At 42.9% G+C, this 134,838-nt stretch overlaps 3 protein-coding genes across 11 annotated transcripts; 2 read left to right on the top strand and 1 right to left on the bottom strand.

Moving 5' to 3' along the window:
- Positions 1 to 24,419: 24,419 nt before the first annotated feature.
- On the bottom strand, positions 24,420 to 39,181 carry LOC129812981 (BAG family molecular chaperone regulator 5-like). 2 transcript variants are annotated; one of them, XM_055865042.1, is made up of 3 exons: positions 38,564 to 39,181; positions 25,264 to 26,106; positions 24,420 to 25,131 (listed from the first exon to the last, which is right to left on the bottom strand). In XM_055865042.1, the coding sequence occupies exons 1-3, from the start codon at positions 38,584 to 38,586 to the stop codon at positions 24,594 to 24,596; spliced, it is 1,404 nt and encodes a 467-aa protein (XP_055721017.1). In that variant the 5' UTR covers positions 38,587 to 39,181; the 3' UTR covers positions 24,420 to 24,593. The 2 variants fall into 2 exon arrangements, with proteins under 2 accessions (XP_055721017.1, XP_055721016.1); XM_055865041.1 differs by lacking the exon at positions 38,564 to 39,181 and adding an exon at positions 33,144 to 33,373.
- Positions 39,182 to 67,001: 27,820 nt separating this feature from the next.
- Positions 67,002 to 118,056, top strand: LOC129812979 (kinesin light chain 1). 7 transcript variants are annotated; one of them, XM_055865036.1, is made up of 16 exons: positions 67,002 to 67,479; positions 92,778 to 93,045; positions 93,292 to 93,522; positions 93,664 to 93,742; positions 95,351 to 95,579; positions 95,721 to 95,808; positions 96,304 to 96,405; positions 102,821 to 102,994; positions 103,130 to 103,229; positions 103,946 to 103,998; positions 104,954 to 105,021; positions 105,108 to 105,216; positions 105,540 to 105,677; positions 109,420 to 109,550; positions 111,035 to 111,101; positions 115,218 to 118,056. In XM_055865036.1, exons 2-16 carry the CDS (start codon positions 92,779 to 92,781, stop codon positions 115,281 to 115,283), a joined length of 1,902 nt encoding a protein of 633 aa, XP_055721011.1. In that variant the 5' UTR covers positions 67,002 to 67,479; position 92,778; the 3' UTR covers positions 115,284 to 118,056. The 7 variants fall into 7 exon arrangements, 6 of the variants coding, with proteins under 6 accessions (XP_055721011.1, XP_055721010.1, XP_055721015.1 ...); XM_055865035.1 differs by having other exon boundaries at positions 105,540 to 105,704; XR_008753091.1 differs by having other exon boundaries at positions 67,003 to 67,479; positions 105,540 to 105,704; positions 110,934 to 111,101; positions 115,218 to 115,239.
- A 3,590-nt stretch (positions 118,057 to 121,646) lies between these two features.
- On the top strand, positions 121,647 to 134,267 carry LOC129812978 (zinc finger FYVE domain-containing protein 21-like). Of its 2 annotated transcripts, XM_055865033.1 has the most exons (8): positions 121,647 to 121,874; positions 126,883 to 126,933; positions 128,191 to 128,359; positions 129,115 to 129,190; positions 129,379 to 129,470; positions 129,858 to 129,911; positions 131,085 to 131,215; positions 131,386 to 134,267. In XM_055865033.1, exons 1-8 carry the CDS (start codon positions 121,749 to 121,751, stop codon positions 131,419 to 131,421), a joined length of 735 nt encoding a protein of 244 aa, XP_055721008.1. In that variant the 5' UTR covers positions 121,647 to 121,748; the 3' UTR covers positions 131,422 to 134,267. The 2 variants fall into 2 exon arrangements, with proteins under 2 accessions (XP_055721008.1, XP_055721009.1); XM_055865034.1 differs by lacking the exon at positions 129,858 to 129,911 and having other exon boundaries at positions 121,656 to 121,874.
- Positions 134,268 to 134,838: the final 571 nt, after the last annotated feature.

Below are 134,838 nucleotides of genomic sequence, written 5' to 3'. Positions count from 1 at the left end.
AAATGGTCCCCAACAACCTGAAATGCTCTAGAGGCAATATTTTTATTGTAGATCATTCCAGGAAATTGAAGTCTGATTTGCCTAACTCATCGACACCAAAGGTGTCTCTAGAGTTAACCAGCCCTTTGAAAGGGTTTGGTAACTTGACATTTTAAATCTTAACAGTGATCAGTAAATCAGAGGTTTGTGGAGTAGGACTTTGTAAACAAAAAGAGAGTGATGATGTGATCTACATGACTTCAAAGAGGTCCACCGAACCTTTATGTAAAGAATACAGTGATGAGTAATAAAACTCCTGTGATAAAACAAAGGGTGCTATGAAAAACGGCTGCCAAGTGTTTAAGCGTAGAAGCCGCTCCACTTTGGCAAATAGTTTCACCATAATCAAGAACATATAGAAAGGTTGGCTGCACAATCTGCTAACTAGAGAGACTAAATCTGTTTCTGTAAATCTTAATTTCTTATTAAGCTCAGTCGTATGTTTTTTAAACGATAAATCATTGTCAATTCAAATGAGATAGTTGTCTCACCTGCAGTCTGGTCAGCCTGTCCCCAGCTAAAGGTCTAATCTGGAGGACAGAAACTGGGAATAGCAGCTCTGAGCCCCTGGAAATCCCACCCTTAATCAGCTTGTCATTTGCCCTGCTGAGCTGAGTTGTGGTACTAACTAATCAGTTACGTTACCAGCTAAAATATTGTATTCGGATTACAGATACTTTTGAAAATCTAGTTTACTTCTGGGATTATTTTTACATTTCTGAATGACATTCAACTCAGCATTGAAAAAAGGTGCAGATTAAGTTTGTTCCACCTGAGCGAGTCTGACCACAAGTCAGAGACCACTATGATGACACCAAATGCGTTTGATGAATCCTTTTTATCATCTGCTAATAGCTGAAAGTAATCAGATTACGTTACTGAGTTTGGGTAATACAAAAGTTAAATTGCTGATGACAATTTTGGACAGGTAACTAGTAACTAACGGATTACATTTCAAAAGTAACCAACCCAACCATGCACATATCCATAGTTGTGGGAAGGAGGAGTGCTGAGGGTGCTGCAGCACCCCCTGAAATATGTATATACAGTGGCAAGAAAAAGTATGTGACCCTTTGGAATTATCTGGATTTCTACATAAATTGGTCATAAAATTCACAAACACAGTCTGCTTAAACTAATAACACACAAACTATTGTATGTTTCTTGTCTATATTGAATACATAATTTAAACATTCACGTGTAGGTTGGAAAAAGTATGTGAACCCCTAGGCTAATGACTTCTCCAAAAGCTAATTGGAGTCAGCTAACGTGGAGTCCAAACAATGAGATGAGATTAGAGATGTTGGTTAGAGCTGCCCTGCCCTTTAACTTTAAAAAACACTCACAAAATATGAGTTTGCTATTCACAAGAAGCATTGCCTGATGTGAACCATGCCTCGAACAAAAGAGATCTCAGAAGACCCAAGATTAAGAATTGTTGACTTGATTAAAGCTGGAAAGGGTTACAAAAGTATCTCTAAAAGCCTTGATGTTCATCAGTCCACGGTAAGACAAATTGTTTATAAATGGAGAAAGTTCAGCACTGTTGCTACTCTCCCTAGGAGTGGCTGTCCTGCAAAGACGACTGCGAGAGCACAGAGCAGAATGCTCAATGAGGTTAAGAAGAATCCAAGTGTCAGCTAAAGATTTACAGAAATCTCTGGAACATGCTAACATCTCTGTTGACGAGTCTATGATACCTAAAACACTAAACAAAAATGGTGTTCATGGGAGGACACCACGGAAGAAGCCACTGCTGTCCAAAAAACATTACTGTACGTCTGAAGTTCGCAAAAGAGTACCTGGATGTTCCACATCGCTACTGGCAAAAGTGTCTGTGGACAGATGAAACTACAGCTGAGTTGTTTGGAAGGAACATACAACACTGTGTAGAGAAAAAAAGGCACAGCACACCAACATCAAAACCTCATCCCAGCTGTAAAGTATGGTGGAGAAAGCATCATGGTTTGGGGCTGCTTTGCTACCTCAGGGCCTGAACAGCTTGCTATCATCGACGAAAAAATGAATTCCCAAGTTTATCAAGACATTTAGCATTACATTTTCCTGCAATCTGTCCGCCAATTGAAGCTCAACAGAAGTTGGGTGTTGCAACAGGACAAAAACCCAAAGCACAGAAGTAAATCAACAACATTAGAATGGCTTCAACAGAAGAAAATACGACTTCTGGAGTTCTGACCTCAACCCGATTTGAGAAGCTGTGGCATGACCTCAAGAGAGCGGTTCACACCAGACATCCCAATAATATTGCTGAACTGAAACAGTTTTGTAAAGAGGAATGGTCCAAAATTCCTCCTGACCGTTGTGCAGGTTGATCCGCAACTACAGAAAACGTTTGGTTGAGGTTATTGCTGCCAAAGGAGGGTCAACCAGTTATTAAATCCAAGGGTTCACATACTTTTCCCACCCTGCACTGTGAATGTTTACACGGTGTGTTCAATAAAGACATGAAAGCGTAGAATTGTTTGTTATTCGTTTTAAGCCGACTGTGTTTGTCTATTGTTGTGACTTAGATGAAGATCAGATAACATTTTATGACCAATCTATGAAGAAGTACAGGTAATTCCAAAGGGGGGGGGGGGGGGGGCGGTCAAAAATTTTAGAACACCTACTCATTCAAGGGTTTTTATTTTCTACATTGTTGAAAAATAGTGACGACATCAACTATGAAATAACACATGGAATCATGTAGTAACCCAAAAAATGTTAAACAAATCAAAACATATTTTAGTAGCCGCCCTTTACCTTGATGATAGATCTGCACACTCTTGGCATTTTCTCAACCAGCTTCATGAGGAATGCTATATGGTGAGCACTTGTTGGCTGCTTTACCTTCACACTGCAGTTCAACTCATCCCACACCATCTCAATTGGGTTGAGGTCGTGTGATTGTGGAGGCCAGGTCATCTGATGCAGCACTCCATCACTCTCCTTCTTGGTCAAATAGCCCTTACACAGCCTGGAGGTGTGTTTTGGGTCATTGTCCTGTTGAAAAACAAATGATAGTCCTACTAAGTGCAACCAGATGGGATGGCGTATGGCTGCAGAATGCTGTGGTAGTCATGCTGGTTAAGTGTGCCTTGAATTCAAAATACATCACAGACAGTGTCACCAGCAAAGCACCATCACACCTCCTCTTCAATGCTTTACGGTGGGAACCACACATGCGGAGATCATTCTACTCTGCGTCTCACGAAGACACAGCGGTTGGAACCAAAAATCTCAAAATTGGACTCATCAGACCAAAGGACAGATTTCCACCGGTCTAGTGTCCATTGCTCGTGTTTCTTGAAAGTTTCTTCAAGTACAATCGCAAAAACCATCAACGCTATGATGAAATTGCCTCTCATGAGGACCGCCACAGGAAAGCAAGACCCAGAGTTACCTTTTTTATTTCTATATTTTTTTATTGAACCTTTATTTAACCAGGTAGGCCAGTTGAGAACAAGTTCTCATTTACAACTGCGACCTGGCCAAGATAAAGCAAAGCAGTGCGACACAAACAACACAGAGTTACACATGGAATCAACATGTGTAACTAAAGAGTGTAAACGTGTAAATAAAGAGTTCAAGTCAATAACACAATAGAAAAGTCTATATACAGTGTGTGCAAATGAAGTAAGATAAGGAGGTAAGGCAATAAATAGGCCTTAGTGGCGAAATAATGGCAATTTAGCAATTAAACACTGGAGTGATAGATGTGCAGAAGATGAATGTGCAAGTAGCGATACTGGGGTGCAAAGGAGCAGAAAATATATAATAAATAACAATATGGGGATGAGGTAGTTGGGTGGGCTATTTACAGATGGGCAATGTACAGGTGCAATGATCTGTAAGCTGCTCTGACAGCTGATGCTTAAAGTTAGTGAGGGAGATATGAGTCTCCAGCTTCAATGATTTTTGCAATTCGTTCCAGTCATTGGCAGCAGAGAACTGGAAGGAATGGTGGGCAAAGGATGAGTTGGCTTTGGGGGTGACCAGTGAAATATACCCGCTGGAGCGCGTGCTATGGGTGGGTGCTGCTATGGTTACCAGTGAGCTGAGATAAGGCGAGGCTTTACCTAGCAAAGACTTATAGATGACCTGGAGCCAGTTGGTTTGGCAAGAATATGAAGCGAGGACCAGCCAACGAGAGCATACACGTCGCAGTGGTGCGTAGTATATGGGGCTTTGGTAACAAAACGGATGGCACTGTGATAGATTGCATCCAATTTGCTGAGTAGAATGTTGGAGGCTAATTTGTAAATGACATCGCCAAAGTCAAGGATCGGTAGGATAGTCAGTTTTACGAGGGTATGTTTGGCAGCATGAGTGAAGGATGCTTTGTTGCAAAATAGGAAGCCGATTCTAGATTTAATTTTGGATTGGAGATGCTTAATGTGAGTCTGAAGTGGGTGGACCACATTTGCACATGGCGGGGTTCAGACCCAGAGCCCCGAGCTTAATGATGAGCTTGGAGGGTACTATGGTGTTGAAGGCTGAGCTGTAGTCAATGAACAGCATTCATACATAGGTATTGTTCTTGTCCAGATGGGATAGGGCAGTGTGCTGGTGGTTGAATCGTCTGTTGATCTATTGGAGCGGTGTGCAAATTGAAGTGGGTCTAAGGTGTCAGGTAAGGTGGAGGTGATATGATCCTTAACTAGCCTCTCAAAGCACTTTATGATGACTGAAGTGATCAGCCACACCTTTATTCAGTTTCTTGATATGCCACACCTTTCAGGTGGATAGATTGCAGTGCCTTCGGAAAGTATTCAGACCCCTTGACTTTTTCCACATTTTGTTACGTTACAGCCTTATTCTAAAATGGATTAAATAAATAAAAATCCTTAGCAATCTACACAGAATACCCCATAATGACAAAGCAAACAGTTTTGCCATTTTTGCAAATGTATAAAAAAAAAAAAAAAAAACAGAAATACCTTATTTACATAATTGTTTTTGCTATGAAACTCAACATTGAGCTCAGGTGCATCCTGTTTCCATTGATCATCCTTGAGATGTTTCTACAACTTGATTGGAGTCCACCGATGGTAAATTCAATTCATTGGACATGATTTGGAAAGGCACACAACTGTCTATATAAGGTCCCACATTTGACAGTGCATGTCAGAGCAAAAAAACAAGCCATGAGGTCGAAGGAATTGTCCGTAGAGCTCCGAGACAGGATTGTGTCGAGGCACAGATCTGTGGAAGGGTACCCAAAAATGTCTGCAGAATTAAATGTCCCGAAGAACACAGTGGCCTCCATCATTCTTAAATGGAAGAAGTTTGGAACCACCAAGACTCTTCCTAGAGCTGGCCGCCTGGCCAAACTGAGCAATTGGGGCAGAAGGGTCTTGGTCAGGGAGGTGACCAAGAACCCGATGGTCACTCTGACAGAGCTCTAGAGTTCCTCTGTGGAGATAAGAGAACCTTCCAGAAGGACAACCATCTCTGCAGCACTCCACCAATCAGGCCTTTATGGTAGAGTGACCAGACGGAAGCCACTCTTCACTAAAAGGCACATGACAGCCCACTTGGAGTTTGCCAATTGCCAAAAGCCCCCGAAAGACTCTCAGACCATGAGAAACAAGATTTGGATGAAACCAAGATGGAACTCTTTGGCCTGAATGCCAAACGTCACGTCTGGAGGAAACCTGGCACCATGCCTATGGTGAAGCATGGTGGTGGCAGCATCATGCTGTGAGGTTGTTTTTCAGCACCAGGGACTGGGAGACTAGTCAGGATTGAGTCAAAGATGAACGGAGAAAAGTACAGAGATTCCTTGCGAAAACCTGCTCCAGAGCGCTCAGGACCTCAGACTGGTGCAAAGGTTCACCTTCCAACAGAACAACGACCCTAAGCACACAGCCAAGACAACGCAGGAATGGCTTCGGGACAAGTCTCAATGTCCTTGAGTGGCCCAGCCAGAGCCCGGACTTGAACCTGATCAAACATCTCTGGAGAGACCTGAAAATAGCTATGCAGGGGATTGGAGGGGTGCCATGTGCGACTGACGTGTTTTCCGTTTGCTCCCGTGGTATTTTTAAAGTTTATGTGAATTTTGCAGCAGAACCGTATTTATTTTCAAATATTATTTTGGTGATCCCTTTCCGTAAAAATCAAGACTACTTTGCTTCCGAATGTCAACATGTCGACGAAACATAAGGCCAAAAGCATGACTTTGAGAAAACCCGGCCTACAAGACCCACTCTCATCACCGCCCTCTCCTGAGTCTGACGGCCCGGGGACTCACACTTTACCCGGGGGTGCGGCTTGGCCTGGCAGCGCTGAAATGAACATTCTCCAGGCCATCAAACTACTATGCTCTGAGATAGTTGAAATGAAAACAGAGGTGGTTGCTACGATTGAGGCCCGAATACAGGAGGTTTCTGATACTTTAAAAGCAGATCTAACCATCCTGCGGAACGAAACGGTGCCAGCAATCACATCACTCAAAACAACAACGGCGTTGTTGAATTTCCCCATAGGCCTGCGAATACAGCTATGGAGAGCATCTTGGAGCTGAACAAGCTTCCTAGGGGCGCAATTTCAGATGTATATGCAATCATTCATGACTTACAGAACCCTTCTTTGGTGCCTTTAAAGACTCGATGGGGAAAGGATTTGGGGGAGGAACTTGGGGAAGACACCTGGGAATCTGTGCTGCGCAGGGTGCATTCGTCCTCTTTTAGCACTGGACACAGCGTCATTCAATTCGAGGTGGTTCACCGTATCCACTGGTCTGGGGCCAAACTTGGAAGAATTCTCTGATTTTGATCCTACCTGTGTCAGATGTAAAATGGAACCAGCCACACTGTTGCATATGTTTTGGGGCTGTCATAAATGTCAGGTTTCTGGGAATTAATATTTAAATGTTTCTCTGATATATATGACACTGTTATAGATCCGTCTCCCCTTACAGCCCTTTTTGGAGTACTGCCCATAGGTACCCCCCTGTCAAGAATCCAGTCGGACACTGTTGCTTATACAACTCTTTTAGCTAGACGGCTAATAATACAGAACTGGAAGATGGCAGCTCCCCCATCTTATAAATATTGGGTGAGAGATGTGTTGTGCTCTCTGAAACTAGAAACAATTCAATTCAATTCACGTGGGAACCCCAAACTGTTTAATGAGAATTGGGCTCCATTCCGGTCTTACTTTAAACAGTCCATCCACTGATGCCAATCCTATTAAAACCAAAATAAGTCTGTATTTGACCCGCCTGTGACTTAGGGGTTGGATGAGCATTTCTTTGTGTTTTTTCTGGGGTGGGGGTGGGGGGCATTAAGGTTGATGTGCTTATTGATTGTGACCTGCGGATGCCTTGTTCATCTTGCCCGGGCAGAGACTAAAATGTGAGCTTGTTTTTCCCAGTTATTTTTATTTTTACATTTTGTTCACGCCTACAGAAAATTATTATTATTCATTTTTTATTTTAAAGCATTGTAAACTTTTTATTTTTGGTCCAGTGAATGGTCGGTCTGTGGCCATGACAGTCTGTGAGTGGTTGCATTTCTCCACCCCTATCCCTTGACTGTTTACAGGAACAATGGTGAGGTGTTTGCTCTGTCCCTGTACTATAGATTGCCCTTTAACCTTTGTAGCCTTCTGCCTGGTGTGTTTAACTTGTCTAAAGTATGGTATCTTTAAAGGTATTTTTTTTAATGTACACTGCTCAAAACAATAAAGGGAACACTTAAACAACACAATGTAACTCCAAGTCAATCATACTTCTGTGTAATCAAAAACTGTCCACTTAGGAAGCAACACTGATTGACAATAAATTTCACATGCTGTTGTGCAAATGGAATAGACAACAGGTGGAAATTATAGGCAATTAGCAAGACACCCCCAATAAAGGAGTGGTTCTGCAGGTGGTGACCACAGACCACTTCTCAGTTCCTATGCTTCCTGGCTGATGTTTTGGTCACTTTTGAATGCTGGCGGTGCTTTCACTCTAGTGGTAGCATGAGACGGCGTCTACAACCCACACAAGTGGCTCAGGTAGTGCAGCTCATCCAGGATGGCACATCAATGCGAGCTGTGGCAAGAAGGTTTGCTGTGTCTGTCAGCGTAGTGTCCAGAGCATGGAGGCGCTACCAGGAGACAGGCCAGTACATCAGGAGACGTGGTGGAGGCTGTAGGAGGGCAACAACCCAGCAGCAGGACCGCTACCTCCGCCTTTGTGCAAGGAGGAGCAGGAGGAGCACTGCCAGAGCCCTGCAAAATGACTTCCAGCAGGCCACAAATGTGCATGTGTCTGCTCAAACGGTCAGAAACAGACACCATGAGGGTGGTATGAGGGCCCGACGTCCACAGGTGGGGGTTGTGCTTAGAGCCCAACACCGTGCAGGACGTTTGGCATTTGCCAGAGAACACCAAGATTGGCAAATTCGCCACTGGCGCCATGTGCTCGTCACAGATGAAAGCAGGTTCACACTGAGCACATGTGACAGACGTGACAGAGTCTGGAGACGCCGTGGAGAACGTTCTGCTGCCTGCAACATCCTCCAGCATGACCGGTTTGGCGGTGGGTCAGTCATGGTGTGGGGTGGCATTTCTTTGGGGGGCCGCACAGCCCTCCATGTGCTCGCCAAAGGTAGCCTGACTGCCCTTAGGTACCGAGATGAGATCCTCAGACCCCTTGTGAGACCATATGCTGGTGCGGTTGGCCCTGGGTTCCTCCTAATGCAAGACAATGCTAGACCTCATGTGGCTGGAGTGTGTCAGCAGTTCCTGCAAGAGGAAGGCATTGATGCTATGGACTGGCCCGCCCGTTCCCCAGACCTGAATCCAATTGAGCACATCTGGGACATCATGTCTCGCTCCATCCACCAACGCCACGTTGCACCACAGACTGTCCAGCAGTTGGCGGATGCTTTAGCCCAGGTCTGGGAGGAGATCCCTCAGGAGACCATCCGCCACCTCATCAGGAGCATGCCCAGGCGTTGTAGGGAGGTCATACAGGCACATGGAGGCCATACACACTACTGAGCCTCATTTTGACTTGTTTTAAGGACATTACATCAAAGTTGGATCAGCCTGTAGTGTGGTTTTCCACTTTAATTTTGAGTGTGACTCCATGAGTTGATAAATTTGATTTCCATTGATCATTTTTGTGTGATTTTATTGTCAGCACATTTAACTATGTAAAGAAAAAAGTATTTAATAAGAATATTTCATTCATTCAGATCTAGGATGTGTTATTTTAGTGTTCCCTTTATTTTTTGGAGCAGTGTATTATTTGTATTTTTTTCTAGTTGAGTATATTATTTATATTGCTTTGTGTTGTCTTGTCTCTGTGTGTATGTGTGTAAAACTTAATAAACAGAGTTTTCAAGAAAATAGCTGTGCAGCGACGCTCCCCATCCAGCCTGACAGAGCCTGAGAGGATCTGTAGAGAAGAATGGAAGAAACTCCCCAAATACAGGTGTGCCAAGCTTGTAGTGTCATACCCAAGCAGACTCGAGGCTGTAATCGCTGCCAAAGGTGCTTCAACAAAGTACTGAGTAAAGGGTCTGAATACATATGTAAATGTGATTTTTCAGTTTGGCAAAAAATCTAAAAAACAGTTTTTGCTTCGTCATTAGGGGGTATTGTTTGTCTATTGATGAGGGGAAAAAACAATGTAATACGTTTTAGAATAAGGCTGTAACCTAACAAAATGTGGAAAAAGTCAAGGGGTCTGAATACTTTCTGAAGGCACTATCTTGGCAATGGCGAAATGCTCACTAACAGGGATGTAAGCACATTTGTGTACAACATTTACGAGAAATAAAGTTTTAATGCATTTAGAAAATTTCGGGGATATTTTATTTCAGCTCATGAAACATGGGACCAACAATTTACATGTTGTATTTATATTTTTGTTCAGTATAGTTGGTCATAATGGTCTTAATACTAATACTAAGCCTGATAAACATACTGTATCTGAAAAGTGTTCCATAGGTTTTCAAAAAAATACGGTGGACACCTCCATGAAAAATCTGTATGATTTATATTACAACTTTGCATACAATAACAATAAGTCCTGAGCCCTCTGGTGCTGGAGGGATAGGGGGTTGCTTAAGGGCAGGGGTCTCCAACCCTGTTCCTGGAGAGCTTTCGTCCTGTAGGTTTTCGCTCCAACCCCAGTTGTAACTAACCTGATTCAGCTCATCAACCAGCTAATTATAAGAATCAGGTGCGTTAGATTTGGATTGGAGCGAAAACCTACAGGACGGTAGCTCTCCAGGAACAGGGTTGGAGAGCCCTGCTTCAGGGTCTATTTTTGTGGGTAATGCAAGAGGGGAACTGGACCATGGTTGTAGAGCAGCTTTTTCCCATAGATAATGATATAAATACGGTCCAAATAGCAGATACAGACATCGGATCATTGGTCATAGGGACAATCCAAACAAAATATAAAAGAGGGAACTGCTTGGTCACTCATCTCATAAGACAATTAGTAAGTGTCACACGACCATCTTACTACTACTACTTACTTACAGTGAATGCCTGTCAAATCCACAGATCATAATCCACATTATTTCTAAATGTGAAGTATGATTGATTTATGAATTCTTACATTTCTCACTCAATTGCATATTTTAAACTGAATCAGAGGTGATTTGTGAGTGGTCTCTCAGTTTGAGGATGTCAAACACTCCTGGTCAGTTGATTAGATAAGCCTGACTCCAACAGTGCTGCAGTGTTCTTCCTGCTGATCGGCTCTCCCAACAGGCAAGCACGTGGCCTACGTACATCCATATTTTGTATGCGAGGTGATAGGAATTTTAGTTCGGAAAGAGATTGATTTCCAAGCCCTCTGTAAATTATAATTGATTGGTTTTGTGATGAAAAGCAAATAACTGTTTGCCCCTGCCCAAAGGCTAGGGCACACACTTCACACAGGCTGTTATGAGATTATTCTTGACCATTCACCAAGGATGATAGCCAAACAGGTACAGTAGAAACTATTCCTATATCTCTGTTGTAAAAACATCCCCTGTCAGCCAACCTCATTGCCATTTCTCTTTCAATCCCCATTATCTTTGTTTTTCTCTTACCAGTTAGTGTCCACTAAGTGTACTCCTAACCCTTTCCCAGATTTAAGTTCCATCCATGATGAGTTATGGCTGCCTGTATAAGAGCTGTAATAGAAAATAGATTTTTGCAGCTACTGCGAGTGTCCCGTACCGATTCCCAAACACATTATCAGTTCACTAACATCATTACACAGCCATTATAAAACAACTCAGCTCCTCCACTTCACACACTGCTGCACACACAGCAGGGCATCAGGGTTGGGTGCTGCTGGTGACCCGCTGATATAAAGAATGCGAGAGAGACGCTATGGTCTGATCTCATGCAGCTGAACGCTGATAGTCTTTTCTCAGATCTTATGGACCCTCTTCCAGCTGAGGGCTCCAAGGCCTCCAGGACACATCCAAGCAGGGCAGGGACAATACACTGGGTTAATACGCAGGGCTGCATTATATTAGCTCAGTGATCAGGGAGGGGCACCGGCTTGGCGGAAATGTGATAAGATCATGGCTCTGCAGCAGGGGGGGCATGGTGGTGGTGTGATCTGTGACTCCTGGCTTGGTTGATCCCTATGATCTAGTGACAGCGAAGGCTACCTGGTGACAAAGGTGAAGGGGAGGAGTAGCAAGGTGGTGCTCCTGATTCTGCAGAGAACTGCAGTCATATTTCACCACATTCTTATCGCTCTATCATGATGGGGAGCTCACACATATATTTGAGAGGTGAAATGGCGATTGGGTTGTCTGTGTGTATTATCAGTAGTCAGTTCTCAAGGGTTGTCAGTTTTTCTCGAGGTCAGAGTCGATGCTTTGTTCTCTGCGGAACAGACGTCATGGCTAGCCTGTCAGCTGAGCAGGATGGCGTTGACTCTGTTTTCTACTCAGAAAATGTCACATTTATTCTCCACAACTGGAACATTGCCAAACTATGCCCAGTGTAATATACAGTATTCGTTTACTGCGGATCAAGAATAGCACCAAACTTTTCCTTTTTATTAAAATGATCTCTATGTTACTGTAACAACTGAAAACAATGAAACTGACCATCATGGTCCACCATTTTACTTTAGTTTCCAGGAGCACACCACAAAACTTCCACATGCTGCCTGTTCCTCACCACAAGAATAGAAAGCCAAATGACTTATTAGCCATGGGTTGTATGGAACATTTGTCTGCAACAACTATGGAAATAATGTGACAGATTTGAAGTATAAACAGGTCACACAGAGGAGCTCTTCTATAGAGGACTACTGGACCGTCATAATCTCAATGATTCCTAATGAAAATAACAAGACAGTTCATTGAGTAGGGCTATAAAAGATTATGGTGCCCTGTGTTGGACAAACATATCTGTTATTATATGTACTCTGGCTGCCTGGGCGTACAGGCTACCCAGTCATACAGTTTGGAAAGATAATATATTACCAATGTATTTTTCCTTTGGTGCCTAGGTCAGTGTTTTACATGACATATTTGACTATCACACATAAAACAGGAAATATGTTGTTATAAAGGCCTCATGCCAGGCAAATAGCTGCCAATGATGTCATAGGAATTATGGTTGGACGTTGTACTCTTCAGGAGGAAAAGTCATAAAGCTCATATCAAACATGAGCCTTGTGTCACACACGCCCACTCACTATCAGCTTAATCACCAGGTTTTAAAAGATTTGTTTGAATGGGACCAACCTTCAGCCCACTACTGTGGTTGCCACTGGTCTTTATAAAAGGGCATTTGCCCTCCTAACTTCTGACTGGTAAGGTCTATGATTATTTGTATGCAAGGACGTTGGTACTGTTCTATACCCCCTGACATCCATATAGCTAGCCTGTGGCTGTGGCAGCCCATTCCTCTCTGACGGATGTTGTGCACACAGTTTACTGTGTGCCTGTTTTAGTGCTGGACAGTCTCATACTCTCTCAAACATCTGTGTCCAACCCCTGAGGAAAATACAAATAATTACATTGGGGAATAATACGCCTCACAAGTCCTCAACTGGCAGCTTCATTAAATATTACCCGGAAAACACCAGTCTCAACGTCAACAGTGAAGAGGCGACTCCGGGATGCTGGCCTTCTAGGCAGAGTTGCAACGAAAAAGCCTTATCTCAGACTGGCCAATAAAAAGATTAAGATGGGCAAAAGAATACAGACACTGGACAGAGGAACTCTGGCTAGAAGGCCAGCATCACCGGAGTCACCAATTCACTGTTGACTTTGAGACTGGTGTTTTGCGAAACACCAGTTTTATGGATTCTTTAATCAGAACTACAGTTTTCAGCTGCACTAACATAATTGCAAAAGGGTTTTCTAATGATCGATTAGCCTTTTAAAATTATAAACTTGGATTAGCTAACACAACGTGCCATTGGAACACAGGAGTAATGGTTTCTGATACTGGGGCTCTGTACGCCTATGTAGATATTCCATAAAAGAAATCAGCCGTTTCCAGCTACAATAGTCATTTACAACATTAACAATGTCTACACTGTCTTTCTGATCAATATGATGTTATTTAATGGACAAAAAATGTGTTTTTCTTTAAAAAACAAGGACATTTCTAAGTGACCCCAAACTTTTGAACGGTAGTGTATAATTGGTCGTTGGCCCCCTAGCGGCCAGGGGCCCAAAGCAACTACTTATGTCGCTTATGCCTGAAGCCGGCCCTGGTCGTCCTTCATATAGTGACCCTTGTCCCCACCTACCTACAACTCCTGGCTGCACAAGATCTGTTGATATGATAAGACAGTGGTTGGTGGACTTTAGACTGCTGTTTTAATATAGCATTCGCTCCAGGCAGCTCCTCCCATGCTACTGCATTTACGAGAAAGTCTACCACAGGTGAAGTCTGAAGGGCATCCACAAACTGCACGTAACGCGGTTTTAAATACTGCTTCATACAATAACTCAGGTAACCAGTGTGGTCCATCCAGCCTTACACATCTCATCTGAGACAGCTATGTAGACATGAATGTGTAAGTCACTGAGTCATGGGAACTTAGAGCATCAGCCACTTCTCTGTTCTCAGAAAAGAGACACAGAGACAAACTCTGACAGATTCCCTACTAAGACAGCTAACCCCCTGCTAAGAACATAACCACCATTTACCTAGCATGAGGGTTGGGCTAAAGGATTTTATTTTATTTCTCCATTTGAACAGAAAGCAAGGTGTGTCACATTCCTCTAAGTATTCCCAGACAGACAGTAGGCTATGACAGTGTCCAGCAGAATGTGCTGGAGGGCAGGCAAACACAGTAGAGAGGGAAGAGGATCTGAAACCTTTCCATATCTTTTGAGACAAATGAGAACATTTCAGGTTGGGGGAACAATGGCCCATGACATACAGTAGCTAACACATCAAGACACTGTTGCCTTCTCCATTCCAAAGCACTCTCTGTCCAAGGTGAAAGGGTTGCCCTGGCCTGACAGTCATAGGGATGCCACGATGATCGACTGCCACCTAGAGCATGAATGAAGATAAGACACTGCTCAAATGCCAGTTAGTGTAAATAGGTGTTGCATGTCTTCCATGTGCTCTCAGCCTTGAGCATGTTTTAAGGGAACTGAGAGTGTAGGGCTTGGTTTAAGTATTGCTGCTAAAACCAGGGGAAGTTCTATTTACAAATGTTTCAAACATAGATTGATGCTCACCAGAGTGTAAACACAGCAAAACATGCAGTAGACGCAAGACAGGCTTTGTAGAGCCACTGAACATAAGTGTTTATTCCACCCTCTTCCCCATTACCTCACAGGACAGTTATGCTGTGGTAGATAATGCCAAGCTCTTTTGTCAAATGGAATTATGCATAGTTCATGCTTGCTGTTTTGAAGGGGGATTTAATTATGTGTGTAATGATGTGTGTAATTTGATTCCTTGAAGTGGGGGTGATCGAGGGATGGGCAGAAGTACATTTGTGGGAGTGGAAGAACAGAACCACATCCACAGTGCAAACAAGGGCCAGCTTCCATGGAGGAGTGAGTCATTCCCATTGCTGTGGCAAGCAGCCAACTGCTGCACTCCCATCATTTCAGGGACTAGCAGTTCTGTCCGGAGATTACTCCGATCAGTGAACTGGGTTACAACAGACATCAGCAGTCCCCGTTGTTCTAGATAGTGTCTGGCTGCCCTGCTGCTGGATGGGTTATGTACATTTCATTTTAAATCAGAGCAGAATCTCCTCCCTCCAGCTTCCCCACTCTCCTCCAGTCTGTTCGCTGTGACCTCACTGTGGGTGGTGTAATCATCTCTGTAAACCCAAAGAATTTCTCACAGGGACCATGTGGGGAGTTACGTGTTTATTTGGCGAGGTTCGGAGCAAACTCAACTCACCATTACTTACTTACAGACAGATGCGGCGCGGACCCGGGCCAATGAAGGGAATTCACTGGATGATCATGGAACCTCGTTACCCAGGGACCTCCCCGGCTGTCTGCCTATACAGAATCATAATACATTGTATCTATATAGCTAGCCAAGCGCCTTTCTCAATTTGTTTATAAACACAGAGAGCAAACCAACAGAGCACCCACACACTACCCATCCAAGTTTAATACAAAAAGATGGAGAGAAGAAGAGCTGAGACAAACAGTGATGAAGGGGGAAGGACAATGTGTTTATGTGTGGATGGTTATGTCATCCAGCAGGGTCTCTATGTAAGCATGAGTAACGGTGCAGAAGGGAAGAATGGTATGTAACCTGGCCTTCCTACAAAGAGCCCACCACTAGGAGAGTACTGACCCTGGGGAGGGGTTGGAGGGAGGAGCAAAGGGAGGGAGACAGGGATTGATTAGACTAAGCAGCTAGCAATGCTTAAATCACATCAGGAGACGACTTTTGAGATCTTGGAAAAATCTAAGGAATTCAGACTTTTTAAAGTAGTGACCCTTTAACGCAGGTTTACAGGCACCTAGCACTATTGTTTGATTAGCAGTGTTTCTGTAGCACATGGGATGTTGTTTGCAAAATAAATGGCCACTGGATTGACGCAAATAATCATGATAGCACTCTGATAAGTAGGCATTGGCTACTTGGTAGCTAGTTAACATTTATTATACAACGGGTGGGTCTAATCCTGAATGTTGACTGGTTAAAATTGCATTCCAGCCGGTGTCTATTCCACAAGTTAACACTGGCTAAATCTATGACATTAAAATGCCTAGCGGGGGTTTGTATAAAACCTTACTGTCCATCTCTCCGACATTTGCAACATTGTTTCAAAATTCAAATTAGACTTCCTCTCGGGCCTAACACCACAATGCCAATATATCCTCCAAACACTGCCTTCTCGGGCATTATCACTTAAATATAGTTTTTTTTTTTTTGAAAGCCTTCCATTCTACAAAAAGATGGTTAGGCCTAACATTAGCATCACTAGATTTTTCCTGGTCCATAAATGTTTGAAACCTAGATGTTTTACTTCATATTATGAGGCACGTCTTACCTTGCTTCAAAGTAGCCTATAGCCAAAATCCCACCATAGAAACGTGGGGGCAAGTTTTTGCTATATAAAGACTCATTATGTTCTCTCTCTTCTAATGGTTTTCTTTCAACTTTCTTTCATTGTCTAGCAGCAACGGCATTATCCTAATCATATTAGCAACCCATGATAGTTGTTGCATTTTTAAACCCCCCCCCCCATTCACGCGTAGGTTTACTGCCATGTGTATATTGCTGCGGCTAAATTGTTAAAGAATTTAAGATTATTAACATTTTAAGCTAAACATTACGATCTGTTCAATCAGTCATATTAATTGATACGGCGTATACCTCCACTACACTACTTTGATACGTATCAGTGGGGATTAAGAAGTGAGTATATGCAATGTCCACTGACAAATGTGTGGATATACGGCGTATACCTGCATATACCCTCCACAACCATTGGACACAGGGATACTCATGAGTAGATATCAAAAGGTGCATGTAAACATCTTATATAAACATTGTCATTAATAGGTTACACAGTGTTCACCTGTAGCAGCAGTGATCCGTGTTAAGAGGCACCGCAGGGTGCAATCGATATGTGTGAGAGGGCCTCGCCCTGATTAACAACACACACACACACACAACCCCACGCACTCTCTCTCTCTCTCTCTGGACGTTGACAGGGTGTGTCTGCGGGGCCTGTTATCTAGCGCTCTCTAGTGGTCATATGTAGGAACAGTTGTGCCTTATGGCCACAGCTCACTGTAATTACAGTGGAAAGATATAAAACACTTGGCACACTACCTATGAAAGAACCCAGTGTTGAAGCTGGCAGGAACTCTAAACATGCTTGCCTTGCAGAACAAAGTCTACACTGTACTGATACTGTACTGCAGGTAATGGAGCGTGAGCTCATGCTGAGAGAGACCCTGTCATGTGAAGGGTCATGACTTGATCAGCTGTTCTGGCAGTCAGTGCTCTGGGACAGATGGACAGGGTCCAGGGGTTTACGTTTGGAAGTGTTCCGTGGCCAGTCTGTCTGTTCCTCTCAGAGTTCTGCTTTCTGAGTCAATGCTCTGAAAAGCCTCTATTTTATGGACTTTTAATATAGACCTCTGGGGGCTTTTCTGAAATCCAACAGCCTGTGTGTGTGTGTGTGTGTGTGTGTGTGTGTGTGTGTGTGTGTGTGTGTGTGTGTGTGTGTGTGTGTGTGTGTGTGTGTGTGTGTGTGTGTGTGTGTGTGTGTGTGTGTGTTGGGGTCAAGGACCCTGACGTCTTGATGAAGTGTTGGGCTGGGAGGTCTCTCGGACTGGGGTTCCACATCACCAACAAACTAACATGGTCCAAGCACACCAAGACAGTCGTGAAGAGGGCACGGCAAAACCAATCCCCCCTCAGGAGACTGAAAAGATTTGAAAAGGGTCCTCAGATCCTCAAAAGGTTTTACAGCTGCACCATCAAGAGCATCCTGACGGGTTGCATCAAATCAAATCTATTTATATAGCCCTTCTTACATCAGCTGATATCTCAAAGTGCTGTACAGAAACCCAGCCTAAAACCCCAAACAGCAAGCAATGCAGGTGTAGAAGCACGGTGGCTAGGAAAAACTCCCTAGAAAGGCGAAAACCTAGGAAGAAACCTAGAGAGGAACCAGGCTATGAGGGGTGGCCAGTCCTCTTCTGGCTGTGCCAGGTGGAGATTATAACAGAACATGGCCAAGATGTTCAAATGTTCATAAATGACCAGCATGGTCAAATAATAATAATCACAGTAGTTGTCGAGGTTGCAACAAGTCAGCACCTCAGGAGTAAATGTCAGTTGGCTTTTCATAGCGATCATTAAAAGTATCTCTACCGCTCCTGCTGTCTCTAGAGAGTTGAAAACAGCAGGTCTGGGACAGGTAGCACGTCCGGTGAACAGGTGAGGGTTCCATAGCCGCAAGCAGAACAGTTGAAACTGGAGCAGCAACACGGCCATGTGGACTGGGGACAGCAAGGAGTCATCATGCCAGGTAGTCCTGAGGCATGGTCCTAGGGCTCAGGTCCTCCGAGAGAGAGAAAGAGAATTAGAGAGAGCATACTTAAATTCACACAGGATAAGACAGGAGAAATATTCCAGATATAACAGACTGACCCTAGCCCCCCGAAACAAACTACTGCAGCATAACTACTGGAGGTTGAGACAGGAGGGGTCAGGAGACACTGTGGCCACTTCCGATGATACCCCCGGACAGGGCCAAACAGGAAGGATATAACCCCACCCACTTTGCCAAAGCACAGCCCCACACGACTAGAGGGATATCTTCAACCACCAACTTACCATCCTGAGACAAGGACGAGTATAGCCCACAAAGATCTCCGCCACGGCACAACCCAAGGGGGGGCGCCAACCCAGACAGGAAGATCACGTCAGTGACTCAACCCACTCAAGTGACACACCCCTCCTAGGGACGGCATGGAAGAGCACCAGTAAGCCAGTGACTCAGCCCCTGTAATAGGGTTAGAGGCAGAGAATCCCAGTGGAGAGAGGGGAACCGGCCAGGCAGAGACAGCAAGGGCGGTTCGTTGCTCCAGAGCCTTTCCGTTCACCTTCACACTCCTGGGCCAGACTACACTCAATCATATGACCTACTGAAGAGAAGTCTTCAGTAAAGACTTAAAGGTTGAGACCGAGTCTGCGTCTCTCACATGGGTAGGCAGACCGTTCCATTAAAAATGGAGATCTATAGGAGAAAGCCCTGCCTCCAGCTGTTTGCTTAGAAATTCTAGGGAGAATTAGGAGGCCTGCGTCTTGTGACCGTAGCATACGTGTAGGTATGTACGGCAGGACCAACTCGGAAAGATAGGTAGGAGCAAGCCCATGTAATGCTTTGTAGGTTAGCAGTGAAACCTTGAAATCAGCCCTTGCCTTAACAGGAAGCCAGGGTAGGGAGGCTAGCACTGGTGTAATATGATACATTTTTTGGGTTCTAGTCAGGATTCTAGCAGCTGTATTTAGCACTAACTGAAGTTTATTTAGTGCTTTTTACGGGTAGCCGGAAATTAGAGCATTGCAGTAATCTAACCTAGAAGTAACAAAAGCATGGATACATTTTTCTGCATAATTTTGAGACAGAAAGTTTGATTTTTGCAATGTTACGTAGATAGAAAAAAGCTGTCCTTGAAACAGTCTTGATATGTTCGTCAAAAGAGAGATCATGGTCCAGAGTAACGCCGAGGTCCTTCACAGGTCCATAACTGCCTGGTATGGCAGTTGCTCGGCCTCCAACCGCAAGGCACTACAGACGGTAGCGTGTACGGCCCAGTACTTCACCGGGGCCAAGCTTCCTGACATCCAGGACCTCTATTCCAGGCGGTGTCAGAGGAAGGCCCTAAAAATTGTCAAAAACTCCAACCACCTTAGTCATAGACTGTTCTCTCTGCTGCCACACGGCAAGCGGTACCGGCGCACCAAGTCTAGGTCCAAGAGGCTCCTAAACAGCTTCTACTACCAAGCCATAAGACTCCTGAACAGCTAATCAAATGGTTCAATAATCAAAACAGCTAACCCCCCCCCCGCCAGGCTCTGTCACAGCTGGCCGCGACCGGGCAGCCCTCAATTGGCCTAGCGTCGTCCGGGTTAGAGGAGGGTTTAGCCAGGGATGTTCTTGTCCCATCGCTCTCTAGCGACTCCTGTGATGGGCCGGTCGCAACGCACGCTGACACGGTCGCCAGGTGTACGGTGTTTCCTCTGACACATTGGTGCGGCTGGCTTCTGGGTTAAGCAGGCATTGTGTCAGAAGCAGTGCGATGGGACAAGAAGCAGTGCGACTTGGCTGGGTTTCGGAGGATGCACGGCTCTCGACTTCGCCTCTCTCTCTCTATAGCCCGCTATTGTTATTTTACTGCTGCTCTTTAATTATTTGTTATTCTTACCTCTTAATTTTTGGGGGGTATTTTCTTAAAACTGCATTGTTGGCTTAAGGGCTTGTAAGCATTTCACCTGTTGTATTCGGCGTATGTGACAAATACAATTTGATTTAGTTAGATTAATAAATAATGAATTAGTTATTTATTAATATAGTTATTGATTATATTTCTTCTTGAAGGTTAACAGATTCCAGTTACAGAGTTTTTTTTTTTATACCCGTCTACTCATATGATAGTGCTGTCATGGGAACGGCATGATCCAGAAATAAAATGAAGGAAAAAAAGGTCTTTACACAAATAGACTCAGGACATCCCCCTCCAAAATAAAGAGGGTAATAAAAAGTCTAACAAACCTATTATTGAAGCATTCACACATCATTTCAACCTCAGTGTGCTTTTGTATACGTGCATCTTGTATGAAAAACACAGCAAAGTCTGTCACAATCAACTTAGTCAAAGGAGACTGGAGAAACAGATCGTCAAATTAAAACATTTAATACTGTACCTTAGACACATTCCTGCCATTTGCAAAGTAGGAAAACCAAAATGTTCCACACAGAGTGAGTAACCCAAAATATGTGCTATATAAAAATAATACAATAAAAAATATTTTTTTTTAAACAGCTTTGGTACTTAATAAATAAAACAATGTTCTTTGACAAAATTGTACATTCTACCCCTAAAATGTTATGTAATTTGTTGTTTACTCAACCAACACTGAAGTCATGTTCACATGGATGTAACTGATGCATATATAGTTCAGATAGAACACCTCGCACAACTTTCAGATAAGAGCGCTGTTCTATTTTTGCAAGGTTGGGCCCGACGGCTGACACTGATAATGAAGTTGCAGGCAAGGCTACCTCATCACGTTACCATGAGCAACCATGACTGACTCATGTCCGCTACACAGAGAAAGAGGACTAGAATTAGAACAGATAGTGTTGGCCTATGATCTGGCCTTCTACTCTTAACAGGGGTTTGGCTGACAAATGACCCCTTCACACAGGGGTTCCCATCCAACACAACAGACCGCACTGATAGAGCAACAAACAATAATGTACTGAAGATACTATAGATATCTTAGTAATTTCACCATGATGTACAGTGCATTCGGAAAGTATTCAGACCCCTTCTCCACATTTTGTTGTTAGCCTTATTCTAAAATGTTATAATTATATTTTTCCTCAATCTACACACAACACCCTATAATGAAAAAGTGAATAGGTTAAGACATTTTTTCAAATATATAAAAAATAAAAAAACAAATACTTTATTTACATAAGTATTTAGACCCTTTGCTATGAGACTCGAAATTGAGCTCAGGTGCATCCCGTTTCCATTGATCATTCTTGAGATGTTTCTACAACTTGGAGACCACCTGTGGTAAATTCAATTGATTGGACATTATTTGGAAAGGCACAAACACACCTGTCTTTATAAAAGATCCCACAGTTGACAGTGCAAGTCAGAGCAAAAACCAAGCCATGAGATCGAAGGAATTGTCCGTAGAGTTCCGAGACAGGATTGTGTCGAGGCACAGATCTGGTGAGGTGTACCAAAACATTTCTGCAGCATTGAAGGTCCCCATAATTCTTAAATGGAAGACGTTTGGAACCACCAAGACTCTTCCTAGAGCTGGCCGCCCGGCCAAACTGAGCAATCGTGGAAGAAGGGCCTTGGTCAGGGAGGTGACCGAGAACCCGATGGTCACTCTGACAGAGCTCCATAGTTCTTCTGTGGAGATGGGAGAACCCTCCAGAAGGACAGCCATCTCTGCAGCACTCCAGAAATAATTAAGCCTTTATGGTGGAGTGGCCAGACGGAAGCCACTCAGTAAAAGGCACACGACAGCCCACTTGGAGTTTGCCAAAAGGCACCAAAAGGACTCAGACCATGAGAAACAAGAATCTCTGGTCTGATGAAACCAAGATTGAACTCTTTGGCCTGTCACGTCTGGAGGAAACCTGGCACCATCCCTACAGTGAAGCATGGTGGTGGCAGCATCATGCTGTAGGGATGTTTTTCAGCGGCAGGGACTGGAACTAGTCAGGATCGAGGGAAAGATGAACGGAGCAAAGTAGAGAGAGACCCTTGATGAAAACCTCCTCAGGACCTTCGACTGGGGCAAAGGTTCACCTTCCAACAGAACAATGACCCCAAGCACAGTCAAGACAATGCAGGAGTGGCTTAAGGACACGCCTCAATGTCCTTGAGTGACCCAGCCAGAGCCTGGAACCCAATCGAACATCTCTGGAGACCTGAAAATATCTGTGCAGCAACGCTCTCTATCCAAACTGACAGAGCTTGAGAGGATCTGCAGAGAATAGGAGAAACTCCCCAAATACAGGTGTGCCAAGCTTGTAGCATCATACCGAAGAATCGAGGCTGTAATGGCTGTTAAAAGTACTTCAACAAAAGTACCGAGTAAAGGGTCTGAATACTTTTATATACATTTGCAAAAACGTCTAAAAGCCTGTTTTTGCTTTGTCATTATGGGGTATTGTGTGTAGATTGACGATGAAAAAAACAATTTAATCCTTTTTAGAATAAGGCTGAAAAAGTCAAGGGGTCTGAATACTTTCCGAATGCACTGTATATGCCTAGGAAGGAATGAGATTGTATATGGTTATTGGCAAAGAATGTTACTTAAAATCAACAAAAAATGACAGAATGGAACCTTATTTTGTATTGGTTAGTTTGACAGAGCATTAGGTTTGCTGTGTGAACACCCCTCCATTGCATGTGGGCCGCACTGAACACAGTGTAATGGAATCATCTCACTTCAGACGAGCCATGAGTGTGAAGCTGGATTTCACTGTTTGTGTGCCATATGTTTTTCTATAGCAGCAGAGAAGGTTTGAATAACCTCTGTCATTTTGAGAGTGTGTGAGTTCTGTGGGAGCTATCTGTTCAAGCTTTGTTAGTGCATAGGGCTATCTGACAGACATGCCATGGTCAGTTTACAAAGAGCTGTCAGTTGCAGCGCTGAGAATCAGTAAAAAGTGCACATCTCAGAGCGTAAGTGCTCGGGATGGTGAAAAATATGATGAAAAGAAAGGCACAGAGATTTGGGCTTTTTAACTAATAGCTTCCTAACTCTGCTGCAACTCTGGAGAGGTTTTAGACTGCTCTGTCCACTGTGAACACTTGTCACCAGCTATAATAATACACGCCACACCAAATCAGTGACCCTCTACGGGGCTCTCAGACACATTCCTCTGACAATAGAAAGCCACAGACAAAAATGAAACCTAAACCACCTCCACACTGTTTTTCCCCTTCACTAGCCTCGCAAACACACAATCAACATTTAGCTACAAATTACAGACAAACAGGGCAATTATCGTGTCCACAAATGTTCATTCTATACAAGGAGGCCTTTAATAACATACCCTCCTATTGACAAATGTTCTCACAGGACCTTTAACTCCACATCCTCCTTCTCCTCATTATTGTAGGACAGTGGTTAAAGCCGTAAAGAAGCTCTCCTTTTCATTTGTCATCTGAATGGTTGCCAGCAACAGCTGTGTATGTCCAGGGTTAGGGTAGTTTGCCCCAGAAGTGTTGATTGAGGAAGAGAGACAGAGCAAATTGAAGTGGAGAAGCAACATGAACAGAGGAAGATCTTGTCTCACAGTACTGATGTAAACTCGGTTCATCTCAGTAAAGAAGTATTTTGAGACATCATGTACATCTGAGTAAATTTACAACTGACCTCCAAAGTAATCAAGCTAAACATGGACACCATCAAGATGTAATTACTCTAGTCCCACTCCTGCTTTTGAAAAACAGACGAAGTGACTATCTTAACTACTCTGACCACCACTATAACAGGCTTCAGTGCTTTTGGCCGCAGGCTTTGCAACCACAACCCAACAACACTGATCAAAACGCACACACATACAGTAGATTTCAAAAAGATGCTCTGTAAACTTTAAAAAGCACATTGTATGTCAGAACACTATTCTCCAAATTCTATTTCACAAAAATGTTATTGGGTTGTCCACCCCCCCCCCCCCCCCCCCCCTACAGACCAGCAACAATGACAAAGAGACAAAAGCGCTGCTGACGTGCATTCTGGGATTTAGACAATATTTACACACCCCAACTCTCTTAGATCGAAGATGCACCAGTTTATATACAATTCCATAGGGCATCCTACAGCTATGTCCAGTCTTTTCCAGTGGATCAGTACTCCCACTCATCTGTCTTCATGTCCAGAAAGCTGAGGATGTTCTGGGCAAACTTGACTGCTTGCTTGCGGGCCACCTTGGTCATCTCGTCGCCCTGTGGGTCGACCGCGTCCAGTGCCAGCAGCTGTTTGGTCAGAAGCTCCTCCAGCAGCATGTAGCTCTTGTCGGCATGCTTGCCATTGAAGCAGAGTACCTGGGCCTGGAGGTCTGACAGGCTGCCCAGGACTATCCACACAGCCCTGTGTTGTGAGGGCTCGTTGGGGCTGGGCTGGCGGCAGATCAGGGCCTCACGGAGGTCCAGGAAGGTGATAACAGCCTGGACCTCCAGCACGGCACGCCGCCGGGCTTCACGGATACAGGGGTTACGGGCTGTGTCTACCTGGTCCAGATGTGTGAGGAGACTCTGGAGCTCAGGCTTCGGCCTGAAGAGGTCGCCCACCCCACAGTGTCGCAGGACCTCCCCCTGCAGCTGGCCCACCCGACCACGCACCGCCTCAATCTGACGGATAGAGTCATTCTGCCCCAAGTCATACCTGAGGAAAGATATATAAAACACAATCACATTTGAGCCAAGTTGTATCTGAAAGCATGTACACACACGCATACTGTATTTCCCTTCTGTATTATTACTCCAGAGCGTTTGTAATTCTAGTAAAGCTGAGTACCTGCGCGTATCGTCTCCCTCTCCCTCCAGGTCCAGGTGTTTGAGCAGGCTGTTGATCTCCTCCACCACCTGTTTGCGGTAGTTTCTGACCGCTGCGTTCCCCGACACGTCCAGGGCATCCAGCTCCACTAGGAGCTCAGTGAGCACGCGGGAGAGGTGGGCACAGCTATCCCTCCCACTCAGCCCCATCAGCAGTGCCACCAGCTGGCTGCGCGCAACACTCACCTGCACCATCACCTGGTTGATCCTCTGCACGGCCACGTGCGTGTCTTCTGACAGGGGAAGGGTCTGCTGGCGCGTGCGACCCTCGATCACGTCCTGCACGGCACACAGTCGTGTCAGGGCCCGGTAGCGAGCCTTGCGGAGGGGCACTCTCCCTCCTGTCTTCACCTGGGTGAGCCTCAGTATCAGCTCCTGCACAGCATCCACCAGCTCATCACTGATCTCTGCTGTGCCCCCAGCCTGCTGAGGCTCCACCACCCCCTGCTCCACCAGCCTCTGGGCCTCCCGGCTCAGCTCCTCGATGGCCAGGCGAGACGGGTGGGTGGCGTTCTCCTCCAGGTAGCGCAACAGTCCCTCTACTTCCTGGGCTGCTCTCTTGCGTGCCCCCTGTAGGTCTGCCCTGCCCTCCGTGTCCACCTGGTCCACTTCCAGGAGCAACTGGGTCAGCTCGCGCTCCAGGCGCCGGTACTCCCGCTCGTTCTTTAGCCCGCTGAAGGTGCACACTTGAGGGCCCAGAGACTGAACCTCCCGCTGGACCTCATAGAGCCTATTCATGGCTGGGTGCTGCTGCTGGCTGCCATGGTCCATTCTCTTCCCACCATCAAAGGGCTTCCCAAACAGGCTGAAAATAAGGGTAAGCGCAAATACATTAACAAAAGTTCAAAGCTGAAACACATTGATCTACAGTCTGATTGGCTCAAACACATTAAGGAAAGAAATTACACAAATTACCTTTACACAAGGCACACCTGTTAACTTTTCTAGGATAGGGGGCAGCATTTTCACGTTTGGATGAAAAGCGTGCCCAGAGTAAACTGCCTCCTACTCAGTCCCAGATGCTAATATATGCATATTATTATTAGTATTGGATAGAAAACACTCTGAAGTTTCTAAAACTGTTTGAATCATGTCTGTGACTATTACATAACTTATTTGGCAGGCAAAACACCGAGAACAAACCATTCAGATTTTTTTTTTAGGTCACTCTTTTCAATGGGAATCCAGATTTCTAAGGGACCTTCCTGCAGTTCCTATCGCTTCCACTGGATGTCAACCGTCTTTAGAAATTGGTTGAGCTTTTTCCTTTGAGAAATGAAGAAGTAGCCATGTTCAGAATGTGGCTCCAGTGAAGTGTACGGTTTGTTAGAGGTGCGTGACCAGAAAGCATGCTACATATTGTTTTCCTCCGGTATTGAACACAGATCATCCCATCTTCAATTTTATCGATTATTTTACGTTAAAAAAATACCTAAAGTTGTATTTCAAAAGTAGTTTGAAATGTTTGGACAAAGCTTACAGGTAACTTTTGAGATATTTTGTAGTCACGTTGTGCAAGTTGGAACCGGTGTTTCTCTGAATCGAACGTGCCAAAATGGACATTTTGGATATATATCAACGGAATTAATCGAACAAAAGGACCCTTTGTGATGTTTATGGGACATATTGGAGTGCCAACAGAAGAAGCTTGTCAAAGGTAAGGCATGAATTATATCTTTATTTCTGCGTTTTGTGTCACGCCGGGAGGGTTGAAATATGATGGTCTGTGATTGTTAGCTCGGGTGCTATCCTCAGATAATAGCATTGTTTGCTTTCGCCGTAAAGCATTTTTGAAATCTGACACGTTGGCTGGATTCACAACAAGTGTAGCTTTAATTTGGTATATTGAATGTGTGATTTCATGAGTTTCATTTTTAATAGTAATTTATTTGAATTTGGCGCTCTGCATTTTCACTGGATGTTGGCCAGGTGGGACGCTACCGTCCCACATATCCCAGAGAGGTCAATTGAAATGCATTCCAGGTGACCACCTCATGAAACTGGTTGAGAGAATGCCAAGATTGTGCAAAGCTGTCGTCAAGGCAAAGGGTGGCTACTTTGAAGAATCTCAAATATATTTTACTTTTTTGGTTACTACATGATTCCATGTACTATTTCATAGGTTTTGATGTCTTTACTATTATACTACAAGGTGGAAAATAGCAACAAAAAACAAAAAAAACATTGAATGAGTAGGTGTCCAAACTTTTGACTGGTACTGTGTGTGTATAATATATATATATATATATTTTAATTGTTCATCCTTAAAATAGGCAAACATTAAGAAAAAAAACAAAGCTCCAGTATGAGGCTTGTCCAATTCCATATGTTAGGCCAGGTGTCCTTGTTCCCATTATGTAATGTTGACCTAAGGCAGTGGCGGTCGGTGCATTTTAAGATGAGTGAGGACAATAGCTAGGTTTAGGCTACTACATGATACTAGAATTGTCCCTACACCCATCATGAGGTTGCTACAACCTAGACTATGATTGAAAGTTTACAACATAGGTACATATGTTGAGAAATGTGACAGACATTGACACATTCAATACCGCTTTGCAAACTCTTGCCTGTATCTAGCTGATCTAGGGTGTAATCATTAGTCCAACAGTTGCAAACAAGAGTTTCTATTGGACAAATTCAGGTATGTTTATCCTCGTTTTGTTTGTTTCCATTTAAGAAACGTTTTTCAACCGAATCAGCAGAACAAAGACACCCCTGATCACACACAAACACAGTTCACTTTCATAGCAGCCACATACAAACAGCATGATCCCTTTGATCGTTGTATAATTCCTTATCGCATCTACATGCTAGCCTCCTCTCACCTTTTTCCTTCACTTGTGGAGTTCAGTGCACAACACATCAGCTGTCTGTGACCAGGCCAAACCTTCATATCATAACTGCTACACCGTTGTCACCATATTAGCTAACGTCAACACAGCTACCAGAACTAACGCATTAGTAAACACACTACAATCATGTAGTAGTGTACAGTCAGCAAGCAGTTTCAAATCAAACCGAATACAACAAGTGTAGACCTTACCGTGAAATGCTTACATACAAGCCCTTAACCAACAGTGCAGTTCAAGAAGAGTTAAGAAAACATTTACCAAATAAACGAAAATAAAACAATTATAAAAAGTAACAATGTAAATGTCAATTTAAATAGTCCGGTGGCCATTTGATTAATTGTTCAGCAGTCTTATGGCTTGGGGGCAGAAGCTGTTAAGGAGCTTGCAGTGCGGTAGCAGAGAAAACAGCATGACTTGGGTGACTGGAGTCTGAAAATTTTATGGGCTTTCCTCTGACACTGCCTATTATATAGGTCCTGGATGGCAGGAAGCTTGGCCCCAGTTACGATCAGCTCCTTTGTCTTGCTCACATTGAGGGAGATGTTGATGTCCTTGCACCACACTGCCAGTTCTCTGTAGCGTAGCAGCTGCGTCATCTGACCACTTCCATATTGAGCGAGTCACTGGTACTTCCTGCTTTAGTTTTTGCTTGTAAGCAGGAATCAGGAGTTTAGAATTATGGCCAGATTGCCAAATGGAGTGTGAGGGAGAGCTTTGTATGCATCTCTGTGTGTGGAGTAAAGGTGGTCTGGAGTTTTTTTCCCCCCTCTGGTTGCACATGTGACATGCTGGTAAAAATTGTGTAAAACTGATTTAAGTTTCCCTGCATTAAAGTCCCCAGCCACTAGGAGCACCACTTCTGGATGAACATTTTCTTGTTTGCTTATGGCCTTAAACAACTTGTTGAGTGCAGTCTTAGTGCCAGCATCGGTCTGGGGTGGTAAATAGACGGCTACGAATAATATAGATGAGAACTCTCTTGGTAGATGGTGTGGTCTACAGCTTATCATAAAATACTCTTCCTCAGGCGAGCAATACCTTGAGACTTCTTTAATATTAGACATCGCGCACCAGCTGTTATTGACAAATAGACACACACACCCACCCCTCGTCTTACCAGACGTAGCTTCTTCTCTGTTCTGCCGGTGCATGGAAAATCCCGCCAGCTCTATATTATCCGTGTTGTCGTTCAGCCACGAGTTGGTGAACATAAGATATTACAATTCTTTATGTCCCGTTGGTAGGATAATTGTAAGTCACCAATTTTATTTTCCAATAATTGCATGTTAGCCAGTAGAACGGGTGGCAGTGGGAGTTCTCGCTCGCCTACAGATTCTCAGAAGGCAGCCTGACCTGCGCCCCCTTTTCCTCAGTCTTTTCTTCACGCAAATGACAGGGATTTGGGCCTGTTCCCGGGAAAGCAGTATATCCATCTCGTTAAAGGAAAAAGCTTCTTCCAGTTCGTGGTGAGTAATCGCTGTTCTGATGTCCTGAAGTGATTTTCGGTCATAAGAGACGGTAGCAGACACATTATGTACAAAATAAGTTAACAACACAAAAAAAACTAACAAAATAGCACAGTTGGTTAGGAGCATGTAAAACATCAGCCATCCTCTTCGGCGTCATCTTATCATCCGCAGTTATATCGGCGGGCCCCAGTGGCCATGAACTTATAAAACCAAAAGCTTACCTTGACTTGGAAGAGTTCCAGTGTTGGATAGCCATAACTAGCTAGCTAACATAGCATCCCTCTCTGTTTGAGCCTGGTGTTTGAGTAGGCTAAACTAGCAAGCTGCATTCGCTAGCTAAGTGCCGCTTAACCAACAAGAACCATGCAGGCATGTCCTAAAAAAAGGCAATACATTAATTCACCTTTCAATGATAACACTAGCATGACAATCATTCAACTCATTACTGAACGTAGGCTATAGATCTAGGCTCAGTGCAGGCTACTATTTCAGCTTTCCAAGACTGTCTAATGAACATCACTGAACTAAGTCTAATTACTGCAACAATAACAACAAAGCTGTCTTAACACCCCAGGTCAGAAATAACCATAATCGAGTTACATTCTTCAGAGAACGTCTGACCTAACAAAAAAAGGGCACCCCACAGAATGAATTCCCCCACTCAAAGATGACTGTTGGCACAATTGTATCAAATAGTCAACATCACTACTTACAAAAACTCCAGGAGGGAATTAATAATATCAAGCTGGCTCCGGTAAGAGAACACACCAGTAGCCTAAATTCTGTGCCATCGGCATCCAGGCTCCAGACACAGCAGATTGGGAGGCTCTCAAAATATTTACTGCTGCTGTTCCACAGTGATGTGTCTGTGATGTCACAATATACAGGGCATTCTTCTCATTCTTAAAGATGAAGTTTGTAAATTCACTCGGTCTATCTACTCCGATTTTAGAGCACTCTCGTCTGAGTAACATGGTCAGAGTGAGGTGTTCTCATTTGTGTCTGAAAGTAGCTAGCAAGTTAGCTTGGGTGCTTGACTGCCGTTGTGAGGTCAGAATGCTCGGATCAACCCTACTCTTCAGCCAGAGCGTCCAGTGTGTGCTCTGAATGATCCGAGAACAAAACACTCTGAATTTACAAATGGACAATCTGAACTCTTGCACTCCAGAGTGAATATATGAATGCACCCAGTGCGTAACTGTTATGACCGTATGTTGGGGATTTTCCAAAGGGGATTATAGTGAGAAAGAGTGCCGATTGAGCAGTCATTATGGGGTTACTAGGGTCCATTTAAACTATATTCAGACAGAAATGTTTTAATTCTGACTATTGGTAACATTGCAATACCATTCAGATAATAAACCCAAATTAGAAGCCTAAAATACTGTCGGTGTGACAGTTTATAGCAGGGGTGGGCAAACATTTAAAAAAAATTAAAATCAATTTGCGGGGGCCTCCCGAGCGTCACTACAGACCCAGGTTCGATCCCAGGCTGTGTCACAGCTGGGATGTGAGTGGGAGACCCATGAGGCGGCGCACAATTGGCCCAGCATCGCCCGGGTTAGGAGAGAGGGTTTGGCAGGCAGAGATTTCCTTGTCCCATCGTGCTCTAGCGACTCTTGTGGTGGGCCGGGCACAATGCACGCTGACACGGTTCTCAGGTGTACGGTGTTTACTCCGACATATTGGTGTGTGGCTGGCTTCCGGGTTAAGTGGGCATTGTGTCAAGAAGCAGTGCGGCTTGGCTGGGTCGTGTTTCGGATGACGCACGGCTCTCGAACTTCGCCTCTCCCGAGTCCATACAGGAGTTGCAGCGATGGGACAAGACTGTAACTACCAATTGGATACTACGAAATTGAGGAGAAAAAGGTGTATACATTTTTTGAGCGGGCCGTACTTTGCACCCCCTTGGTCTATAGCGTAAACCTATCTTTAGTGTTGCCTCAGGAAAGCCATTGGAAAAGGTTGAGATAATTTAGGCCTAGGGTCTATAGTATTACCCTATTCACACACATTTGTCAGAAAGGACAACAAGCAGCCTGTGACGAGGGTTAACAGAAAAATTAAAGACAACAGGCCTCATGGGAGAGAATCAGACACTTAGCCACTAGGTTACTTGTCTTTTGAATTAAAGGCCAATTGCAGTCAAAATTCAGTTGTTCATGTGTTTTATGTCATATTGTACAATAGGTAATGAAACTAACACTGTAAAAGTGTGAAACTATTTGATCAGTGTTATTTCCTGATTGTTTTTCAAGCAGCAACTATCTACATAGGACCTTCGAATCAGCCTGTTTGCATGGGTGGGAATCTCGGCTTTTCTGGTGACCGGCAATTTTTGTACATTTTAAAAATGGAAAAATCTAACAGTAAGATACTTAATTGTTAACCAGAAAGGGAGATGTGACATTGTGATATGACATTGATATAAACCCAGCTGCATTGGGCAATAACAAAGAGGTTTCCAAACATCTCTGCCATAACCGCTAGTTTTTATTTTTCCCCATCCCCACCCAGACCACTCCAAGTCAGTCCAAGATAAACTGTTTCTCAATCAAGAATTCTTGCTCAAAAGCTACTTTTGGCCATTTTAATGGAAATCCATTACAATGAGGAACTTAATTGTTACCCAGAAATAGCTGCATTTGGGCCTTTAATATAATCAGACACAGTAGTTAGAAAGACCATCTCAGACAATACTGTGTTGCTATTGTACTTCTATCTAAAAGAATGGTGACGACCATGGGCCGAATCCACTCAATTGACAAGTAGACTTTCATAACAAAATCCTATTGACAGGAGTGCATGATTACACATTACACAACCACTAAAAACATTGTTTATGCTTGGTACGTTGAATAAAACTGCCTACATTTAATTTTGTTGTCAGTTTAATATGAGCAAGGAGCCTAAATAAAACTAAAATGGCTAGTCAAGCCTCCCAGATGTGTAGGGAGGAGACAGACATTGTTATGGCATCCTGGTTTTGGAGAGGGCTCCAATCCAGGACGCTACCAGCGAATGTCCCTTTTCTGGACACAATGGGGCAAGGCTACCTGTGAGGCCAACTTACAAATAAAAAATTGCCTGACAGAGAACACGATCCGAAAGAACATATCAAAATTGAGGTCTCCTTAGAGCTACCAACTTGACTTATAGTTTACGTAGTGTATTTATGTATTGATACCTGTAGTCTAGAATTGATTAACATAGTGTACGGTGATGCTCTATGTCTGAGACCCCATTCCCCAAAAAGCGTTCTAGAACAATCCCTCTTCAAACGCGCAGCAACCCACTGAGCAAAGAATTACAGTTCATACATAATAGTTCTACATACCTAAAAAGGGATTTAAGCATTGTCATTGTAAGCAGACACTCTAATCATTTAGGCTTGCAGTGCTGCCACTATCTCTCAAACAAAACGCATTTTCAATCTGCCAGTTGCTAGGTTCCTGTTTCAATGTAACAAACGCCAGCAATGTCTCACTACCTTCCCAGCTGCGCATTAAATGTCTCACCTTTTCAAAGCGCCAAAGACATTTGCGCACATTTCTAAAGATGTCAGTTTCCATCAGCTAAACAACTATGATCGTACGCGCTGTAGTGTGTAATCCAAATTAATATTGTTTGTCTTTATGTAGCTATGCCGGCTATTTCGTTTTCAATGGCTGATTCTCCTCGGTACAGTACTGACGTACAGCATTAAGCGCTGCGTGGTGTCGCCCCTCCCAAGCACCAATTCAGAGGGTTTGTTCACGCGCGTCATAAACTAGTCTTCAGTGAACTGTAAAACGGGGTCGTGGCCATATTTTAGCAGTTTGATAGTCTGCTATTGTCAACAAGATACGTTGTAACTTGTAATCACTATTAAACACAATTAAAAATACATTTTATTTACATGGGCTATGTCAAGCATTTGACATCTCTACCATTGAACTACAAAAGAAGATCTCTAATTGGCATCTGGCAGCAGGTTGAGCAACTGGTGCTGCTGGAATACCACTATGACAAAGATTCCATTTTCACAACTGTTTCATGCATTGCCAACTTCCATATCCATGAAGAGTATTTGGGAGATAAGCCTGCCTATACACAAAATTGATTAGTTCAGGGGCTTAAACTCATGAGAATATAACATTCCATAATATTCAGACAGAAGTGTATAGCCCTAGAACAGACAAAAATAATTTACTGATGGTCAGCCATGACATGTACAATCTGTAAATTTGGCCATGATTCATAACCAACAACTGGCAACCCACACCGTGGGGACTGTGGAGGATGGTTGGCCACTGAATAAACCGATAACCTGGGTCCCCTACTTATGCAGGGGTCGCGTTGGAGTTTAGAAATCTGCATTTTCAAAATGCAAACCATCAACATATTTGCATTTTAAACACTTTCACTTGCGTTTCATATTGAAAGTCCGTTGTTTTGCTTCAAGAGTGATCAGGCGCATGCAACTATAGTATTCCTTCACTGAAAATACATTAGTGCAGTGGTCACCAACCTTTTCTAAGTCAAGCTCACTGAGTCAAAATGCAAGCCGATATCTACCGCTAAGATTATTTTTTAACATTACTTAAAAAACGTAAGCCTATGCAACATTAACCTATTAAAAACAGTACTGTACCAATGTGGTTTGTGCAGTAGGCTATAGGCCCAATACATTATCGACATATATTGGCTTTGCATGAATTGCCCCGCCATTCTTTATATTTTTTATATTCAATTTCAAAATTTGAGATTGGCTCTATGATTTCACCGGTAATAGATCTGTTGTTGCATTACTTGTGAAGCACAGCTGAGTGAGAATACATTTAAATAATTAGCTTTTTATTTTACTGGGCTGATGGTGCTTGCATCTGATGGTCAGTCTCAGCTGAGGGCAGCAGACTCAGAGTTCGCCTCTAAATGTCCCTCCACTCTCCCCTTCTTTAGCTGACATTGACCAAAAAGGACAATGTCTTCCAGCGGATAGCTTAACTTCACTAGGGTTGGGGGCAGCATTCGGAATTCTGGATGAAATGCATGCCCAAATTAAACTGCCTGCTGCTTGGGCCCAGAAGATATGATATGCATATAACTGGTAGATTTGGATAGAAAACGCTCTAAAGTTTCCAAAACTGTTAAAATAGTGTATGTGAGTATAACAGAACAGATTTGGCCATGCAGGAAGTTTTTTTTGGGGGGGGGGGTTGTAGTTTTCTATTCAATGCCATTACAGTATCCATTGACTTAGGACTCAAATTGCAGTTTCTATGCCTTCCACTAGATGTCAACAGTCTTTAGAAATTGTTTCAGGCTTGTATTCTGAAAAATTAAGTAGTAAGAGCAGTCTGAATGAGTGGACCCTAAAGTGTCACAGAGCTTTTTCATGCACGAGACCGAGTTTCTTGTTTACCTTTTAAAACGTTACTGTCCGGTTGAAGAAATAGCGATTATTTAGGCTAAAAACAACCTGAGGATTGAATATAAACATCGTTTGACATGTTTCTATGAACTTTACGGATACAATTAGGATTTTTTTGTCTTCCTGTTTTGACTGTGTTTGAGCCTGTGGATTACTGAAGAAAACGTGCGAACAAAACAGAGGTTTTTGGATATAAAGAGACTATCGAAAAAAAGGAACATTTATTGAGTAAATGAATGTCTGCTGAGTGCAACCATATGAAGATCATCAAAGGTAAGGGATTGCCTCCCGGGTGGCGCAGTGGTCTAGGGCACTGCATCGCAGTGCCAACTGCGCCACCAGAGTCTCTGGGTTCGCGCCCAGGCTCTGTCGCAGCCGGCCGCGACCGGGAGGTCCGTGGGGCGACGCACAATTGGCATAGCGTCGTCCGGGGTAGGGAGGGTTTGGCCGGTAGGGATATCCTTGTCTCATCGCGCTCCAGCGACTCCTGTGGCGGGCCGGGCGCAGTGCGCGCCAACCAAGGGGGCCAGGTACACGGTGTTTCCTCCGACACATTGGTGCGGCTGGCTTCCGGGTTGGAGGCGCGCTGTGTTAAGAAGCAGTACGGCTGGTTGGGTTGTGCTTCGGAGGAAGCATGGCTTTCGACCTTCGTCTCTCCCGAGCCCGTACGGGAGTTGTAGCGAAGAGACAAGGTAGTAATTACTAGCGATTGGATACCACGAAAATTGGGGAGAAAATGGGATAAAAAATTTTTTTTTAAAAAGGTAAGGGATTAATTTTATCTCTATTTCTGGCATGTGTAACTGTTCTACTTGGCTGGCTACTGTTTGTAATGATTTGTCTAGTGGGCTATGTTCTCAAATAATCGCAAGGTATGCTTTCGCCGTAAAGCATTTTTAAAGTCTGACACCGTGGTTGGATTCACAAGAAGTTAATCTTTAAACCTATGTAAAATATGTTTTGTTTTCTGAATTTTTATAATGAGTATTTCTGTATTTGAATTTGGCGCACAGCAGTTTCACTGGCTGTTGAAGAGGTGGGACGCTACCGTCTCACGTGCCCAAGAGAGGTTAACTCAAGTCGCACCGCATTATTTCTGCCTCATGCACAAATTCATGTTCTCACTCCTGTGAACAGAGAAAGTGAAATATTCCTAGATATAATTTGTATTTATTTATAATAAGATAAGACTCAAGCCGCTAATAATAACAGTGCAAGCCTATTGATACACTTTCCTACTCATTCATTATAACTGCAGTGCGGGTTGTAGCGCAAGTGGAAGTAAAACAATGCTAATTTTATGGCTTATAAGTGTTGACAGTGATGAGTAAAAACATGTCATGGTTTTAAAAGTTTTGAAATCTCACAGTATCAACTTTACTTTAGCTTTATTTTACGCCTGATACATTACTGCAGATTTGGTAATCTGCTGGTTCATCTCAAACTAGACGTAACATAGTAATTAGTATGATATGTTAGGTATGGTTACATAAAACAGGTTGTGAGTTCCAATCTCATCACGGACAACTTTAACATTTTAGCAACGTTTCAACTCTTTTGTATGTTAGCTAACCCTTCCCCTAAAGCCCTTTAACCTAACTACTAACCATAACCCTAGTCCAAATATTTTATTTCTTTATTTAACCATAACCCCTAGCCTAGCAAATGTTAGCCAGCAAGCTAACATTAGCTACCTAGCTAGAATTCGTAACATATACTATGTTTTGCAAATTCGTAACACATTGTACATTTTGCAAATTCGTAACATACAATACGAAGTGTAATTCATAACATACGAAACGGGTGATGGACATCCACAAATTAATACAAACCAAACAACATATCATATTAAATTATGTCTCGAATTTACGCACCGAATAATACGAAATCCTCTGAGACCATCCGATTGGCCAGCGGTAGACCTATAGTGCATTTGTTCTCCAGGAAGGCAGTGTTTGTGCATTCAGACACATGAAATGGTTCAAAATGGGAACAATCTGCCTACCCAGCTGAATCGTATGCACCTACCAACAGCGCGAGATGAATACATAAAAATAGGAACGCAAAAATAACGTTATCCTTGATTTTTTTACAGAAATGTTTGGCAGTAAACTAGAAATGCCGTGGCGATCGACCAATCGGTGACCACTGCATGAGTGCAACACATTCGGCAGAAAATAACTTAATTTTAATCAGATGACAACAGAAGCGCAACGCTATTTGGTTAGCAGCCACACAAGTAAACGAGCTTAGCCTACAATGAAAAGGCAAGATTTTTTGTAAAAAAGATACATGGCCATCATATTTCTAATGTTTATCATAAAGAATGTAGCCAGCTACATTTTCTAATGTTTAGCTTAAGTTAATCTTGCATTTTACCGGAGAAAAGCAGCTACACATCTCCTTTGTGAATTATCATTCGAGTGGAGAAATGCAACTGAAGCACAAAATTAGTCTGATGCCGAGCAGAAATTACAATAAGAAACATTTTAGATTTGCGTTTACAAAACACAGAAAAATATCTTGCCATTTTCTTTGCCTGAAAAACACAACATTTTGCATTAACGAGACCCACGCTATGGTGTGTAATTTCATATTTAGCCAATATTTGTAACATGCTGAGCCTGAATAGGTCCCGGGTGTCTTCTTCGTTGGCTGCCTACTGAATGTGAGATGGTGTGACCCTGGCCAATGGTCATATTTGTAAACACTATGACCAGTGGTACAGTGGAGGGTAAATGCACCACGGTCAGCTTAAGCCACCTATTTTTCTGCAACTACATCACTAACTGTGACCTTATAGCTAGCCCCTATCTCAAAGGATCATCTACAGGCCTATTAGACCTCAATCTGAGGCACCTGGGGGGGGGGGGGGGGGGGGTTCTTTCCCCCCTTAGAATAGTTCATAATCATGGGTCGTGTTCAGTAGTACAACACATCCAACTATATTTTCTTATTGGACAAGTCCATGTAGTTGTGAGCAAGAAGTCGCCGCGCGTTCATATTACTAAGTCTACATTTAAGTCACAGGGCCCCATTCGAATTCCTTTCAAATGTGCACTTTTCCTTCCTCAGTAATCACTGATGCCATGATTGGACACTGGTGAACGCAAGGGCTCCACCAGATGACTTTCACTTGCACAGTCATTTCGAAATTCGAATCAGTAAATGAAGGGGGAAGGAAATACTACTTTTTGTAGAGTTCCAACGGGGACCCAGTTGTTGGAGGACAATGAAGCCTCTTTGGGCCAGGGGGACTGCTGGTCAACAAGACCACACTTAGTGCCCCTGAGTCACTGGTCCCCTGACTGACACCATAATGTCAGCCGAAGTGCAATAAATCCACATATATTAATGAAATCATCAATGTGGTGTCAACATTTTTTTGTATTTTATGTACAAGCTAAATGTAGGCTAGCTAACGTCGTAGAAATCCAAACGATGCCAGGTAAATAAATACATTTGATAATAAATACACATAAACTGTACGGAATATATGATAAGCTTACATGCCCGTATTCTTACCTGCATAACCAACGTACAGCCATAGTAGTGAAGAGATGGATACAATACTAAACATTACAACGCACAACCACAAACTGAGGTGTAGATAGCTACTAGCTGGCTAGCAAGACATTTTCACAGGGGGATTGGAATGGGAAGAATGCCCCCGGCGTGACAGGCTGGCCAAGCGGGATCGTAATGATCACCTTTTTGAATATGAAAACGCTTGTTAGGCGTTTAATTCGATACACATGCGGACAATGCAAACAGCTAATATTACACTAGTGCTGCCGCAGACAAAGGGTTCTGTTACATAATTTGACAAAGTAATCCGAGAGCAGTGTGGAATCGGTGTTATACGTTGGTCGTCCAACCTAATTTCAATACAGGAAGTACGTGGACCGTCCTCAGTCACGTATCTTTGCAAGTTGGCCACACCTATAGCTCAGTGGTCACGCACACTAACTAACACAAACTTCGAGTCGGACAGTCGGAGCTCCAGACAGATGCCCGAGTTTCCGCCTTGAACTTGGATGACCATTCAAAACGATTTTCCCTAGTCGGAGCTCGTTTTTTCTCTCTTTTTCCCAGTTGTCTTGAAAGCACTGAAGTCAGAGATTTCCGAGTTCCCAGTTGTTTTGAACGCGGTCTAACGCCAACTATGAAACAAGGGTTGAAACCAGTGGAGGCTGCTGAGAGAAGGATGGCTCATAATAATGGTCGGAATGGAGTTAATGGAATGGTAGCAAACATACCATTCACTCCATTCCGGCAATAATACTCCGTTCCAGCAGTTATTATGAGTCGTCCTCCCCTCAGCAGCCTGCACTTGTTGATAACTAACTCTTATACCTAAACCTGGTAAAGACAAGATATACACTATATAGACAATCTGCGCCCTGAGACATTACTTAATGTAGATTGCAATGTGTTTACCCATGTGATTGCTAACAGAATGAAAGAGGGCATGCCACATATAATAAGTAACACTCATCTGGATTCCTTGAAGACAGGTCTATACATAACAACAATAGGCTTGTCCTGGAACTATTATTACAGGCATGATTGATGATGATGTTTTTTTTAGTTTTGGTGAAAAACGTGTAAAGGTGATTGGAATGTTACATGATAGTATAAATAGATTTAAAGTGAAGAGAGGAATTTGTGTCGCAGGTCACCATTAATGTTCATCAATTCCTTATAAAGGCTAGTCCGAACATCCAACCTTTAAATGTCTATTGATCAAGAACACAGCACAGATTCCAGCAGTACAAAACATTATTATTATAAAAAATAAAAAAAGCTTCTGGTTTACATTTAAATATGACACATTTTAATGAATGGCTATTCATGATCACCCTCTGATTACTGTTCATAACGTACCAGTTAAGTAACGTATTTATGTATTGTAATAACAATATTAAGTTTATGGGAAAGTATTTAAAGTTTACGGGAAAGTCTAATATACAGAATAATTTATACCTATTCTCAATAGTTGGCTACAAAGGGATTTATACATTTTTTGACATATTTTACTTACTATACTGCATAGTCTATCAAGACAAACATATTCATCCTATTCCTATGCTATCATTGACAAGTTAATCAAGAAAAATAGCCAATCTCAACGTTATATGGAACAATAAACATAATTATTTAAGAAAAGGAGATATTGTAAAGTCTATTGAGGAAGGTGGTCTGAATGCAATTGACTTTGATACAATGAATGGTACCATCAAGTTATAATGATTACAATATTTTATTCGAAAATGTGAACGTTTTTGGTTTGATTTTCCTTCCAAAATCTTTAAGAGTTTTGATGGTATAGATTTTGTATTAAGATGTGAGTCCTCCATTATTGGAAACTAATATATAAACATAACTTTACTCAGCATACTGCTCCAACTTGGAACAATAGATGGATCCTAATTAAGAGAAAATTATTATTTTACAATGAGTGGATGGAGAAAGATATCTGGTCTATTCAACATTTAATGGATGATAATGGAAATATTTTATTGTATAACAATTTCATGAAAAAAAATGTGAGCTTGTTTTCACCAATAGACAATATACAACAGTGGTTAAGGCAATTCCACAAACAATGACATTTTGGATGATGTATCAATACTCCCAGTCACTACAAATATACAGGTGTCCTTCCTAACTCCGTTGCCGGAAAGGAAGGAAAGCGCTCAGGGATTTCCCCATGAAGCCAAAGGTGACTTTAAAACAGTTACAGAGCTTAATGGCTGTGATAGGAGAAAACTGATGATAGATCAACAACATTGTAGTTACTCCACAATACTAACCTAATAGACAGAGTGAAAAGAAACAAGCCTGTACAGAATAAACATATTCCAAAACATGCATCCTGCAATAAGGCACTAAAGTAATAGTGAGCAATTAACTTTTTGGCAAAGCAATTACTGTTTTGTACTGAATACAAAGTATTATGTTTTATGGCAAATACAACACATAACATAGTACCACTCTCCATATTTTCAAACATAGTGGTGCATCATGTTCATGGGTATGCTTGTAATCATTAAGGACTGGAACATTTTTAAGGATAAAAAAGAAACGGAATAGAGCTCAGCACAGGCAAAATCCTAGAGGAAAACCTGGTTCAGTCTGCTTTCCACCAGACACTGGGAAATTAATTCACCTTTCAGCAGGACAATAACCTAAAACAAAAGGCCAAATCTATACTGGAGTTGCTTACCAAGAAGACAGTGAATGTTCCTGAGTGGCCAAGTTACAGTTTTGACTTAAATCTGATTGAAACTCTATGGGAAGATCTGAAAATTATTCTCTAGCAATGATTAACAAACAGTTTGACAGAGCTTGAAGAATTTGGAAAATAATAATGGGAAAATGTTGCACAATCCAGGTTTGAAAGCTCTTAGACTAACCCAGAAAGACTCACAGCTGTAATCGCTGCCAAAGGTGCTTCTACAAAGTATTGACTCAAGGGTGTGAATACTTACAGTACAAGTCAAAAGTTTGGACCCCCCTACTCATCCAAGGGTTTTTCTTTATTTTTACTATTTTCTACATTGCAGAATAATAGTAAAGACATCAAAACTATGAAATAACACATCAAGACAATAGGTGTCTACTTTGAAGAAGCTCAAATATAAAATATATTTTCATTTGTTTAACACTTTTTTGGTTACTACATCATTCCATATAACATCTTTGCACACTTGGCATTCTCTCAACCTGCTTTATGAGGTAGTCACCTGGAATGCCTTTCAATTAACAGGTGTCCCTTGTTTACAGTTAAATTGTGAAATTTCTTTCCTTAATGCGTTTGAGCCAATTAGTTGTGTTGTGACAAGGTAAGGTTGGTATACAAAAGATAGCCCTATTTGTTAAAAGACCAAGTCCATATTATGGCAAGAACAGCTCAAACAAAGCAAAGAAAAACGACATTCCATCATTACTTTAAGTCATAAAGGTCAGTCAATCTGGAAAATTTCAAGAACTTTTAATGTTTCTTCAAGTGCACTCGCAAAAACCATCAAGAGCTATGATGAAACTGGCTCTCATGAGGACCGCCATAGGAAAGGAAGACTCAGAGTTAATTGCTGCAGAGGATAAGTTCCTTAGAGTTACCAGCCTCAGAAATTGCAGCCCAAATAAATGCTTCACAGATTTCAAGTAACAGACACATCTCAACATCAACTGTGCAGAGGAGACTGTGTGAAGCATGCCTTCATGGTCGAATTGCTGCAAAGAAATCCCTACTAAAGGACAACAATAATAAGAAGAGACTTGCTTGGGTCAAGAAACACGAGCAATGGACATTAGACCGGTGGAAATCTTTCCTTTGGTCTGATGAGTCCAAACTTGAGATGTTTGGTTCCAACCGCCGTGTCTTTGTAAGACGTGGAATTGGTGAACGGATGATCTCCGCATGTGTGGCTCCCACCGTGAAACATGGAGTAAGAGGTGTGATGGTTTGGGGTGCTTTGCTGGTGACACTGTCAGTGATTTATTTAAAATTCAAGGCACACTTAACAAGCATAGCTACCACAGCATTCTGCAGCGATACACCATCCCATCTGGTTTGTGCTTAATTGGACTATCATTTGTTTTTCAATAGGACAATGACCCAAAACACACCTCCAGGCTGTGTAAGGGCTATTTGTCCAAGAAAGAGATTGACGGAGTGCTGCATCAGATGACCTGGCCTCCACAATCACCCGACCTCAACCCAATTGAGATGGTTTGGGATGAGTTGGACAGCAAAGTGAATGAAAAGCAGCCAACAAGTGCTCAGCATATTTTATTTTACCTTTATTTAACCAGGTAGGCAAGTTGAGAACAAGTTCTCATTTACAATTGTGACCTGGCCAAGATAAAGCAAAGCAGTTCGACACATACAACAACACAGAGTTACACATGGAGTAAAACAAACATACTGTCACGATCGTCATGGGAAGAAGTGGACCAAAGCGCAGCGTGGTACGTGTTCATTCTATTTATTTAATGAACACCGACAACAAAACAAATACGAACGTGACGTTCTGCAGGGCAAAATAACAACCAATACAAAAATAAGAAGCCACAAATGAAAGAGGGAAAAAGGACTGCCTAAGAAGGATTCCCAATCAGAGACAACGATAGACAGCTGCCTCTGATTGGGAACCACACTCGGCCAAAAACAAAGAAATAGAAAACATAGAAATAAATAAACTAGAATGCCCACCCTAGTTACACCCTGGCCTAACCAAAATAGAGAATAAAAACCTCTATGGCCAGGGCGTGACAGTACCCCCCCCCCCCCTCCCCAAAGGTGTGGACTCCAACCGCAAAACCTGACTCTAAAGGGGAGGGTCCGGGCGGGCATCCCTTATGGCGGCGGCTCCGGTGCGGGACGTAGACCACCCTCCGCCCGCAGATCCCTCCTCTTTGGTGGCGGCCCTGGTGCATGGACCTTCACTGGAGGAACCGGGCCGCAGATCATCGCCGCAGGCCCTGGACTGGGGACCGTCGCCGGAGGCTCCGGACTCACCAGGCTGGGGAAACGCACTGTAGGCCTGGTGCGTGGAGCAGGAATAGGACTCACTGGGCTGGAGAGACACACAGGAGGCCTGGTCCTTGGAGCAGTCACAGGACTCACCGGGCTGGGGAGACACACAGGAAGCCTGGTTCGTGGAGCAGGCACAACCCGTCCTGGCTGGATACCCACTTCAATCCAGCAAGTGCAGGGCACCAGCACAGGACGCACCGGGCAGTGAAAGCACACTGGAGGTCTGGAGCTTAGAGCTAGCACAACCCCTCCTGGCTGAATCACCACTTTAGCTCGGCACGTTCGAGGCACTGACACAAGACGCCCTGGGCTGTGCAGGCGCACTGGAGACACCTTGCGCAGAGCCGGCGCAGGATATCCCGGTCCGAGGAGGTGCACTGGAGACCAGGAGCGCTGAGCCAGCACCACTCTTCCTGGCTGGATACCCCTCTTTACGCGGCAGGTACGTAGAGCATGTACTGCACGCACCGGGCTGTGACTTTGCACTGAAGGCACAGTGCGTAAAACCGGAAAACATGGCACTGGAACCGTGACCAACTCCGCTCGCCCCGCTTGCCAACCCGTGTGCCCACCCCAAAGCATTTTGGGGGGTTGCCTCTCGTGCTCCCGTCTCTGCCGTAACTCCTGATCTCTCCGCTCCTCTCTATCTGCCTCCGCCTGTTTCCATGGCAGGCTTTTGTCACCTGCCATGATCTCCTCCCATGTCCACGATGTCCTAAACTCCCTTCTCTCCCGTGCCCAGGATCCCTTCTCCTCCTGGCCACGCTGCTTGGTCCTTTTGTGGTGGGTTCTTCTGTCACGGTAGTCATGGGAAGAAGTGGACCAAAGCGCAGCGTGGTAAGTGTTCATTCTATTTATTTCTTTAATGAACACAGACAACAACAAAACAAATACGAACGTGACGTTCTGCAGGGCAAAATAACAACCAATGCAAAAATAAGAACCCACAAATGAAAGAGGGAAAAAAGACTGCCTAAATATGATTCCCAATCAGAGACAACGATAGACAGCTGCCTCTGATTGGGAACCACACTCGGCCAAAAACAAAGAAATAGAAAACATAGAAATAAAGAAACTAGAATGCCCACCCTAGTCACTCCCTGGCCTAACCAAAATAGAGAATAAAAACCTCTCTATGGCCAGGACGTGACACATACAGTCAATAATACAGTAGAAAAATAAGTCTATATACAATGTGAGCAAATGAGGTGAGATAAGGGAGGTAAAGGCAAAAAAAGGCCATGGTGGCGAAGTAAATACAATATAGCAAGTCAAACACTGGAATGGTAGATTTGCAGTGGAAGAATGTGCAAAGTAGAAATAGAAATAATGGGGTGCAAAGGAGCAAAATAAATAAATACAGTAGGGGAAGAGGTAGTTGTTTGGGCTAAATTATAGATAGGCTATGTACAGGTGCAGTAATCTGTGAGCTGCTCTGCCAGCTGGTGCTTAAAGCTAGTGAGGGAGGTAAGTGTTTCCAGTTTCAGAGAATTTTGTAGTTTGTTCCAGTCATTGGCAGCAGAGACGCGGCCAAAGGAGGAATTGGCTTTGGGGGTGACCAGAGAGATATACCTGCTGGAGCGCGTGCTACAGGTGGGTGCTGCTATGGTGACCAGCAAGCTGAGATAAGGGGGACTTTACCTAGCAGGGTCTTGTAGATGACCTGGAGCCAGTGGGCTTGGCGACGAGTATGAAGCGAGGGCCAGCCAACGAGAACGTACAGGTCGCAGTGGTGGGTAGTATATGGGGCTTTGGTGACAAAACAGATGGCACTGTGATAGACTGCATCCAATTTATTGAGTAGGGTATTGGAGGCTATTTTGTAAATGACATCACCGAAGTCGAGGATCGGTAGGATGGTCAGTTTTACGAGGGTATGTTTGTCAGCATGAGTGAAGGATGCTTTGTTGCGAAATAGGAAGCCAATTCTAGATTTAACTTTGGATTGGATGTTTGATGTGAGTCTGGAAGGAGAGTTTACAGTCTAACCAGATACCTAGGTATTTGTAGTTGTCCACATATTCTAAGTCTGAACCGTCCAGAGTAGTGATGCTGGACCGGCGGGCAGGTGCAGGCAGCGATCGGTTGAAGAGCATGCATTTAGTTTTACTTGTATTTAAGAGCAGTTGGAGGCCACGGAAGGAGAGTTGTATGGCATTTAAGCTCGTCTGGACAAAGGGCCAGAAGTATACAGAATGGTGTCGTCTGCGTAGAGGTGGATTAGAGACTCACCAGCAGCAAGAGCGACATCATTGATGTATACAGAGAAGAGAGTCGGCCCAAGAATTGAACCCTGTGGCACCCCCATAGAGACTGTCAGAGGCCCGGACAACAGGCCCTCCGATTTGACACACTGAACTCTATCAGAGAAGTAGTTGGTGAACCAGGCAAGGCAATCATTTGAAACTCCAAGGCTAGCGAGTCTGCCGATGAGGATGTGGGGATTGACAGAGTCGAAAGCCTTGGTCAGGTCAATGAATACGGCTGCACAGTATTGTTTCTTATCGATGGCGGTTAAGATATCGTTTATGACCTTGAGCGTGGCTGAGGTGCACCCATGACCAGCTCTGAAACCAGATTGCATAGCGGAGAAGGTGCGGTGGGATTCGAAATGTTCGGTAATCTGTTTGTTGACTTGGCTTTCGAAGACCTTAGAAAGGCAGGGTAGGATAGATATAGGTCTGTAGCAGTTTGGGTCTAGAGTGTCTCCCCCTTTGAAGAGGGGGATGACCACGGCAGCTTTCCAATCTTCAGGGATCTCAGATGACACGAAAGAGAGGTTGAACAGGCTAGAAATAGGGGTTGCAACAATTTCTGCAGATAATTTTAGAAAGAAAGGGTCCAGATTGTCTAGCCCGACTGATTTGTAGGGGTCCAGATTTTGCAGCTTTATCAGAACATCAGCTGACTGGATTTGGGAGAAGGAGAAATGGGGAAGGCTTGGGCGAGTTCCTGTGGGGGATGCAGTGCTGTTGACCGGGGTAGGGGTAGCCAGGTCGAAAGCATGGCCAGCCGTAGAAAAATGCTTATTGAAATTCTTTACAGTGCCCCAGAATTTTTTGAGTTTGTGTTGCAGGAAGCAAATTTCTGCTTGAAAAAGCTAGCCTTGGCTTTTCTAACTGCCTGTGTATATTGGTTTCTAACTTCCCTGAAAAGTTGCATATCACGGGGGCTGTTCGATGCTAATGCAGAACGCCACAGGATGTTTTTGTGTTGGTTAAGGGCAGTCAGGTCTGGAGAGAACCAAGGGCTATATCTGTCCCTGGTTCTATATTTCTTGAATGGGGCATGCTTATTTAAGATGGTGAGGAAGGCATTTTAAAAAAAAATAACCAGGCATCCTCTACTGACGGGATGAGGTCAATATCCTTCCATGATACCCGGGCCAGGTCGATTAGAAAGGTCTGCCCGCTGAAATGTTTCAGGGAGCGTTTGACAGTGATGAGTGGAGGTGTCACGTTCCTGACCTTGTTTTCCTTTTGTATAGTTGTGTTTAGTGGGTCAGGACGTGAGCTGGGTGGGCAGTCTGTGTTGTTTGTTCTATGTTAAGTGTCAGGTTTATTGACCTTGTATGGCTCTCAATCAGAGGCAGGTGTTTTACGTTTTCCTCTGATTGAGAACCATATATAGGTAGGTTGTTTCACATTGTTTGTTGTGGGTGGTTGTCTTCCGTGTCTGTGTATGTTGCACCACACGGGACTGTTTCGGTTTGTCGTTCGTGTATGTAGTCTGTTCCTGTTCGTGCGTTCCTCGTATTTGTAAGTTCTCAAGTCCAGGTCTGTCTACATCGTTTATTTGTTTTGTAGGTTGTTGAAGTGTTTTCGTGTTTCGTCTTTCTTTAATAAACTTCATTATGTCATATAACAACGCTGCGCTTTGGTCCAATCCCTACTCCTCCTCTTCGGACGAAGAGGAGGAGAATGATCGTTACAGGAGGTCGTTGGACCGCTGACCCATTACGGATGCAGGCAATGAGGTAGTGATCGCTGAGATCTTGGTTGAAAACAGCAGAGGTGTATTTAGAGGGCAAGTTGGTTAGGGCAAGTTGGTTTGTGTGAGATTGAGGGCATCAAGCTTAGATTGTAGGATGGCTAGGGTGTTAAGCATGTCCCAGTTTAGGTCACCTAACAGCACAAGCTCTGAAGATAGATGGGGTTGGAAAAGCATTCCAGGTGAAGCTGGTTGAGAGAATGCCAAGAGTATTTGTAAAAAAAAATAAAGAAAAACCCTTGGTACTGTATGTAAATTAGATATTTCTGAATTTAATTTTCAATAAGTTTCCCAAAAAATCTAAAAACGTGTTTTCACTTTGTCATAATGGGGTATTGTGTGTAGATGGGTGAGAGAAAAAAAAAGATTTAATCTATTTTGAATTCAGGCTGTAACACAACAAAATGGGGAATAAGTCAAAGGGACACCCCTTCAAATTAGTGGCTATTTCAGCCACACCTGTTGCTGTCAGGTGTATAAAATCGAGCATAGACAAACATAGGCAGTAGAATGGCTCATACTGAAGAGCTCAGTTGTCACGCCCTGACCTTAGAGATCCTTTTTATGTCTCTATTTTGGTTTGGTCAGGGCATGAGTTGGGGTGGGTATTTTATGTTCTATGTTTTGTAGTTCTAAGTTTTGCGGGGTAGGGTTCTCAATCAGGGACAGCTATCTATCGTTGTCTCTGATTGAGAACCATACTTAGGCTGCCCTTTTCCCACCTGTGTTTGTGGGAAGTTGACTTTGTTTAGGGCACATAGTCTTTAGCTTCACGGTTTGTTTTTGTAGTGTTTATTGTTTTGTTCGGCGTCATTTTGATTAATATAAGAAAATATACGCCTACCACGCTGCACCTTGGTCCTCTTCTTTTAACGGCCGTGACAGAACTTCCCACCACGAAAGGACCAAGCAGCGTGTCCAGGAGGAGCAGGGATCCTGGGCTCGGGAGAAAAGAGAATGGAGGACATCTTGGACATGAGAGGAGGTCATGGCAGGGGACAAGACCCTGCCATGGAAACAGGCTGAAGTAGCGAGGGAGGAACAACTTCGCTCCCAGGAGACATGGCTAGCAAGGAAGCCCGAGAGGCAGCCCAATTTTTTTGGTCAGGTTGGGGACCTGAGCCAACTCCCCTTGCTTACCGTGGCGAGCGTCGTACTGGTCAGGCACTGTGTTATGCGGTGGAGCGCACGGTGTCTCCAGTGAGCATGCACAGCCCGGTGCGCTACCTTCCAGCTCTCCGAATCGGCCAGGCTAGAGTGGGCATCCAGCCAGGTCGGAGGATGCCGGCTTCACGCATCTGGCCGCCAGTACGTCTCTACGGCCCAGGATATCCTTCGCCGGCTCTGCGCACTGTGTCTCCGGTGCGTCTGCACAGCCCAGTGCGTCCTGTGCCTGCGCCCCGCATGTGCCGGGCCAAAGTAACCATCCAGCCAGGACGGGTTGTGCAGGATCCTAGCTCGAGATCTCCAGTGCGCCTCCACGGTCCAGTGTATCCAGTGCCTCTGCCAAGGACAGGGCCTCCACGTACCAGACTGCCCATACGTCTCCTCACTTCAGTGATGATCCATGGCACGAAGCCTCCAGTGATGATCCATGGCACGAAGCCTCCAGTGATGATCCATGGCACGAAGCCTCCAGTGATGATCCATGGCAAGAAGCCTCCAGTGATGATCCTTGGCACGAAGCCTCCAGTGATGATCCATGGCACGAAGCCTCCAGTGATGATCCATGGCACGAAGCCTCCAGTGATGATCCATGGCACGAAGCCTCCAGTGATGATCCATGGCACGAAGCCTCCAGTGATGATCCATGGCATGAAGCCTCCAGTGATGATCCATGGCAATAAGCCTCCAGTGAGGAGTCATGGCACAAAGCCTCCAACGAAGGCCTCCAGTACGGAGCCTCCAGCGACATTCTCCAGTCCGGAACCTCCAGCGACGGCCTCCAGTCCGGAGCCTCCAGCGACGTTCTCCAGTCCGGAGCCTCCAGCGACGTTCTCCAGTCCGGAGCCCGCATCGAGGGTCCCCAGTCCGGGGCCCGCTACGAGGGTCCCTAGTCCGGGGTCGACGACGAGGGTCCCCACACCAGTGGTGCCACCAAAGTGGGGTGAGCCAGTGGTGGAGCGGGGTCTGCGTATTGCACCTGAGCCGCCACAGCGGATAGATGCCCACCCAGACCCTCCCCTATAGGTTTAGGTTTTGCGGTCGGAGTCCGCACCTTTGGGGGGGTTACTGTCACGCCCTGACCTTAGAGATCCTTTTTTTGTCTCTATTTTGGTTTGGTCAGGGCATGAGTTGGGGTGGGTATTCTATGTTCTATGTTTTGTAGTTCTATGTTTTGCCAGGTAGGGTTCTCAATCAGGGTCTCTGGTTTGGAGCGAGCGGTCGCATTTGCATTCGCTCTGCAGGTAGTATAACTTTTCATTTCATTTTCATTACATTTCATTACATTTCATTATAGTACAACGGTTTAATTTGTCTAACCTTAGCAATTTCTTCTTAGCTAGCTACTTAGCCGTCTGTGTATAAAAGATAATTGCGTAATTATCGTATTCCGTCGTCTATCGTAGTCCACACTGCTATCTGCCCAGCAGCTAGCAAACGTCCACCGTCTACCGAATAGTAGTATAAACTTTTCATTACATTTCATTATAGTACAACGGTCTGATTTTCATTTTCACTACAGTACAACGGTTTGATTTGTTTGATCTTAGCTAGCTACATAGCCGTCTTTGCATCAAACATAATTGTGTAGTTATTGAGGTTCGCCAGCCAGCTATTTTCGCCCTAACGTAACGCAACGTAGCCAACACTGCTAGCTAGCCAGCTTGCCACCGAATAGCAGCATTGTAGAAACGAGTGCATTACAACGGAACGACTTGATCAGTGTAGTGTTGGCTGACTACACAGTTGTCTTTGCTATCTTTGATTTGTATTTGTTCGATCTTAGCTAGCTACTTAGCTGGCTCCATAGCCGTCTTTGTATCGGTGATAATTGTGTAGTTATCAAGGTTCGCTGAGGTTCGCTAGCCAGGTATTCTCGCCCTAACGTAACGTAACGTAACGTAACGTAGTCAACCCTGCTAGCTAGCCAGCTAGCCACCGATTAGCAGCACTGTAGAAACGATTACATTACAACGGAACGACTTGACTTGTGTAGTGTTAGCTAGCTACATAGTTTTCTCTGCTATCTTTTTATCTAAGATAATTGTGTAGCTTTGAGTAATTATCGGTTAGCTAGCCAGCTATTTTTCGCCTGCCGCGCTGCCGTCCTCCTACCTAGCCAACACTGCTAGCTAGCCAACTTCTACCGAATAGCAGCACTGTAGAAACTTACATTACAACGGAACGACTTGATTAGCGTAGTGTTAGCTAGTTGTCTTTGCTGTCCTTGTATCCATGATAATTGTGTAGTTTAGAGAAATTTAGTGAAATTGTCGAGGTTACCTAGCCAGCTTCACTTTCAACAACGTAGCCACTGCTAGCCAGGCTACTTCACCAGCCAGCAGTACTATATCATTTTAGTCAATAAGATCTTGTATTTTATTTTTATTTTTTTGCAACGTAAGCTTAACTTTCTGAACATTCGAGACGTGTAGCCCACTTGTCATTCTAATCTCCTTTGCATTAGCGTAGCCTCTTCTGTAGCCTGTCAACCATGTGTCTGTCTATCCCTGTTCTCTCCTCTCTGCACAGACCATACAAACGCTTCACACCGCGTGGCCGCGCCCACCCTAACCTGGTGGTCCCAGCCCGCACGACCCACGTGGAGTTCCAGGTCTCCGGTAGCCTCTGGAACTGCCGATCTGCGGCCAACAAGGCAGAGCTCATCTCAGCCTATGCGTCCCTCCAGTCCCTCGACTTCCTGGCACTGACGGAAACATGGCTCACCACAGATAACACTGCTACTCCTACTGCTCTCTCTTCGTCTGCCCACGTGTTCTCGCACACCCCGAGACCTTCTGGTCAGCGGGGTGGTGGCACCGGGATCCTCATCTCTCCCAAGTGGTCATTCTCTCTTTCTCCCCTTACCCATCTGTCTATCGCCTCCTTTGAATTCCATGCTGTCACAGTTACCAGCCCTTTCAAGCTTAACATCCTTATCATTTATCGCCCTCCAGGTTCCCTTGGAGAGTTCATCAATGAGCTTGATGCCTTGATAAGCTCCTTTCCTGAGGACGGCTCACCTCTCACAGTTCTGGGTGACTTTAACCTCCCCATGTCTACCTTTGACTCATTCCTCTCTGCCTCCTTCTTTCCACTCCTCTCCTCTTTTGACCTCACCCTCTCACCTTCCCCCCCTACTCACAAGGCAGGCAATACGCTTGACCTCATCTTTACTAGATGCTGTTCTTCCACTAACCTCATTGCAACTCCCCTCCAAGTCTCCGACCACTACCTTGTATCCTTTTCCCTCTCGCTCTCATCCAACACTTCCCACACTGCCCCTACTCGGATGGTATCGCGCCGTCCCAACCTCCGCTCTCTCTCCCCCGCTACTCTCTCCTCTTCCATCCTATCATCTCTTCCCTCTGCCCAAACCTTCTCCAACCTATCTCCTGATTCTGCCTCCTCAACCCTCCTCTCCTCCCTTTCTGCATCCTTTGACTCTCTATGTCCCCTATCCTCCAGGCCGGCTCGGTCCTCCCCTCCCGCTCCGTGGCTCGACGACTCATTGCGAGCTCACAGAACAGGGCTCCGGGCAGCCGAGCGGAAATGGAGGAAAACTCGCCTCCCTGCGGACCTGGCATCCTTTCACTCCCTCCTCTCTACATTTTCCTCTTCTGTCTCTGCTGCTAAAGCCACTTTCTACCACTCTAAATTCCAAGCATCTGCCTCTAACCCTAGGAAGCTCTTTGCCACCTTCTCCTCCCTCCTGAATCCTCCTCCCCCTCCCCCCCCCCCTCCTCCCTCTCTGCAGACGACTTCGTCAACCATTTTGAAAAGAAGGTCGACGACATCCGATCCTCGTTTGCTAAGTCAAACGACACCGCTGGTTCTGCTCACACTGCCCAACCCTGTGCTTTGACCTCTTTCTCCCCTCTCTCTCCAGATGAAATCTCGCGTCTTGTGACGGCCGGCCGCCCAACAACCTGCCCGCTTGACCCTATCCCCTCCTCTCTTCTCCAGACCATTTCCGGAGACCTTCTCTCTTACCTCACCTCGCTCATCAACTCATCCTTGACCGCTGGCTACGTCCCTTCCGTCTTCAAGAGAGCGAGAGTTGCACCCCTTCTGAAAAAACCTACACTCGATCCCTCCGATGTCAACAACTACAGACCAGTATCCCTTCTTTCTTTTCTCTCCAAAACTCTTGAACGTGCCGTCCTTGGCCAGCTCTCCTGCTATCTCTCTCAGAATGACCTTCTTGATCCAAATCAGTCAGGTTTCAAGACTAGTCACTCAACTGAGACTGCTCTTCTCTGTATCACGGAGGCGCTCCGCACTGCTAAAGCTAACTCTCTCTCCTCTGCTCTCATCCTTCTAGACCTATCGGCTGCCTTCGATACTGTGAACCATCAGATCCTCCTCTCCACCCTCTCCGAGTTGGGCATCTCCGGCGCGGCCCACGCTTGGATTGCGTCCTACCTGACAGGTCGCTCCTACCAGGTGGCGTGGCGAGAATCTGTCTCCTCACCACGCGCTCTCACCACTGGTGTCCCCCAGGGCTCTGTTCTAGGCCCTCTCCTATTCTCGCTATACACCAAGTCACTTGGCTCTGTCATAACCTCACATGGTCTCTCCTATCATTGCTATGCAGACGACACACAATTAATCTTCTCCTTTCCCCCTTCTGATGACCAGGTGGCGAATCGCATCTCTGCATGTCTGGCAGACATATCAGTGTGGATGACGGATCACCACCTCAAGCTGAACCTCGGCAAGACGGAGCTGCTCTTCCTCCCGGGGAAGGACTGTCCGTTCCATGATCTCGCCATCACGGTTGACAACTCCATTGTGTCCTCCTCCCAGAGCGCTAAGAACCTTGGCGTGATCCTGGACAACACCCTGTCGTTCTCCACCAACATCAAGGCGGTGGCCCGTTCCTGTAGGTTCATGCTCTACAACATCCGCAGAGTACGACCCTGCCTCACACAGGAAGCGGCGCAGGTCCTAATCCAGGCACTTGTCATCTCCCGTCTGGATTACTGCAACTCGCTGTTGGCTGGGCTCCCTGCCTGTGCCATTAAACCCCTACAACTCATCCAGAACGCCGCAGCCCGTCTGGTGTTCAACCTTCCCAAGTTCTCTCACGTCACCCCGCTCCTCCGCTCTCTCCACTGGCTTCCAGTTGAAGCTCGCATCCGCTACAAGACCATGGTGCTTGCCTACGGAGCTGTGAGGGGAACGGCACCTCAGTACCTTCAGGCTCTGATCAGGCCCTACACCCAAACAAGGGCACTGCGTTCATCCACCTCTGGCCTGCTCGCCTCCCTACCACTGAGGAAGTACAGTTCCCGCTCAGCCCAGTCAAAACTGTTCGCTGCTCTGGCACCCCAATGGTGGAACAAACTCCCTCACGATGCCAGGACAGCGGAGTCAATCACCACCTTCCGGAGACACCTGAAACCCCACCTCTTCAAGGAATACCTAGGATAAAGCAATCCTTCTGCCCCCCCCCCCCCCCTTAAAAGATCTAGATGCACTATTGTAAAGTGGCTGTTCCACTGGATGTCATAAGGTGAATGCACCAATTTGTAAGTCGCTCTGGATAAGAGCGTCTGCTAAATGACTTAAATGTAATGTAATGTAAATGAGGCGTAAACAGGGCCGATTCAGAGGAGAGTAATCTGAAAGTTTGCGGACTCAAAGAATACTCTGCTATTGTTCAGTTGCGGGCGACTAGAGCCGTCCCGACACTGAATTGATCACAGTGGGGATTGGTGCGGTCTGTGGGGGTGAGGGGCCAGGGTGACTGTGTGTTCTGTGTGAAACATGGTACTTGGTGAAGCCCTATTGGGAGAAGAACCTCAGTCTGTGTGACTGTCTAAGTGACCCTCAGAAGTGGTGAATTCCAATTATTTTAAATGTGCTAGCCAGGTATGCCCTGGGTTACTCTGTGTGAGTATTTTGTTATGGAATCACTAGGTAATATTTGTAGGGGCGTTCTGTGTGAGCGGGGTTAGGTTGACTCTGTGTGGGTAACCTTTTAAATATGTTCTGATGATTCTGTGTGAGTATCGGACCAGTTCTGTGTGAACATCTGACCAATCCTATGTGGGGGATCCTTAAAGTTCTGTGTGAGTACCTAAGCATTTCTTACGTTTTATATGGATTCTGTGAATATATGAAAACATGATAAATTGTATGTGTGTATAATCGATTACTAGAGATTTGATAAAGTAATGCTGAGAATATAATTAGATACAATTTAAACCACCCATTTGTAGACGTACATAGGTTTTGAGTTGGTATCTTTAATGGATAATTTGATAAAGATAAGGTTTTAAGCACCATTAAACTAGTCTACAAAATCTGGGAAATTGAGCTCTAGAAACTGATTAGTGTCCACTTTTGGTTATTTTACCCTAACGATGGAACTATAAAACATTTATTGGATTATCTCCGTCTGGGTACAACATTTGAAATAAAACTGCCCTTATGGTCTGAAAATGTTTAGTTTTTTCTTCCCAGTATGAGAGGAGTTGCGGGATTTATTGAATAAACCGTTTTCCATAAATTAGAGCGAATTAAAATGGAATCTCGACGTAATTTATAATGTCGTACAAAGCCTAAGGTTTCCATCAAACTAATTATCATTGCGTGATTAATGTGATGTAGTAAAGTAACGTTGCATGAGTAAACATAATCTACTTTTATATTAAAATGCACAAGATCTGTTTCCTAGTCTATAAATGTCGATTTTATTCGTTGACTGCTAATCTATTAATTTGGCATGGGAGAATCATAGCCAGAATAACGCTTGGACCTTTAAAATTAGGGCTATTTTTCTGGGAAGTGTCTTGATAGTTATGAATGCAGAGAATTGTAAAGTGGGTTTATTTGCTGAAAGTCTTAATCATTCAAATAGCATTGGTGGTTCAGTGGTTAAATAGCTGCTTTCTAAGCTTGAGACCCGAGTTCGGTTCCCGGCAAATGCTTTGACTAAAATCTGAGTTTTTGATTGTAATTCAACTATTTGTATGTTTTGCCTGGAAAGATACGGTTGCTAATGTTTGTCTAAGATATAAACTGAACGTTTTAATAGCTTGTTTGGTTCAAATTGTAAGAAGGGATAAATTGAACTTTTTAATAGATTGTTAAGGTTAAATTGATAGACTAATTCATTCAAAATAATAGCGAAGCGAATTTCGATGCAAGACGGTGTCTGTTGCCTAAATGATCTGCTGGAATAATGTATTGAGTCGTATTTAAATTACTGAATCATAGAAGAGACAGTTACCTAAATCTAATGAATTCTAAATAATAGCGGAGAGATAATGGCGATAGAGAGGTGCCCACCGAAATGTTTTTCATTCTTATGGATTGACTGACGTTATAAATTTTGGCGGTACGTGTTATTTTTAAAGTCATGGACATTTCCTAAGTGGAAAGAGAAGAGAAAGTGGTAAAGTTTGGTTTCAATCTTACGATAAGAGGTAAGACAACGTTGTTGGCAGAGGGGTACATTTTTGCCCAACAGAAAGAAAAATAGGATATGTTAAGCTGAAAGTGATTTAGGTGTGAGTAAGGAAACATTGTGATGATGTATTATGATGGTTATTGATTACTGGTTTGATTGTTTAGTTAATTAACACCAGTGAATTTGAGCAAAAGGTTCATGTAGTCTAACATTGTAATCTGTTTCCATTACGTGGAACAATGTCAGGTCATTAAAGTTGATTGCAGTTTTGAGTCGTTTTTATTTTAAAGGACAGTGCCTCATTAATCACAGTTGTGTGTGTCTAATGGCAGGGTATTCCAGACATGGGAAGCTCTCACACTGAAAGCAGATTGACTAAAGGTACTACGGTTTGGGTTTTCTGTTTAACCAAAGTACTGAGAGAGAGGGAGCCTGGACATTTAGAATCTTGAATACAAGATAGGCGTCAGTGTAGTGCATAAGATTTTTACCAACTCAGGAGCTTATGCTTTCTATAGCTATTGGGTTTCCTATCAAGTTTGAGAGCCTGTTGCAGAAGACTGAATGGGTATTAATGTTGAAAAAGCAAGCTTGGGCCATACTAGTAAGGTAGTATGTTAAGTGGGGGAGTATCATAGATTTTAATTATAGTTTGGTTACCTCTAATATTCAAAACAATTTCATATGTTTTGGGAAATCAGCTAGGTTGAATTTGGTTATTTGAGCTTTCCTCCTGATACATCGACATCTGTCTCAGGGGAATCAGTTATTTTCTGTGTGAGAAACATGCAAACTGTGTTTTTAAATTTTTTATTGAGATGTAAACAAGAGTCTCTGGAAAAGTTTGTCATCTGAACCATTATAGTAGTGAGTTCTTGTGTAGTTTGTTGTTTGTTATTTGCATGAATTTATCACTGTATTATCTGCATACTTTGGAACTTCAGACCCTGTACAGACAGAAGGAAGATCATTGATGTAGGAGCTGAACAGTATTGACCTTTGGGGAATAAAAACCTTAGATTATGAGATATGAGTGGGAAAAAGTTAGTTTTGATTTTTACGCTGATGAGACAGCGCCAACTGTTGAAAGATTTTAGATTTGTTAAAAAGATCAGGATAGTTTTTACTAAACATATCAACAGGTTGAAATGATTAGATTGCTGATTAAAGAGGTTATGGTTTTGTTTATTTGTTTACTGTTTATTGTTTATTTTAGGTGTTGATTTTACTTAATTAAACATTGTATTATCTGATGTGTTTGAGTAGGATTCTTTCTTCCGGGACGGATGGAAGTTATCTAAAGTATGTAAGTTAAAGGAAAAATGGGAGAACACGTCTACATTTTTATTAAATGCTTGGGATTAAATATCACTGATTCTTTACGCTGAGAAATGTACTAAATTTGCGACAGAGGAAAAAATTATTACATTTAGATAGTAATGATATCAGGATAATTGTATCTAAGGGTAGCATGTTTACTTAAGCATACATATACATTGGTGTAGATTAAAATGTATTATTAATGATTGGAGGAAGTACAATGGAATTATCATTAAGTGTTGTTTATAGTTAACTTAAGTTTTTTGTGTTTTACATTAAGGTTTGCAAATACACACACATACAAAGCATTTGTTATGACTAGTTGTTAGTATTTTAAAAATACTATGTTTGATTTGTGTTAAAATTTGTGTTAGTGCTAAGGTATCTTAAAGGGGCACGCACGCAAATGGAATCTTTATGAGTTTTTTATTTTCTGAGTTTATTAAACATGTGATTTCTTTTGATAAAGGAATGTTCTGAGAACCGGGAATACAACATTTTGTGAAATGTTTGACTATTTTTGTCATTTGTCTAATATAGTATAAAATAAAATAAAATAAAATAAATAAATAAATAAAAACTTATTTGAAGGGTTTTGTATGACCTATGACCTCTATCATGACTTTCCGTTGTGGCTGGATCACCCTCATTGGAAAACCATTTGAATAATGATTTTATGGTCATTTGTAATACTGATTTCAAGGTAATTTCTGTAATTGAAAAATATAGTTCTTAGCAATATTAACTAAGGCTGGTTTTAATTAAATTTTCCTATGACCATATGGGTTAAAATAATTTTTCTTTGTGGAGTTTTTCAGAGTAGTGATTTTAATTTGATTAGGTTATTTGAAATTGTGTTTTATCTTTTGTACTAGTAGTAGTTTTGTTTTATACATTACTCTCATACTGAGAGATGTGTTAAAAAAGTGGGGGAGGATTCAGTTCTTTGAAACTCACCTCCTCCCTGTAGGCCGTCTCGTCGTTGTTGGTAATCAAGCCTAACACTGTAGTGTCGTCTGCAAACTCGATGATTGAGTTGGTGGCGTGCATGGCCACGCAGTCATGGGTGAACAGGGAGTACAGGAGAGGGCTGAGAACGGACCCTTGTGGGGCCCCACAGTGTTGAGAATCAGCGGGGTGGAGATGTTGTTACCTAACCTCACCACCTGGGGGAGGCCCGTCAGGAAGTCCAGGACCCAGTTGCACAGGGCGGGGTCGAGACCCAGGGTCTCGAGCTTAATGACGAGTTTGGAGGGTATTATGGTGTTAAATGCTGAGCTGTAGTCGATGAACAGCATTCTTAGCAACATGATTAGCAACATCCCCCAATAACAGAGACTAATGGAGAACATATTATAGAATAAAGACCCAGACTTTATCCTGTCCTATGAAACATTACAATAAAGACCCAGACTTTATCCTGTCCTATGAAACATTACAATAAAGACCCAGACTTTATCCTGTCCTATGAAACATTACAATGAAGACCCAGACTTTATCCTGTCCTATGAAACAAAAGGATGAAGACCCACACTTTGTCCTGTGAAACATTTTCAGTTGCTGCCCTCTTAAACCTGATTGATCTTTTGAAGCTCTGCTCTAATGCTGCACATGGTGTATGTCTTTCTTTTTTGGACCATTTTCCTATTGAGGGGATGCATGCACAATGTGTTCTTCCAGGTTGTGATCAAATGCTCTACTTTCATGGGTTCGATATATTCTATATTTTTCACGATGTTAACAGGCATTTAATAAATGTACAACCTTTTGAGTTTTGTTTATTTTCTGAAGATGCATATAATTATAGTAGACTATATTTTGTGGTATTCTTACAGAACATAAGTAGTTGCCTATACAATGTTTTACAGACATCTACCATAATTTAAGAGGTATTTAATGGTGTTCTACAACTCGATAAATTACTTTGCAATGACCCAGTGTCATAAATGATGGCTTCTATTGATTGTGCAGCATACCCTGAGACGGCCTTGGATGTAATATGACTGGACACATTGGTAAACTAACATTAGCTAGCCATGCTGCCTCATGCTAGTTGTGTTAAACCCAGCTATAGATTTGTTTCATTACTGGTAGCTAGCATGTTTTATCTATCAGTGATCATTGCTTTGGTGATTGATTCGATGGGTAGTCATGGATACAGCACACTACTGATTACACAGCCAATGACGTGCCTCACCATGCAACAATTACTCCAAATGCATCTTCTCATTATTTATTACATACCTTTCAACGTCTGTTGGAAACTGGAACAAGGATTTTCCTCCCTTCCATTTTACAGTAAACAAGTTGATTCACAGAAGGAGTACTAGTAGTGGGAAAACTTGCAAAGAAATAGATTTTTTTGTTTTGTTGTTGTTGTGTGAATTAGCTAGCCAGCTAGATATCTACTTGGGACAAGGTAGCTACCGCCAAGAAGAGGATGAAGACCATGTGTGCCTTACTGATTATGCATAACGTTCATTAGGAAAACGGCCACTATCTAGTGCACTCGTCCTAAACAAAGTAATCTCTATAAACAATTAGGTAAATCAAGTCTACCAAACTTAGTGCACTCTGTTTGTTGTAGATTCTAGTTTTGGAAACAGTAAACTGTATGGAGATCAAATGTTTCCTTTATGAGAAAATTAGCAGAATGTTGGCCAAAATCCATCTAGCTCAATTTTCTCCCACTGCCGTCCATATGGTAGTGAGAGGAAACGCCAACCGGATGTGTCACATTTATACATCCAGTGAAATATCTATCTCATCTATCTGTGGCCATGCAATCGTGGGTGAACAGGAAGTAATGAAGAGGGCTGAGGACACACCCCTGGGGGGCCCCTGTATTAAGAGTCAGTGTGGAGGAGGTGTTGTTGTCAAACCTCACAACCTGTGGTCTGCCTGTCAGGAAGTCCAGGATCCAGTTGCAGAGGGTGGTGTTCAGACGTAGGGCCCTGAGCTTGGTGTCGAGCTTGGAGGAAACAATCGTGTTGTGATACACTTTTACTGTGTTTCCTGGTTATTTTACTTAATTTCCACAGCATCTGGTTAGCATAAGCCTCCTTGGACCCTAAATGAAATATCCTATGTAGCAACAGCCAAGCTAAGCAGGAACCTATTAGAAAATGTGTTTTGAGTGAGCTATAATATATATAGACAACACATTTTACCCACTAGATGGCAGCACTGCACTGTTTTTTCAAATATTCAAGTGAATATGTAATACAGTACTGTAGTAGTGTATTCTTTCTTTTTTTAACTGTGTGATGTGTTCTAAGGCTATTTCTGTTTCTCCATTTAGGAAAAGGATGCCTTCCTCCTCTCACAACACAGAAAGTCTTGATTGAGAGAGATGAGAAAGGTAAGCTGATATTGTGCTCTGAAAGTATGAAGGATATCAAACTGATTGATGACAGGGGGATGGCTGAAATGTGTCTTGAGGTTTGTTGTTCCTTTTATTTTCTCAGGAAGGAAAATGCAATTTTTTCACTGTTTAGAGGCCGTCTTACTAAACTTTATTAAGTTGCAAAAAGTACGTTAGGAACTTTGACTTAGAAATGATCAAACGGGTGCAAAAGGAATATGTGAATATGATAATGAGTTCTCTCCTATTTATTGCTGTATTGTTGTCTTCCTCATCCCTCCCCTCATCTCATTGACAGGGCCTGGTACAGACCTAACTTCAAAATCACCTAGCTTACGGGCAGAATGGCTTTCCACGTCATCTGGATAACGCGTACAGAGAGAAGAGGCTGGAAGAAAGGAAGCCCTACCACATGATACTCCTATTTGCCACATCTTCAATTTAAGCCTACTAGAGAGTGTGTTCCCTCAGGCCTGGAGGGAAGCTAAAGTCATTCCGCTAACCAAGAATAGTAAAGCCCCATTTACTGGCTCAAATAGCTGACCAATCAGCCTGTTACCAACCTTTAGTAACTTCTGGAAAAAATGGTGTTTGACCAGATACAATGCTATTTCACAGTAAACAAATTGACAACAGAATTTCAGTATGCTTATAGGGAAGGACACTCAAAAAGCACAGCACTTACAAAAATGACTGATGATTGGCTGAGAGAAATTGATGATAAAATGATTGTGGGGGCTGTCTTGTTAGACTTCAGTGCAGCTTTTGACATTATTAATCATAGTCTGCTGCTGGAAAAACATGTGTTATGGCTTTACACCCCCTGCTATAATGTGGATAAAGAGTTACTTGTCTAACAGAACACAGAGGGTGTTCTTTAATGGAAGCCTCTCAAATATAATCCAGTTAGAATCAGGAATTCCCCAGGGTAGCTGTTTAGGCCCCTTGCTTTTTTCCAATTCCTACCAACGACATGCCACTGACTTTGAGTAAAGCCAGAGTGTCTATGTATGCGGATTACTCAACACTATACATGTCAGCTACTACAGCGACTGAAATGACTGCCACACTCAACAAAGAGCTGGTTAGTTTCAGAGTGGGTGTCAAGGAATAAGTTATCCCTAAATATTTCTAAAACTAAAATCATTGTATTTGGAACAAAACACTCACTAAACCTTAAACCTGAACTACATCTTGTAATAAATAATGTGGAAATTGAGCAAGTTGAGATGGCTAAACTGCTTGGAGTAACCCTCGATTGTAAACTGTCATGGTCAAAACATATTGATGCAGCAGTAGCTAAGATGGGGAGAAGTCTGTCAGCGATGCTCTGTCTTCTTAACAACACTTTCAACAAGGCATGTTCTACAGGCCCTAGTTTTGTCGCACCTTGACGACTGTTCAGTCGTGTGGTTAGGTGCCACAAAAAAGGACTTAGGAAAATTGCAATTGGCTCAAAACAGGGCAGCACGGCTGGCCCTTGGATGTACACAGAGAGCTAATATTAATAATATGCATGTCAATCTCTCCTGGCTGAAAGTGGAGGAGAGATTGACTTCATCACTACTGCGACCTGTATGCTCTTGTTGGCTGACCCTCGCTACATATTCATCGCCAAACCCACTGGCTCCAGGTCATCTATAAGTCTTTGCTAAAGCCCCGCCTTATCTCAGCTCAATGGTCACCATAGCAACACCCACCCGTAGCACGCGCTCCAGCAGGTATATTTCACTGGTGATCCCCAAAGCCAACACCTCTTTGGCCGCCTTTCCTTCCAGTTCTCTGCTGCCAATGACTGGAATGAATTGCAAAAATCACTGAAGCTGGAGACATAAATCTCCCTCTCAAACTTTAAGCATCATCTGTCAGAACAGCTAACCGATCACTGTACCTGTACACAGCCCATCTGTAAATAGCACACCCAACGACCTCATCCCCATATTATAATTTTTTTTGTTGCTATTTTGCACCCCAGTATCTCTACTTGGACATCATCATCTGCACATCTATCACTTCAGTGTTAACGCTAAATTGTAATTATTTTGCCTCTATGGCCTATTTATTGCCTTACCTCCCTAATCTTACTACATTTGCACACACTGTACATAGACTTTTTCTATTGTGTTATTGACTGTACGTTTGTTTATCCCATGTGTAACTTTGTGTTGTTGTTTTTGTCGCACTGCTTTGCTTTATCTTGGCCAGGTCGCAGTTGTAAATGAGAACTTGTTCTCAACTGGCCTACCTGGTTAAATAAAGGTGAATTTTTTTTAATAATAAAAACACGAGACATGTTGAGTGCACCGAGCTGTCTGTCTAAACTACTGGCACACAGCTCGGACACCCATGCATACCCCACAAGACATGCCACAAGAGGCCTCTTCACAGTCCCCAAGTCCAGAACAGACTATGGGAGGCACACAGTACTACATGGAACTATTCCACATAAAGTAACTGACGCAAGCAGTAAAATTAGATTTAAAAAACAGATAAAAAAGCACCATATGGAACAGCGGGGACTGTGAAGCAACACAAACATTGGCACAGACATATGCATACACACACACACACACACACACACACACACACACACACACACACACACACACACACACACACACACACACACACACACACACACACACACACACACACACACACACACACACACACACACACACACACGATAGCATATGTACTCTACATACACATGGATTAAGTATTGTAGATATGTGGTAGTGGTGCAGTAGGGGCCTGAGGGCACACAGTGTGTTGTGAAATCTGGGAATGTATTGTAATGTTTTTAAAATTGTATTAACTGCCTTAATTTGGCTGGACCCAAGGAAGAGTAGCTGCTGCTTTGGCAGCAGCTAATGGGGATCCATAATAAATATAAATACAAAATACTCAATAACTATGGTCTATTCTGTTCCATGATCACCTTAGTGTTCAGTCTTTATTTGGTGTAACAGTTGAGTGAGCGTAGAAACCATAAGTAGGATCACAGCACTCCCACCACCCGTCATGATAATCATTTTACCAACAGTGATATATCGAGTCACTAGTTCTTATGATCTGGGCTTATAAAAGAACAGAGTAATGTTAGATATACAGTACCAGTCAAAAGTTTGGACACACCTACTCATTCAAGGGATTTTCTTTATATTTACTATTTTCTACATTGTAGAATGAAACATGAAATAACACATATGGAATCATGTCGTAACCAAAAAAGTGTTAAACAAATCAAAATATATTTTAGATTCTTCAAAGTAGCCACCCTTTGCCTTGATGACAACTTTGCACACTCTTGGCATTCTCTCAACCAGCTTTATGAGGAATGCTTTTCCAACAGTCTTGAAGGAGTTCCCACATATGCTGAGCAGTTGTTGGCTGCTTCTTCTTCACTCTGTGGGCCAACTCATCCCAAGCCATCTCAATTGGGTTGAGGTCGGGTGATTGTGGAGGCCAGGTCATCTGATGCAGCACTCTATCACTCTCCTTCTTGTTCAAATAGCCCTTACACAGCCTGGAGGTGTGTTTGGTCATTGTCCTGTTGAAAAACAAATGATAGTCCCACTAAGCGCAAACCAGATGGAATGGCGTATCGCTGCAGAATGCTGTGGTAACCATGCTGGTTAAGTGTGCCTTGAATTCTAAATAAATCACTGACAGTGTCACCAGCAAAGCACCCCCACACCATAACACCTCATCCTCTAAGCTTCATGATGAGAACCACACATGCGGAGATCATCCGTTCACCTACTCTGCGTCTCACAAACACACAGCGGATGGAACCAAAAATCTCAGAATTGGACTCGTCAGACAAACGACAGATTTCCACCGGTCTAATATCCATTGCTCGTGTTTCTTAGCCCAAGCTAGTCTCTTCTTATCTGTGTCCTTTAGTAGTGGTTTCTTTGCAGCAATTCAACCATGTTTTTTAGTTCGTTACCATTCGGCCATCAGATTTGCCACCAATGCTTCTTATAGACACATCACTGCATTCTATACTCCTCTGTAAACTGGTCATCTCTGTATGCCCGTCGCAAGACCCACTGGTTCATGCTTATTTATAAAACCCTCTTAGGCCTCACTCCCCCCTATCTGAGATATCGACTGCAGCCCTCATCCTCCACATACAACACCCGTTCTACCAGTCACATTCTGTTAAAGGTCCCCAAAGCACACACGTTTCTGGGTCGCTCGTCTTTTCAGTTCACTGCAGTTAGTGACTGGAACGAGCTGCAACAAACACTCAAACTGGACAGTTTTATCGCAATCTCTTCATTCAAAGACTCAATCATGGATACTCTTACTGACATCTGTGGCTGCTTTGCATGATGTATTGTTGTCTCTACCTTCTTGGCCTTTGTGCTGTTGTCTGTGCCCAATAATGTTTGTACCATGTTTTGTGCTGCTACCAAGTTGTTTTGCAACCACGTTGTTGTCATGTTGTGTTGCTGCATTGCTATGTTGTTGTCTTATAGGTCTCTCTTTATGTAGTGTTGTGTTGTCTTTCTTGTCGTGATGTGTGTTTTGTCCAAACGGCCTCCCTGCAGGAGGCCTTTTGACGTTTGGTAGGCTGTCATTGTAAATTAGAATTTGTTCTTAACTGACTTGCCTATGTAACAGTTTAGCTTCCGTCCCTCTCCTCGCCTCTACCTGGGCTCGAACCAGGGACCCTCTGCACACATAGACAACAGACACCCTCAAAGCATCGCTACACACCGCTCCACAAAAGCCACGGCCCTTGCAGAGCAAGGGGAACAACTACTTCAAGGTCTCAGAGCGAGTGACGTCAGCGATTGAAATGCTATTAGTGCACACCCCGCTAACTAGCTAGCCATTTCACATCGGTTACACCTAGTTAAATAAATGTTAAATAAAAGTAAAACAATAAATTAAGACCTGATTCACACAGTCTCCTCTGAACAGTTGATGTTGAGGTGTGTCTGTTACTGGAACTCTGTGAAGAATTTATTTGGGCTGCAATTTTTGAGGCTGGTAACTCTAATGAAGTTATACATTGCAGCAGAGGTAACTCTGGGTCTTCCTTATCTGTGGCGATCCTCATGAGAGCCAGTTTCATCATAGGGCTTGATGATTTTTGCGAGTGTACTTGAAGAAACTTTCAAAGTTCTTGAAGTTTTCTGTATTGACTGACCTTCATGTCTTAAAGTAATGATGGGCTATCGTTTCTCTTTGTTTATTTGAGCTGTTCTTGCCATATAATGGACTTGGTCTTTTACCAAATAGGGCTATTTCTGTTTACCACCCTTACCTTGTCACAACACAACTGATTGGCTCAAATGCATTAAGTAGGAAAGAAACAGGCACACCTGTTAATTGAAATGCATTCCAGGTGAAGCTGGTTGAGAGAATGCCAAGAGTGTGCAAAGCTGTCATCAAGGCAAAGGATGGCTGCTTTGAAGAATCTCAAATATGAAATATATTTTTACTTTTTTGGTTACTACATGATTCTATATGTGCTATTTCATAGTTTTGATGTCTTAACTATTATTCTACAATGTAGAAAATGGGAAAAATAAAGAAAAACCCTTGAATGAGTAGGTGTGTCCAAAATGTTGAATCTAATCAAAATGATGGAGTTGATTGATTGTATGATAGAGCTTTTGTGCATATACATTGTATGAATTCAACATGTTGATGACAACACTTTATTAATCTCTCTCTCTCTCTCTCTCTCTCTCTCTCTCTCTATATATATATATATGTGCTACAGTAAACAATCGATGGCATTGTCGCAATGTTATTGTCGCTTCCCCTTTAAAGGCGCAATCATCAGTTTATACATCCGTTTTTGGATTTACAAATTAATGATATGCACCCATTGAGTCTTGACTGACTCATGAGCTTATTTCAACTGTCCTACCTAATCAGAACCCAAAATATACGTTTTGTTTACTACAAGTTTTATAAACAAAGTAAACGAACACTATAAAACCTCAAAACATGGTTAAAACTATAATTTTGAAATCATGGATGGTCGGTCCTTGCATCCATAGCTTTGTTAATGAATTTGAGAGTGGTACATTTCTCCAGCCCCATCACTCATCTTTTTACAAGGACAGTGGCAATGGATTCGCTTTGTGATTGTTTCTACTCCTGATTGCCGCTTTAATCTAAATATGATGACATCATGATCAAGGAAGGGAGCTGGTTCGCGAGGAAGGCAACGCCATTTTCGCACAGCGTTAGTCCAACTAAATTCGTCTCTAGAGATGTTAGACCTAGCTGGGTAGTTACATGAAATGAAAAGTAGCTCGTGTATTTAGCTAACTTGAAAGATCATGTAACACAGGCGAATATATGTCATTTTTGTTTCGCAATCTCTTGACGTACTTTGGTATGTAGTCACCGATGATGCAGCGATAAGCAATCAAATTCGCGGCGTGACAACTAGGTTAAAGTTAGCTAGCTAAACTGCATTGGTTTAGGTATCTCCGGTCAGTAAGGAAAAAAAGCGCAAGATATTAAATAGTTCGCTAGGTTAGCTGAGCTAAGTTTATAAACGGTTAATATTTTGGTCTTTGAGGTATACAACATTTCAGTTTTGATTCAGATTTAAGTCGGACTAACACTTTACTTGGGGACAACGGATGTTCAATAGAACGGTAAGATTGACTGGCTGGGATTGTCTGTCAGTGGCAGCTAATGTTGACAACCAGGTAACGTTGACAACCAGCTAACGTTAGCTAGTTAGATGCCGAACAGACTGTTACCGATATCATTTCATCTAGTTAAAGCAATCTCTTTCTGTTCAATTAACAGAAGTAAATTAATCTGAGATTATAACATGTTGCGTACAGCATGTGGCTAGCTAGCTACGGTACACTTGTTATTGATTTATCCTGAGATTAGGTTGTTAGGAGTATTCAGGAAGTTTATGCTAGCTAACTACAGTAATTTATCTGTTATAAACACAAACCACGCACTAAAACTGCGGCTAGCTAGGTTTGAGGTCACTTAACAGGTACTACCGATTCCTCCATTTATAGAATACGAATAGTTAATTAGATAACCGAGAAGGGGACCTTAATGAAAACAACAGTTCAGTTGGACAAGTATGTGTCTACAGGAGCTAGATATATGTTCTCCTCACCCTCTGAACTACTGTTTTTTTCTATTTTTTTTCTGTGACTGCTTGCCTAGCGTTGATGGTTGTCATTGAAATTCAGGAGGGCTGTTCTGTAGGAGGACTCGTGTGCCCTCAAAGTGTGTCTGTTGATCAGGAGTATGTAGACGCTGTGGTGACTAGGGATACTGAACCCAGTGTATTTGGGCTGGCAGCTGGGGGTTTGAAAGTCAGGGGGGTTGAAAGTCAGGTGGCTGTGAATGTGAATTCTACTAGGCTGTGTGAAACTGAGGAACTTGCCACTCTCGTGGAGTCTCAGAGTTGGCAGATGTTTTGTCGTTTTTTTTTCTTTATTTTTGGATGAATAGTACAGCTGAAGTAATACTATACACACACTCGCTACACACTCACTGTACCTACCCCACCCCATCAGTACCCACCCTTCATTTCTTGCTTCACGAGCTGCATTGAATTACCAAAAATATCCATGGGTCCACACATGTCTTCTGAACTCGAAAAATTTAAGTGAAGGGTTATTTTGAAGCTGATTATGTCCTGGCCTGAGTGTCAGTGTGAGGAGGACAGGGCCAGTGCAGTCAAATGGCCTTGTTAGATTCCGTTCTCAGTGTGAAGATGCCCCAGGGCAAAGTAACCATGCAAATCCCTTAGACTGGAGCCCAAGCTGCCATTTATAAATTGTGGATGCTGCATAGTACATGGATAGAACAATGACACACACACACACACTGAAGGCCCTGTCTGTTGTTTTAAACACTGTTGGGGTCAGTGTGGGGTGGCTGGCTGGTTGGGTGGGAACGTTTCTCTCAGTATCCTTGCTCCGGAGTCACAGTTGATGATTATCAGCTTGCACAAGGCTGACTAACCCTATGAGTAGTCTTACATAATCTCTACATCTTAATGCAAGAATGTTCGCCAGTACAAGCACTGTGTTGGTTCCTCTTTTTCACTGATTGTTTTTTGCTTTCTCTGCTGTAGTGGAGGTGTTATAAAACCTAGCCGTCAAGCAGGGAAATGGTTCCAATTGTTTTCCCACCATTAATATTTCCCATAGTGGATTTTAGAAACACTTAAAATAAGGACTGTTTTTCGTGTAGGCTTACCCTGGCATGATGTTTTGATAACCATGTAAAACTCTCTTGGACAAGGGGACTTTTATCAATATATGCAGATCTATTTACTCTCAGATTCGAAAATATTAATTAGCATCAAAGTAGACATCATGCAAAACTACAAATCCATGCAAATTCCTGCACATCATCTCTAGCTGACAGGGGGGGCAGCATTTTCACTTTGGATGAATAGCGTGTCCAAATTGAACTGCCTCCTACTCTGTCCCAAATGCTAATATATGCATATTATTATTACTATTGGATAGAAACCACTCTGAAGTTTCTAAAACTGTTTGAATTATGTCTGTGAGTATAACAGAACTCATATGGCAGGCAAACTTCCAAACAGGAAGTTGAAATTCTGAGGCTCGTCGATATTCAACTCATCGCCTGTTCAAATGGATCTGTTTGCACTTCCTATGCCTTCCACTAGATGTCAACAGTCTGTAGAACGTTGAATGAAGCTTATGCTGTGATGTGGGGCCAGATGAGAGATGAATGAGTCAGTGGTCTGGCAGATTGCCAGTTCCTGGTCATGCGCTTTCCTCATGATATCGCCTTGCGTTCCATAACTTCTACAGACACGAAGGAATGCTCCGGTTGGAACTTTATTGGATATATATGATAACAACATCCTGAAGATTGATTCTCTACTTAGTTTGACCAGTTTATTCGACCTGTTATATAACTTTTTGAAGTTTTCGTCCGAGTTTGCCTGGACCGGCGCGAGCGTTTGGATATGTTTACTAAACGCGCTAGCAAAAGTAGCTACTTGGACATAAATACCGGACATTATCGAGCAAAACAACAATTTATTGTGGAAGTAGGATTCCTGGGAGTGCATTCTGATGAAGATCATCAAAGGTAAGGGAATATTTAATTGCGTATTTCTGTTGACTCGAACATGGCGGAAAAATGTTGTTATATTTGAGCGCCGTTTCAGATTATTGCATTGTGTGCTTTTTCCATAAAGTTTTTTTGAAATCTGACACAGTGGTTGCATTAAGAACAAGTGTATCTTTAATTCTATGTAAAACATGTATCTTTCATCAAAGTTTGAGTATTTCCCGTTATTTGATGTGGCTCTCTGCAATTTCTCCGGATATTTTGGAGGCATTTCTGAACATGGCGCCAATGTAAACTGAGATTTTGATATAAATACGCACATTATCGAACAAAACATACATGTATTGTGTAACATAATGTCCTATGAGTGTCATCTGATGAAGATCATCAAAGGTTTAGTGATTAATTTTATCTCTATTTCTGCGTTTTGTGACTCCTATTTTTGGCTGGGAAAATGGCTGTGTTTTTTGGACTTGGCGGTGATCTAACATAATCATATGTTGTGTTTTCGCTGTAAAGCATTTTTGAAATCGGACACGATAGGTAGATTAAAAAGATGTTTATCTTTCATTTGCTGTATTGGACTTGTTATTGTGTGAATGTTACATATTTCCCAAAAATATTTTTGAATTTCCCGCGCTGCCTTTTCAGCGGAATGTTGTGGGGGGGTTCCGCTAGCGGAACGTGTGTCGTAGAACAGGTATTGTGTCAATTTAAAACTTGCATAAGACAGTTCACAGAATTGACCTTTTAAAGAAATGTAGCCAATTTATTCATTACTACATTTAGCTAACATTAGTTTAATCCAGAGATTTGGCAGTCTTGTCCAGATCATGGCATTTGTAGTTCTTTATGATAGCCACATTAGATGCTAATTAGCATTTGATTTTTGGGGTGTAAATACAGGCAAATATATTGATTAAAGTCACCGGCCCATCAACGCGGCTAATTTTAGAGAATTTTAGAGGCCCCCATCTTGGCGATATTGAGACATTTTTGCATTTTAAGCATATTTTCTGCCATTCTATACATTTTTCAATGGAGTTGATTTTTTTGTTGCAGTTTTAAAGCTAATTTCCTGCAGTTCTATGAATTTTTCAGCTTATGCTCATGCTGTGTTCTTTTGCCTAAACATATACTGAGCCAATCAGATGTTTTATTAAGTTATTGACAGATACAATTGAAGTCAGAAGTTTACATACGTTGGAGTCATTAAAACTTGTTTTTCAACCACCACACATTTCTTGTTAACAAACTATAGTTTTGGCAAGTCGGTTAGGACATCTACTTTGTGCATGACACAAGTCATTTTTCCAACAATTGTTTACAGACAGATTATTTCACTTATAATTCGCTGTATCACAATTCCAGTGGGTCAGAAGTTTACATACACTAAGTTGACTGTGCCTTTAAACAGCTTGGAAAATTCCAGAAAATTATGTCACGGCTTTAGAAGCTTTTGATAGGCTAATTGACATCATTTGATTCAATTGGAGGTGTACCTGTGGATGTATTTCATGGCCTAACTTCAAACTCAGTGCCTCTTTGCTTGACATCATGGGAAAATCAAAAGAAATCAGCCAAGACCTCCACAAGTCTGGTTCATCCTTGGGAGCAATTTCCAAACGCCAGAAGGTACCACATTCATCTGTACAAACAATAGTACGCAAGTATAAACACCATTGGACCGCGCAGCCATCATACCGCTCAGGAAGGAGATGCGTTCTGTCTCCTAGAGATGAACGTACTTTGGTGCAAAAAGTGCAAATCAATCCCAGAACAACAGCAAAGGACCTTTTGAAGATGCTGGAGGAAACGGGTACAAAAGCATCTATATCCCTTTAAAACGAGTCCTATATTGCTATAACCTGAAAGGTCGCTCAGCAAGGAAGAATCCACTGCTCCAAAACCGCCATTAAAAAGCGCCAGACTACGGTTTGCAACTGCACATGGGGACAAAGATCATGCTTTGTGGAGAAATGTCCTCTGGTCTGATGAAACAAAAATAGAACTGTTTGGCCATAATAACCATTGTTTTGTTTGGAGGAAAAAGGGGGAGGCTTGCAAGCCGAAGAACACCATCCCAAACGTGAAGCACGAGGGTGGCAGCATCATGTTGTGGTGGGTGCTTTGCTGCAGGAGGGACTGGTGCACTTCACAAAATAGATGGCATCATGAGTTAAGAAAATTATGGGGCTATATTGTAGCAACATCTCAAGACATCAGTCATGAAGTTAAAGCTTGGTCTTAAATGGGTCTTCCAAATGGACAATGACCCCAACCGTACGTCCAAAGTTGTGTCATAATGGCTAAAGGACAACAAAGTCAGGGTATTGGAGTGGCCATCACAAAGCCCTGACATCAAACCTATAGAAAATGTGTGGGCAGAACTGAAAAAGCTTGTGCAAGCAAGGAGGCCTACAAACCTGATTCAGTCACACCAGCTCTGTCAGGAGGAATGGGCCAAAATTCACCCATCTTATTGTGGGAAGCTTGTAGAAGGCTACCTGAAACGGTTGACCCAAGTTAAACAATTTAAAGGCAATGCAGTACGTATGTAAACTTCTGACCCACTGGGAATGTGATGAAATAAATAAATGCTGAAATAAATAATTCTCTCTGCTATTATTCTGACATTTCACATTCTTAAAATAAAGTGGTTATCGTAACTGACCTAAGACACGGGAATCTTTACTAAGATTAAATGTCAGGAATTTTGAAACTGATTTTAAATGTATTTGACTAAGGTGAATGTGAACTTCCGACTTCGACTGTATGTGTAGGGATGCACGATATATCGGTGAACATATCGGAATCGTCCGATATTAGCTAAAAATACCAGCATCGGCCCGATGTTTAACGCCAATGTGCAAAACTGATGTCAAAGCTGATGTGCATACCAATATAACATAGGTTCATGATGTAATGACGCCATGTAAAATGTTGCGCTTGGCGTGCAACACAGCATTCCTAACCTAGCCCGCAATGTCTGCTGTGTGGATTGAGCAGTCAACAAGTCGAGCAGTCATTTGATAGAGTAAGAACATTTTACGCAAGACAACTCAAAGGCGAAATCCATTAACACCAAGATAATGGACATTTTTGTCCTTGACAATCAACCGTTCTCTGTCGTGGGTCATGTTGGCTTTCACCGACTGCTATTACCTTCACAACTGACATTTGGAACAGCGATATCAGGCCCATGAGCATGCAGAGTCTGACAGCACAGTGGGACGTCGAGGATTTCGTACTGCGGAAAGTCGTATTGCATGCACATGAATGTGCTGGTTGTCATACTGCTGCTGCCATTTGAACAACTGACTCAAAATAAGCTCATCAACTGCACCTGCAGCAGACGTGATACCCTCTGTCATGGCATTGAAACTCCTGCTCAACAAAACTGCTGACACAAGCTGTGAACAAGCGAGTCGGTGGCATTCTCTCTTTAATGTGTCACCACCATGCTCGATGCTATGTACAAGGACTGCTACTTCGATGCAGACAAGAAACAGGGTTTACGTGAAATGTTACATACACAGCTGGACAAGATGGAAACGGACACAGTGACAGTGCGCACCGAGGAAGAGAGGCCACAGACAGACAGAGCTGAAACTTCACTGCTTGACATGTATGATGAAATCCTGGTTGAGAATGAAATGACTGAACAAATGAACAAGGAAACAGCACAGCAAGTAAGTGAAAGAAATAGGTTTTGATTATGTTTTACTGGTAATGGGGATAAATGCCAACAAAATGACTTTGGTCAGTGTGGTGTGTGTGTAACCTTTTATTTAATTAACTAGGCAAGTCAGTAAAGAACAAATTGTTATTTACAATGACTGCCTACCCCGGCCAAACCCGGACGATGCTGGGCCAATTGTGCATTGCCCTATGGGACTCCCAATCATGGCCGAATGTGATACAGCCTGGATTCGAACCAGGGACTCTAGTGACGCCTCTTGCACTGAGATGCAGTGCCTTAGACCTCTGTCCGTGTGTGTGTGTGAACTTAGTAACTGTACTAGAATGCTTAAAAGACCGCTAAAATTGTAAATATTGTGTATTGGTATTGTTTGTTTATTTTTTGGCAATATTTGTTATCGGGCCAAAAATGCCATATCGGTGCATCACTAGTTATTTGTAAGTTCCCACTGTTGGCCAATTTCAAAGCAAGAAAAAAGTATTTCCCAGGTATTTTTAGTATCTTCTGAGATTTGATTTTCTACTTTATGTAAAATTAAGAGGATTTTAAAAATGGGACATTAAAAACTAACATAGGCTTCACCGAGACGTGGCTGAACGAAGAAACAGACAATGTAGAGCTGGCGTGATTTTCCATGCACCAGCAGAACAGAGACGCTACCTCTGGTAAGACTAGGGGTGGGGGTGTGTCTTTTTGTCAAATACAGCTGGTGCGCGATGTCTAATAGTAAAGAAGTCTTTAGGTATTGCGCGCCTGAGGTAGAGTACTTTATGGTAAGCTGTCGACCACACTATCTACCAAGAGAGTTCTCATCTGTATTATTCGTTGCCGTCTATTTACCACCACAAAGTGAAGCTGGCACTAAGACCGCTCTCAACCAACTCTATAAGGCCATGACAAACAAGAAAATGCTCACCCGGAAGCGGCGCTCCTAGTGGCCGGGGATTTTAATGCATTCAAACTTAAATCATTTTTACCACATTTTTACCAGCATGTCAGATGTGCAACCAGGGGGGGGGGGGGGAATCCTACACCTCCTTTACTCCCCACACAGAGATGCATACAAAGCTCTCCCCCGCCCTCCATTTGGCAAATCTGACCACAATTCTATTCTCCTGATTCCTTCTTACAAGCAAAAACTAAAGCAGGAAGTACCAGTGACTCGCTCAATACGGAAGTGGTCAGATGACACAGCTGCTACACTAAAGGACTGTTTTGCTAGCACAGACTGGAATATGTTCCGGGGTTCATCCAATGGCATTGAGGAATACCCCACCTCAGTCATCGGCTTCATCAATAAGTGCATCGATGATGTCGTCCCCACAGTGACTGTACGTACATATCCCAACCAGAATCCATGGAGGCAACAGGCAACACCTGCATCGAGCTAAAGGCTAGAGCTGCCGCTTTCAAGGAACGGGACACTAATCCGGACGCTTATAATAAATCCCCCAATGCCCTCAGACTAACCATCAAACAAGTAAAGCGTCATTGCAGGATTAAGATTGAATCCTACTGCACCGGCTCTGACGCTCGTCAGATGTGGCAGGGTTTGAAAACTATTACCGACTACAAAGGGAAATCCAGACGCGAGCTGTCCAGTGACGCGAGCCTACCAGACGAGCTAAATGCCTTTTATGCCCGCTTCGAGGCAAGCAACACTGAAGCATGCACGAGAGCACCAGCTGTTCTGGATAACTGTGTGATAACACTCTTGGTAGCCGACATGCACAAAACCTTTTAAACAGGTCAACATTCACAAAGCCACTGTGCCAGGCGGATTACCAGGACATGTACTCAAAGCATGCGCGGACCAACTGTCAAGTGTCTTCACTCACATTTTCAACCTCTCCCTGACCAAGTCTGTAATACCTACATGTTTCAAGCAGACCACCGTACTCCCTGTGCCCAAGGAAGCGAATGTAACCTGCCTAAATGATTACCGCCCCGTGGCACTCATGTCAGTAGCCCATGAAGTGCTTTGAAAGGCTGGTCATGGCTCACATCAGCATTCTCCCGGACACTAGACCCACTCCAATTCGCATACCGCACCAACAGATCTAAAGATGACGCAATATCAATCGCTCTCCACACTGCCCTTTCTTATCTGGACAAATGGAACACCTATGTGAGAATGCTGTTTATCGACTACAGCTCAGCATTCAACACCATAGTGCCCACGAAGCTCATCACTAAGCAAAGTACTCTGGGACTAAACACCTCCCTCTGCAACTGGATCCTGGACTTCCTGACGGGCCGCCCCCAGGTGGTAAGAGTAGGCAACAACATGTCTGCCACACTGATCCTTAACACTGGGGCCCTTCAGGGGTGTGTACTTAGTCCCCTCCTGTATTCCCTGTTCACCCACGACTGCATGGCCAAACATGACTCCAACACCATCATTAAGTTTGCTGACGACACCGTGGTAGGCCTGATCACCAACAACGATGAGACGGCCTATAGGGAGGTCAGAGAACTGGCAGTGTGGTGCCAGGCCAACAACTTTTCCGTCAATGTTAGCAAGACAAAGGAGCTGATCGTGGACTACAGGAGAAGGCAGGCCGAACAGGCCCCCATTGATGGGGATGTCGTGGAACGGGTTGAGAGTTTCAAGTTCCTTGGTGTCCACATCACCAACGAACTATCATGGTCCAAACATATCAAGACAGTCGTGAAGAATGCATGACAAAACCTTTTCCCCCTCAGGAGACTGAAAAGATGTGGCATGGGTCCCCAGATCCTCAAAATGTTCTACAGCTGCACCATTGAGAGCATCCTGACCGGTTGCATCACCGCCTGGTATGGCAACTGATCGGCATCTGGCCGTAAGGCGCTACAGAGGGTAGTGCGAACGGCCCAGCACATCACTGGGGCCAAGCTTCCTGCCATCCAGGACCTATATAATAGGCGGTGTCAGAGGAAAGCCCATAACATTGTCAGACTCCAGTCACCCAAGTTATACACTGTTTTCTCTGCTACCACACGGCAAGAGGTACCGGAGCTCCAAGTCTAGGACCAAAAGGCTCCTCAACATCTTCCTCCCCCAAGCCATTCGACTGCTGAATAATTCATAAAAATTGCCACCGGACAATTTACATTGACACCCCCACTCTTGTACACTGCTGCTACTCGCTGTTTGTTTGTTACTTATGCATAATCACTTCGGCCCCATCTACATGTACAGATTACCTCAACTAGCCTGTACCCCTGCACACTGACTTGGTACCGGTGCCCCCTGTATATAGCCTCGTTATTCTTATTGTTACTTTTTATTATTACTTTTTAATTTAGCCTACTTAGTAAATATTTTCTTCTTGAACTGCACTGTTGGTTAAGGGCTTGTAAGTATTTCACGGTAAAGTCTACACTTGTATTTGGTGCATGTGGCAAATTAAGTTTGATTTGAGATTCATGTGCTGAAATATGCACATAACATATATTTTATGGGGGTTCATTACTATTTCTTGCCAATTGAAAACATGGTTTTTTTCATGCTAGCTGTCGTGTCTACATTTCAGTCACACAGTAGCAACATAACATGGTGAACTAGAACAATATAATATATTTCAGGGAGTCACCGTTTACATTTTTAAATGCATTTTGTCTTTATTTTACTGTTAAATGAACCTCGTATTGTTATACATGGCATTTTTATAAATTTTTAATTTGTCTTGGGTGGGCTTCAAAATAATCATTACTAACTTTGCACAATTGTAGTCTATAGTGCAGTGCTCTCCAACCCTGTTCTTGGAAAGCTACCATCCGGTAGGTTTTCCCTCCAACCCCAGTTGTAAATTTACCTGGTTCAGTTTAACCAGCTAATTATTGGAATCAGTTGCGCTAGATTGGGGTTGGAGGAAAAAACTACTGGACGGTTGCTCTCCAGGAACATGGTTGGAGAGCCCTGTTAGTGTATATTTATACCTCAAACCATTGGTTTCCAAATATTTTCTGAGTAGATTTAGCTTTTCTGTCTTTTTAACCATAAATTACTGTTCCAATTAAGCACAGTATGCTCCTATTAAGCCCGGTTTGCATTGAAACACGGGGATAGTGTGTTGATATCCCTAATATTCTATGTACATGAGCATAATTGTTTTTTTTTTCAGATGTAAGTTGATTAAAACACCCAAAAACGACAGTTATGCATGTAACGATGTTGTCTTTACCAAGATTTAGAAACAATTAGGCATAATTATAAACCTGTACTCTCTCCAATAACTTTTGGAGTGGACAGAGTCGTTGATGCAGAGAGAGAAGAATAAGATCAGAGTTGAGGGATGTCATAGATAGAAGACCTACAAGTGGTGGTAAAAAATGCAACCAAATGAGGGACAAGAAGATGACTACTCATGCACTTTTGGGTGAAGGGCACTGTCGAGGCTTGTAAAGTCTGCATGTGGAAAACGTGGACAGAATCAACGAAATCCATAGATTAAAACGGAATTCGACAATAGTAAAAAATGTATTGAACTTATTTGCAAAAGTTAATCATAAGACATGATCAAAATGCATCAGTGATTTTTAATTTACACTGAAGCATTTATTTGGGCTGCAATTTCTGAGGCTGGTAACTCGAATGAACTAATCCTCAGCAGCAGACGTAACTGGGTATTCCTTTCCTGTGGCGGTCTTCCTGAGAGCCAGTTTCATCACAGCTGTTGATGGTTTTTGCGAGTGCACTTGAAGGCACTTCCAAGGTTATTGAAATTTTCCGCATTGACTGACCTTCATGTCTTAAAGTAATGATGGACTGTCATTTCTCTTTGCTTATTTGAGCAGTTCTTGCCATAATATGGACTTGGTCTTTCACCAAATAGGGCTATCTTCTGTATACCACCCCTACCATGTCACAACACAACTGATTGGCTCAAACGCATTCCACAAATGACCTTTAACAAGGCGACTATCTCATGAAGCTGGTTGAGAGAATGCCAGTGTGCAAAGCTGTCATCAAGGCAAAGGGTGGCTACTTTGAAGAATCTCAAATATAAAATATATTTTGATTTGTTTAACACTTTTTTGGGGGGTTACTACATGATTTGATGTGTTATTACATAGTTTGATGTCTTCTCTGTATTTTACAATGTAGAAACTATTAATATAAAGAAACCCTTGAATGAATAGGTGTCTAAACTTTTGACTAGTACTGTATATCAGTAGACTCGTAACAATCTAAGCATTACGCAACTTCTATTCGATTAAATAAACCACGTAAGAAATAAACCCTCCAAAAAATGTGTTTACCAAATTTGACACTCATTGACCTCCATACAACAACTTCTGGTTTGGTGGGCAAAACAAATACCATATGCTGGAGGGAGACAGATTTTCCGCCGAGTTGGGCCTCTCTCTACCTCTTCCTCTCTGGTAAACTGCACACAGCACAGAAGGAGTGAAGGAAACGACACAAAAGATAAACACTCATAAATACTGGAGAGAAAAAAATGGACCTCCATTTTTTGCAATATACAGCCATTTGGTACTTAGTGCTAAAACATACATTTGAATTAATCTATTTATTTCAAAATATCAGCCAGCCCCAATGAGTTGTTGATCAATAGCATTACTGTAGATATCAGACCTCAGGATGTGGAGAGCAGCACAGAGAAGGCTGAATACCCGAGAAGACAATAAACCCTCTTGAGTGAACTTGATAGTAGTCACTTCGGGGGCTGGGCCGCCCTACATTTTGTTGAAGTAATTAACAAGAATAGCAGTACAGCAAATCTAAATCAGATTTCAGATAATTAATTGAAAGTTGTGTGGGTGTGTTTTTGTTCTAACCATGCAATAACACACCTGATTCCACTAATCATGTTTCGATTGAAGTCTAATTAGTTGAATCAGGTGTGAAACTGGTTGGCAAGAACTAAAGTCCACATTGATCTCTGTGGATATGATTGGACCACAACGCTGTTATGAGTGCTACTTTCATGGATTAGTAATGATCAGTTTATTTTATTAACTTTAGGGGAGATGAATATAATACAATTTTACATAAGAATTGTCTGTTAAGTTTTGAATATTTTAGAAATGAATTAAAATGTATTATTGAAGAAGTGGGCTTATTTGGAATATGCATGGACTTAAACGGTACATTCTCCACCCATTAAGCCCAGCCTGGACTTTTCACATATTTTATAAAATATTTGTCATATAAAAGTCATAAAGATTCAAATGAGAGATTAATCTTACATTTGATCTCTACTTTTATTACAAAAATTTGAGCAGTACATATTAGAAATGTGAACTTAGATTATGGTGTGCTTATAGGTACACATATTTTCTACATACTTTGTTTTTTGTCTTAAATTTACAGTGAAAGCTTTTTCAATAAATGTTTTGCGCTGTTTGGACTGAAATAATGCTTAGGCGGCCCACCCAATGATTTCAATGGCAGACGAATTCCTGCATCTAAAACCTCCGGGAACTTGTCTGAGGTGGTGGTAACTGCCAGTCAATGATTTAATGCATAGAGGTCTAGAGGTGCCTTCTGTGCAGCTCTCTCACTTTGGGTCATTGGCTCATACAGTATGAAGTAAATCTCTGTCTGTGGTCTATTTGTTTTCTAGACGTAGCCTACTGTATGCATTCATTCCCTAAAGCCTTTCAACACCTTATTCTGCAGTATTGTGCAGGGAATTTGTTCATTTGAGGATCTTACCTCCCCTCTGCATCTCCATAACTGCAACAAATTTGACTTCAGGGAAGTGCTTGTATGTATTTTAACACCCCTTTTAAGGACACTGAGTCTCCCCGGGCTACGCTTTAAACCAGATGTACATTTTTAACGATAACATCAAAATACTTCCCTCTTCCTCCCTATGGTCCTTTTTTTGTTCTGGGTTTCATCTGAAGAAAGAAACAAAAACTAGAGCATGAAAGTTTGATGAAGAAAGAAAATGGTGAATGGTGGCTTGCCTGCTGGCTAAATTGGCTGGCCTGCTGGATAGGCTAATTGAGTCTGCATGCACTTTCTTGCTGTCCTACAGTTAAAAATAACACCTCCATTCAGACTATTAAATTGGTACGGACAGCGTTTTAACTACTTTGCAGATATTAAACAATCATAAAATCGGTCATATCAAATTCCCAGTTTATGCTACAAAACCAACTTTATAAGATGTTTTAAAAATATGTTTGTGTATTGATATTCTAGTTTTGTCCCTTTAGGGCACCTGTAACTAGAGGTCGACCGATTATTCGGAATGGCCGACTTCAAGTTTTCATAACAATCGGGAAATCGGTATTTTTGGGCGCCGATTTGCCGATTTTTTTTATTTGTTTGTTAAAATTTATTATAAAATAACCTTTATTTAATCTTTATTTAACTAGGCAAGTCAGTTAAGAACACATTCTTATTTTCAATGATGGCCTAGGAGCGTTCTGTTCAGGGGCAGAACGAAAGATTTTTAACCTTGTCAGCTCGGGATCCAATCTTGCAACCTTACAGTTGCTAGTCCAATGCTCTAACACCTGATTACATTGCACTCCACGAGGAGCCTGCCTGTTACGCGAATGCAGTAAGCTAAGGTAAATTGCTAGCTAGCATTAAACTTATCTTATAAAAAACAATCAATCAATGACTGTCATTGCTCCAATGTGTACTTAACCATAAACATCAATGCCTTTCTTAAAATCAATACACAAGTATATATTTTTAAACCTGCATATTTAGCTAAAATAAATCCAGGTTAGCAGGCAATATTAACCAGGTGAAATTGTCATTTCTCTTGCGTTCATTGCACACAGTCAGGGTATATGCACGGGTATAGTCCCGTGTGGCTCAGTTGGTAGAGCATGGCGCTTGCAACGCCAGGGTTGTGGGTTCATTTCCCACGGGGGACCAGTACAAAAAAAGTATGAATGTATGTAAGTCGCTCTGGGTAAGAGCGTCTGCTAAATTACGTAAATGTAAATATGCAACAGTTTGGGCCGCCTGGCTCTTTGCGAACTCATTTGCCAGAATTTTACGTAATTATGACATAACATTGAAGGTTGTGCAATGTAACAGGAATATTTAGACTCATGGATGCCACCCTTTAGATAAAATACGGAACGGAAAAATCTTTTTGTTTTCGAGGTGATAGTTTCCGGATTAGTCAAAGGTATATGGTTTAGAGAGAAATAGTCGACGCGTTATAATTCCTGTAATAACTTGCGGCTGAATTTGAAAGGGGTTCCTTCGTTATTTTACCGTTCATGTCTTCCATAGAGAATGTCTTGATCTACTTCAAATAAGGTCGGTGTTTCGTGTTAAATAAATCAGCTGATTAATCGGTATCGGCTTTTTTTTGTCCTCCAATAATCGGTGTCGGCGTTGAAAAATCATAATCGGTCGACCTCTACCTGTAACCCCCCTTGCTTACCTACTTTGAAATGCTTGGATTGTTCTTCCTGTGAAATGTATAACAAAAATGCCCACGTTAATTTCTACTCCCGTCTCATGTCCTGTCCTTATATTAGTTGTATACGTAATACAGTGTGCTATACTACAACTGGCGACAAGGAAGAAACGTTCTCGTGTTTGTGCTCATTATCTTCTGCAGAAAGTCGGTTAAATTTGTTTTTTCTCCGCTGTAGAAAGACGCAAACAAAACGTGATGCTAGCTATCTTTTGATGTCACAGAAACGAGAGCCTCGAGGGATAGGAAGAGTTTTGCTGCGGGAGAAAGTGAAGTCATCATGAGTTAAAAGAAGAAAAAAAGGTCTGGGAGTAAGGGACCGTCTGAAAAGTGTGAGAAAGTAAAATAAACCGAAAATGTCTGCATTGGTTGGAAATATAGGAACATTTGAATCTGTGGAACAATGGAGTTCTTACACAGAACGTTTTGAGTACTTTGTGTTGGCAAATGGAATTAAAGCAGTTGTGCCAACATTTTTGACTTATGGGAAGAAAAACATGAAATCTACTGCGTAGCCTAGTAACGCCTGAAAAACCTGGTGATAAATCATATGATCAAATTGTGGCGACCTTAAAACATCTTATGGCTAGGGGTTCCTCGACAACATTCCGCTGAAAAGGCAAAGCGCGAAATTAAAAAATATTTTTTATAACTATGTAACTTAAATACATTTACAAGTGCAATACACCAAATTAAAGCCTAACTTCTTGTTAATCTACCCATCGTGTCCGATTTCAAAAAGGCTTTACATCGAAAGCACACCATACGATTATGTTAGGTCAGAGCCTAGTCACAAAAACACATTCAGCCATTTTCCAGCCAAAGAGAGAAGTCACAAAAAGCAGAAATAGAGATAAAATGAATCGCTAACCTTTGATCTTCATCCGATGGCACTCATAGGACTTCATGTTACACAATACATTTGTTTTGTTCGATGAAGTTCATATTTATATCCAAAAATCTCAGTTTACATTTGCGCATTATGGTCAGTAATGTTGTGCCTCGAAAACATCCGGCGAGTTTTCAGAGAGCCACATCAATTTACAGAAACTCACCATTAACTTTGATAAAAGAGACAAGTGTTATGCACAGAATTAAAGATATACTTCTCCTTAATGCAACCGCTGTGTCAGATTTCAAAAAAACTTTACGGAAAAAGCACACCATGCAATAGTCTGAGTACGGCGCTCAGACACAAACAAGCCATACAGGTACCCGCCATGTTGTGGAGTCAACAGATGTCAGAAATGGCATTATAAATATTCACTTACCTTTGATGATCTTCATCAGAATGCACTCCCAGGAATCCCAGTTCCACAATAAATGTTTGTTTTGTTCGATAAAGTCCATCATTTATGTCCAAATATCTCCTTTTTGTTAGTGCGTTCAGTTCACAATGCAAACTCACGAGGCGCGGGCAAGTCCAGGCGAAAGTTTAGATGAAAAGTCCTAACAGTTATAATACAGTTCGTAGAAACATGTCAAACGATGTATAGAATCAATCTTTAGGATGTTTTTAACATAAATCTTCAATAATGTTTCAACCGGAGAATTCCTTTGTCTTTAGAAATGAAAAGGAACGCAGGTCGCTCTCATGGCCATGCGCTTGACCAGCTCATGGTATTCTGCCAGACCCCTCACTCAAACAGCTCTCATTCCCCCCTCCTTCACAGTAGAAGCTTGAAACAAGGTTCTAAAGACTGTTGACATCTAGTGGAAGCCTTAGGAAGTGCAATATGACCCCATAGACACTGTATATTAAAGGCAATGAGTTGAAAAACTACAAACCTCAGATTTCCCACTTTCTGGTTGGATTGTTTCTCAGGTTTTTGCCTGCCATATGAGTTCTGTTATACTCAGACATCATTCAAACAGTTTTAGAAACTTCAGACTGTTTTCTATCCAAATCTACTAATAATATGCATATCTTAGCTTCTGGGCCTGAGTAGCAGGAAGTTTACTCTGGGCACACTTTTCATCCAAATGTGAAAATGCTGCCCCCTATCCCAAACAGGTTAAAATTACATTATTCTCCCAAACTACTGATAATTGCAGAGAGATTCAGGTTTCATAAGAGGAATCAAGAGGGGGAATCAATCTCACAGTTTGTGGACGTATTGAAACAGTTATCTGAACACTGTGAATTTGGGCGATCAATGAGTGACACTATACGTGATAGGTTAGTGTGTGGCATGCGCAGCGAAGCAATTCAGAAACGCCTTTTGACTGAGAGTAACTTAACATTGCAGAGAGCAATAGAAGTGAGTACGTCAATGGAAATGGCAAATAAAGACACACAACAGCTAAGTGCATCGACCAAAGTGCATAAGGTGTCTACGTGGTTAAAAAACAAGGCACGAGGTGGCAAGCCATGCTATCACTGTGGGAAACCAGGTCACCAAGCAGAGGAGTGTTGGTGGAAAGAATTAGACTGCAGAAGTTTTGGAAAAAAAGGGTCACATCGAACGTGCATGTAAAAACAAAAAGAGACAATCAAACACAAGTACTGAACAAAGGAAAAGTGACTTCAGGGAGTACAAAAAGAAAGTGCAGAAAATGGAGCACACAGGATGAACAAAGTGATACTCTGTCTGAAGGGGAGGAATCTTTGCATGTTTTGTCCATTTCAGACAATGGATACGGCTACTGGGTGACACCGCTACTGGATGGAAACGCTGTACGGATGCAAGTGGACACTGGAACAGCCATATCTTTGCTGTCTGAGGCTGTATACAAGGAGAAACTACATAACCTCACACCACAGCCCACAAAGATGAAGCTGAAAACATACACCGGTGAGATTGTTCCAGTGAGAGGAAGTGTGATTGTTACGGTGGAGCTCAACAAACAGAAGGTAAAGCTACCACTCTACATTGTGAAAGGCAACCATCCAGCATTGCTAGGATGCACATGGCTGCAAAAGATTAAACTAAACTGGCAGAAATTCACATGGTTGCAAAAGAGGACACAAATCTACAAGGGATATTGAAGAAACACGCGGATGTGTTCAAATGAGAACTTGGCTGTATGAAAGACATAACAGTTAAACTGACCGTGAAACCAAACAGCAAGCCAAAATGCTTCAAAGCTAGACCTGTCCCATACGCCATAAAACCAAAAGTTGAAATTGAGCTAAACAGACTAGTCGAGAGTGGAGTATTGGATCTAGTGAATGGGCTACACCCGTTGTTCCAGTCATAAAAAAGATGGATCACTCTGACTCTGTGGTGATTTCAAAGTCACCATTAACCCAGTCTTGACTTCTGAAAAAATATCCACTACCCCTCATTGACGACCTCTTTTCTGGTTTAGCTGGAGGACACAAATTCAGTAAGATAGGCCTGACATAAGTCTGTCTACAGATGCATGTGGACCAAGAGTCACAAGAACTGTTGACCATAGTGACTCACAAAGGACTGTACAGGTACCGGAGGCTTTCTTTTGGAATCACCTCAGCTCCGGCCTTGCTTCAGAGAGCTATGGATCAGATACTGAGCGGGCTCACTGGGGTCCAATGTTACCTCGATCTACTCATCACCGGCAAAAACGAGAAGGAGCACCTGAGAAACCTGAATGCTACACTACAGAGATTGGATGAGTACGGTCTGAGGGTCCGGAAGGACAAATGCAAGTTTTTCCGACCCTCTGAGTACCTGGGCCACGTCATCGACAGTTCGGGGCTCCACAAGGCGCCATTGAAGGTGAAGGCCGTTGCGGAAGCTCCATCCCCACAGAACGTGAGTCAGCTGAGATCATTCTTAGGACTACTGACATACTACGCAAAGTTTGTGCCAAACCTAGCTAACATGTTAAAGCCACTGCATGAACTTTTGAACAAAACCAAACAGTGGAAGTGGACAGACAGATGTGAGGAGGCCATCAAGAAAGTGAAAACAGCCTTAGCTCAGTCAGAGGCCCTAACCCACTTCAACCCCAACTTGCCATTACAGTTGGCATGTGGTGCGGTTGTCTCACACATCATGCCATCAGGTGAAGAAAGGCCAATTGCTTTTGCATCACGGACCTTAAGTAAAGCCGAGAGCAATTATGCACAGACAGAGCCTGAAGCACTCGCCATTGTGTTTGGAGTTAAGAAATGTCATCAGTTTCTGTTTGGCCGACGATTCACTCTGCTGACGGACCATAGACCCCTCGCCTCAATCTTTGGTCCCCACACCGGCATTCCGTCACTTGCTGCATGCAACGATGGACATTATTGTTATCTGCTCACCAGTACGATATTAAGTACAGAAGGTATGAGCAGCACTGCAATGCAGATGGCCTCTCAAGGTTTCCCTTACCTAGTGAGGAGAAATGAGCTCACAGTTCAGTTTGGATGCTTGCTATGTTTTTTTTTTAGTCATCATACCGCCTCCACTGAGAAGGCAGGTGCTTGAACTCCATTCAGGGCACTGTGGCTTGGTGCGAATGAAGGAGATTGCACTCATCTACTTTTGGTGGCCAGGTTTGGACGCAGCTATCGAAGATAAGGTCAAGTCATGTTCTGCATGTCAAAAGATGAGGAACATGCCTCAGGTAGCGCCACTAAACCCATGGGACTTCCCAGAGGAGCCTGGTCAGCGAGTCCACATAGACTATGCAGGCCCACTGGAGGATCGTATGTTCTTAGTCGTAGTTGACGCACACAGCAAAAGGCCTGAGGTCACAGTGATGAAGAGCACCTCAGCGGAGAGAACCATCGAAGAGCTCCGGTCAATCTTCAGTCACTTCGGCTTGCCAACGCAGCTCATTAGCGATAATTGCCCCCAACTGGTGTCTGAAGAGTGCCGGTCATTCATGGAAGCAAATGGAATTTAGCACATCAAGTCAGCGCCCTATCACCTTGCAACAAACGGCCTCGCTGAAAGGTTTGTCCAAACGATGAAGCAAGCTTTAAAATCATCACAAGGGGACGGCTCCCTCAATAGGCGCCTAAACACCTTCCTGTTAACCTACAGAAACACTCCCCACACTACAACCAAAGTGGCACCTGCGTCAGCCATGATGAAAAGACCGCTTCACACTCGACTTGACCTCCAAAGACTAAACAGGTTGTACAGACACAACAGAGAGCACAGGTGGAGAGACTGAGCAAAGCAAAAGACAGAAGCGTCATAGCTGGAGAGAGAGTTCTTGCTCGGAACTACTGCAAAGGTCCAAAGTGGATACCAGCTACAGTGGTTGCACAAACAGGGCCTGTGTCCTACACAGTTCATACACCGGAAAACATAATCTGGAGGAGACACGTAGATCAACTGTTGCCAGGAACCAACCTCAGAGATGACTCCTGTCAAGTGACAAACCAAGATCAGCTACTGGAGACCTACCATGACTACGAGCCTGAACATCCACTGCAGCAACATACAAATGTGGAAAGTGCTCCAGACTCACCTGAACCAGCCAGAGTGCCTACTCAGGGTACTGTTGCACCCCAGTCTGGGCATACACCATCACCACTCAGGCTCAGAGACAATGTGACTGTAGACTCACCTGTACGTCGTCATTACGTCGTCATTACCCTGCAAGAGAAAGATGACCCCCTGACAGGTTGACTATTTAGTTCAGACTAACCTCTGACATTGGGGCAGAATACACCCCAGGCTTAAGTCTGAGAACTGAGGCAGTCTACCCTCTTTCCCTAGTTCAGAAAAGGTTATTCTGAAATGTTAATTTATTTACATTAAGAGAACTTATATTAAAAAGAAAACAATGGGCAAAACAGTGAATATTTACTTTTCCCTTTATGAGTCATCAAAAGTAAAGGGGGAGGAATATGGTGTGTATTGATATTCTAGTTTTGTCCCTTTAGGGCACCTGTAACCCCCCCCCCCCCCTTGCTTACTTACTTTGAAATGCTTGGAATGTTCTTCCTGTGAAACGCATTAAACAATGCCCACGTTAATTTCTACTCATGTCCTGGCCTTATATTAGTTGTATAAGTAATATAGTGTGCTATACAACAATGTTATATTGGGCCCAAAATTCCATGATGTACGGTAAGGCATTGTTGTCAGAATAGATGGATGCAGCTCATTGCATGATTCATATAATTCACCAATTCATTTTTTGGACTACCAAGAAATGATTGCTATCAGGTTGTAAGTCACAGCTGGTCTGGTACATTGTTTGCTGCTCAACACATTCGGGATGCACTGTTTCAGTTTCCAAATTTTGGACAAAAACTGACATTTAATTAAGGCTGGGAATGTCAATACAATCAAAATAACAAGGGCTAGTTTGAGTGACTGACATTTTCCTCTCATAGTTTTTTCGGTGGCTACAGCTAGAGAGGCAGGTCATTTGATTAGCTAGCAAGAAATGAGAATCGCTTTGCTAGCTAGCTATGCTGAACTTAAACAACTTATCTAGTTAGCATATTTCTTGCGTTCGTAAATTAACTCTGGCAATCTACTCTGATTTCAGTGTGCCAGAGCACAGAATAACTGATGTTTTTACGAACGTGTAACACGCTGAATACGACCGGTGTAAGTAAACGTCAGCAAAAAGAAAAGTTATTAAAATGTATTTATAAAGCCCTTTTTACATCAGCAGATGTCACAAAGTGCTATACAGAAACCCAGTCTAAAACCCCAAACAACAGCAGCACGACCAGGTGGACTGGGGCCAGCCACGAGTTATGAGAGAGAGAAGGAAGACTGACCCTAGCCCCTCGGCACATATACTATTGCAGCATAGATACTAGGGGGGCCGGGAGACACTGTGGATGATACCCTCGGACAAGGCCAACCAGGCAGGATATAACCCCACCCACTTTGCCAAAGCACAGCCCCCATACCACTAGAGTGATCTCAACAGACCACCAACTTGCTACCCTGAGACGAAGAGTTCCTCCACCGCACGAGCCCGAGGGGACGCCAAACCCTTACAGGAAGATCGCGTCAGTGACTCAACCCACTCAAGTGACGCACCCCTCCTATGGATGGGATGGAAGAGCGCCAGTGACTCAGCCCCCGTAATGGGGTTACAGGCAGAGAATCCCAGTGGAGAGAGGGGAACCAGCCAGGCAGAGACAGCAAGGGCAGTTCGTCGCTCCAGTGCCTTTCCGTTCACCTTCTCACCCCTGGGCCAGATCACACTCAATCATAGGACCTACTGAAGAGATTAGTCATCGATAAAGACTTAAAGGTCGAGACAGAGTCTGCGTCTCTCATATGGATAGGCAGACCATTCCATAAAAATGGAGCTCTATAGGAGAAAGCCCTTCCTTTAGCTGTTTGCTTAGAAATGCCAAGGACAATGAGGCCTGTGTCTTTTGACCGTAGCGTACGTGTAGGTATGTACTGCAGGACCAAATCGGAGAGGTGGGTAGGAGCAAGCCCGTGTAATGCTTTGTAGGTTAGCAATAAAACCTTGAAATCATCACTAGCCTTAACAGGACGCCAGTGTAGAGACGCTAGCACTGGAGTAATATGATCAAGTTTTGGGGTTCTAGTCAAGATTCTAGCAGCCGTGTTTAGCACTAACTGAAGTTTATTTAGTGCTTTATCCGGGTAGCCAGAGAGTAGAGCATTGCAGTAGTCTAATCTAGATGTGACAAAAGCATGGATTAGTTTTTATGCATCATTTTTGGACATAAGGTTTCTTATTTTTGCAATGTTACCAAGATAGAAAAAAGCTGTCCTTGAAATTTTCTTGATATGTTCTTTAAAAGAGAGATCAGAGTCCAGAATAACGCTGAGGTCCTTCAGTTTTATTTGAGACGACTGTACAACCATCACGATTAATTGTTAGATCCAACATCAGATCTCTTTGTTTCTTGGGACCTATAACTAGCATCTCTCATAGCAGTGAAAGTTGACATTGTTTCCAAATGACATCACCAAGAGGTTGAATATATTGTGAAAACAATAGTGGTCCTAAAACGGAACCTTGAGGAACACCGAAACGTACAACTTACAAACAAATCATCTACAGAGAGGGAGTCTGGAAGGGTATCTACGAATCTTTGGGTTGTCCGAGAATTTAAAGGCCCATTTTTTATAATCCTTGGTTGGGGTTTAAGCTGTCGTAAATGTTAGCAACACCTCTGCCTTTGCAGGATGCACGGGGCATATGGTTACTAGTGTAAACAGGAGGAGAGGCCTCATTTAACACAGTAAGCTCATCAGGCTTGAGCCATGTTTGTCAGGCCAATCACTTGTAAGAGGACTGTGGTATTTACACTACCGTTCAAAAGTTTGGGGTCACTTCAAAATGTCCTTGTTTTTGAAAGAAATATTTAAAATAACATAAAATCAATTGATCAGAAATACAGTGTAGACATTGTTAATGTTGTAAATGACTACTCTAGCTAGAAACGGCTGATTTTTAATGGAATATCTACATAGGCGTACAGAGTAGAGTTGACCAAGTTTATGATTTTTTTTTAACACCGATACCGATTTACTGGAGGACCAAAAAAAGCCGATTTCGATTAATCGGCTGATTTATTATTATTCTTTCATTTTTTGTATATGTATTTGTAATAACAATTACAACAATACTGAATGAACCCTTTTATTTTAACTTAATATAATACATAAATAAAATCTATTTAGTCTCAAATAAATAATGAAACATGTTCAATTTGGTTTAAATAATGCAAAAACACAGTGTTGGAGAAGAAAGTAAAATTGCAATATGTGCCATGTAAAATAGCTAACATTTAAGTTCCTTGCTCAGAACATGAGAACATATGAAAGCTGGTGGTTCAATATTCCAACTTCTTCAACATTCCCAGTTAAGAAGTTTTATGTTGTAGTTATTATGACGCGTCGACTATTTCTCTCTATACCATTTGTATTTCATATACCTTTGACTATTGGATGTTCTTATAGTCACTTTAGTATTGCCAGCCTAATCTCGGGACTTGATAGGCTTGAAGTCATTAACAGCGCTGTGCTTCAAGCGTTGCTAAAAGCTGCTCGAAAACGCAGTAAAGTGCTGTTTGAATGAATGCTTACGAGCCTGCTGCTGCCTACCACCGCTGTCAGATTGTTCTATCAAATATCAAACCATAGACTTCATTATAATAAACACACAGAAATACAAGCCTTTGGTCATTAATATGGTCATATCTGGAAACTATCATTTCGAAAACAAAAAGTTTATTCTTTCAGTGAAATACGGAACCATTCCGTATTTTGTCGAACAGGTGGCAACCCGAAGTCTAAATATTGCTGTTACATTGCACGAACTTCAATGTTATGTCATAATGTAAAATTCTGGCAAATTAATTACGATCTTTGTTAGGAAGAAACACACTTCGCAACGAGCCAGGCGGCCCAAACTGCTGCATATACCCTGACTCTGCTTGCACTGAGCACAAGAGAAGCGACACAATTTCCCTAGTTAATATTGCCTGCTAACATGCATTTATTTTTAACTTAATATGCAGGTTAAAAAAGAATAGTTATTTGTATTGATTTTAAGAAAGGCATTGATGTTTATGGTTAGGTACATTTGTGCTACTATTGTGCTTTTTTCGGGAATGCGCTTTTGTTAATCTTCACCCGTTTGGCGAAGTTGAATTCGGCTATGATTTGATGATAAATTAACAGGCACCGCATTGATTATATGCAACGCAGGACAAGCTAGTTAACCTAGTAATATCATCAACCATGTGTAGTTAACTAGTGATTATGTGAAGATTGTTTTTTTTTAATAAGATACGTTTAATGCTAGCTAGCAACTTACCTTGGCTCATTGCAGCCACAAGGTCCTTTTGACGCTACACTCGTGGAACAGGTGGTCAGCCTGCCACACAGTTTCTTCATGGATTGCTATGTAATCGGTATCCAAAAAGGCCGATTACCGATTGTTATGAGATCATGAAATTGCCCCTAATTAATCGGCCAACCTCTAGTACAGAGGCCCATTATCAGCAACCATCACTCCTGTGTTCCAATGGCACGTTGTCTTAGCTAATCCAAGTTTATAATTTTAAAAGGCTAATTGATCATGAGAGAACCCTTTTGCAATTATGTTAGCACAGCTGAAAACTGTTGTGCTTATTAAATAAGCAATAAAACTGGCCTTATTTAGACTAGTTGTGTATCTGGAGCATCAGCATTTGTGGGTTTGATTAGAGGCTCAAAATGGCCAGAAACAAAGACCTTTCTTCTGAAACTCGTCAGTCTATTCTTGTTCTGAGAAATGAAGGCTATTCCATGCAAGAAACTGAAGATCTTGTACAATGCTGTGTACTACTCCCTTCACAGAACAGCACAAACTGGCTCTAACCAGAATAGGAGTCTGAGGCACCGGTGCTCAACTGAGCAAGAGGACAAGTACATTAGAGTTTCTAGTTTGAGACAGACACCTCACAAGTCCTCAACTGGCAGCTTCATTAAATAGTACCTGCAAAACACCAGTCTCAACGTCAACAGTGAAGAGACCACTCCGGGATGCTGGCCTTCTAGGCAGAGTTCCTCTGTCCAGTGTCTGTGTTCTTTTGCCCATCTTAATCTTTTCTTTTTATTGGCCAGTCTGAGAGATGGCTTTTTTTTGTTGCAACTCTGCCTCGAAGGCCAGTATCCCGGAGTCGTCTCTTCACTGTTGACGTACTATTAAATGTTCCCAAAATTTAAACGATGATGGATCCTCCAATTCTGGTTTATCGATCCTACCGCTCACCATCTACATAGTTCCCGGCTGCGCCTCACAAAAGGATAGTTTGAAATCCGCCACTTAAGATTAGAATTTTGATTACAACATGCACATCCATTCCTCTTCTTTGTGTCTGGTACAGGATGCGTGAGAACATGTCCACCATGGTGTGTTTGAAGGAGGAGGAAGATCCTGGGGAGAAGCTGTCCCAGGATGAGATCATCTCCAGGACCAAGCAGGTGATCCAGGGCCTGGAGGCTCTGAAGCAGGAGCACAACTCTATCTTGGAGGGCTTGCTGGGCACGCTGCGCTGCCTGAAGCAGGAAGACCAGGGTGTCCTGGTGGAGGAGAAGTCCCTCATGATCCGCAAGTCCCTGGAGATGCTGGAGCTGGGCCTGAGCGAGGCACAGGTCAGTACACTGTTTGTCTGCTACACACCTCTGGACCTGGGGGAGCTGGAGCTAGAGCCGCCTGGGATCTGATCGAATTAACCTGCAAATTAGACAGCTAGATGGAGAACCCACAGCCACCTACTACTTCAATGGTCTGAGTGTCGGTCAACTAGACTGAAACAGGATTATCCATTCATTTACCACCAGTGTTCTCAGTGTTCTTGCCTCACCGCTACCCCTGTTCCCCTGCTGTGCTTGTCCCAGGTGATGATGGCGCTGTCGGGCCACCTGAGCTCTGTGGAGTCGGAGAAGCAGAAGCTGCGGGCACAGGTTCGTCGGCTGTGCCAGGAGAACCAGTGGCTGAGGGACGAACTGGCGGGCACCCAGCAGAAGCTGCAGAAGAGTGAGCAGAGCGTGGCTCAGCTGGAGGAGGAGAAGAAACACCTGGAGTTCATGAACCAGCTCAAGAAGTACGACGAGGACCTGTCGCCATCGGTGAGTTAACCCACACCATACACAACATGCCTACGCGCAGGCAGGCTGATGCAAACACACACACACCCCACTGCTTTTCATCTGCCTGGTTTACTCTAAATGACAATAACAATCATCTGCCCTCTATGTTTCCTCTGTTAGGAGGAGAAGGACTCTGACTCCAGTAAAGAGAATCTGGATGATCTGTTCCCAGATGACCAGGATGACCAACCTCCTGGCAGTGAGTGTCTTCTTCATATCCCCATGTCTCTCCGTTCCTCCCCTCCCATTCTCTCTCCTCGTTCCCACTTTCCCTCCCCAATCCCTCAATACATTGACGGGTCCCTCTTTAACTACTTTTCCCTCCTGTTGGTCTGAAAGGCCTGATCACTGTGAGCTTTAAAGTGCTATTAGGCAGAGCTGGTTGAGTGTGGAAGCAGGCCAAATGGAAACGGACCCAGTGAGCCAGATCACACAGGCACCAGGTTGGGTTCACTCAAGCAACCAGCATTTATAGGAGAGGATCTGAGGCACAGAGACAGACAACCACTCCCCATTTAAGCGGATAATTATGGACAAAATTAAACAAAAGGGATCCTACGTACATTACAATATCGTATAATGATCCCACACAGAACCACATCCAACAAATGAAGTAAGACATATCATTAGTACACTTTAAATCCCTGCAATATGGTACATCTCCAGTAATTGCTCCACAGCATAGAGAGCTAATGAGATGCAGATAGGGCTGTGGAGGAGGGAGGGAGAGGGGAGCAGGATCTCTAGTCCTTTGTTGTGTTTGTATTGGGATATTATTATTTAATTTTAATCTGTGTTTCTGTGGGGGGAGAGAGAGAGGATCAAAGGGAAGAGTGGGTAGTGCCAGGAAGCTCTCCAGAGTGCGGGGGAGGAACACATCATCAAATGATCCTGAGTACGCTCACATTAATCCTGCTGCCACATGAAGCAGAGCTGACTGAGACAGCCTTCTGTGTCTGTATGACATGATCCTGGGCTGGTACTGTTATAGTGAAGTGGGTTAGACTCCTCTACTGTCCAGACTGCTACCTCCTTGATAGGCTCTTAGGTCCCTATCAGTGCGGTGCTGGAGTTGGTACAATGGGCCCTGGCTAAAGGTGGATTGTATGTTTTTAGGTAGTTGCAGTGTGCTGTATTTGCACTGCCACTTTCAAGGGGATATCTTTGGTTTGGCCATGCATGTCGATACGATTCGTCACTCTAGTGCGAGTCGACTGAACGCCTGGGATCAGTTTTTCCGGCGAGACATTTTTGATACTTCCTGTGTAGGGCCAGAATTGATACCAGTATCTAAATATTTTTCCCATGGCAAAAATGAAAACACGAAGCAGACCAAACTTTTTTGTCCTTTAAAAACCTGCTGTAAAATATTGTGTACTTTAGCTTGGAAAGTAAATGTGACTCTGGATGACAAGATAATGTTTGTTTCCAACATCACGGCTGTTTTCCTAAAGAAGTTAAATCCACTTAGTGTTTTGTTTCCTTGTGGTGATACTAACGAGTATCGCCATACTGGTATCGTACCGGCCCTTTTCCTGTGTGGTGGAGTGTTCTTACTGCAGAGGACAACTCCTTCTTAAGCCCACTGTCCCTCCCTCAGAGGTGATACAGAGCTGTGAGCGTCTAATGAGAAACAATACTATAAAAAAATGTTTTGCTTACTATTTACTACGCTAGTGTGGGTATTCGGACACGTCCAGTGTCTGTTTCTCCAATCCAACATTAATAGTGTGTGTTTGAGTGAATAGTCCATGTGAGTAATTGATGTTATGTTAACCCCTTGCCCCCCTGCTCTGTGTGTCTCCAGTCCAGCAGCCCCACGGTAGTGCAGCAGCAGCAGCAGCCCAGCAGGGAGGCTATGAGATCCCGGCCCGCCTCAGGACCCTTCACAACCTGGTGATCCAGTACGCCTCTCAGGGCCGCTACGAGGTGGCCGTGCCCCTCTGCAAACAGGCCCTGGAGGACCTGGAGAAGACCTCCGGACACAACCACCCAGACGTGGCCACCATGCTCAACATCCTGGCCCTGGTCTACAGGTCAGCCTGGAGGAGGGTCTCTGGGGTGGGGGTGGTTGGTATACGGTGTGAATCAATTGTAGTCAATATAATACACTGGTAATTGACCTCATTGTCAGAGAAACCACGGTAACATGCTCCTCTCTCGCTCTCCTCTTTCAGGGACCAGAATAAATACAAAGAGGCAGCCAACCTGCTGAACGACGCTCTGGCCATCAGGGAGAAGACTCTGGGCAGGGACCATCCAGCGGTGAGTGATGTTTCTCATCAATCTCTGTGTCTCAGCAGTATGTCTGTAACCAGCCAGGCAGGCAGGTCCACTAACTGTGTCGACCCCAACAGGCTTGTGTTTCTGACTCTCCCTGGACATCCAGTTCCCTCAGTGCAGACTCAGAGCAGCAGAGGTTAGGCTCTCTATCCCCTTTCCGCCTCCATGTGGGCACCAGACCACTCCAGTCAAAGGTCACTGTGGGGCCCCTCTGTGGTCTGGTGGGCTGAGTGATGTGCACGTGGTGGCGATTCATCCTGCTGATTGGGATATAATTACAGAGCAGTAATCACTTCCTGTTTCCCCTGTTTGTCTTCCTCTCGTCGGTCGGTCACACCTAACTCACCAAATCAATTGCACTCTGCTGCCATGGTTGAGTCTTGCGGTCACTCACTACTACACACGGGCACAGATGATTGAGGCTGTCTCAAGTGTGATATTTGTATATTACTGTGTGTGTGTGTCTGTCTGTCTCAGGTGGCTGCTACACTTAACAACCTGGCTGTGCTCTACGGGAAACGGGGGAAGTACAAGGAAGCGGAGCCCCTTTGCAAGCGGGCTCTGGAGATCCGGGAGAAGGTAGGTCAGAGGGCATATGTCACCACAAGGCATTGTGGGTATGTAGTGCTAATACTGCAGAATGATCTGGATTCCTGCTCCTCTCCAAGTAAATCTTGCTCAAGTTTCAAAGGACTTTTCAGTTCTTTGGAAAGTTTTCTTCTTTGTCAAACATTAAAAAAAAATGTTTTACTTATCTTCTGTGTATATGTTCCCCCCTGTAATCACCCCCTCCTCTCCCAAGCCTCCCTATAGATTTGTGTTGTTCAGAGGAACTGTGACTTTGGCGAGAGTTAAGTCCTGGAAGGGGTTCATGATATTTGGCTGTGCAAAATTGGATGTTTATAAAGGAGAAGCTCAGCAGTCCTGGAGATGCAAAGTGCTGTCTCTCTATTTATCCATCTCCCTTTCTGTTTCACGTTGTCTCTCTCTCGCCCTGTGCCTTTTCCCCTCATGCTCCCTCTGTGCTAAGATTGACATGTCGACTCCTGTGCTGGAGAGCACAGAGCTTAAAGACAGCTGAGACATTTTATTTATATTATCCACTTCAACTCTGATAAAGCTCTCTCTCAAGGTTAAAGATTTGCCACCCAGCTTTCGCAACAGAGGAAGGAAGACAGCTTTGCTGATGCAGGAGGAATTTTCCTGGCAGTTCTTTCTTTTTATAGCTTTTGCTTTTCCCACTGTGTGAGCTGCCTGAGTCCTTTGTTTATCCTTATGGGTGAAGACTAGAAGGAGACGGACGGAGGGTCTCTCTCTACAGAGTACCCCAGTAACAGGCACTAACCCTGGCTCGAGTTGAAAGGCATCACTCTCCTCAATAAAACTCAGTCAATATATCACCCAGACCTTGCTGTCTTGTATTCCCTGTTGAAATCCTATACTTTTAATGATGTTTACAGTAAACTCTTCAAATATACCTAGAAACTTCACAGGAGAGAGGGGGAGTGAGATTTGTACACATCCAGCAGCACAGGTTGCTTTGAAAACCTCTTACAATTGATCATTCAGATAGAAACCATCAATCAGAGAGACTCTAGTTTACCTCATCAGTAAGCCTCTCAGTCACTGCACTCTTTCCCTGCTAATGAGCAGTGAGTCTCACTCCTAACTCCCAGTCTCTGTGTCTCTCTGAGTCACAGAGAGACAGCGTTAGCCCTCTGCTCCATTCTCTGTCCTCACCCAACCCATTAGTGATGCCTCTCCTCCAGCTCTGCTCTGACTTCACCCTCTTATTATCTTATGATATTTAGCCTAGCCAGCAAACATAAAGGACAGAAGTGAGATTATTCTTCAATCCGAAGTAATGGGGATGGCGTCCAGTGTTTTCCATAAGCACCGGCTGTCGGCTATTCAGCCGGTAACATTTTCCACTTCATTTGAACTAGGCTACATTTCATTTAAAAGTTTAAATTCACTAGTCCGTCGAGCCCTCTCCCGCTAAAATGAACTATATGCATCTTCTAGCGATCTATTGATGGGACAGGCGCCTGTCGGTCACAAAGCGAGCAATGACAGGGAAACGCAGCAGAGAGGAAGAGGCGAAGCGAGAGGTTTCAATCGCGGCAAAATATATCCGGAATAAGCCCAGTACGTTTCTATGGGCTTATGGTGGGACCTAACCTTGTCGCCTGCCTTCCCGTCTTTGGGACAACGACTCCCATTGTTAGGGTGGAGACATGAGTATCTTGTCATTATATCCAGATCTCTAGTTGCAGTCAAATTCCTTTACATGGAGGAGGGAGAGAAAGCATGAAGCTCATGAATATGCACGTCCCATGTAATGTACAGTGCATTCAAAGTATTCAGACCCCTTGACTTTTCACATTTTGTTACGTTACAGCCTACAATGGATTAAATAGTGGATTAAATAGTTTCCCCCCATCAATCTAAACACCATACCCCATAATGACAAAGCAAAAACAGGTTTTTAGAATATTTTATTTTAATACATTTGCAAACAATCAGTTACGTAAGTATTCAGACCCTTTATTCAGTACTTTGTTGAAGCACATTTGGCAGTTATTACAGCCTTGAGTCTTCTTGGGTATGACGCTACAAGCTTGGCACACCTGTATTTGGGGAGTTTCTTCCATTCTTCTCTGCAGATCCTCAAGCTCTGTCAAGTTGGATGGGGAGCGTTGCTGCTCAGCTATTTTCAGGTCACTCCAGAGATGTTCGATCGGGTTCAAGTCCGGGCTCTGGCTGGGCCCCTCGGGGACATTCAGAGACTTGTCCCGAAGCCACTCCTGCGTTGTCTCGGCTGTGTGCTTAGGGTTGTTGTCCTGTTGGAAGGTGAACCTTTGTTCCAGTCTGAGCGCTCTGGAGCAGGTTTTCATCAAGGATCGCTCTGTACTTTGAGCCTTTCCTTTTTTCCTTGATCCTGACCAGTGTCCCAGTCCCTGCCGCTGAAAAACATCCCCACAGCATGATCTTGCCACCACCATGCTTCACCAAAGGGATGGTGCCAGGTTTACTCCAGACGTGACGCTTGGCATTCAGGCCAAATAGTTAAATCTTGGTTTCATCAGACCAGAGAATCTTGTTTCTCATGGTCAGAGTACTTTAGGTTCCTTTGGGCAAACTCCAAGTGGGCTGACATTTGCCTTTTACTGAAGAGTGGCCTCTGTCTGGCCAATACCGTAAAGGCCTGATTGGTGGAGTGCTGCAGAGGTGGTTGTCCATCTCCTCAGAGAAACCCTGGCGCTCTAGGAAGAGTCTTGGTGGTTCCAAACTTCTTCCATTTAAGAATGATGGAGGCCACTGTGTTCTTGGGGACCTTCAATGCTGCAGAAATATTTTGATACCCTTCCCCATATCTGTGCCTTGACATATTCCTGTCTCGAAGCTCTACGGACAATTCCTTCTACCTCATGGCTTGGTTTTTGCTCTGACGTGCACCGTCAACTGTGGGACCTTATATAGACAGGTGTCTGTGCTTTTCCAAATCATGTCTAATCAATTGAATTTACAATAGATGGACTCCAATCAAGTTGTAGAAACATCTCAAGGATGATCAATGGAAACAGGATGCACCTGAGCTTAATTTCGAGTTTCATAGCAAAGGGTCTGAATACTTATGTGTATGAGGCATTTCTGTTTTTAATTTAATACATTTGCAAAAATGTCTAAACCTGTTTTTGCATTGTGTGTGTAGGTTGAGGAACTTTTATAAAAAAAAATTTAAAAATCAATTTTAGAATAAGGCTGTAACGTAACAAAATGTGGAAAAACGGAAACCTGGAAAACGAAATCCTTTAATTTGTTTTCAAAATATTGTGAGCTGTTTACTTAATTTTTCTGTTTTAATAAAATACAGTACCAGTCAAAAGTTTGGGCTCCTACTCATTCAAGAGTTTATTTTTTATTTTTACTATACATTGAAGAATACATTGTATACATTGAAGAATAATAGTGAAGACATCAAAACTATGAAATAACACATGGAATCATGTAGTAACCAAAGAAGTGTTAAACAAATCAAAATACATTTTAGATTTTATATTCTTCAAAGTAGCTTTGCACACTCTTGGCATTCTCTCAACCAGCTTCATGAGCAATGCTTTTCCAACAGTCTTGACGGAGTTGCACATGCTGAGCACTTGTTGGCTGCTTTTCCTTCACTCTGCGGTCCAACTCATCCCAAACCATCTCAATTGGATTGAGGTCGGGTGATTGTGGAGGCCAGGTCATCTGATGCAGCACCATCACTCTCCTCCTTGGTCAAATAGCCCTTACACAGCCTGGAGGTGTGTTTTGGGTCCTTTGTCCTGTTGAAAACAAATTAATGTCCCACTAAGCGCAAACCAGATGGGATGGTGTATCGCTGTGGTAGCCATGATGGTTAAGTGTTTCTTGAATTCTAAATAAATAACAGATAGTGTCACCAGCAAAGCACCATCACACCACCACCTCCATGCTTCACGGTGGGAACCACGCATGCGGAGATCATACGTTCACCTACTCTGCGTCTCACAAAGACACGGCGGTTGAAACCAAACATCTCATTTGGACTCATCAGACCAAAGGACAGATTTCTAATGTCCATTGCTCGTGTTTCTTGGCCCAAGCAAGTCTCTTCTTCTTATTGGTGTCCTTAGCAGTGGTTTCTTTGTAGCATTTCGACCATGAAGGCCTGATGTCACACAGTTGATGTCGTCTTAACATTTATTTTGGCTGCATTCTGAGGCTGGTAACTCTAATGAACATATCCTCTGCAGCAGAGGTAACTCTGGGTCTTCCTTTCCTATGGCGGTCTTCCTGAGAGCCAGTTTCATCATAGCGCCTGATTGTTTTTGCAACTGCACTTGAAGAAACTTTCAAAGTTCTTGAATTTTTACGGATTGACTGACCTTCATGTCTTAAAGTAATGATGGACTGTTGTTTTTTTCTCTCCTTATTTGAGCTGTTCTTGCCATAATATGGACTTGGTCTTTTACCAAATATGGCTATCTTCTGTATACCACCCATACCATGTCACAACACAACTGATTGGCTCAAATGCATTAAGAAGGAAAGAAATGTCACAAATTAACTTAAAACATTTTTTGGTACATTTAACCTTCAACTAGGCAAGTCAGTTAAAAACAAATTCTGATTTACAATGACGGCCTACCGGGGAGAGGCAGAACCACAGATTTTTACCTTGTCAGCTCGGTGATTCGATCCAGAAACCTTTCGAGTTACTGGCCCAATGCTCTAACCACTAGGCTACCTGCCGCCCCAAAGGTACACCTGTTAATTGAAATGCATTCTAGGTGACTACCTTATGAGGCTGGTTGAGAGAATTCTAAGAGTGTGCAATGCTGTCATCAATGCAAAGGGTGACTATTTTTATTTGTTTAACATTTTTTGGGTTACTACATGATTCCATATGTGTTATTTCATAGTTTATGTCTTCACTATTATTCTACAATGTAGAAAATTGTAAAAATGAATGAATGAATGAGTAGGTGTGTCCAAACCTGGTACTGTACATAATATGAAGAACAAACATTGTGGCAATTCATATCTTGCATTAAAACTGTAAATAAGCCTTTCATCTCAAGAAAAGATGTTAAAGGCTTAATGTTTTCTTACTTAAAAATAGTCCTGGTCATATAGACTTAGATAACATTTTAACTACTGGAATATTATATTAAAGTCATGTATTTCTACACAATGCCATAACACATTTTTCCGATATGGGAGGTAAACAATTTTGCTTTGTATTTCAGATGGAAAATGGAATCTGAAATACACTATCCCTTTTTTTCTTTCCAAAACACTGGAGCGTTCCATCTCTGATCAACTTTCTCCTTATCTCTCTCAGAATGATCTTCTTGACCCTAACGAGTCAAGTTTCAAGACTGGTCCCTCATCCAAGGCTGCTCTTCTCTGTGTCACGGAAGCTCTCCGCACTGCCAAAGCTGACTCTCTCTCTTCTGTTCTCATCCTCCTAGATCTATCCGCTGCTTTCGACACTGAACCATTAGATCCTCCTCTCCACCCTCTCAGGGCTGGGCGTCTCAGGCGCTGCACACTCTTGGATTGCATCCTACCTGGCGGGCCCTCCTACAAGGGGATGAGGAGAGGATCTGTGTCTGTGCAACATACTCTCACTCCTGGTGTCCCACAGGGCTCGGTTCTAGCAGTGACTCGCTCCTGCAGGTTCATGCTCTACAACATCCGTAGAGTACAACCCTACCTCACACAGGAAGAGGCGCAGGTCCTAATCCAGGCACTTGTCCTCTCCCGTCTGGACTACTGCAACTCGCTGTTGGCTGGGCTCCCCGCTTGTGCCATCAAACCCCTGCAACTTATCCAGAATGCTGCAGCCGGCCTGGTTTTCAACCTTCCCAAGTTCTGTCACCCCGCTCCTACGCACACGCCACTGTCTTCCAATTGAAGCTCGCATCCACTACAAGACCATGGTGCTAACCTATGGAACACAAGAGGAACTGCCCCTCCCTACCTTCCTACACCCCAACACGAGCACTTTGTTCTGCCACCTCAAAAAAAAAATAATACTTTCTATGCCTGTGATATGTGGTTGTCCCCTATCTAGTTATCTTAAGATGAATGCACTAACTTTAAGACGCTCTGGATAAGAGCATCTGCTAAACGACTAAAATGGAGAAGAAAAAAATGGAATCAAGGCATTAGAATGTTTTGATGGAATTAAAGCATTTGAATGTACCAGAGGCCACCAAAATAGAGCTCCTTCTGCAAAAAAGGAATTTACCCAGGGGGGGAAGAAAAAAACGGCCCGGGGATGTCTGGCTGGCTACTTTTTCTATTTGGCTACTCTATGTCCTTGTGGAAAACACCGGCCGTCTCTTTTTGTTGTGATAAACTCCTTTCTTGCCCACTTACTTTGAGAAGCTGACCCATTATTGCTTTATTGCACACTGTTTTGTTATATTTACATGGCCTCTCCATCTCACCTCCTGTCCAGGTTCTGGGTAAGGACCACCCAGACGTTGCCAAGCAGCTGAACAACCTTGCCCTGCTGTGTCAGAACCAGGGCAAGTACGAGGAGGTGGAGTACTACTACCAGCGGGCCCTGGAGATCTACCAGACCAAACTGGGCCCTGACGACCCCAACGTGGCCAAGACCAAGAACAACCTGGTGAAAGGGTCACATAGGGTTTAAGAGATCACTGGTTTCGAAAAAATGACTGCGCATTTTCTAATGAGTTATGAGAAGAGGATTTTCTTACTTTTTGATGATCATATTCTTACATTCTCTCTCTTCCTCTCCAAGGCGTCCTGTTACCTGAAGCAGGGGAAGTTCAAGCAGGCTGAAACTCTGTACAAAGAGATCCTTACCCGTGCACATGAGAGGGAGTTTGGCTCTGTAGACGGTAAGACACTCTCTCACAAAGCATATGTTTTGCTGTCCTTGTGGGGCCATTAAATTGATTTCCGTTCTAAATCCTATTTCCCTAAAACCTAACTCCTAAACCTAAAATAGCCTTTGTCCTTGTGGGGACCTGGGAAATGTCCCCACGAGCGAGAATTTCTTGTTTTACTATATTTGTGGTGATTTCTGGTACCCATGGAGACACACACACACACACACACACACACACACACACACACACACAATCTATCGTTTGATGGGCTCCCAAGTGGTTCAGTGGTCTAAGGAACTGCATCTCAGTGCAAGAGGCAACACAGTACCTGGTTCGAATCCAGGCTGCATCACAGCCGGCCGTGATTTGGAGTCCCGTAGGGCGGTGCACAATTGGCCCAGCGTCGTCCTGGTTTGGCCAGGGCCGTTATTGTAAATAAGAATTTGTTCTTAACTGACTCGCCTAGTTAAATAATAAATACATGTAAAAGTTAATGCTTTCAGGCTGCTGTCATCAGTTTAGTGGAAATGCGCTTATGAAAACAACAGTGACCTTTCAGTTGAATGTTCTAATTCTTTGAGCCAGACCAGGTCAAGCACTCAGGTCAAGCACTTGAGCCAGACCAGTCACCCAAGCACCTGCTGCCTGGGTGACTGCCTGAATGTCTCAATATCTTTTTGAACCTGCATGCGTCTGATTGTTGTTTTTGGTCTCTGGCTCTGCAGATGAGAACAAACCCATTTGGATGCATGCTGAGGAGAGAGAGGAACAGAGCAAGGTGAGACAGTGTGTTTATGTGAGAGGGATGATAGAGGGTCCACTTTCACTAAGGGCCATGGCATGTGTCACTACTGACTGTTGTGGCTGAACTTTCACAACTGACAGGGAAAAGAGTGTTTCAGTCACGGTATGAAAGGGTCATCAATTTAGACTGCTGAAGAAATTGTGATGAACTGTAATCTCTCAATTTCCCACCTCTCTCTTTAAGCACTTATGTATATTAGGTTACGTTAACATGTCTCAGATCGGTTAATTTACTCTAGATCTCATTTCACGGTTCCATATAATTTGTCCAGAATTAGCTGGAATATTTAGGCAATTTCTTTGTGACCAACAGTTTTGCTATTAATGTGTTGCACCTCGGTCACGTCGTTGCCATTGTTATCAATGTCATAAACATGCTGCAGCCATATTGATGCTCAAAAGTATAAAGAGGGCTAATGAATTTGAACCGGGGCGAATGACTGTCGTCTAAATTACACTCTAGGGGCTTGGGAATACGATGACATTGATAAAGTATGCACATATTTAGTAGGAAACAACTTTATCATCATGTTGGCAAATGTACTTTTAGACAGATGCCAATGTTGTCATTAGCTAGCAAAGTTGGTCAAAAAATAGTTAGCAATGCTAACGTTAGGTAGCGAAAATCTGGAGGGCTCCTCTATCTTAGCTAACTAGCTAATGTTATACTGCATCTAAAGTCAATCTGGCGACATCAAAATGATGACAAAGGGTTTTCCTACTAATTATTTATCTTCTTTAGAAATGTCATTGTGTTTTCAATCCACAGGAATGCACTTTAGACCATATAATTATCGCCCAATGAGGATGCATTGAGTAGAATGCTCACAAACGTGCAACCCATGAATAGGGGGTGGATGTTTGTCATTAGCGTTTGAAGTCCTTAAATCCTGACAACTGATGGATGTGGTGGTTCTTCTCTTCTCTAGGGAAAGCAGCAGGACGGCTCCCTGTTTGGAGAGTATGGAGGCTGGTACAAGGCCTGTAAAGTAGACAGGTCTGTGTTGAGTCTGGAAACTCATGGACTGTTCTGTATGTGATTACATCATTAGTTCATTATGTGTTTATGATGTCTGCCCCCAGCCCCACAGTAACCACCACCCTGAAGAATCTGGGCGCCCTCTACAGGCGGCAGGGTAAATTTGAGGCGGCAGAGACACTGGAGGAAGCAGCTAAGCGCTCCAGAAAACAGGTGTGATCACTGTCCTCTTCTGACACTCACAAGCTTGAATAAGATTTGCCAGGCCAGAGTCATATGAAACTCAAGATGAATGCACTGTTGGAGTATCATTGGTCCAGCAGCTTAACTGAAATATTAGCAGGTCCTGCCTTTCAACTATTATAAACAAATCTATAACAAAATCCAACACATGATGTTGATCACTGTAGATGTCTCATGAAAATGCTCCAGATTTTTTTATTTAGCTGTCTTTATCATCTTTGTACGCGTTTATGTGGTTCATAATGTGTCTGTATGTGTTTGTTAATGTGTGTGTCTCCTGTCCATGTGGCCAGGGTCTGGACACAGTGCACAAGCAGCGTGTGGCGGATGTTCTGAGCGAGCCGGAGGAGCGGGAGAAGCAGCGGAGTCGTGAGAGTCTGACCTCTGACACCACGGTCAAGTACGAGAGCGGCCCGGACGGGGGCGAGGAAGTGAGTATGAGTGTGGAGTGGAACGGGGTAAGTACAGTACACAGCCCAGGCCACACACGGTGTAGGGAGGGGGTACAGACACACACCCCTTAGAGAAAAAGTTATTTCTTACCTATTCTTAAAGTGCATATCCTCTACAACTTGTAAATTATTTGATGAGGGCTGAGTTGCCAGTGGTAACATTGATGGTAACTCTCCTAGATTCTCTGACTCCCTATTGTTGGTGTGAAAGCTAGTTATAAGTTATAATGCTGATTGAATGTGGTAATAATCACCTCAGCTCTACATTAATGCTTCTAGTCTACACCGATGCTTATAGTCCTCAACTAACGGAGTGAACACTTCAGCTGCTTACGGAAAATGTGTTTCTTCCCAGACCTCTGTGCCAGCAAGTTAATGTGCCTTCTATAGAAGCAAAATGTTTTTTATGCTTCTATTATGCTTGCAGCAAGCAGTATTTTGCTCACAACTAACACGTCCTCTCCATGCAGTAGCTATTCCCTCTGTCTTTATCTGATTACTGCAGTAAAGTCCACTTGATCACAGTGTATGTTTGTGAACTACACAACACTCACTGCTGTAGTCTGCTATTCAGAACTTTCCTGCTCCCGTAGCAACAGTAACCGTAGTGTCCAAGACAACCAATCAGCATCTCCTCCTGGGAGTCCCTTGCCTGCCTGGTCTGCACCTCAAGGCTCTGGGGTGACTGGGCTTAGGCACATTCCTAACCTGTGTTCTCTACTGTATTGCACACCTATTGGACTGGGTCTGTCAGACACTCACACTATCCAGTCAGTATGTTAACCTGTGTGTTAAACCACACCTCTAATGTTGCCATGGTGACTTATTCATGTTCTCATCACTACTGATGCATGTGGGCTCTGTACTGTACATCTTCAGAGTCCCTCTGACACGTTCATCATGTGTGTGTTTGAGTGTGGGATGTCATTATTGTACTGTCTGTACTTACCTGCCAATTGGTGTCTGCTTAGGTGTGTGTGTGTGCATGCTCAAGCACCTACAGTATGTGTTCGTGTGACCTGTACAGCTGTATCCTCTGTCAGAGGCGTAATACATACTAGATGGACAGACTTATTCATGCATGTTGATCGTGATACAGTACTCCTGCTGTCTTTTCCTCTGCATCCAGTGGCAGCTTGTTATCAGGTAGAGGTGGGGCAGCATCCCGCCCTGGGCCTGTCCCATTACTCGGAGTGATTCTGAGTGTCTACTGTCTGCATCCCCTTGTCTGTGCATTCTGTGGTGGGCTAACTTGTCTCCTGTCTGAGTAAAACCTGTGCTATTGTGTGTGCAACTATGATATAACAGTGTGAAGACAGACTGTTCTCCAGACACAGTATCTCTCCTCTTTTCCATTTTTTTTTCGGTGATTTGATTTGCCTATGGTTGAGCCTAAGGCCTTCTGAACTTGGCTGTGGAAAATGGCCGATGGCTTTGTACAGGGAATTGTCTAGAGTTTTTTTTATAGAAACCAAACAGGGTTAGAATTCACAAGCTGGTTGGAGTTGAAGAATCTAAATGGTTTTTATTTTGGGTTTATAGTCATGTTGGCCATTTTGTGGATATATATTTTTTTATATACTGAATTGAGTAAAAGTCTGTTTTATTCATTAAATAAAGTTCTATTCATTTGCTTTCAAAATGACATAACTACCAAATTGAGCAGCATACTGGCCAACTCATACTGGCCAACTCATACTGGCCAACTCATACTGGTTAACTCATACTGGCCAACTCATACTGGCCAACTCATACTGGCCAACTCATACTGGCCAACTCATACTGGCCAACTCATACTGGCCAACTCATACTGGCCAACTCATACTGGCCAACTCATACTGGCCAACTCATACTGGCCAACTCATACTGGCCAACTCATACTGGCCAACTCATACTGGCCAACTCATACTGGCCAACTCATACTGGCCAACTCATACTGGCCAACTCATACTGGCCAACTCATACTGGTTAACTCATACTGGTTAACTCATACTGGCCAGCTCTGTGTTTTATGTATTATGAGAGATGCTTTAACTGGCCGTTAAGGCTCTGAGGTCAAAGACGGGGAACAACAGTTAAAACCCCAGATCCATGCTACCTTTGCTTCAGTTGGATGCACTAAGCCTGTATTTGAGGGGGTTGGATGTTTATGATCAGTTGATGTATTAAGGCTTCTTTAATTCATTCATCCATGATTTTTCACTCTTACTTTTACCTGTCTATTTTTTATTTTGTTGCTTTTAAGCTTCCTTTCTCCTGTTATGCTCCTTAGTTTTTGCAACTGTTGAGCGTTGATGCCTTCTGCAGTAGTAAAGCACATCCACAACTCAACGTGGAGAAATACTGTCTCTGAGGGGGAAACCCTTTGGCTAACTGCTTCTGTCTGTCTGACTTCCTCTCGTTTCCTCTTACCAACTCCACATTTTTCTCTACCCATCTCACTTTATTCTACCTCCTCTTCATCTCTATTTTTCAAAACCCTCTGTCTCTTTCATTCTCTCTACCTCTCTCTCCATCCCTGTCTGACTGGCAGGCATAACTCCAGATGCCTTGTTGTGGTTCTAAAAACTTGTCTTCTGCATGATGGACGCCTGCTCGCCTGCCACCCCTCCAGCTTTGCAGTTGTCCTCTCTTCAGACTCTGGTCCCCTGCTCTCCTCTGGGCTGTCTGTCTGGTTACTCTACAGGGACACATTGGGCCAAGCTGACCCCAGCTCTATCCAATGTCAATGGGACAGGGGTTCTGGGCTCTGTCCCAGAACCATTCCAAGCCACTCCTGCCATTACCTTATCTTACTCTTTACTGTACTTAAATACTCTGTCTCCTCGCTCTCTCGCTTGAGGAGTTTCTACCTATCTCTGTGTGGTGGTGTTGAGTGTTTAGCATTTACTAGTACTGACCGATACATACCGGACTGCTCTTGCTCGTAGTGATTTAACTAATATACTGGAAATACTATGAGCTGGTGGCATGATAATCATACTGTATGCTCCCTCAGTGCACCATGGTGGCACCAGGCTACTGTCGGATTTCTTTAGTGTTAGATCCCGTGCTCCATATGGTCCTATTGATGTCTAACTTAAGTATTGTGATGTCATGATCACGAGGGGGCATCAGAAGACATGGCAGCTCCTGTATATTACTGTATATACGTAGACAAATGGGGAATGGGTGGGAGGGTAAAGGACAGAGGGGTGGGACAAGCCTTGCTCTGCAGTGCGGAATCTGCTCTACTAATCTACTCTGTCGTGTCTGTCTGTGCATCAGATCTTACTGTCTTTCTTAACTTCTAATAAAACGTAACTCTTTGCTCACCCAGATCTTTGCCTGTAGCCTCTTTGTTTGTTCCCTATCGAAGATAAGGCAGGCAAAGCAACATGTCTGCCTTGGGATAAAAGTAAATTATTGAAGGAATTTAATTGCTGTGCTCTGTTGACTCGAGAACTATTGTGACAGCATGACCTCATAAGATGTTTTTGGAGGGCTTCTCTGATATCTTTATAGCATAATTTCTGAATAGCACACTGAGGTCGACATTTTGTCTGAACAGAGTCTAATCAGATGCACATGACAAGTACACTCATATGCACAGTCCATCACATATGCAGACAGATGTCTATGGAAATTATTTGCTGAACCAGATCTCTGTATGTGTGTGTGTGTGCGCGCGCATAACTGCACTGTGTGCGTGAGAGTGTAACCCTCTGGCCTCTCTCATCAGGACGGTTCTGGTTCTCTGAAGCGGAGCGGCTCCTTCAGTAAACTCCGTGCCTCTATTCGCCGCAGCAGCGAGAAACTGGTCCGCAAGCTGAAGGGCGGTGGCTCACAGGAGAGCGAGCCCAAAAACCCTGGGTAACTATCCCCCTCACCTTTGAACCCTTGACCTCTAATGCACAGAGGACCCCATGGGTGAGGCCCTTCCTCTCCATCTCGCTCCACTGGATTGGTGTGCTGCCACTAGATCTGCCTAGAAAAGACTAAGCCACCCTGCTTCTGGAGGGATCTCTACTCTGCTGTGGGTTAACTCTGTGTATCTCTGAGTCCTGTTTGGCACAAGTCATGAATCACTGGGGGTTGCACTAACACATTCAAGCGGCTGATACTTGTGCACTTCCACTGGCATACACTATGAATGCCACGTATTGTGACTGGTACTGACTCACTGGCACAATATCACTCTCTAGAAGCAGGGTAGTATTCCAGACTCTATTGCCTGTGTGGATATGTCCAGTGTTGGAAGTGCTTCGAGCTGACTGGCAGAGAGAGTTGGGCAGAGTACTAGGACACAAAGTGCCTCAGTCAGCAGCTTCTCTATTTAATGTCCTTATAATTTGTATAAAAAGTGACATCTGTTGCTCTGCCTAGTTTATTCTGTTGTACACAGAGTACTCTCAATCAGCTATGATGGACAATCTGGAGACTAAAGAGAATGGCTGAGCGCTTTCGATAACCACACTACTGCTCATTATCTGCTTTGAAATGCCTGCATATCTGCCTATGAAATGCGTATTTTATTTATTTTCTTGCCATATTGTCTTCCCTTTTTTCACAATTTTTAAACTACATTTTAAGAAGGTGCAAATATTTGTGTTTATTTTCAATAGTTTCTTGGTGAATTTGTGTCAACTTATTTTTTTCTGCATGGGCATCTTCTTTTATTTTAATGTTCTAATACATCTGTCTGTGTTGTGCTTTTATTGACAAATAAACTTTTCCAAGCGAATGGCTACAGCATGCCTCATCTGTTTGCTGGAATTCTGTATTCTTTGACTCATTTTCCTCTTTTTGCTTCTAACTCTTCGATGTTGAATTAACCCCATTATGATGACTTCTCTCTAATCCAGGTGACCGTAGAGAACTGTATTGATCAATACAAAACAATATTCAATATTCTTCCCCTTGCAACAGGCACATGAATTTGGCTCAAAATACTCCCTTTAATCAATTGTTTTGTCACACTCATGAACTTTTGTTAAGTATGTCCTTCAACCCACATGTTATAGGGTAAAGAAAAGCCAAAAAAATGGCATTTGACTGAACTACTGATTTGGATATTTTGTAAGAGGGGCACACTTTCCAGCACATTCAGCTTCAAAGATTCTACTTCTACTAAATGTACAGGTGTGGTACCCCCAATTTAACCAGGGTTAAAGAGTATGATTTAGCTCATGCTTTATGTATTTGTGTGGGGGCATTGTCTGGGGAAACTAACATGTGAGTGGGTCTCATTTATAGTTATTAACCCACATACCATCTCCATTGGCCACATGTCCTCCTCATCCCTGACCCTCGACCCCTCACCGACATCTCCTTGCATGTCACTGTTCTGGATGCAGCATGAAGCGAGCCAGTTCACTAGGTGTTCTAAACGTGGTGGACAATGCTGCCGGAGACCTCTACCAAGTAAGGAGCCCAACTGTCTCTCTCTCCCCCTCTCCATCTTTCACATCACCCAATCTTGACCCATTGTTTTCTGGGTCTCTCCTCGCTCATCCTCCCCTTTTTTATCTACCTCATTTTCTTACACTACTCTGAGACTTCACTTTATGAAACTCAAATTCCCAATGGTCCTCTTGGTTGTGATCTGTGATCAAACTGGCCCTTGCCCCTCCACCTCGGCAGTCATCTCAGAAATTGGTCACTAATGAAATGGCGTACATGTGTGTGGTAACATCAGTGGTTCACAGACTAACATGTTTTTCATGGTGTTCTCTAATTTATAACCCCTTAGTCTCAACTCGCAATAATGAATGATCTGCAAGGTAGATGTAGGAAATAACACCTTTTGACAGTTGATTTCTGTGGCTGTATGATGAGCGAGGAAATGAGATCAAAGATGAACCAGAGATAATAGTTTGCAACCAGATGATCGACAGCAACCTTTTTTAAAGTTTTACTCCTGTTATTAACTGACTTGTATCAATTGTTCAGAAAGATTAACCTGAATGGATTGATTTGAGAATATGCATTACTGGACAATGGGACCTTTCTACATGGTGATATACTGGTAATGCCAACCCACCATACGATAAGGGTGTGACTCCAGAATACAGTGCCGGTCTGTGCACCACTCATCACTGTCACCGAGCTCCAGATTTTGACATTGGCGTCACATCTCATTTATATTATATACCACATTCCCCAAATACTCAATAGCAATACTGAACAGTGCCTTCAGAAAGTGTTCACGCCCCTTGACTTTTTCCACGTTATGTATTACAGCCTGAATTTAAAATTTATAAAATTAAGATTTTTGGTCACTGGCCTAAATATAATACCCTCCAATGTCAAAGTGGAATTATGTTTATTTTTTATTTTTACTAATTCATTAAAAATGAAAAGCTGAAATGTCTTGAGTCAATAAGTATTCAACCCCTTTGTTATGGTAAACCGAAATATGTTCAGGAGTAAAAATGTGCTTAACAAGTTGCATGAACTCACTCTGTGTGCAATAATAGTGTTAACATGATTTTTAATGACTACCTCATCTCTGTACCCCACACATACAATGATCTGTAAGGCCCCTCAGTCGAACAGTGAATTTCAAAAACCGATTCAACCACAAAGACCAGGGAGATTTTCCAATGTCTCGCAAAGAAGGACACCTATTGGTAGATTGGTAAAAATACAATAAAAACAGATGCTGAATATCACTTTGAGCATGGTGAAGTTATTAATTACACTTTTGGTTGCGTGCCAATACACCAGTTACTACAAAGATACAGGCGTCCTTCTAACACGGTTGCCGGAGAGGAAGGAAACCGCTCAGGGATTTCACCATGTGGCCAATGGTGACTTTAAAACAGTTGGAGTTTAATGGCTATAATAGGAAAAAACTGAAGATGGATCAACATTGTAGTTACTCCTCAATACTAACCTAAATGACAGAGTGAAAAGGAAGCCTGTGCATCAAAGTATTCCAAAACATGCATCCTGTTTGCAACAAGGCACTAAAATAATACTGCAGAAACTTTAGCAAAGCAATTAACTTTTTGTCCTGAATACAAAGTGTTATGTTTGGGGCAAATCCAATACATCACATTACTGAGTTACCACGCTCCATATTTTCAATCATATTGGTGGCTGCATCATGTTATGGATAGGCTTGTAATCGTTAAGGACTGGGGAGTTTTTCAGGATAAAGAATAAACGGAATGGCGCTAAGCACAGGAAAAATCCTAGAGGAAAACCTGGTTGTCTGCTTTCCACCAGACACTGGGAGATGAATTCACCTTTCAGCAGGACAATAATCTAAAACACAAGGCCAAATCTATGCTGAGGTTTCTTACGAAGAAGACTGCAAATGTTCCTGAGGGGCCGAGTTACAGTTTTACTTAAATCTGCTTAAATCTATGGCAAGACGTAAATGGTTGTCTAGCAATGATCCACAACCAATTTGACAGAGGTTGACGAATTTAAAAGAATAATATGCAAATATTGTATAATCTAGGTGTGCAAAGCTCTTAGACTTACCCAGAAAGACTGTAATCGCTACCAAAGGTGATTCTAACATGTATTGACTCAGGGGTGTGAATACTTGTGTATATGAGAGATTTCTGTATTCAATTTTCAATAAATTTGCAGAAATTCTAAAAACATGTTTTTACTTTGCCATCATGGGGTATTCTATGTAAATGGTTGAGGGATAAAAAAAATGTAATCGGTTTTGAATTCAGGCTGTAACACCTCAATGTCAAGGGGTATAAATACTTTTTCAAGGCACTGAATCTATATACACTGCTCAAAAAAATAAAGGGAACACTTAAACAACACAATGTAACTCCAAGTCAATCACACTTCTGTGAAATCAAACTGTCCACTTAGGAAGCAACACTGATTGACAATACATTTCACATGCTGTTGTGCAAATGGAATGGACAACAGGTGGAAATTATAGGCAATTAGCAAGACACCCCCAATAAAGGAGTGGTTCTGCAGGTGGTGACCACAGACCACTTCTCAGTTCCTATGCTTCCTGGCTGTTTTGGTCACTTTTGAATGCTGGCGGTGCTTTCACTCTAGTGGTAGCATGAGACGGAGTCTACAACCCACACAAGTGGCTCAGGTAGTGCAGCTCATCCAGGATGGCACATCAATGCGAGCTGTGGCAAGAAGGTTTGCTGTGTCTGTCAGCGTAGTGTCCAGAGCATGGAGGCGCTACCAGGAGACAGGCCAGTACATCAGGTGACGTGGTGGAGGCCGTAGGAGGGCAACAACCCAGCAGCAGGACCGCTACCTCCGCCTTTGTGCAAGAAGGAGCAGGAGGAGCACTGCCAGAGCCCTGCAAAATGACCTCCAGCAGGCCACAAATGTGCATGTGTCTGCTCAAACGGTCAGAAACAGACTCCGTGAGGGTGGTATGAGGGCCCGACGTCCACAGGTGGGGGTTGTGCTTACAGCCCAACACCTTGCAGGACGTTTGGCATTTGCCAGAGAACACCAAGATTGGCAAATTCGCCACTGGCGCCCTGTGCTCTTCACAGATGAAAGCAGGTTCACACTGAGCACATGACAGACGTGACAGAGTCTGGAGACGCCGTGGAGAACGTTCTGCTGCCTGCAACATCCTCCAGCATGACCGGTTTGGCGGTGGGTCAGTCATGGTGTGGGGTGGCATTTCTTTGGGGGGCCGCACAGGCATCCATGGGCTCGCCAGAGGTAGCCTGACTGCCATTAGGTACCGAGATGAGATCCTCAGACCCCTTGTGAGACCATATGCTGGTGCGGTTGGCCCTGGGTTCCTCCTAATGCAAGACAATGCTAGACCTCGTGGCTGGAGTGTGTCAGCAGTTCCTGCAAGAGGAAGGCATTGATGCTATGGACTGGCCCGCCCGTTCCCCAGACCTGAATCCAATTGAGCACATCTGGGACATCATGTCTCGCTCCATCCACCAACGCCACACCACAGACTGTCCAGGAGTTGGCGGATGCTTTAGTCCAGGTCTGGGAGGAGATCCCTCAGGAGACCATCCGCCACCTCATCAGGAGCATGCCCAAGCGTTGTAGGGAGGTCATACAGGCACGTGGAGGCCACACACACACTACTGAGCCTCATTTTGACTTGTTTTAAGACATTACATCAAAGTTGGATCAGCCTGTAGTGTGGTTTTCCACTTTAATTTTGAGTGTGACTCCAAATCCAGACCTCCATGGGTTGATAAATTTCATTTCCATTGATCATTTTTGTGTGATTTTGTTGTCAGCACATTCAACTATGTAAAGAAAAAAGTATTTAATAAGAATAGTTCATTCATTCAGATCTAGGATGTGTTATTTTAGTGTTCCCTTTATTTTTTTGAGCAGTGTATATTGAATCTGTTCCTAGGCCGTCATTGAAAATAAGAATTTGTTCTTAACTGACTTTTATTTAACTTGCCTAGTTAAATAAAAGGTAAATATTCAATTTTCAAGAAAAACAGACATTTTTATCTGTGATGTTGGACCCTCTACATGAATATATATTTTTGGGGTATTTCTTCAACCTATTCTGAACCCCATTCCCTCTGTTTCCTTCTCTAGGAGCAAAATAATAATCTGACAAGGAGTCGTGACCTGAGTGCCAGCCACAATGACCTGGCACATTGAAAGTTAGAACTGAGTGGAGAGGTGAGAGGTCATGGGATCAGTCTCCTGAACCCCCCACCCCCAACCTTCAGATCCTGCCTCTGCCTGTGAGCTGTCCATCTCCAATATAATCATGTACATAGCTGACTAACCGTTACACCCCCCCAGGTTAAACCAAACAAACCCTTCCTAAACCATACACAACCGTCCATCTGCTCACTACAGCACGTAGGTTTAAAAATCTCATTGCACTTTGATATAGTCGCTGGTTTTCTTAGAGGGTTTTTATAAAAATGTTTTCCCTTAATATCAAAATATATTTTTGCAACATGAGATTAGTTATAATGAAGGACAAGTGTATAATGCTATGTCAAATGTGAGTGGATGTAAGTGTGCACCTATATTTTTGTGATTGATTGAGTGCTCATGAGAGAGAACATTCATTTTTATTTTCTGTGTGGTTGCTTTTTTCTACCTTTCCTCAACAGATCTAAAGAATAACTTAGATAATTTGGTTATCACTTTAATGGAATAGGTGAGCAGTTCAGGAGGTCGCAATAGAGTATCTCATTCCCCCTTTACGTCCAAATTGATGTCCTGTGTGTTTTTATTGAAGTGATAGCTGTGCTTATATGAAGTTTAATGTTTACATTTGGGTTGTGTAAATTGTTTTATTGTATTTCCTACGCTGCTCTGGGGGAATCTTTTGTTTCTTGGCATCAGAGTTCTAGAAACTGATAGTTCTGCCTCTTTTTATAGTGATATTACTTACTGCAATTGAAAAAACTGCTCCATGTATATGAAGTTATGAGGCAGGAGCGTTGTGTTGGCACATGAAGTATATCTTGTCGATTTCTCAGGATTGTCACAGAACAGAAGATCGCTAGCCAGGCTAGTTTTGATATTATACACAAGATATTTAACACCAACCTGTTAACGGTCAAAGGCAATTTCCAGTAATAGGTGAATAACATTGTTACAATCTAGAGTAGAAACATTGTTTAACAATTTGTACCAGTCTGTTTCTGGATGTTGAATGATGAATTAAGAGTAAGACTGTGTATAAAGAGTGAAATCAATCTTAAAGAACTTGTACTTTATGAATATCCAACCAAAAAGTGATTGCAGGTCTGTCACCACCCCATTTGCATCGTTTTACTTTGTTCTCAAAACTTTCTGGAGCATGCTTTGTTTTGGTTCACAGACATCACCCTACTGACCCGACATGGGTTTGGATTGCTTGTTTGGTGGACTGTGTTGATGGGGATGTGTGATATCGTTCTCTTATGTAAGGAAGGTGACTTACATTTGACTTTAGAAAGCATAGGATCAGGGTCGGCCCCAGTCCTTCACCAGGAACAGCACTAGTGAGGGTTAAAGGGAAAACACCGGTTAGACTTACCAAGGAACAGGACTTATTTTAATGATGAACAAGCTAGCTGTCATGAGCAGAGTGAACCATGGAGTAGTGAGTAATTTGCTTAGTAAATACCAGAAATTGTTTGAGCATTTCAAGCAGAGGTAGGTCTGTGGTATAGTTAACTGCATACTGCAGTTTGTAAAAAATAGAAAAAATATTTAGTGGCTCATGCAGTAACAGGCATCGGCTTTTCTATGCAGAATGGTATGGTAATGGTAATTTGAAAAACGTAACTTTTACTTGTGTAACACACAACGAAGCATGTGATTAACTTGTGCAAGCTTTTAGCCTTACCTTATGTATATATTAGATCATACTCTTATAACATTGTGCTCGTCAGGATAGAATATACAAATGCAAGGAACTTTGACATAAGCACAAACCTGTAAGCTAAGTATGTGTTGGATGCTCCCATTTGACTGTTGATCAGTTTGTATGTCAATCATCAACCTGCTTTATTTGTGTTTTCTCCATTGTGTGTTCGCTCAGAGTTGCTGGTAAGCTACTACAGTGTCCAACTGATTAGAAAGGCACATCAATTCATAGGGCTGGACATTGAATTATTGAGGACAAAATGTATGCTTTTATATCAGAAGCATTAATTCAAGTATACTGTGTTGAGAGAAAAGAGGACCCTATTTCTGAAATGTAATCACCCCCTGCCTCTGTGTTTATGATCATATTTTTACAAACTTAAATGATCATGAAATCCCTCAAATGCCTGGCAAGATATTCTTTGTTCTTCAAAGTATTGATCCTGAAGTATTTTGTTTTACTGGCAAAACAGTAATGATAAAGTGAATGTATGAATCCTATTCTTAAACTCAAAGACCGTTGTGGTTAATTATTTGAAATTAGTAATCCTATGAGCAGTGGTACTCTGAGTCACTGTTGAGGTGATGCACATATTCCTATGGAGAAGGGCAACAAGCCCTGAACAAATTAGTTTTGCATGGCCAGGTGCCCCCGGTTGATCCTTTTAGACCATTCCATTGGTTCTTAAGGGAAATCTCAACCCACCTGGTGCAACAAGCCATGCAAAGCGAACTCCACCAGTGAAACACTGTTGGGAAATCTTCATGATGACATCACCATATTGTTAGTGGGTCTTAACAGTCAATGCACCAGCCTCTCTACTGTCCATCTGTTCCTTTGTTTTTGAAAGTGCAATTTTTGTTTGGGGTTGTCCTGGAGTGTGTATGTGTGGGGATGTCCTGGGCTGCACTGATGATAGGATCAAACAATTGGTAACTGCCCAAACTCCCAGCCTCTCTCCTTTAGGCTGCCTGCTGTGCTGGCTGGATCAGGCCATAAACAGTGGTGAAGTGTTTGCCCTTCAAAAATATATTGTATGAATAAAATAATACAAATGTTTTTCTTAGTCCCTCTACAATTTTTGCGTCTGATAAAGGAGCATTGGATCATGGAGCAGAGCATGACAGGGGAGATAGACATACAGGATAATGATCATTCTCTCACCGCCCCCTACTGGATTTTATTAAGTAGACTATATCTGTAATCCATAATTTATTAAACTTTCAAAAACTGATCTTGTTTAGTGAATCTAAAATATTTAATGAGTCTTGAACATTTGTTTTAAAGATACAATATTATAAATCATATAGGTGGAAAAAATGTCTACAAAACAAAATACGCTAGATATACAATGTGGATCTTTGTTTTGTGTCGTTATAATGAATTATGCGGGAAATATAGATGGAAACGCTTTTATGCGCAAATATTGATATAATAAACATATCGAAGTAAACGTGGAGTCACGCGATGACATGTGTGGTCCTCCCACTACGACTCGTCGGGAAAGCATGCAGTTATTAGGCTACAGATGAAATAAACAGGAGATCGCGCTCTTGGCTAGAGCGCACTTGCTAATACCAGAGTGGGCACACTTGCTATATGGTGAGAAAACCAGCTGAGTTGAAAATGCGATGGAAACCTATTTAACTTGTTTTTTTTATTATTCGGTGCATGAGAATTTAACATCAAAATGTATGTTTATGTGCACTGTCATCACTCACAGATTTTTAATTGCAATTTCGCATGGAAATCTGTTGCTAATTAGATGGAAACCTAAACTGTGTTCGAATACTCATACTAACTGCACTATTTGTGACGTAAATTGAGTATATAGTTTTCTTATTGGTCATTGTATGGATATAGTCATTATGCCAAAGATTCTAACATCTTTGTTGTTGGAGTATTTAATTGTATTAAAATATAGTTCAATTTATTTTTGTAAGGTAAGAAAATGTGGTGTTTTGTTTGTAAATGCACATTTTTGAATATGAAATTTGGCCAAAATAATTACATTTCATAACATCGTTTCAACGTATTTTATCGTAGGTAAGGAATCCAAGCAGTACATCTCTCCATAATAGTATAAAATCTTTCTAAATGTGTTCAATTACAAATATACTTATGTCTTGCTACAGATCCCTTACATGAATAAAATGACAAAAAAGATGCAACACTGTTTCTGGGTGGTCATTACGAAAAGGTACAATTTGAATTAGTTTTTCTTCAACTTCTTCATATATTGGTTGGCAGGATAATATTTATGAATAATTTTAAAAGACACTTCCTTAATTTTGTTAATACGTAGGTATGTGTGTGGCAACATCCCAACTTTTTCCCCAACAGATATCAGTAAAACCGTTCCAGTAAGGCATGACATAAGGTATAGATACAACATCCTGCTGAAACAAGGCTTGTAATAGCTCTATTGTTGTTGAATGGATCAAAAGAAAAACAAATCTTTCCTACTGATGAGTCAACAGGATTAATCATACGTATGTTCTAAGGGTCAGGTCTTGACACGTTCCTGAATAATAAAGCAACACATGAGGGAATGGTATCTAAAACAATTGCAAAATCGTTAGGTGTAAAGTGATAAGAATTCCTTATAATAAATAAAAGTTGGCTCACCAATAGGATATTATTTCAGAACCAATATTCTAAAAACAAAGTGTATAGATTATTCCATATATAATGTGTGGAGAAAAAAAAATGCTTATAATTGAAGATCCATGACAAGAAAACCTGACGATTAAAAGCCAAAATACGAAGTATAAAAGTGGAGACTATTTCCGTGCTTTTAGGGCCGATAATGCAATTATTTCTGGAAATGGGCGTGGCTTCACAGCTTTGAAGAAAATGCAGCCGAAGTCAAACGAAAGCGGATACAAATTCATTGGTTGAACTATTTATGACAAATGTTAAGCAATGTAATAAAGTCATGACTTTTCAAATAAGTTACCTTACACTGACAATTTGTTAGCGACGCTATCCTTACGAACCACATACCTATCATTACAGAAGTATGTGGGGCGGCAGGGTAACCTAGTGGTTAAAGCGTTGGACTAGTAACCGCAAGCTCAAATCCCCGAGCTGACAAAGTACAAATCTGTCGTTCTGCCCATGAACAGTTCCTAGGCCGTCATTGAAAATAAGAATTTGTTCTTAACTGACTTGCCTAGTTAAATAAAGGTAAAAATAAAATATGTACCGGTATGTTAGCTACTAATACATAAATTTGCCAGTATATTAACTATATGCTTACTAACTATCCAACGTGTATTGATTTTATTATTACCGTCATTCTTAGTTAAGTGCCTTCTGCGTTGTCAATGGACATTCGGGTGTTTTCGTAAATTCTTTCTGGCTATCTACTCCGATTTCAGAGCACTCGTCTGAATGTACCAGAGCGCAGAATAACTGATGCATTTGCAAACGTTCAACACTGGTTGAATAAGGCCGGTGTCAGTAAACCTCGGCAAAATGCGTAATTAAGTTGTTGCCAGTAGTAGTTAGTCACCAACGCTCCGGATAACATGAAAACTGCCTAACCAGCTCTGCTAGGGCGAGTAAAATGGTCAGAGTGAGGTGTTCTCATTTGTGTCTTCTAAAAGTAGCTAGCTAGTTAGCTTGGGTGCGTGACTGTGGTTTTAAGGTCAGAACGCTGGAATCAACCCTACTCCTCGGCATGAGCGTCCAGCGTGCGCTCAATCTGACAACATTTTGAATTTACGAACGCCCAGAGTGCACTCTGGCACTCCAGATTGAATTTAAGAACACACCCGAAGTCGTAAAATGTCTAGCTAGTCATTTGTTATACTAACAATCTAGCAAGAGGTTGCATATAAACAGCATCGACTTCCGGTAGACAGGCACAGCGCTCAACTGAAAGGATATCGTTCGTTTCCAGTATACTAAAATAAACTAATAGTCTTCTTCTTCTATGCGTTTTAACGGCGGTTGGCATCCAATGTGTTGCATTACCGCCACCTACTAGACTGGAGACTTTGCTTGACAAATAAAAATGTACTAAATTAATAACCTACCATCTAACACTACACTCACTAATTTCAAAATTATATAAAATAAAATTAACACCATCCTACTCCACTAATTAAATGTATTTATTTCTACCTCGTGTCATCATCCTGAAGGATGAGACATCACCACTTAACACATCCTTTAACTCTTCTGATGTCAAGTCTCGCACACCCAAATACCTCTCTGCAGCTGCCACAGCAACCTCAATTTTCTGCGACTTCCGTTTCATCCCCTGCAGTACAGCTGATAACCACTGCTACAAATGCTAAAAATCCAATTTTACTGAAATTTATATCACTTTTTGGCCTATCCTTCTGTACGGGAATATCTCTGCTACTCTCACCACTCCTCCACCTTAACCCTTCCTCCTCTACCTTCTTAACTGCATCAGCATATGACAACTTCTGCACTACTCTAACCCTGGAAACCTCAACCTGTCTCTCTCGCACGGCTGAACTAATAGTATATACTATGCAGTATGTTAGTATGGGTATTCGAACACAGCTCTAGTTTGTGTAGATGTTTTTCTTAAAATGTCATGAAAAAATGTGGGTGGGATCAGAAAACCAAAACAACATTGCTTTTCGTTTGCTCCGGTTCATCACATGACATCAGTGATTATACTCCACGCATTTATATTGGACAACGGCTCTGTCCATCAAATACGATATGAGTGTTTTTCAGTATGAGCTAAAAAAATAGGTTCTGGAAAAATGTCTACAGTGCCTGATGGCAAGAAATTGGTCCGAAGCCCAAGTGGACTTCGAATGGTCCCGGAGAATGGAGCGTTTAACAGCCCTTTTTCGTTAAATGAACCCCAGTGGGTCCCGGACAAAGAGGTAAGAGACTATTGGAGAGGTAATTACAAGAGGGCAACGCCGCTCGGACTTGACAGTGTCTGTACGGGACAGTAGCCAGCTAACGTTACTTATCCCACGATTGAATGCCATAGGCGTATGATTATTAGTATTAAAAAAAATACGTGTGCTTTTAAAAATAACATTGTTTTATAACTGCCTAGATACTTAATTTGGCATGTGTTGGTTTTAACAATGTTCAGCAGTTTGCTAGCTGTAAATGTGATTCCCAAAAAACACGCCTCTTCCTTCGATACAACTACGTCGCGAAGTGACTTTTCCTAGGTAAGTTAGCTAGGTTAGGAGAGCATTTTCACTAACCCTTTTCCTAACGTACTAGGTTAATTCTCCTAACCTGTTACGAAAAAAAATAATTCGGGTCAAGGTTGTATCGAAGTGGCGTGTTCAGCTATAAATGCCAAAGAGTTGCCTGTAGTGTTCTAGTAAGTTAGTTAGACAACATGGAGCCGTCACTACAGTAACTAGTTAGTTAGCTACGTTATCAAGTAGCTAACGTTAACTGCTTTGCATCAGGTACCACCAAAATACAGAACCAAAGTTGCCTCAGCAAGTCATTGCTGTTCATATGACTGCAAGTTAATTAGAAGTTTTTTTTTCTTTCTCGCCGTCTCTACGAGATGTCCACATGCATCATGATCTAGCCTGGGCAGCCACCATTTGGCTCGATGTGCACAACCGGATGAAACACTTGTGCCCACTGGCATCCGGTTCATACGTAAAACATTTTTAATTCAGGCTCCAAAGGCTTCGATTTCCTCCTTAACTAGTTTTAATGAAGAGAAGGCAAAAAACCCTTGGAAAATATGCACACTTTATTGACGTTCACCCATGACTGTGTGGCTATGCACATCTTCTACTCAATCATCAAGTTTGCAGATGACACAACAGTGGTAGGCCTAGTTACTGACACCGCCAACAGGGAGGAGGTGAGGGCCCTGGCAGAGTGGTGTCAGGAAAATAACCTCTCCCTCAAAGTAAACAAAACGAAGGAGCTGATCGTGGACTTCAGGAGACAGCAGAGGGAGCACCCCCCATTCACATCGAAGGGGCCGTAGTGGAGAAGGGGAAAAGTTCCTTGGCGCGCACATCACTGACAACGTGAAATGGTCCATCCACACCTCCAACAGCGCCTCTTCAACTTCAGGAGGCTGAAGAAATTTGGCTTGGCCCCTAAGACCCTCACAAACTTCTACGGATGCACTATTGAGAGCATTCTGTCGGGCTGTATCACCGCCTGGTACGGCAACTGCACCGTCCCCAACCACAGGGGTCTAGAGGGTGGTGCAGTCAGCCCATCACATCACCGGAGGCTGACTGCCTATCCTCCAAGACATCTATCGCACCCGGTGTCACAGGAAGGCCAAGAATATCATCAAGGACCTCCACCACCTGAGCCATACTGTTTTATCCACTACATATGTAAATATTGTATTCTTGTCAAGGCTCATCCTATAGAACTACTGCTTTTCTATATAGTATACAAATGTTTCTATTCATACACTGCTCAAAAAAATAAAGGGAACACTTAAACAACACAATGTAACTCCAAGTCAATCACACTTCTGTGAAATCAAACTGTCCACTTAGGAAGCAACACTGATTGACAATAAATTTCACATGCTGTTGTGCAAATGGAATAGACAAAAGGTGGAAATTATAGGCAATTAGCAAGACACCCCCCAAAACAGGAGTGATTCTGCAGGTGGTGACCACAGACCACTTCTCAGTTTCTATGCTTCCTGGCTGATGTTTTGGTCACTTTTGAATGCTGGCGGTGCTCTCACTCTAGTGGTAGCATGAGACGGAGTCTACAACCCACACAAGTGGCTCAGGTAGTGCAGTTCATCCAGGATGGCACATCAATGCGAACTGTGGCAAAAAGGTTTGCTGTGTCTGTCAGCGTAGTGTCCAGAGCATGCAGGCGCTACCAGGAGACAGGCCAGTACATCAGGAGACGTGGAGGAGGCCGTAGGAGGGCAACAACCCAGCAGCAGGACCGGTACCTCCGCCTTTGTGCAAGGAGGTGCACTGCCAGCGCCCTACAAAATGACCTCCAGCAGGCCACAAATGTGCATGTGTCTGCTCAAACGGTCAGAAACAGACTCCATGAGGGTGGTATGAGGCTCAACACCGTGCAGGAGGTTTGGCATTTGCCAGAGAACACCAAGATTGGCAAATTCACCACTGGCGCCTTGTGCTCTTCACAGATGTAAGCAGGTTCACACTGAGCACATGAGCACATGTGACAGACGTGACAGATTCTGGAGACGCCGTGGAGAACGTTCTGCTGCCTGCAACATCCTCCAGCATGACCGGTTTGGCGATGGGTCAGTCATGGTGTGGGGTGGCATTTCTTTGTGGGGCCGCACAGCCCTCCATGTGCTCGCCAGAGGTAGCCTGACTGCCATTAGGTACCGAGATGAGATCCTCAGACCCCTTGTGAGACCATATGCTGACACATGCACATTTGTGGCCTGCTGGAGGTCATTTTGCAGGGCTTTGGCAGTGCACCTCCTTGCACTAAGGCGGAGGTACCGGTCCTGCTGCTGGGTTGTTGCCCTCCTACGGCCTCCTCCACGTCTCCTGATGTACTGGCCTGTCTCCTGGTAGCACCTCCATGCTCTGGACACTACGCTGACAGACACAGCAAACCTTCTTGCCACAGCTCGCATAGATGTGCCATCCTGGATGAACTGCACTACCTGAGCCACTTGTGTGGGTTGTAGACTCCGTCTCATGCTACCACTAGAGTGAGAGCACCGCCAGCATTCAAAAGTGACCAAAACATCAGCCAGGAAGCATAGGAACTAAGAAGCGGTCTGTGGTCACCACCTGCAGAATCACTCCTGTTTTGGGGGGTGTCTTGCTAATTGCCTATAATTTCCACCTTTTGTCTATTCCATTTGCACAACAGCATGTGAAATTTATTGTCAATCAGTGTTGCTTCCTAAGTGGACAGTTTGATTTCACAGAAGTGTGATTGACTTGGAGTTACATTGTGTTGTTTAAGTGTTCCCTTTATTTTTTTGAGCAGTGTATATCAATAATGTTTATACACACGATATACACTGAACAACAAATGTAAACGCAATATGCAAAGTGTTGGTTTCATGAGCTGAAATAAAAGATCCCAGAAATGTTCCAAATGCACAAAAAGCTTATTTCTCTGAAATGTTGTGATCAAATTTGTTTACAACTCTGTTCGTGAGCATTTCTCAATTTCCAAGATAATCCATCCACCTGACGTGTGGCATATCATGAAGCGGATATTACACAGGTGCAGCTTGTGCTGGGGACAATACAAGGCCACTAAAATGTGCAGTTTTTTCACACAACACAATACCACAGACGTATCAAGTTTTGAAAGAGCATGCAATTGGCATGCTGACTTCAGGAATTTCCAACATAGCTGTTTCCAGATAATTAAATGTTAATTTCTCTACCATAAGCTGCCTCCAATGTAACTTTAGAGAATTTGTCAGTACTTCCAACTGGCCTCACCACTGCAGACCATGTATAACCATGCCAGCCCAGGACCTCCACAGGCCACAATCAATAGCCTGATCAACTCTATGCGAAGGAGATGTTGTGCTGCATTAGGCAAATAGCAGTCACACTAGATACTGACTGGTTTTCTGATCTACACCCCTACCTTTCTTTTTTATAGTATCTGTGACCAACAGATGCATATCTATATTCTGAGTCATGAAATCCATAGATTTTCCTTATATGAACTGTATTTAACTCAGTAAAATCTTTGAAATTGTTGCATTTTATATATATATATATTATATATATTTCCTTTTCATATTTGGGATTTGCATGTATTGTTAGGGATTACTGCACTTTTGGAGCTAGGAACATAAGCATTTCGTAACACTTGCGAAATATGTGTACGTGACCATTACATTTTTGGGGGGGGATTTGATTATCCACCACCATGCTAGTGTCTAACGCGTATGAATGCTACTTCTTGATGTTGCGCCCTGCATTCAGCCAGGGGTAAACAACAGACTGATGGCACCTTAATTGGGGAGGAAGGGCTCATGGTAAGGGCTGGAGCAGAATTAATGAAATGCTCCACTCCAGCCATTTATTATGAGCTGTCCTCCCCCAAGCAGCCTCCACTGGTCTGATGCAACCTGACTTGCCTAGTTAATGCAACATCAGAAAGTATCATTCCTAAAATTCTAGTTATTAATTAGCCACTCTGGTATGGTGGTGGACAAATGTGTTTCATAAAGAAAATACACTTTTTCCCCCTCCTTTTAAAAATATTTTTTACCCACATTCTCCCCATTTTTAAATCAAGTTGAGGTAATCGAAGCCTTTGCTGCCTTAATGGAGAATGTTTTATGTACAAACTGGTCGCAGTGGGACAGGATATTACCTGCTGTGCACATTAAGGCCAGACGATAGTGGAGATCCATAAAGACCACAAGGGGCTACCCTGGCTAATCATGGTTATGACATGGGTCCACTTTGGAAAACACTTGAGTGGGGGATGGCCATGAGTCATAGCTGTGTGTGAACCTTACAGTAAACCTGTCCAGCAGCTTGTCACACCTCACTGCCTCTTCAAACATGTATTTGAATGGTACACTGATCTTTAAGATGTGGTGGCATTAAAACAGTCGGTGTTAGGCTAACTTTTACTTAGGTCTCTCTTTTATGTAGCATCTCTCTTGTTGTGCTGTGTGTTGTCCTATATTTTATTTTTAATCCCAGCCCGTCCCCGCAAGTGGTCTTTTGCCTTCTGGTAGGCCGTAATTGTAAATAAGAATTTGTTCTTAACTGACTTGCCTAGTTAAATATATAAAGTCTGTGGGTATGTTACTGTAAGCCTTAGGTTTGTGATCATCTTTTGTAAAGGAGAGGTCTTTTGGTAATCCATTTAAACTGTGAATCAAATTGTTGTGTCCATGTTTGAACTTGAGTGAACCAAAAGTATGTCCTTTTCCTTTTTCAGTGCCCAAGCTGTATGCAGTGTGACAAAAAATATGACTTCCTTACAAGAAAGGTTTGATTTACTATGATCCCATAATATACATAAGTATGTGGACACTCCTTCAAATTAGTGTATTTGGCTAGTTCAGGCACACCTGTTGCTGACAGGTGTATAAAATCAAGCACACAGCAATGCAATCTCCATAGACAAACATTGGCAGTAGAATGGCCTTATTGAAGAGCTCAGTGACTTTCAAAGTGGCACGGTGGTTCATAGGATTGCCACCTTTCCAACAAGTCAGTTTGTGAAATGTCTGGCCTGCTAGAGCTGCCCCGTTCAGCTGTAAGTGCTGTTATTGTGAATTGGAACATCTAGGAGCAACAACTGCTCAGCTGTGAACTGGTAGGCCACACTAGCTCACAGAACGGGACCATCGAGTGCTGAAGCGCGTATCGCATAAAAATAGTCTGTCCTAGGTTGCAACACTCACTACGGAGTTCACAAGCCTAAGGTCACAATGCCAAGCGTCGGCTGGAGTGGTGTAAAGCTCGCCAGCACTGGACTCTGGAGCAGTGGAAAGCATTCTCGGGAGTGATGAATCAAGTCCGAAGAATAAATATGGGTTTGGTGGATGCCAGGAGAACGCTACCTGCCCGACTGCATAGTGCCAACTGTAAAGTGTGGTGGAGGAGGAATAGTGCTCTAGGGCTGTTTTTCGTAGTTCGGTCGAGGTCCCTTAGTTCCAGGGAAGGGAAATCTTAACGCACAATGACATTCTAGACAACTCTGTGCTTCCAACTTTGTGGCAACAGTTTGGGAAAGGCCCTTTCCTGTTTCAGCATGATAATTCCCTTGTGCACAAAGCGAGGTCCATACAGAAATTGTTTTCTAAGATCAGTGTGGAAGAACTTGACTGGCCTGCACAAAGCCCTGACCTCAACTCCATCGAACACCTTTGGGATTAATTTGAACACTGACTGCGAGCCAGGCCTAATCGCCCAACATCAGTGACCCACCTCATTAATGCCGTTGTGGCTGAATGCTGCGGGGACTTGCTTCCAACCTTCCACCATTTAGTTGAAAGTCTTCACAGAAGAGTGGAGGCTGTTATAGAAGCAAAGGGGGGACCAACTCCATATTAATGCTCATAATTTTGGAATGAGATGTTTGACGAGCAGGTGTCCACATACTTTTGGTCAGATAATATCAGATAACTGTATTTACATTTTTAACCTGACTTTGAGCCAAAATGTTACTTTTGCCAATAGGATACATAGTTTTGCCTGGTATTACCTTTGCTTCCCTTCCTCTTGTTCTGTTGATGTTCAGCACCACTGTCGGCGGTGTGGCCGGTGTTTCTGTGATAAGTGCTGCAGTAAAAAGGTGGCTCTGCCCAGGATGTGCTTCGTCGACCCAGTCCGGCAGTGTGGCGAGTGCAGCCTGGTCTCCCAGAAGGAAATGGACTTCTATGACAAACAGCTCAAAGTGCTTATGGGAGGTGAGTTCAAAGGAATGAATCAATTGTGTAAGGAGGACACCCAAACTCACAGACGTGTGTGTGTGTGTGTGTGTGTGTGTGTGTGTGTGTGTGTGTGTATATATATATGTGTATATATATATATATATATATATATATATATATATATATATATATATATATATATATATATATATATATATATATATATATATATATATATATATATATATATATATATATATGAGGGCGGTTAGTGAGCAGGGCTAGGTCTGCGGTGATGCTGTCCTGCCCCGCACTGTCTCACCTCTCTTTTCTCTCCCTCTCCACTAAGGTATCTTTTCTTTGATGGGGAGAGCCATTTTGAGGCTAGTGAAGAGTGTTGGTGCAGACCAGTGTGGTTATAAATAGGCCCCTTCCACTCAGCCAGGCCCGTAATTAAAAATCAATTTGCAGCATGGTGAGCTCCAGGGCAAGGGCCTGCTGCAGTGGCAGGGACCTGGAGAGAAAGCCTTGTAGAATTTTGGACTAATGGGGTCATGTTAGCCAGATAGCATTGTCAAACAATGCTGTATCCTTTGTCTGTCCACGAGAGATTATACTATGTAAACAACCAAATTAAGATAGATTTTAGTTCTGGGTTAACCAAGATTATCCTTTAGTACAACACCAGTGGACTGGGAGGTATCTACAGTTGGATGGGTTTATAGAGGGATTTTTGATTGGTATGTTTTTTTAATTTGACTCACTGGTTATGACCTCGCTGTCATACTCAGGTGGTTCTTTTATTGTCACTTTTGGCACCTCAAAGACGTCTGAGACCATGATGTGTCGTCTCTCCAACAACCACAGGTATCGTGAGTGTTTTACATTTTACACAAAGGGAAAGTATCTAGAATGGAGTTATTTAGGTTAATGCTGGAAGGACATATACCTTATCTGTGCTTTGATAGAACCACTTTAGAAAATGTACACTTTGCAGTTTTAAGACTTTCAGTACATCACTGTCTCACCTCTCTTTTCTCTCCCTCTCCACTAAGGTATCTTTTCTTTGATGGGGAGAGCCATTTTGAGGTGGAACTGTCTCGGATCTCCAGTATGCAGGTGTTGACGGAGGAGTCCACTCCTGAAGGTAAAGCTCTGGATCCGATGTTCTTTGGTTGTTTGCTCATTCTGGCTTGATTGGTCTCAGTACAGAGGGCAGTATGACCGTACAGCAGCGATACTGTGCAGCTCGTTGAATGCTTATTGATTTAAGAGACATGGATTCCTGTGGGTGGAGGAACTAGCTCCATCTCCTCTTTATGAACGCAAGTATAATCATAAATCCACAGTAAAATTCTGTTGACTGTGTCTTTTCATTGTATTGATTTGAAACCCCTTAACTGATCTAACAGCATGGTAAGTATACTGAGGTGGTGGTTGTGCCTGACTGTTTCCTCTCTGCTTTAATATTAACACTCTCTCCCTCTCTCCCTCTGCCTCTGGGCGGCCTGGCCTTTTCTCCTTATGACCTTAGAGAATGACATTCACACTTACACAAGTCTGCGGGACAGTCAGTATATCTCTGAAGGTTAGCACTGTTATACTCCCCCGTCCCCCACTCCCTTATTCCTCCCCATCTTAAGTTCACCAGCCTCCAGAGTTTTTGGCCCTGCTTTTGATAAGGATGCCTTTGTTATCATTGTACATGCATTTTATATCAGTGGTAGAACAAAGGCAACGTCCTTAAAATCCGTGTCCCATGCATGCTTCCACGGGGGGGATTGTGTGTAACTAAACACCCAGAGTGAGCCTCATTGCCCCTCTAACTGTGACCAGGCTGGTGTTCATTAGGCAACACCATATCAAAACACTTGATTTGACAGTTTCCATGTGGCACCTTCCTGTTTCTCTCGGTTTGGGCTGTTTTCTTCCGCTTTGTGCCTACTGAACACAACCCAGTTCACAGCTCAAGACATCCAAACATATTCCCTCATTCCTATCAACTTCTTCTGTGAACGTCTGATATGTTGTTGTTTATTTTTTCAAGTCTATAGATTTATTAGTGATTTATGGCACATGCCAGTCTTTAACAAAGAAGCACTTGCATGTTTTGTTTAATCAATGTTTGCTATTGTGTCCTTTTGAGATATGTTGTAAGGTTACTTTTTTTTTTTTCACCAAGGTCATTAGTTTGAACACCAGCCAGGTAGCAGTTTTGGTTTACAAAGTCTGAGCTGAAGCTTTTAGAGTACATCCCAAGATAGTGAGTGTTGTTACTGTACCTTACTTAACAACCTGGTCTTATAGCATTTTGTATTATTCTGTATGAAAATCCGAGATGCTCCATTTAGTATTATATGTTACGTTTCGTATGGTAAATATTTGTGGATGTCCATCACCCATTTTGTATGATATGTTACGAATTATAATTTGTATTATATTTGCAAAACGTGCAATATGTTATGAAGTTGCAAAATGTACAATATGTTACGAATTCTAGCTAGTGTTAGCTTGGGGTTAAGTTTAGGAGATAGGTTAAAGGGTTAGCCAACATGCCAAGTAACTAAAAAGTAGTTAAAGTTGCTAAAATGCTAAAGTTGTACGTGATGAGATTTGGGTTGGTAGATGTTTGTATTATATGCTCACCCACCCCGACCAACCACCCTAAGTAACCATCTGTCTTATGTAACCATACATAACATATTTACTATGTTACGTCTGGTCTGAGACCAGGCTGTGCTTAACTGTGTGTTGTGTCCAGGGGGAAACTCCAGGGCCAGTGGCATGTTGCTCCATTACAAACCCACTGGCTCTCAGGACCCCCAGCAGTTACGCATGGAGGCAGCAGACGACAAGAAGACTGCCTCCTCATGGCTGGCTGCTATGCACAAGGTACACCACATTAACAGGCTGCCTTGTGTTTTAAAAGGAAGATTATATGTGATACTACTGGAATTTATGTTGTGATATCCAGGCTTCAGACCTGACATTACGTACTGTGTATGTGGTTGAATAGTTATTTTGAATAGTTCTGCCTGTACTATGTCTCTGTTCTCTGACAGGCTGCCAAACTGCTGTATGAAGCTCGGGACCGGTGACTCATTGCTAAGATGCCCAGAGCCTGAGAGTGATGGCACAGACCAAGTGTTTTCTTTCCTACCCTTCCGTCTCACATTCTCTAAATGCTGACAGTTCAATGGATTGTGACTGAAATGCACTATTTGGCCAACCACCCATCTAATGCTGCTATTCTTAATTCTATCAAATACATAAGCCATTTGGCATAACCATTTCCCTTCACGTAACGCTTTTAAGGTAATTTGTTATGTGATCTGTGACATAGTTCAAGTTAAGTTTCTTTGTACATGCTGTCTATACTCTACTTTCAGTGCTGGCAGATTTGGATCCTTATCCCTTCCTTAGGGATCCACAGATTATTCACTGATTCTAGTGGTATATACACACACACACGTATGTGGACACCCCTTCAAATAAGAGGATTCGGCTATTACATCCAAATCCATTGCTGACAGGTGTATAAAATCGAGCGCACAGCCATACAATCTCCATAGACAAACATTGGCAGTAGAATGGCCTTACTAAAGAGCCCGGTGACTTTCAACGTGGCACCGTCATAGGATTGCCACCTTTCCAACAAGTCAGTTCGTCAAATTTCTGTCCTGCTAGAGCGGCCCCAGTCAACTGTAAGTGCTCTTGTGAAACGTCTAGGAGCAACAACGGCTCAACCGCAAAGTGGTAGGCCACACAAGCTCACAGAACTGGACCGCTGAGTGCTGAAGCGCATAAAAATCATCTGTCCTCGGTTTCAACATTCACTATCGAGTTCCAAACTGCCTCTGGAAGCAACGTCAGCACAAGAACTGTTTGTCGGGAGCTTCATGAAATGGGTTTCCGTACAGATCACCATGCGCAATGCCAAGCGTTGGCTGGAGTGGTGTAAAGCTTGCTACCATTGAACTCTGGAGCAGTGGAAAGCGTTCTCTGGAATGATGAATCACGCTTCACCATCTGGCAGTCCGTTGGATGAATCTGGGTTTGGCAAATGCCAGGAGAACTCTTACCGTCCCCAATGCATAGTGCCAACTGTGAAGTTTGGTTGAGGAGGAATAATGGTCTGGGGCTGTTTTTCATGGTTCGGGCTAGGCCCCTTAGTTCCAGTGAAGGGAAATCTTAACACTACAGCATACAATGACATTCTAAACTATTCTGTGCTTCTGACTTTGTGGCAACAGTTTGGGGAATGTCCTTTCCTGTTTCAGCATGACAATGCCCTCATGCACAAAGCGAGGTCCATACAGAAATGGTTTGTTGAGATCGGTGTGGAAGAACTTGACTGACCTGCAGAGAGCCCTGACCTCAACCCCATCGAACACCTTTGGGATGAATTGGAACGCCAACTGCGAGCCAGGCCTAATCGCCGAACATCAGTGCCTGACATCACTACTGCTTGTGGCTAAATGGAAGCGAGTTCCCGCAGCAATGTTCCAACATCTAGTTGAAAGCCTTCCCAGAAGAGTAGAGGCTGTTATAGAAGCAAAGGGGGGACCAACTCCATATTAATGCCTGATTTTGGAATGAGATGTTCGACGAGCAGGTTTCCACGTGTGTGTGTGTGTGTGTGTGTGTGTGTGTGTGTGTGTATACACACACAGTTTATTAAATTCTTTAAATGTAGTCCCATACATAGAATTTTTGTATAAACTATTTTGTTAAATATTCCTATTTTAACACAATGCGGTGTATGTACTTTTTACAGCTAAAATATTTAGTATAGTTTTTGTAGCAGTTGTATAAAAAAAGTTTATTCCTACACTACAAGATGACTTAAACATTTTGTTTTCATGTTGGGTTGGTTTACTTTTATTAAATTAATTGCACAGCCACAACACCAACAGTCTAACCCTTAATCTAAGGGTACAATATGCTGTTTAATGTTACACTTTTACTCTTCTGTTTTGTTGGCTTATATCTAACGTATTATGCTTCACATACCAAATAAAATACTGTAATGACCTGACTAGAACATAAAGGAACAATTGTCCAGACAGAGGTTTGAGTTTACGAATTGACGGTTTATTAACCCTACTAATATTTTTGACCAAATATTATTTGTATTATCAAACCAGAGAATTGTGGACATTTAGCCGGAATCTAGAAGGTTGCTGATATTCCTTTTTTAATTTTTTTATCAGGACTGCTCCCAAGTAGGCTGCACATAGTTCACAAGAATGTTGTCTAATGCCCGTTGTCCACCAAATAAATGCATATGCGTTTTGTTTTTCCGGAAGTCTAGCCCGTATTTACCGTACTTGACACACATGTACTTTGCTTTTTACAGACTCCAACTAGCTAGCTTTTATCTAGTTGTACTTCCGTTTGTACCACCGCACTGTAAAGCCACGAACGAGTTGAACATATTATACGCATGCGGTACACAGAACTCACCGCAGCCTAGTGGTACCCCCCAACGTAGCAATGCGGACTGCTCCATTGACAATGAATTACTTCTGCCGGAACTCAGTGGGCATGAGGCGTAAGATGCATTACTATCTGCATTCACAACATTTTCTGTATATCCTTGCCTACGGTTCAGGCTTATTTCAATGCCCCGATGCTGGACATATAAACTGTTTCTGCATGATGCAGCAGTTTTTGAGATGGCCAGACTTAATTATTTCTGATATTTACATTCAGTGTTCACTCAAGTTGAAATTGGTAGTTTTGCACTAGATGGCATTGTCAAATTGACACATTTAGCAGTTATGGTAAGTACCACTGCTCTTTATGGTCTCCCTTTGTACAGTCACTGTCATAATAGTAATCCTATTACAATCTCTAATAGTATGTCAAGAAATGTCCATTATTTTAACTCAATAAATTTAATTGTAACTCTTTTCTCATAAATTGTATTTACAAATAATGACCATGATTCTTGCATTATTAAATGAAAGGTCAATTAATAATTTTAACCCTAGGATGCATAGTAAACATGGCGCCCCAAGAATGCATAGGCTGGGTCAAAATGACCCGCAACTGTAATATCTGTTTTATTTATATGGGTCTAAAATATTATTTTGTGAGACATTATTTTGAGTGATTTGGACCTTTTCAATAATTATTTTATTGTTTGAAATGTTTTTAGTCGCTCAACGGTTTGATACACATTTCGATCACATTTATTGGTCACATACATGGTTAGCAGATGTTAATGCGAGTAGTGAAATACTACACTCGCACGAATGATAACATAACGGCTTTTGAAAATAATAGCATTTTTCTTACAATCAATATTACAGTTTCACATTAAACCTTTGTGTGAAGAACAACATGAATCCACCATAATATTAAAAAAAAAAAAAATGAAAATCCAAAGTTCATCAATATAAATGACAACGCTAACAATTGTGAATTTAGAAAACATGAACACTAAAAGGAACAGTGTGTGATGCTTACTTATGCTTTCTTAGTACATGCATTTGTTACAAACCACAAGC

The sequence above is a fragment of the Salvelinus fontinalis genome, chromosome 16 (genome assembly GCF_029448725.1).
Source record: "Salvelinus fontinalis isolate EN_2023a chromosome 16, ASM2944872v1, whole genome shotgun sequence".
NCBI classification, from domain to species: Eukaryota; Metazoa; Chordata; class Actinopteri; order Salmoniformes; family Salmonidae; genus Salvelinus; species Salvelinus fontinalis.
The sequence above is the reverse complement of the archived record's forward strand: the minus strand, read 5'-3'. Positions and strand labels throughout refer to the sequence as shown.

What these genes read in the sequence shown, in the direction of transcription:
- LOC129812981 (XM_055865041.1), bottom strand. Translation starts at nt 33,175, where the DNA reads ATGTGCGCAAATGTCTTTGGCGCTTTGAAAAG. An exon ending in GTCTTTGGCGCTTTGAAAAG is followed by an intron (nt 26,107 to 33,143) that starts GTGAGACATTTA and finishes CCTTATTTTCAG; the next exon opens with CCTGTTTGGGAAGCCCTTTG. An exon ending in GAGGGAGACGATACGCGCAG is followed by an intron (nt 25,132 to 25,263) that starts GTACTCAGCTTT and finishes ATCTTTCCTCAG; the next exon opens with GTATGACTTGGGGCAGAATG.
- LOC129812978 (XM_055865033.1), top strand. Translation starts at nt 121,749, where the DNA reads ATGTCTACAGTGCCTGATGGCAAGAAATTGGTCCGAAGCCCAAGTGGA. An exon ending in GGAGGAGTCCACTCCTGAAG is followed by an intron (nt 129,471 to 129,857) that starts GTAAAGCTCTGG and finishes TTATGACCTTAG; the next exon opens with AGAATGACATTCACACTTAC. An exon ending in CAGTCAGTATATCTCTGAAG is followed by an intron (nt 129,912 to 131,084) that starts GTTAGCACTGTT and finishes TGTTGTGTCCAG; the next exon opens with GGGGAAACTCCAGGGCCAGT.
- LOC129812979 (XM_055865035.1), top strand. Translation starts at nt 92,779, where the DNA reads ATGCGTGAGAACATGTCCACCATGGTGTGTTTGAAGGAGGAGGAAGAT. An exon ending in CTAAGCGCTCCAGAAAACAG is followed by an intron (nt 105,217 to 105,539) that starts GTGTGATCACTG and finishes CCATGTGGCCAG; the next exon opens with GGTCTGGACACAGTGCACAA. An exon ending in AGCGAGCCCAAAAACCCTGG is followed by an intron (nt 109,551 to 111,034) that starts GTAACTATCCCC and finishes TTCTGGATGCAG; the next exon opens with CATGAAGCGAGCCAGTTCAC.